Raw genomic sequence first — 144,179 nt, forward strand, 5'->3', positions numbered from 1 at the left:
TATATAACAAACTGAAAGGAAGCTTCAACAGCTATAATGGAAGGTAGAATAAATAAGATAAAATAAATATTAATACTATTTTTGATACATTGAGGAAAAAAATCTGTCAATAAAGAATTCTTTAAGCAACTCAATTCTTTAAGCAAATTCAAGAGGGCAGAGGCATGAGAACCAGAGGAAAACTTAAGCCTGAAATCTGTCTTATTTGGACTTTCAGTTATATGAGCCAATGAATTTTTCTTATTGTTAAAAACTGATTTGGGTTGTTTAATTACTTGTAGCTGAAAACTTTGGTAAGGACTACAATAAATAAAAACTATTATATTTTATATTTTTTTAAGTTTTGAATTCTTTTTATATCTTAAATTGAGATGGGGTCTTGCTAAATTGCCCATGCTAGTCTCAAACTTGTAGACTCAAGTGATCCTCCCACCTCAGCCTCCCAAGTAGCAGGTACTAAATGAGCACACCACTGTGCCCAGCTCATTTTAATTCAAATAATCATATATGTTTCATCCTGTCCAAACCCTATATGCTTTTGTGAATATGGAAAAAGGTGTGGAAGAATACACTGCTAGGACAATGACAGCCACCCATTACAGTGATATACAGATTATTTTTTCCTTTGTACATCTTTGTCCTGTTTGAGTTACTCTAAGGAAGATGTATATTACTTTTATAATTGGAAGTAAAAAAATACATAAAAATATGTTAATCAGAAAACAAAAAACATTAATACTCAAAAGCCAATTTTTTTCAAAGAGCAATAAAGTAGTCCTATCTACTGTATACATATAATATGAGGCATGTATACTTGCAGATAAAATGGAGATAAGAGATATTCCAAATGGTATTAGGTATAATATTATACAAGTAAATTTTTAAAATTAGATGAAATGGCCAATTTACTAGAAAAATATTGGGATTTAACTCAAGATACAAAAATTGAAGAGACTAATAAAAATAAAAGAAATTGACACAGTTCTATTCTCCCCAAATCCTACCCAGATAGTTTTATCTGGCTGATAATTGACTTCTCAGAATAGACATGTACCACTTTTCCCTCTCTGTATTGGTCTTTCAGGCCCTCTAAGGTATCCTTCTGTCTTCTTCAGCCATTTAGACACATTCTGTTCTTTTTAGCCATTTGTTGTTCTTGTTCCACTTACCCTCTTATGTAATGAAAGCCTGATTATCCTATAGATCCTAACTCCACTCCTGTTTTTCTTCTCTCAATTTCCAGATAAAGTCAAGTCCTAGTGAACACACTCATAGCCTATGCCCTTACCTTCATCACACTTATTAGAGTTATAATTTTATATGCATTTGTACAGTGATTTGATTAATGTATGTCCCCACACTTGATTGTATGAGGGCATGGACTATATTTTTACTCACCATTCTATCTCTAGTACCTAGGATAGTGCTGACACATATTAAGCATTCAATAATGATTTAAATTTTATAATGATCTATTTTATTCATAAGATGTATGTACTGGCACTACTAAAAAGCAAGAAATGATTAAAAATTTTCAATATGTCACAGTAACCAAGGGCAATGTTGGAATTTCTATCCTGTAACATTTAAAAAACTAACTTTAAGACAAAAATCAGTAGTGAGTAGTTACTGGAAAATTAAACAAGTTGGAAAATGTACAAAGGATAGAAGATGATTTTCCTCCTACAAATCCCTCCAACACTGTCTAGGGATTACAGACATTACATGACTTTACTTCTTTCCTTAATCAAACAATTGGGCGTGGTGGCTCACTTCTGTAATCCTAGCACTTTGGGAGGCTGAGGCAGGAGGACTGCTAGAGGTCAGGTGTTAGAGACCAGCCTGAGCAAGAGCAAGACCCCATCTCTACAAAAAATAGAAAGAAAATTAGCCGGGAATGGTGGTGTGCACCTGTACTTCCAGCTACTCAGGAGACTGAGGCAGGAGGACCACTCGAGCCTGGGAGTTTGAGATTGCAGTGAGTTCTGATCATGCCACTGCCCTCATGCCCTGGCAACAAAGTGAGACCATCTCCAAAAAACAAAACAGAACAAAACAAACAAACAAACGTAAAACACAAACACAACACAAAAAACCCCACACAATTGTTTAGGAGAATGCTTTGGAGGAACAGTCTCTTTAAAAGTCCCTTTAAGAGTGACTAAAGATGCAAAGAATAAAGCTAACCCAAGACAGATATAACCCTAAAGGTGCAAATGTAAAACTAATAGAATATTTACTAGGTGTCAGGGATAGTCTATGAGCATTTATTAACTCATCTTTTCCAGATGAGGTAGTTACAATTATTATCTCTATTTCACCAGTGAGAAGCTCACATAAGCTTTAAGGGGCAGAGTCAAGATTTGAACCCAAGCTAAGGTTAAGAGCTGGAGCTACTGACCATAAAAGGTTAGTACTTAAAATAGATTTCCTCCCTAAGATATGGGTAAATACTGAGGAATTTTTGATTAATAAAAATTGTCTTCTTATCTAGACTATTTCACTAACCCCCTAGTTGTTTCACTGCCTTTAATTCTGCTTCCCTTCAATCAGTATTCCGCACTGCACTCACTGATCTGCTTAATTCTTAAATGGACTTGTACAAAATAAGGGAAAAGCTACTAGCATGGCACACAAAGCTATGTGATTCATGATCCATGACCCCAGCATCCTGGCCTCTCCAATTGCCTTTCTGACTCCCACCCAAGGCTTTACAGTCTTAAAGTCTAACAAAACCCAGTATTACGTACTACCCACACCCAAACACTCACACTGTGCATTTTTAGAACTATGTGTCTATTCATTTTGCTTCCTTTCCTGAAATGCCCTTTGTTCCTTGCATTCCTGTCTCATGTAAGCATCTTTCTAGATTAAATTTTATTTTCTCCAGGAATCTTCTGCTGAAACCCATAGAAATGACCCTCCTCTACTAGCACTTAACTATACTTTATTGAAATAACCTAGGTATGAGCCAGTAATCCTTATTAAACTCCTTGAGAAGAGGGCTTCCTTTTTTCCCCCCTTGGACAATTCCTGGCACATATTAACTGTTCTTTTGAACTTTACTGGAAATCAAGAATTGCTGAGTTCTAGCCTCAGTTTTGCTCATTATGTGACTAGATACTTTACCCTCTGCATTTGCCTTATGCATCTATATGTAACCGAATCCTAAAGTTCCTTCAGATAAAAATTCTATATAACTTTTTATTTTGCTCTGTGACAATACCTGGTATTAAAAAAAAAAAAATCCTCTACATCAACTTTAAAAAATTAACATTCGATTAAAAATTAAGTAACCCGTAAAAAAAATTGAAAGGTGAAATACATCAACGCATTTTTTTTTGCACTGCTGCCTGGAAACATCGAAATTAGTTGTGTGGAACTAACAAAATTTCTTCTAATTACCCCCTATCAGAATAACTACATAAAATAAGGCGATTCCGCAAGAGTATTATGAAGATACTAAGAAGAAAACAATGACACGAGGCAAATACGATGCTCAATGAAACAAATGTTATAAAGTTTTAATACAGGATTTGATCTTATTTGGTTTGAAAATAATGGGTATATAACTGAAACAGAAATGTACCATTAAATACAGCAACAGCCTCTTTTAAAATATTTAAAAATCGGGTTTAGTAATAATTACGCAGGCACAACTCAAAAATCCTTAATTAAAGCAAAGACAGTGTAGAGTTATAATATTGGTACTGGATGAAAGCGGTGAGGGTTATTCAAACAAGTGTCATCGCCTCGCCCAATGATGAAGGAGAACGTGTATCAGTCCTGCATTGTGAAATTCTCAGTATCAGAGCGTGTACTGGCTAGAAAAGCGATGGGCGAATTATGAAACAGAGAAATGCCACCGACATCACCAGTTCTTGGCCTCTTTCCGACCGGAGGAAAGGGGAGACCGCCGGTAGTTGTCAATTCCGGGTTCCGCGTAACTACTCAGTCCCCGGGCCCCCGCAAGAGCCTCGCGGAGCCTCGCGCGCCTGGGCGGAGCTGGCCCGCTTCCCTGGCGGCCCTCGCCTCCCCACCACCCGGCCGTCCACAAGAAGTTTCAGAGGCTAACAGGCAGAGCATCTGGGCTAAAGGAAGGAGGCTGGCTCTCCTCCGCACTTACTTGGTACTCGATCTCCAGCGAGGCCTTCAGGGGCATGGGCTGGTAGAAACATTCCTTCTGGCCAGCCGGAAGGGTAAAGGTGAAGTCGCTGTCTAAGGAGGGCGTGAAGCCGACCGCCCCAGGCAGCAGCACGGGAGGCAAAGCGGCCAGGAGTAGCACGGGGAAGGGCAACCGGATCCTAACGCCCATTCCTGCTGGGGCGATCTCGGGCTAAAAGCGGCGTGGGAGGTGTATATTGGCGTCTCGGCTCTGCTCTTTCTCCCTGGACTCCTCGTGGTTGGCAGGGAAACTGAAATCTGAAGAAACTCCCGGTGGAGGCCGCGGGGGCGGCAAAGTCTCCCTTCTGAAGGGAAGCGCAGTCCTCGAAAGGGTAGAGACTGAGGGAGGCGCCGGCAGTCCTGTTCCGCAACCTCCTCAGTCTTGGCCCCCTCAGGCCTGGCGTGAGCGCAGGCCGCCTCACACCCTGACGGCCGCAGGTTCCCATTCCTTCCCCCACACCCATGGGCGTCATGATGGCAATTGTGGGAAATGTAGTCCCGGGTGAGCTCGGCGAGCGGGCACAAACGCGCTCGCCGACCACCATCCCCAGCAGGCTCCGCGCCTCCGGCGTCGCCTCACACAGAGGCTGCGCGGGGGGCGGGGTTGTGCCCAGGGAGGTGCGACCCAACGGCTCCCGCCGCCGTTCGAACTTTGCGCGGCCAGGGTTCGCTGGTTCTCTGCGTCGGGTGTCTGAGGCTTCGGTGGCCAGAGGCCTCGGAAAGGGTCCGACGCTTCCAAGCGCGGCGTGCGCGGTCTTCGATTGGGTGTCTTCACAGCTGCGACTTGGGTGGTAAGCGACTGCGCCTTGCGGGTGGAAACCCGCCTACCTGGGAGAGTTTTGTTCCTTTCCCTCCCGACGGCGTGTTTGCGCTTCGCCTGGTCCTCACGGTTGCTCGGTATGTTTCTCTGCAGGGTTGTATTTTATTTGATGAGAAATTGCAAAGGAGGATGTCAAGTTTTCCTCTGCTTCATTGAGCGTTCTTGAGACAGGAGACTGCTATATAAAGCTATGTCTCTTTTCAAAATGAGGGATCTTTTTCGACTACGGTCCATCCTATCACATTACGGGGGTATAAAAGAACATTTGTCCTTCATGTGATGGGTATGCGTGTGCAAAACTACAAACGCATTGTTAATTAGGGTTGAAAGATAACGTTGTTAGGGTCTGTAAGTAGGATGTTGTGCCTTTACAGGCAATGAAGATAGGCTTTTTTAAAAAAAAATAACTACTGTAAATTGAAGTGAGGAGCAAGCATTATTTGACCGTAAATGGCCCACTAGGAAAATGAAAATACTTGAATATCAAATGTATTCATTACTACTTCAGAAAAGTTAGAGAATTCTTACATTAACATACTCAGATGTTGAACATAAAACGTGATTTAAGATGAAACATTGAAACCGCCCTTCAATAACGGGGTGCAAGGTGAGAGCTGTGGTAAAGGCCTAGCTAAAAATAATAATAATTAGTAACTGTCCCCCTTTAATTGCTACTCCTGGAGCCACACAGCTGGTGGTCATAAAGATTCTTAACTTCTCCCCATAGCTGGTGTCCATAAAGATTCTTAACTTTCTCCATAGATAACAACATCACCTTTTTGAAACCTAAAGGTAGTTTCTAAGATATCTTCCAGGCCCTGCATTCGGGTGGATTGACTGACCCATGGAGACCAGTGGCTTATTCCGAGAAACCGACTCAACTGGAATTGGGATTCCCCAGGGACTGAAACAACACAAGAAGATGATTCGTACACTCCTATAATTTTGCCCTAATTAAAAAACCTAATTGCCTAATCCCTGGCCTAGGAAACTATCCTAAAAAACCCTGTCTCCCAAATTTTGGGGAGGCGGATTTGAGAAATTTCTCCTGTCTCTGGCTTGTTGTAAAACCTGTTGACTCAGCATATTGGCGGCTCTTGGGCAGCAGGCAAATGAACCTGGTTGGGTGGCAACAATATAATACCGAATGGCATTTTAGAATTTGCCCAATTTTCTCTTCCCTTTTCTCCTTCACCATTGTACAGGGAGCTAGAGACGTGGAATAGATAAAGCAGGATGGGGCCCTGAGCCATTGACTTTTGTCTGGGAGGTCTTACTTTAAGCAGAAGCAAATTTGTGGAAGCAAAAGGGGAAAGAGAATAGAAACAGTTTGTCTGTTAAGAGTATATAGCATCTGATTTAGTTTCCTGCCACAGTTTCTTCCATTAAGGTCAGAGTATTCTTTTTAATCTTCCTCCCTACATCTGAGAATTTTTGAGTGGGAAATAAATGTAGCATACTATTCTAGCCAGATGAGGGGGATAATTGACAGTTTAGTATTCATTCAAAATATTGAGCTTAAGTACATTATAGTCCTGAACATAAATGCACAGGACTCCTAACTTTTTGGAGCTTGGAATGTGGTCAAAATTCTAAGGATGATGAAAGGTGCTACAATGAAAAATGTAAATGGGATCTGAAAGGCAAATGTAATTTTAAGGTTATGCAGAAAGATATACAGGAATAGTAGAGATTATAAAGCTTTAGGTTTTTAGTTGTGTTAGTTACAGTGGTGCTTTATCATGATTTTTTATATGGTCTTTTTTTTTTGAGACAAAGTCTTGCTTTGTTGCCCAGGCTAGAGTGCCGTGGCATCAGCCTAGCTCACAGCAACCTTAAACTCCTGGGCTCAAGGGATCCTCCTGCCTCAGCCTCCCGAGTAGCTGGGACTACAGGCATGCGCCACCATGCCCGGCTAATTTCTTCTATTCTGAGTGCAAAGGATCCACCCGTCTCGGCCTCCCAGAGTGCCAGGCGTGAGCCATCGCGCCCGGCCTATCATGGTTTTTTTATGTGCAAAGGAATCTGGTAGAGAGTTTCACGACCCTAGAGATAATCATCCATTGAAGAATCAAAAGCTTTTCTTCATATATTTCCATGATTGACCTGCCAAATGTCATTTTGATCCCTGTGGTTGTGACTTAAAATGTGAGTGTGTGTGTTTTAAATTTTATAACCATTTTGAATGGGAGGAGGAGATAACTTATCTAGTAGTAAATTGCCTTCTAAGAAAATATGAATGACTGTTATGATACCATTTTATCAGATGTCCAGAGCTTGTAATGGGATTATGAAAGTTCATGCACCTCTTATTTAAACTGATGTATGATAATAAGTTAGAAAAGTACAGTGTGACATAATTAGAAGGTCTTTGGATCCTGATGACCTGGATTCAAATGTTGGTGTCACTATTTACAGTTTGTATAATTTTGAGCAAGTTATTTGATTCTTAATTTCCTTAAAATGGAATAAAAATACTTAGTTTACACGATTGTTAGGAAGATCAAATGTGCTTGGAAAAGGGGAACTATAATAACTAGACCATGGCTAATATGCAAAATTTATCCATTGAAATTGTATTAACTTTCCATTATGGCTTTACATGTCAGAGAAATTCATTGTTGTTGGTTTTTTTGTTTTGTTTTAAACCGTCATGGAAGATTTCACAGCATTTGAGATAGGAAAATAATGAGTTAAATTCTATTAGTGGGAGAGTAGTTTGACTGAAACAATAGAATCTTAATTTCTTTTTTTAAGAAATGGAATCTAGTTCTTCAGACTACTATAATAAAGACAATGAAGAAGAAAGTTTGCTTGCAAATGTTGCTTCCTTAAGACATGAACTGAAAATAACAGAATGGAGTTTGCAAAGTTTAGGGGAAGAGTTATCCATGTAAGTAAGTTTAATCACATAGAGAATTCAGAGTATGACTTTAATTTATGAATATAAAATGTATAGATTTCAGTATTATATATTGTGTTTGTAATATACTTCTGGAATTTCCTATACTTACTTTTTTTTTTTTTTAGAGACAGGTTCTCACTCTATCCAGGCTGGAGTACTGTGGCGTGATCATAGCTCATTGTAGCCTCAAACTCCTGGGCACAAGCAGTCCTCCTGCCTCAGCCTCCTGAGGAACTGAGACTGTAGGCAGGGGCCACCATGCCTGGCCTCTGTACTTTTAATATAACTCTCAGTTTAGGGAAAAATAGGAATATTAGAGCAGCACTTACATTTGTAAAAACACCTTTAATGTGTTAGAATTCAGAGTATAAAATATATATTTTGGGATTTATTAGTCTTTTATTACTATGACTATTTTTTGAATCCTAAGTAATCCTAGCATAGAGGCTGTGGAAATGCGTAGGTTGCTAGTTTAAAACTAATTATGGTTTATTTACAATGTAGTGGAAACATTGGCTTATGTTCATAACTATGAATTTAATTGTCAGCAGCATTTCTAGTTCTTTTCTTTTTTTTTTTTTATCTAATGTATAGCAATTTGTAGTGAATACTTAAACTACCTAAGAACTAAAATATGTTTTTCTTATTTCTCTAGTGTTAGTCCAAGTGAAAAATCCGATTATGCCTCTAATCCCTCAAAGTCTGAAGGGCCCATTTTGGAAGATCTTGTTCAGCCTAGCCACTGTGGACTTTTGAGTTACTCACCTTATAAAAAAGTTTGTAAAACATCTGGTAACAGTACTGACTTTCAAAAAAAGCCAAGAGATAAGGTTATTATTTTTAAACCTACTTACTTAAAAGTAGTTGTAGTTTTAGATCTGTCTACTTAAAATATTTTTTCTTGCAGTTTTTGTTTAAATGCTTTATTCATGTTTTCTGTAGTCTTCGGTTCTTAAGAATTTAAGTACAATTGTTCTTTTTATGTCCTAACAAGAAAGTAGTTATCTTGGTATATTACTCTATTTTTTTTTTTTTTGGAGACAGAGTCTCGCTTTGTTGCCCGGGCTAGAGTGCCGTGGCGTCAGCCTAGCTCACAGCAACCTCAAACTCCTGGGCTTAAGCGATCCTACTGCCTCAGCCTCCCGAGTAGCTGGGACTACAGGCATGCGCCACCATGCCCGGCTAATTTTTTGTATATATATATATTTTAGTTGTCCATATAATTTCTTTCTATTTTTAGTAGAGATGGGGTCTCACTCTTGCTCAGGCTGGTCTTGAACTCCTGACCTTGAGCAATCCACCCGCCTCGGCCTCCCAGAGTGCTAGGATTACAGGCGTGAGCCACCACGCCCGGCCAACTCTATTTTTAAACATCTATATTTGTTACCATTTTGCAGTTAAATGTCTTCTTCTCCAAGGTAAATTATAATCCCCTTGATTTTAGCACTATGCACTGTACATAATAGATCACTGATTATTTATTAAGTGATTAAAGTACACCCATTGTTTAGACTGGATCCAGTACTATTTGATAGCATGGCACTATTCTTATTTTATTATCCCTAATTTTGTTGATGATGTTAGAGATCTTTTCCTGGTCTGGAACTCTTTCCCTCTTTCTTATTCTATTATATTATCTGTCTACCTGTGTTTATCCCTCTTGCTTACTCAACCTTTTTATCTCCCTTTCCACTCTCCTTTCTGTTCTTTATTCCCCCACCCTCAATATGTATATACACAGATATGGTAGCATATACACAGCATAAACTTTTTGGATACAAATTTGATCTTTTCCTTTTAGAAAGCCAACTAATAAGAGATTTTCTTTTGGTTAGGAAGCTGCTTTTCATTTTGTATAAATTTAAGGAGTATAAGTGCAATTTTACAACATGGATATGTTGCATAGTGGTGAAGTCTGGGCTTTCAGTATATCTATCACCCAAATAGTGTACATTGATTATATTCATTAAGTAATTTCTCATCATCCACCCCTCCGCCCTTCCAAGTCTCAGTGTCTGTTAATCTATACTCTCTGTCCATGTGTACACATTATTTAGCTCCCGTTTATAAGTGAGAACATGAGGTATTTCTGTGTCTGATTTGTTACACTTAAGGTAATGGCGTCCATCCAATTCCATCCATGTTGCCGCAAAAGAGATTATTTCATGTTTTTAATGGCTGAATAGTATTCCATTGTGTGTACGTATATATACACACATACCACATTTTGTTTATCCAATCATCTATTGATGGATATTAGGTTGATTCCATATCTTTGCTATTGTGAATAGTGCTGTGATAAACACAGGGGTGCAGGTATCTTTGATATAATGATTTCTTTTCCTTTGGGTAGATACCCAGTAGTGGGATTGCTGAATAGAAAGCTGCTTGATGAAGCTATCTTAGCCAACATTTTAGAAATACATTCAAATTCCATGTCTGCAAAGAGTATGTAATTCTGAGAAATTTGATCTCTATCCTAATTCACATCGCTGATCCTTTTTATTGTGTATATGCCCTAGTGGAAATCGTTGTGTTTTACCACGAGCAAAATCAAGAGACAAATAGGGAAAAAAAATATTGGTAATGCATATCAAAGACAAAGGGCTAATCTCTCTAATATGTGAAGATCTCCTAGAAAGTGAGAAGGAAAAAAATCAATAACCCGTGGGTAAAAAGACATGAATGGAAAAGAAAAGTGTTCTTCAAACTAATGAAAAGGTGTCCAATCTCACTTATATTAAGAGAAATTTAAAATGAAACTATACTTAAATACCAGTTGTTACCTGTCAAATTGTTAAGCATCCAGATATTTGACAATATATTTTGCTGGTGATATTCCGAGGCACATATATTGCCTAATGGGAGTGCAAAATGATGTAACACTATGGAGAGGCATTTGGCAATATTTACCAAAATTACAAATACATTTACCTTGACTTGGAACTTCCATTTCTGGAAAACTATCCTACAGGCACATCTGACCAGGGACAAAATGAGGCATTGTTTGTCACATTAAAAGATTAGAAATAGCTCAAGTGTCCAGTAGTAGGGGTCACGTTAGTTGGATAAACTAATGGTTTGTTCATGCAATGAAAACTATGCAGTTGAGAAAAAAAGGATAAGAGTTTCTCAATGTATTGATTATGGAGAAACTATATATTTTTCAAGTAAAATGCAAAGTGCAGAACTGTATATATAATATGCTAGTTTTGCATATGGAAGTGAGGGAAATGGGTAATTTGTATTGCTTGTATATGCATGTGGAATCACTAGAAGACTAAACAAGAAACTTACAAAAATGGTTACCTACCTATTACAGATGGGAAAGAGACTTCTGTGTATACTTTCATATTGTTTTGACTTTGAATTACATAAATATATCACTCAGATATTCTTTCCATTTATTGTCTCTTGTGGACAATGTAGCAAGGAATATTTTTGTGTAACATCTTTAGTTGCAAAAGCACAAAAGTTTCTGTCAGATTTATACCCAAGAATGATATTGTTGGGTCTTAGCATATTCAACTTTACTGGATAATACCAAGTTTTCCAAAGTGTACTACTCTTTTCCAAGTTGTACTTATGTACAGTTCCACCAGCAGTGGAGGAGAGAGTACTGATTGTCCCCCATATTCTTGTCAGCACTCACTAAATATTTTAACTCTTTTTCTCAGCTGCTTAGTCATCTTATTCATAATTGTTCATCATTTTCCATTAATTACATGTAATCCTTAATTGAAATAATTCAAAATAGATTGTTCTTTTTCATTTTTCAGATGTCTTTTTCATCTCCTACCTCTGTGGAACAGGAGATTAAAAGCCTTCGAGAGAAACTTAATAAACTTAGGCAACAGAATACTTGTTTGGTCACACAGAATCATTCTTTAATGACTAAAATAGAATCTATCCACTTTGAATTAACACAGTCAAGAGCAAAAGTATGTATCTTGAATCATGAGTATGCCAACAGAAAATAGTTGTAATCATTTTAAAATTTATAATTGGAAAAATATTCTTTATAATGTCTTAAGTGTGTTATGTATAGTAATTTTTATTATGATATTATACTATAGTATCAACATGTTATGACATAAATTTTATATGAATTTTATATCTGAAAATGATTTAGGGAAACTTTATAGTTTTTGCATTTAGTTAAGTCAGCTTTTTAAAGTCAATATTACCAATTTGTGTGGTTTTATTTCTTAGGTAAAAGAAGTGTAGCTTATTTATCTTCCTTTTTAAAATAATACATTCTCATCTTTGAAAACTTAAAAAGAAGAGGGAGAAAGACCACCCAGAATTTCCTCCATCTAGAAACCACTTTATTGGTTTATTACATAGTTGAATCCAGACTGTTTTAAATAGTTTTGTTTTTTTCCTATGTTTTTTACTGCATATATAGTCTAAGCATTTTCTGAGGCATTTACATAGCTTTTCCATTGATCATTTTTTATGGTAGCCTTATGTTTCAGTATGTGATTATAATGGAACTTAGTTAATAATTCCCCTTTTTCAGTGGTGTCCTATTTTATACTGTATGATTGCTATTATACAAAAAATTATAATAGAGGAAACTAAAATATCCAACAATAGACATGGTAAATTATGGTATGCCCATAAAATGGATAGCAACAAAGCCTTTTTTTAAAAATGAGATAAATATATTGTACTAAGTTGCAAAGTTGTTTGACTTATATGAATCATTATGAGGTTTAAATGATATATGTAAAGACAGAACAGTGTATATAATCAGCATTGAAAAATTATCTAATATATTTAGTGGTATAAAAACATAGAGCAGTACACACCTATAATGATCTGTTTTGCTTTTTATAAAGCGTGCACATGAGTATGTTTGTGTGTTTGTGTGTAGATATACATATGATGTATATAAGGAAAGAAAGACTGCTCCGTACTGTTGATAATTTCAAGAGGAATTGGAAGGTTGGGGTGGGGCTTTAACTCTTTTCTTTTACAGGCATTATATATATGTATATATATATATTACATATATAGTTTTAAGTAGAAGAGTTATGAGTAAGCTTTATTTTTCTTTTATATCTTTCAAAGAAAACAAAGTGCTATTAGGGTTTATTTCAGCCCAAGGAGAAAAGATGCAACAATGAACATAAAACTTCTTTTGATGTTTGGGATTATTTCTAGGATAGCTTTCCAGAGGCAGAATGACCAAATTATAGGGAAAGAATGTTTCTCAGTCATATATTGCACTCAACATTAAGTATTCTACATTGTTTTGGTCACTTTGAGGGAAAAATATTATTTTTCTTGATTTCTTAAGAGGTTTGCCTTTGCAGTGTACTTGTTTGCTGTTTAGATTTCTTTATGATTTGTTCAACTTTTCTGTTTATTAATTATATTTTAAATTTTTCTTCAATTGTAGGTAATTTCTTTTTAAAGTCATAAGTACTTAATTATTTAAAGGAAATAATAATAGTCTTGTGGACCTTTCTTTTTAGAATATACGAGGCCTAAAGTATGCAGCCATGTAATATGAAAATTACATATTAACAATGGCTGGGTACTTTCCCAACAGCCCTCATAAACATAGCAGTGGGCCGGGCGTGGTGGCTCTACACCTGTAATCCTAGAATGTTAGGAGACCGAGGCATGAGGATCGCTTAAGGCCAGGAATATGAGACCAGCCTGGGCAACAGAGTGAGACCCTATCTCTAAAAAATAAAATAAAATAAAATTAGGCAGGCATGGTGGTGTGCGCCTGTAGTACCAGCTACTCAGGAGGCTGAGGCAGGAAGATCATTTGAGCTCAGGAGTTGTAGACAACGGTGAGCTATGATTGTACCACTGCACTCCAGCCTGGTGAGTAAATGATACCCTGTCTCTAAACATAACAACAACAACAAAAAAAACTCACCAGTAGTTATTTATTCTAGGCAGTAAGACAGACATTGGAATTTTACTTTCCAGCTCAGCATTTTCTAAATTGTTTAAATATTATAACAACGAGAAGCTTCCTTTTTCAGGGCAGGTCTGACCTTTTGATGTTGCATATATGCCAACCTTGGTAATCTTATGCTGAAAAGCCCTATTGGCTCCATCAGTATATTCATAATTTACCATTTAGCAATTTGTTTTTGTTTTTCTGACACAGGGTCTTGCTCTGTCACCCAAGCTGAAGGTTAGTGGCACAGTCATAGCTCACTGCAGCCTCAAACTCCTGGGCTCAAGGGATTCTCCTGCTTCAGCCTCCCTAGTAGGTAGGACTACAAGCCCATGCCACCGCACCCCACTAATTTTCTATTTTTGGTAAAGATGGGGTACGGGTATGTTGCTCAGGCTGGTCTTGGACTCCTGGCCTCAAGCAATCCTCCCACCTCAGCCTTCCAAAGTGCTAGGATTATAGGTACGAACCACTGGCAATGTTTGTACTTACACTTCTGGCATCCTGCTCTTTCTGAGCCTTTTGCCCCCCAGGCCTCTACTGTCTAGCTGCCATCCTGGAACTTCTCTCTGATGTTCTTCTATATTGAACCTACCATTTCCTGAATCTTATGTTCTTTCTATAATTGGAGCATATTTTCTAGTTGCTTCCTTTCCTGTCTGAAAATGTCTTAATTTCTCTCCCACTCATAATTGAATTTGAGGTTTAAAATTATTTTATATCAGGATTTTTAGGATGTTACTTTCTTCTATCCTCCAGTGCTGCTTTGAAAAGTCTGATGCCATTGTCAATCATTTTCCTTAGCTTGTAATTTTTTTCCCCTTTGTTTTTCACTTTATGGTAGTTTTTAGGGTCTTCCTCTTTCCCTGATGTTTAAAATTGCATAGCAATGTGTCCTTGAATAGCACTTTATTGCTCATGTTGAGCATGATCCCCACACAAGGGACCTTTCAGGCTGGAAACTTGTCTCTTTTGGTCCTAGAAATTTTTCCTACATAATTTTATTCCTTGCTTTCTTCTATATTTCCTATTAGGTGAATATTGGACCACCTGGATTGGTCTTCTAAATCTTCCAGATTTTTTTCTGGTATTTTTCATCTTCTTGTCTTCCTGTGATTCTTTTTAGGAGATTTCCTCATGTTACTTTTTACACTTTTATTGAATCTCTTATTTTGACTGTCATACTTTTTTCATTTTCCAAAGCTTTTTCTTATTCTTTGATTGTTTTATATTTCATAACATCCTGATGCAGTATCCTCTCAGCACTCTGAAATTTTAATAATTTTTTTTTATGTTTGCTTTGCTTGCTACTTTCTTTTTTCTTTTGTTTGGATCTCTGACTTTCATGTTAGAAGGTTTTTTTAGATATTAGTGTTTTGGCTGTTCTTGTTTAAGAGAAAAGCATTTAAATACTGTTTGGAAGATCTCTATGTATTGGTGAAGTTGTCCAGTGGGCTTCATTTGTGAATGATGGTTTGGGGAAAGGTGGTTCTTTGTAGGGAAATACCCAACTACCCACAATCAGTATTATTTTGTGATAGCCTTTTTCTTTGGAGCTGTTGAGTTTCTCTAGCAAAGGATCCTTTGATTTCCCACCTGTGGGGTAGCCCTAAATCAGATGGATTAGTAAGCTGGAGTCTGATGGTTTTATATTAATCCCCTTGTTTATAGGTTTACCTCATCCCTGCTCATCATTTTACCTAGCGTCCCAGAGTCCCAATCCTCTCTTTTTCAGTTTCTTCAGATAATAAACCTTCTACCTCTTTTCTGGTAGGCGTTGCCTTGCTATTAGTGTTCTGGGAGTGGGAAAAAGAGTGACTGTTATCTGCAAGGACTTTGAACTATATCCCTGGTTTTCCATCTAGGACCTCACCCCTGTCCTCTATTGTACGTCATGTGTTCATGTCCTAAACTTTTTTTTCAGAGATAGTTAGTTCTCTTATTGATATTCTCTTCCACACCATTTAGATTGTAAGATTTCTGCTACCACAATAGTTGCACTCTGTTATAAGTTGTAGGATTACTGTGCTTTTCTGTATTATCTAGAGATTTTCTCTAGTAAGCATGTATTCTAAAATTAAGTTTTTAAAAATTTATTGAGTATTTTCTCATATGATTTTTAATAGTTTGATATTTTTATGTCTAATTTTCTGTCTTCCTAGATGGTATCAGAGATTCTATTTTTTCTCTCAAATAGCTAATCAGTTATACTGGGATATTAAGGATATTGAGGGTAATAGCAGGAGGTTAGATGCTGAGACTGGCTTATGATGATGACATGCCCATATAAATGTTGATCAAAGGAATAGATAGGATGAGCTTTACATTTGACTAGTGATTGAGGAGTCCTATTGAACCCTCTCTGACAGGAAAAAAACTAAAGACCAAGATTAAGTTATTTCCTGAAAGAAAGTACTCTAAAAGTTGTTTTTATGTTTTAGGTTTTTATGCTTGAATCTGCTCAACAGCAGGCAGCCAGTGTTCCAATCTTAGAAGAGCAGATTATAAGTTTAGAAGCAGAAGTTGCAGCCCAAGATAAAGTTTTGAGGTAAATATACTTTTTATAGCTTTAAAATTTTTATTTTCTACTTCTAGTTTGTGTTATATCTTGTTAAATCTTGTCCCCTACCTCCACCCCAGTAACCATTTGTCTTGGAACTTATTGACTCTGTTTTCAGTCACTCATAACTCCTCTTGACTGCAGGTTGCGTGCAGTATATAGGGCCTAAAAAAGGCTAGATCTAAGCTGAGATGCTCATTTATGTGCTTTTGTTAAATATGAATTAGTTAATTTCTTGCTCTGCATAGCAATATATATCCAGTGCTTCAATGGGAGTTCAAGAAATAAAATAGAAGGAATCAGGCACTTTATAATTTATTCTCCTCTTCTGCTTTGAATAAAGTGGGAAATATATGTATATTAAATAGCATATTACTCTATTTGAGTGTTCTAAAAGTGTAGTTATGGGACCAGTAGTATTAGCATCTTTTGGGAAGTTGTTAGAAATGCTGATTCTTAGGTCACATCTCAGGCTTACTGAATCACAAATGGGGAAGTGAGACCCAGAAATCTGTGTTTTAACAAGTTCAGATGATTCTGATATACACTGAAGTTGTCTTTTATGTCCATCAGAATTTTGTAATTTTCTTTGTTATATGTATTATTTTAAGTTTATTTCTGGGTATTTTATATGTTTGGTTATTGTGAATTTGTTCCCATCCTATTCGTTGCTAGTATATGGAAGGGCTACTGATTTTTGTATAATTATTTTGTAATTGAACTATTTCTTATATTCTTTTATCCTAATAATTTTTCATTTTCATTACCTGGGGTTTTCCAGGTAGCTAATGATATTATCAACAAATAAGTAAAATTTGTCTTTCCTTTCCAACATTTATACTTCTCATTGCTTTTTGCGTTGGGTAGATCTGTCAAAAAAATTGTTGGATGTGGGGCTTATAACAGTCATCCTTATCTAGTTTCTGAACTATATAGTAATGCTTCCAGTATCTGGTCATGAAATATCATGTGAGCTATTACTTCAGATGTATTTCATTTGATGGAAGTATTCTTGTATTCCTTTTAAAAATCTCTTGAGAAGTGATGAATATGCCTTTTCTTTGTCTCTTATTACATATTTATTTCTCTTAACTCATTGATTTAAAGTAATAGAATTCCTAATGTTGAATTATTCTTGCATGCCTGGAATAATCTCTTTAATAGTTTTTAAAAAATATCCTTTATTTTATAGAGAGGCAGAAGAAAAATTAGAACAGAGCCAGAAAATGGTAATTGAAAAAGAACAGAGTTTGCAGGTGTCCAAAGAGGAATGTATAAAGTTGAAAGTGGACTTACTTGAACAAACTAAACAAGGAAAAAGGTACGTGTTTTTAAAGCAAATATTTTTTTGAAGGGAATAAAAGGGTATATTACATATTTTAAAATCTAGTTAATTTTTGAAGTGAAAAAATTTCAGAAATTTGGCATTGGAATAACTTAATATTCTTTTTTGTCCACTACTTTTTTTCATTTTCCATTAAAATTTTCATATGTAGATATTATGTTATTGGCATTTTGGATTGGAGTTAATTCCTAGAAGACTGATAATGATTATTAATATAATGGTATTTACTTAGTTCTGAAAATTAAGTTGTATGACCTAATTAAAACCAATACATTGAATTTAAAAAACTAACAGAGAAAAAGCCTTTAAGATTACCTCTAATAAAATTAAATAAAATGTTACATGAACTCTTATTATTTATTTATTTTTTTGAGACGGAGGCTCGCTCTGTCACCTGGGCTAGAGTGCCATGGCATCAGCCTATCACACAGCAACCTCAAACTCCTGGGCTCAAGTGATTCTCCTGCCTCAGCTTCTCTAGTAGCTGGGATTATAGGCACGTACCACCGTGCCTGGCTAGTTTTTCTATTTTTAGTAGAGACGGGGTCTCGTTCTTGCTCAAGCTGGTCTCGAACTCCTGAGCTCAAGTGATCTCCCCCCTCAGCCTCCCAGAGGGCTAGGATTACAGGCATGAACCATCATGCCCGACACATGAACTCTTAAAAGGAAAATTTTGCCTCAGATATGATAGAAAAAGAAACTCAATTCATAAGAAAGTGTGGTTGGGTCTTCCTATCAGAATACATAAGTAATAAAAAAATTTCTGTTTTGTATAAATTATGTCTTGAGGTAAAGTTTTTTTAGGTAGCTCTGAAGAGGAAACCATTAACTTTAAATGCCAATTAACTTTTAATTTAAAACTTTTGACCTTAATAAGATTTTATAACAGTATGAATGTAGCAGCCTTTATGCAGAGTAAAATCATAATCTGCATTTTTATCTTCTTTGACAAATATTTTAAAGATTTATACTATGATATAAATTAGGTTATGAAAAAAGTACTTAATTTGTCATAAATTGGTTAAGTATTTATTTTCATGTGTACTTAAACTTCTAAAAACCACTTTTAACTAATCTATAGGTCATTTTTTCACAGCAACATTTGGTTAGCCTAGTTCAAGTTACAGTATGTATTTGATGGCCATTGTGGCTTAGTGGAAAATGTTTAGATTTTGGAGTCAGCTAGATTTTATCTCTCAGTGGCTTTGTTACCTTGGGCAAACTATTTAACCTTCTCAAACCTCAGTTTTTTCATCTATTAAATCAAGACGATATTGTCTTGATATATATAGATATGAAGATTAAATGAAAAAAGAAATACAAGATGCCTTTTCAGTAATAAATACTAACAAACTATAACTATTGTGTAAGCTGCGTGGTTAAATTTTCTAATATTCAGACTTATTTAGATAAGCTTTGTACATTGTTATTTAAAATAGTGAGATATAATATGTGGAGACCAGATTCACAAAATGGCTGCTAATAAAAAGTACAAGGAAGAGCTATTAGTTTCCTTTATAGATAAGAGATGATTTTTAAGGTAGAATATTGACTTTGCTTTCACTAGGTGAATAAGTGGGGACAGACACATTCTGGGCAGCATGTGCAGATACAAATGTATCAAAGAGCATCATTGCTAAAGAACTCTAAGTAGTTTTATGTACTTATAAGTAAATAGATGTAGTAGGAGATGAGGAAAGAAAGGCAGGCTGGGCTGTGTATGGTGACTCAGGCCTATAATCTTAGCACTCTGGGAGGCTGAGGCAGGAGGATTGCTGGAGCCCAGGAGTTTAAGGCTGCAGTGAGCTATGGATGATGCCACTGCATTCTAGCCCTGGGCAATAGAGTAAGACCCTGTCTCAAAAAAAAAAAAAAAAAAAAAAAAAAAAATGACATGTCACTCGTTGTAAGCTGCAGCTAAATATATTCTTAGAGGAAAAAATTTAACCTTATATACCTATATTATAAATCATGACTGAAAATTAATGAACTAAAATATCCAATTGTATAGTCAGAAGAAGGACATGTGAGGAAAAAGCATCAAAAGAAAATAGCAGTAATTAAATAATAAATGTAAGGGTGAAATAGATGACTAGAAAACAAAGAAACAACAGAAAGGATTACCAAAACCTAAATCTGGTTATTTTCACAATGACAAAGAAAATGGGCATCAGATAAGATTAATCAAGGAGAAAAGGCTCAAACATTGGGATTGAAAAGGGACTCCTCAATTATAGGCATAGCTATAGGAGATAAGACCAATAACTGAATTATTTTAGGATGAAAAATACGAAAATTTAGACTAAATAAATTTCTCTGCAAAATATAATTTAATAAAACTAACTTAAAAATAAATTGAAAACCTGAATAGATGTATAGCTGTTAGAAATACTGAATGAATAATTTTAAATCTTCCCACAAATAACTAAGCCAGTCAAAACAATGATGACAAAAAGAAACATCATGCCAACTATGGCCCACAGTGGTTAATATGAAAAAGACTTACAATATCAAATTTTGGCAAGGATATGGAGCAAATGGAGCTCTCATACATTTCTAATGGGAGTGTAAATTGGTAGAACAACTTTGGAAAACTGTTAGTATCTACTAAAGCTAAACATAAGCCTGCGCTATGATCCAGCATCTACTTCAACAGAAGTTAGTCTCTGTATCTATTAAAAGATAGGTACAAGAATGTTCAAACTAATTTTATTTGTAGTTGCTAAACGTTCAGTGGAATCAATAAATAAATTGTGGTATATTCACATAATGAAATATGCATGTCTGAAAAAGAGCAACACATGTATCTGTATATCACAGATATAATGTTCAACAAAAGAAGCCAGACACAGAAGAATATTATATAATTCAATAAGAAATTAAGAATAGGCAAAATTAATATATGCTGTTAAAAGTCCAAATAGTGCTTACATTTTGGGGTAAAGAGTATTGATTAGGAAGGTATGCAAGGGAGCCTTTTGGGGTGCTGGAAATATTCTGTATTTCATCTGGGTAGTAGTTATGAAAATACACAAATATAGAAAAATTCATTCACTTAAAAACTTCTGCATTTTACTCAATAAAAAATTAAAATCAAATAAGAAAAAACTATAAATTAAATAAGAAAAATCTACAGAAGATACATGTGCAGTCGTAGTGGATGTTTTAAAACATCCATTTGTTTTAATCACAAATGGTAACACAGACATGACTGACATGAAGGAAGAAGTTTTTATACTCACAGATTGCCAGAAACAGGAGGCATAATATGCTATACAGAAGGCCCACATGGGGAGGCATCAGGGACAGTAAGGAGGCAGAAGGAGTGGGAAGAAAATGTTGGGCAAGAATTTTTATTGTGGTTTTTGTGTGAAGGAATAGTATTACAGGGTAAACAGGTTTAGGATTGGTTAGTTTGAATAATTTCAGTGGGCTCTGGGTTATAAGGACTTTCCTGGGTTGTTTGGTACCTGGCCCTGAGGTGATTAGGACAGAGGAATATTGGCTCCAAGTGTCAGAGCTAGATGCGGGGAGAGAGATTGGATTCTGGATTGGTTATTTGACCTAGAAAAGTATGCTGGAGTTTACTATCTTTAAGAATTGGCTACCCCTTGGAGGAGCAGTCTCCCTAGGGTCAGTGAGTCTCCAGATGTCGGGACATCAGGATAAAAAGACATCCTTAACACAGTAGAGAAAATTATAAAACTTTACTGAAAGTCTTAAAAGAAGATCTAATTAATGAGATATATATCATTTTTCTAGAAGGGAACCTAGTATAAAAGTGCCAGATTTCCCCCAAATAATTTATATATTCAGTACAATTGGAATCAATATCCTAGCAGGATTTTTGGTGGAACTTAATGAGCTGACCCTAAAAATCATATGGAAGAACCAGTGTCCAAGAATAGACACGGCAGTTTAAAAGTTATAAATCAAGGTGGAGAACATGCCTACAGAAACATCAAGTCTTCTGAAGTTATACTAATTAAGTCAGTGTAATATCAGTACAAACAGAGACCTGTAAGCAAACACACATACAGTGGAAACTTCACATGTAAGGGAAATGGCATTACAAATCAGGGGAAAGAAAGGATGGAAGAATTGAATTAAGGTGTTGTACAAATGGATATCATATGATCATATGTGATATACTGAGAAGGCTACAATATCACTTATTAATCCTCCCAAGAATGAGTAGCATGAATCTAATCATGAGGAAACATCAGACAAACTTAGATTGATGTTCTATAAAACAACTGTTGTGTACTCTTAAAAAATGTCGGTGTCATGAATGATTAAGGAAAGCTAAGAAAGTGTTCCAGATTATGGAGACTAAAGAGACATGATAATTAAAAGCAGTAGGTGATCCTGAATCAGAGGGAAAAAAAGAATCTATAAAGAACATTATTGGAATAATTGGTAAAATTTGTATATGGGTAGTATATTAGATAATAGTATTGTATCAGTTTTAGATTTCTTTAATTTGATAGTTGCATTGTGGTTGTGTGAGGCAGTCTCCTTATTCTTAGGAGAGTACATGCTAAAGGGTTTATGACTGGAGGATACTAATTACTGTAGAATATAGTTCAGTGCAAAAACTCTCAAGTTAGAAACAAAACATTGTGACAAAATGTCAAAAATTGATGAATCCATACGAAGAATGTACAGATTTGAAATATTTCAAAATAAAAAGTTCAAAAAATGATGCTGGGAGAATTGGTTATCAAATTTTAAAAAATTAGATTAGATCCTTATGTCATACTGTACCTGCAAAAAATTCCCAGATGGATTAAAGACCCAATTGTGAAAAGCAAAACTTTTAGAGAAAAAGTAAGAGAATATTTTTTATGATGTTTCATGGTAGGGAAGAATGTTTTTGTTTTGTTTTGTCTGGTTTATTTATGTATCTATCTATTTATTTATTTAGAGACAGGATCTCTGTCACTCAGGCAAGAGTGCAGTGGCATGATCATAGCTCATTGCAGTCTCAAACTCCTATGGTCTGAAGTGATCCTCTTGCCTCAGCTTCCCAAGTAGCTGGGGGTATAGGCACAGGGTACAATACTTGGCTAATTTTTGTATTTTTTGTGGAGACAAGCTCTCACTGTGTTGCCCAGGCTGATCTCAAACTCCTGGCCTCAAGCAATCCTCCTGCCTCGGCCTCCCAAACTACTGGGATTATAGGCTTGAGCCACCATGCTCAGCCTATTTCATTTTATTTTATTTTATTTATTTTTAAATGGCAACTCTGCATACTATTTATTCATTTTTTTCATTATTTCGATAGATTTAGGGGTACAAGTGGTTTTCAGGTTACATGGATAAATTGTATAGTGGTGCTGTCTAGGTTTTTAGCGTACCTGTCACACAGATAGTGTACATCGCACCTGATAGATGTTTTTTCTTCCTTCATCTCCTTCCTAGGCTCCCCTCTTTGGAATCTCCAGTGCCCATTGTGCCACCCTGTATGCCCCTGTGTACATAGCTTTGCTCCCACTTATAAGTCAGAACATGTGGTATTTGGTTTTCCATTCCTGCATTACTTCACTTAGGCTAATGGCCTCTAGCTTAATTAAGTCACATTTATTTATTTTTGGTTTTGTTACAATTGCTTTTGGGGTCTTAGTCATGAATTCTTTGCCTAGGCCAGTGTCCAGGAGAGTTTTTCCTAGGTTTTCTTCTAGAGTTTTTATGGTCTTATGTTTTGCATTCAAGTCTTTAATCCATCTTGAGTTAATTTTTTTGTATGGTGAAAGATAGGGATCCAGTTTCATTCTTCTGCATTATGCTAATTTCCCCAGCACCATTTATTGAATAGAGTGTCTTCTCCCCGATGTATTCTTTTGTCTGCTTTGTTGAAGATCAGTTGGTTGTAGGTATTTGGCTTTATTTCTGAGTTCTCCATTCTGTTCCATTGATCTACTTGTCTACTTTTATAAGAACTCAGTTGCATTCTCTCAGCTGCAAAAAACAAAACAAAACAAAAACAAAATACCTAGGAGTATACTTAACCAAGGAGGTGAAAGATGTCTACCAGAAGAATCACAAAATGAAAGAAATCTTAGATGACACAAACAAATGCAAAAACATCCCACACTCATGGATTAGAAGAATCAATATTGTGAAAGGGACCATACTGCCCAAAGCAATCTGCAGATTCAATGCAATCCCTAGTAAAATACCAATGTCATTTTTCAAAATTAGAAAATCAATCCAAAAATGTACGCGGAACCAAAAAAAAGCTTTAACAGCCAAAGCAATCCTAAGCAAAAAGAACAAATCTAGAGGCATCACATTACTTGACTTCAAATTATACTACAAAGTGATGGTAATCAAAACAGCATGGGAAAAATGTTTTTAAATGAGATCCAGAAAGCATAAATATTACAGGAAAAGATTGCTAAACTCTGAGTCCATTAAGATAAAAACTTTTTGTTTCATTAAGGTAGATCATTTAAAAAGTAAAAAGAAAAGCCAGATACTTGGCAAAATATTTGCAAATAATATAATTCACAAAGAGTAGTATCCAGATTTTATAAATAATTCAGTAATAAAAAGAATCCGAACAAGTAGTTTAAAGGACAGGAAACCAAAATGGCCAATGAAACTTGAAAAAGTTGCAGTCTTACTGTGATAAAAAGTGCAGGTTCCAACTACATTGAGATTGTAAAACTATAGTCATTTCATACTGCTAGATTGGCAAATATTTTTAATTTGATGATAATTGTAGTAACTTATTGGGCATTTATTATGTGTACTTTTCTAAGCACTTTAATCCTTGTTTTACAGAAGAGAAAACTGAATTAGAGGGAAATTAAGGTTACACTTTTAGAAAGTGGCAGAAGTAGAATTAGAAAGCAAGAATTACAACTCTAGGGCCCAGTGGATTGAATACCATGCCAGAGGTAATAGCACAAAGTGTTTAAGTAGAGAGATTTTGGAGACAGGTTACACTTACTAGTTGTGAGATCTTGGATAAGTTATTTAACCTTTTAGTGACTCATTTGTGGCACTTACCTTCATCATAGATTGTTAGGAGGCTTAAATAATTTATTTTATAATTGTTGTTATTCTGTTGTTACTTCTTTAAGTGTGGGTAACAATGTGATATAACAGAAACTCTCATATATTTCTGGTTCAGAGTGTAAATTGGTACACCAAGTTAGTGTCTTCAGCTTCAAAATACCTTTTTGAAAATATCTAGCAATTCAACACCCGATTACATATCTTAAAGAAACTCTCACACATATTGCCAAGGGGCTGTGCACCAGTATGTTCACTGAAGCATTGTTTGTTTTGGCTGGAAACAACCTCAATGTCCATCAAATGAATAATGGATAAATAAGTTACAAAATTTTCACATAGCAGAAGAGTGTGTAGTAGATTTTTGAAAATAAACTAGAGTCATGTGGGTGAACATAGATAAATCTTGAACTATATTGAACAAAAACAATTTGTGGAAACATATTTACAGTGTGATGCTGTTTATATAAAGTATAAAAGTATGGAAAAAAGTCTTTGATGTTCTTTGATGTAAGATTATACAGATTTTAAGGTATCACTAAGAAAAAAAAGTCATTATGAAACTATGATAGGCCAGACATGGTGGTGCATGCCTATAGTCCCAGCTACTTGGGAGGCTGAGGTGGGAGGGTAGGTTTGAGCCTAGGAGTTTGAGACCAGTCTGGGCAACGTAGTGAGACCCTATCTCAAAAAAAAAGAAAAAGAAACTATAATATACTGTTGATTATAAAATACATACCAATTTTAGAGATGTAAAAATGTGAAAACAATATGCCTCTTAGAATAGATGCTATATACTATTTGTGGATATAGGTTAATATATGAGTGTGCTAAGTAAAAAACACCAAAATCAGGATAGGGTTATATCTGTGTAAGAAGTCAGGGGGGTGGGATTTGGAAGGGACACAGAGGGACCTCAATTCTATTTGTAATGGTTTGTTTGCTTAAAAGAAAAAAGGGTACAAAAGGCAGAGAGTTAAGATTCATTAGAGCTGGGTTGGGAGTACATGGATATATTTTTTCTTTTCTGTGTGGCTGAAATGTCATGACTTTTTGAAAGTTGAAAGTGAGGAAGAGTAGATAATGCAAAGTGGATGAATTTGGCTTGAAAGGAAGGGTGATAGAATAAAGCACAATATTTGGGGAGGTTTTTGTTTAAGTGAGGAATACAGGTATCCTTTGCTCTCTGAACTCTAGCTAGGCAAACTCAGAAATGGAATATATTCTTAAAGATTTTCAAAGAAATCCTTTATTGTCTAAACTGTCTTTTCTTTATCTGAAACTTTGGAACCAGATAGACATACTTGAAAACCACATAGATCAGGAAATGAGGAATACTTTTAGTTGAACTTGTTTATATTTGTTGCAAAGAAGCCAACAGAGAAGAAGCTAAAAATACAGACGATAAAGTTTCTGAAGGGAAAAGAGTTAAGATCCAGACTATAGATAGAGCAATTTACTTTGGATAAAAGAAGGGTCACTAACTTCACTTACTTAAGAAAGAATGTGATGGGAATAGGTTTAAATATAAAAATGTTTTTAGGTACGGTGTGATATTGACCAAGTATTCTCAATTCATTGTGCTCAGTTATGCCCAGTATTCTCAATTCATTGTGAGAAGTATAAGGAAAGGTCAAGGTCAGCTAGGAGGTAAGGCAGCAAGGTTAGGCTTTTTTTTTTTTTTTTTTGACATACTGACTGCTACACTAGAAAAAAAAGTTTTTCCTTGGGCCCATGCTGTTTTATTATGAAAATAGAATAAAAACTTTGAAAACAAAAACAATGCTTTCTAATTTAATGAAAAATTTGTTATTTTTTTTATTGTTTTCTGTGCGTGAGTTATATGCAACTTGAAAAATAGTTCACGTGGTTCCCAAAGTGAAGAGATGTGTGAGTTACATATATTTCATTAGGCCCTCGGCTCAGAACTAGCATGAGTTAAATACAACTCACATGGCAGTTAATGTGTTAAACAGTGCTTAGTAGTGGTTGGACTTTTTTGTTGTTCAGATTTTTGTATCTTGTATTAGTAGAAGTATTGCTTTTTGAAATACCTTTTTGAAAATTTACTTGACCTTTGCAAAAGTCACAGAACTTACTGAGTGTCCTTAAAAGTCCAGACAATGGACTGATTATGTAACACCTAACCTTTGAAAATTTATTATCCAGCCTTAGGCTACTTCCCTAATCTATCTTTTCTAGGCATGGGGGAAAAAAATGCCAACACATAAGAATTTATGTATATTTCAAAGTTTATAAGTGTTTTTGTTTTATTTTATTTTTCATATCAATAGAATGAGAAAAATGTTTATGGTATAATGTTCATTTTACAGTTTAAGTCTAATACTTTTTTTACTACAGAGAAATCTGCTTCTCTTTAACTATTTCTTATAATTAATTAATGATTATTTTGGAACTTAACTATTCAAATGCAGAGCATGCGCAGAGCATTCTTTACTTCTTATTTTTCCTTGACACTCCTCAGTGCTTTAGAGCATTCTTTATTTCTATTTATTTTCACTTTTTAAATTTTAGAGCTGAACGACAAAGAAATGAAGCACTATATAATGCTGAAGAGCTAAGTAAAGCTTTCCAACAATATAAAGAAAAAGTAGCTGAAAAACTGGAAAAGGTAAGAGGTAGTTGTGCACAATGTTTTATATTACTGTCTATATTCTAGAAATAAAGGTAGACATAACTAGACTATGTATATCTACAGTTGAAGCTGAGAGTGATTTTTATGATCTCATTCATAATAAAATCACTGAATAAAGAATTTATAAATATTAGTAAAGGATGGTGTCCACCAATCTTTTTATTATCAGCAGAAAGTTTTTTATCTAAAGAGGGAAAAGAGTAGAGCAAGAAGAAGAAACAAAATATAAAGAAAGATGAAGTCGGTAAGCAGAGGGTAGAGCTAGAGAAGTAGAAGCAGGAAATTCATTTCCATCACCTTAGTGAAAATGAAGACAGCGTAGATTATGTAACTTTTAAGTCATCTCCCTTGACCTACCATCCTGAGAGGGGCTTGCTTCTTCCTCTCAGAGGGAAGGTTCCTCGAACTGATTCTATATAGAAATACAGTGACTTTACTACCATGCATGTATTACATGCACTTAATATTTTTAAGTAATACCACACGGTAATGAAATCTGTATGGAAGAATGTCACAAATTGGACATTCAGATACTGAGCTCAGAGAGAGGTCTGGTAAAGAGATACTGATAATGGAAGACTTCCCTTTTGAGATAATAATTAAAGCAGAAGAAATTAATGATTCTGTTCAAAGAAAGGTAGAAGGTCAGAGGAAAGAATGTTTAAGTAGAAAGGTAGAATAAGAAGATTCAAAGTATAGGTAACTAATGGGTATTCACTTATTAAACACTTATGAAGTTCCTTTTACATGCCAGCTACTATGCTTGTCTCTGGGAGATTCAGTGATACATAACACATAACACCTACTCCAAAGAGCTCACAGTCTAGTAAGATTGACAAGTATGTAAACAAATAATATCAGTATTTTGGAATAAGAAGTATTTAATATAATAAAATAAGGTAGGTATGGTAGGGAAGTATGAAGGGGGATTTAGTAAACTCTGATGGGCTCAAAGAAGGCTTTACAGAATAGGAAATGCTGCAGCCTTAAGGCCACATGTGGCCTTCTACGTCCTTAAATGTGGCCTTTTGACTGAATCCAAATTTTACAGAACAAATCATTTCGTTAAAGGGGAAGTAGCAGAGAAAGATGAAACTTTTCTTGCCTCCTTTGGTGCTTAAAAAAGAACAATCTTGAAATCAGAAGGCTGCAGGTTCCCCACCCCTGTTAGGGTATCTCTAAGATTGTGGTATATCATTGAATAGTGTTAAGCAGAGGAAATGATTGAATCTATGTGTTAGAAAGTTCACTCTGATATCAAGTGAAGATGTATTTGAGAGGTGAGAGACAAGTCAAGGAGACTCTGAAAGACCAGGCAAGAGGTATTGAAGATGATGGAGTTGAGTAGATAGATATGAGAGATATTAAAGTTGGAGAATCAGTGGGATCTTGTGACCACTTAAATGTATTAGGAACAGGCAGTAAGATAGAGAGAGGGAGAAGTATGGGATATCTTTCGATTGCTGGTTTGAGAGGCTGGTGGATGATTGCATCATGAATCAAAATAGACCATTTGGGAAAAAAATATAATGAGTTCTATTTTGGAAATGTCTGGAGAATATCCAGTTGTAGGTTTCTAATAGGAATTTGTATCTGCAAGTCTGGTCTTAGATAATGAAATCTGTACTAGGGCTACAGATTTAAGAATTGGGAGTTCGAGACCAGCCGGAACAAGAGTGAGACCCCGTCTCTACTAAAAATAGAAAGAAATTATCTGGCCAACTAAAAAAATATATATAGAGAAAAAGTTAGCCGGGCATAGTGGCGCATGCCTGTAGTCCCAGCTACTCGGGAGGCTGAGGCAGGAGGATCGCTTAAGCCCAGGAGTTTGAGGTTGCTGTGAGCTAGGCTGATGCCATGGCACTCACTCTAGCCCGGACAACAGAGCTAGACTCTGTCTCAAAAAAAAAAAAAAAAAAGAATTGACACTACCTAATTAAGTGGTAAAAGCCTTAGACATTGACAAGAGTTTATGTAGAGTGAGAGCAGGATGAAGACTACAACCCTGGGAGACAGTTAAAAAACCAGTGGAATAGCTTATGAAAGATAGGGAGAGGAAGTGATCAAAAAAGTTAGAGAATCAGGAATGTATGATAGGAAAAGCCAATGCAATGGATTTAAAACAAGGTAACGGTTTTCAGTGCCAGATGATGCAAATTGGTCAAAAAAGGATGAGGACTGAGACAGGGTTATTGGTTTTTATAATCAAAGAGTCACTGGATACTTTGTAGAGAGCAACTTTATTAAAGTAGTAGAGACAGAAGGCACAACCTCTGAAATGGAAGAAATGGAAAGGGAGACAGTGGAGATAGCTAACAGACTAGCTACCTATATAAGGTAGATAAAGAGGAAATAAAGGGAGTGGTGGTGAATAGAAGGGTAGAAAAAAGCTAGGTTAACAGAAAGGGGTTTTAGGACTAGGGATATCCTGAACATATTAGCAGATTCGAAGGACAGTAGCAGTGGAGGGGGTGGCAGGGGGAGATGGAAGATGCTGGAATTATGTCTGAGAATGCATTCTGAAGGAAAAAAAAATGCTGGAATTATAGGGAATAAAAGATGGCAAACAGGTCCTGAAGGATATGGGAGATGACAGTCCAAAGGCAGAGGGGACATATTTTTTAATAAAATAAGGATGTTTCTTTTCCTTATGGGAAAAAGTGGGTAACAGTACAGAAAAAAAGACCTGGTGCTGTGGCTCACACCTGTAATCCTAGCACTCTGGGAGGCTGAGATGGGAGGATCACTTGAGGTCAGGAATTTGAGACCAGCCTGAGCAAGAAGGAGACCTCATCTCTACTAAAAATAGAAAAAATTAGCTGGGTGTGGTGACATGGTGGTGCACGCCTGTAGTCCCAGCTACTTGGGAGGCTGAGGCAGGAGGATCTCTTGGGCCTAGGAATTTGAAGTTGCAGTGAGCTATGATTATACTACTGCAGTCTAGCCGGGGTGACAGAGTGAGACTCTGTCTCAGTTAAAAAAAAAAAACAAACAAAAAAGTTTAGGTGGAAGAAAGAAGAAGAATTGAATAATTTTGAGTTAAAAGTCTTTGGTCTCATAAGATAAGATGTTGCTGAAGTGATTTTCATAGTGTGAGGGTGATAAGAGAGATTTTGGAAACTTCAGGTGTTTCTCATACCATAATTATAATAAGGAAAGTCGAGAAAATAGCTAAAATTTTTAAAGGGAATATGCAAAAAGAGAAGAGCAGAGTAAAAATGACCAGTTGGTAAAAGGTAAAAAAGAAAATAAGAGCAGCCAGAGTCAAGTAAAATATCATCGTGATAGCTAAAGGATAAAAGAATTTAGAGGGGAAGTTATCAATTATGTTAGATACTAAAGTCAAAGCTGGAAAAGTTTGTTTGGTTACAAAGAGGCCATTCCTTTATAGTAGGACTGTAAATACCACTTACCTGTATAAAACATTAAGACCTCCTTAGGTATTGAAATCTTAAATGTGAATTAGTTAATCAGATCACTGTTTTGAAAGCCTTGGAGAAGGTCCATGTGGGAATGGAATATCTGAGAAGCAATTTTTAATAACCTGATCTGTAGGAGGAAGTAGAATACCAAATAGGAAGAATATCCTTGGGGAGAGGGAGGACTTTATGGAGAAAAGAGAGCTTTTCTTAGGATTATCAGTTTCTGACTGTGCTTAGCAGAGCCCTATAATTAAATGGATGTGAAAAAGGAATTGGAGCAGATCTGCCCAATCCTCCACTCATCCCTCCACCCCGGGTGCTTGACTTTTATCTGTTTTACATTTTGGGCTGCCGTTTCAGTGGGAGTATATTGTGGCTAAAGTTTCAAAATAACTTCTCTGGAACATTTGCACTGAAATTAGTCTTTAGTAATTTTGATGTGGCATCCCTACATGAATTGCTTGCCTTGTGCATGTGAGGCCAGAGCAGTTTTGCTTTCAGGTGACAGTGCTATTGTCCACCTGTTAAGGGCTTTTAAGGATTTCTAGACAGGTAGTAGCATCCCCCTCCCTTTCCTTTGTTACTGCTCAGGAACTTCACTTTGCTCCGTTTCAGTGTAAGGCTTGGGACTTAAATGTATGAAATACTTAGTCCGCTCTCCTGCTTCTTTCTCAAATCACTATGTACATTTTTAGTTTGAAACACCTAAACTTATGACATTAGTATGTCCACTTAAATTATTGTTTTAGGTTCAAGCTGAAGAAGAAATATTAGAGAAAAATCTGATTAACTGTGAAAAAGAAAATAAAAGGCTACAAGAAAAATGTGCTCTCTATAAAAGTGAAGTTGAAATTCTGAAAGAGAAATTAAGGTACAGTATCCTGTTGTAGAAAAAGGATTTTTGTGTCAAAGTAGAACTAGAACAAAAGCTGAAACGTTTTAAAACCTCATATTTTGTATATCGTAATTATGGGCTTACGTTATGTAGAAAGATAGGCTTCATGGCCAAAGCTGTTTTCTAGGTATAAAGTTTGAATTATAAGTGAAATAAAAAATGTGTTCATGCCACTATAGTTGTAAACATAGAGTAATACTGATCGATATATTTGCTTTCCATATATTTAGAGAAAATTAACACAGATATAATGTCCTTATAGTATGACCACATTAGCTAGCTAGTAAAATATGTATAATAACAGATACTCTAATAAAAATAGTTCTTCAAATCATAAAAAAATCACCTAGTCCAACCTTCTCATTTTATAAGTGAAGAAACAGAGGCCCAGAGAGTAGCCATTATGTATCCAAAGTCAGAAAAAGATAGATCAAGGTCTTCTGATTCCTATACTCTCTCTAGTATATCATGTTGCCCTCTCAGAGGTTAATGTTAATTAGTTCTTATCAGTTCAGACTGTTAATTTTAAAAAAGGGGAGCGGGGAACAATTAGAATAACTGCTTTGTCTAGTTTTTACATACTTTCCTTAAGGTAGTACATTTAGTATTTTTGCCAAGGTAGAGGGGGTAAAGATAGTTTTTATAATAGTTACCTTAACTAGAGTATTTCCTAGAATCCGATATTATTGGTTGCAAGATACACTTTTAAGAAAGAAAAATGCTGCTAATTATACTATGATATAGTGCTTTATCTCTTAAATTTTTGTTTTATACTTTACAAAGGAATTCTTAATTATATTTAATTAGTCATGATTTCTTAAATTGTGTTACTTTTTTACAAAAAGGAAAATATGAGTGAAATAAATTGGTTAAGATATTCTTAAAACTTCACATGTAGAATCTGACCCTTCTAAAATGTCCATGTTTTTCAATACAGTATCTTCCTCTGTGCCATCAAGAATGTTGCTGATGCAGTGTTTCTTAAAAGAACCATCATAAGAACAAAAAGTCATTGATGCTGTGCCCTAAAGCTGACTTCACAATTATGTAGTGCCAATTTTTTTTTGTTGTTGTTGTTGTTGAAACAGGCTCTTGCTCTGTTGCCCAGGCTGGAGTGCAGTGGTGTCGTCATAGCTCACTGTAACCTTAAACTTCTGGACTTAAGCGATCCTCCTGGCTTGGCCTCCTGAGTAGCTCGGACTACAGGTCTATGCCACCACATGCAGCTAATTTTTGTTTCCTTTTTTTTCTTTTTTGTAGAGATTGGGTCTCTCTATGTTACTCAGGGTGGTCTCGAACTCCCCTTGTCAAGTGATTCCCCTGCCTCAGCCTCCCAAAGTGCCAGGATTACAGGCTTAAACCCCCATGCCTGGTGGCTTTTTTTTTTTTTTTTTTCTTGGAGACAGAGTCTTGCTCTGTTGCTCTGGCTAGAGTGCTGTGGCATCAGCCTAGCTCACAGCAACCTCAAACTCCTGGGCTCAAGCTATCCTTCTGCCTCAGCCTCCCAAGTAGCTGGGGCTACAGGCATGCACCACCATGCCCGGCTAATTTTTTCTATGTATATTTTTAGTTGTCCAGCTATTTTCTTTCCATATTTAGTAGAGACGGGGTCTCGCTCTTGCTCAGGCTGGCCTGGTGGCTTTTGACTTCTGTTTTAGGAATCTTGCTATGTATCTGATTTAACACATATCCCACTCCTCCCCACAAGCATTTGTTTCTGTGGGTTCCAAGTGCTCCATTGTTACCTCCTGGTTTTTCTTCCCATTTACATGCACCAATTCTGCTAGTTTTACTGCACGTTCTTTTGATGTTTACGTATACATAGGCAATGAAACTACATTGCAACTACTGCTTAGCTGACAGCTCTTTTAAGGAACTATTGATAATTCCAATTTCAGTGATGTGAAAAAGTGAACTGATGAAATGCAGTAACAGTTCTAAGCATAAGATTATTCTAATATTAGGCATGTTTTTATAGATAGATATGTATGTTCAGTAATATTACTACCTGATAATTTGTTAATGGTAGATTAGACTTTAACTTAGGGAGTTCATGATTTTTCCTTATAGTATCCAAAACTGTCTTGACACTGCACAATGTTGTGTTGGGTATTGTGGAGTTAGATTTCCTGTCTTACACATTTTAAACAGAACATAAATGCTTCTAAGATAGTAGAACTGTCCTGCCCTACTGTTTTCTGTGAGACACTGGGAAAGTTACATTACCTTTTGAATGCCTTGATTTCCTCATCTGTAAAAAGGAAATAATAATAATGCCTGCCAACCACATAAAGTCATGAGTACCTGGCATGCAGAAAGTAGGCATTCAGTAAATGTGAGCAGATAATGATTCAAAAAATTTTAAAAGTGAGATTAACTAAATATGTTTATTAAAAATGAATGCATATTTTTTCATTTTTATTCTTTTTTCTTCATAGGCAGTTAAAAGAAGAAAATAACAATGGAAAAGAAAAATTAAGGATCATGGCAGTGAAAAATTCAGAAGTCATGGCACAATTAACTGAATCTAGGCAAAGTATTCTGGCACTAGAGAGTGAGCTAGAGGACAAAGATGAAATACTTAGAGAAAAATTTTCTCTAATGAATGAAAACCGAGAATTAAAGGTCCGTGTTGCAACACAAAATGAGCGACTGGATTTGTGTCAGCAAGAAATTGAAAGTTCAAGGGTAGAATTGAGAAGTTTGGAAAAACTTATATCCCAGTTGCCAGTAAGTATGTATGAAAGGAAATGTACTATACTTGATTATATAATGGAAGAGAAACATTTTACCGAAGTGATTTGACAAGACCATCATTTTGTGGTTGCTTAGTAGCTTCTTTTCCTGCCTATCTGTGCTTTTAGTCATTAATTTCTTTTCTATCTAATCTCTATTTTTTTTCCCTGTACTTACCATTCTACTATACCACCCTTTCTCTGTCTCTCAGGTGCCATATATAAGAATGGCACAAAATTATTTTTAAAAACAGCTTTATTGAGGTATAATTTATATATCATTACATTAACCCATTTTAAGTGTGCTAGTCCATGAGTTTTAGGAAATTTACAAGTTTTGTAAAAATCACCATGATCTAGTTTTCAAACATTTCTGTCATCCCCAAAAGATAACTTGTACCCATTTATAATTAGTACCTGTATCCACACCCACCCCTAGGAAGTCACTAATAATTTCTGCCTCTATAAATTTGTCTTTTCTGGACATTTATATCAATAAAATCATATAATATGTGGTCTTTTGCATTCTTAATGTTTTTGAGAGTCATTCATGATGTGACATATATCAGTATTTCGCTTTTTTATTGCTACACGTTTCATTGTATAGATATACCACATTTTATCCATAACTGGTTGATGGACATTTGGGTTTTTTCCACTTGTGGGCTGTTTTGAATAATGCTGGTATGAACATTTGCTTATAAGTCTTTTATTTTTATTTTTATTTTTTTCTATTTTTGAGAACCAAAGTTTCTCAAGAATGCTTACAGGTCTTTGTGTGGACATATTTTCATTTCTCTTGGGTACATACCTAGGAGGAGAATTATAGAATTGCTAGGTCATATGGTAAATTTATGCCAAACTTTTCTAAAATGTGTGCACCATTTTACATTCTCACCAGCAATTTATGAGGGTTCCTGTTTTCCCACATCCTCACCAGTACTTGTTATTGTCTTATCTTTTTTATTATGGCCATCTCAGTGAGTGTGATTTTAATTGTGGTTTTAATTTGCATTTCCCTGATGGCTAATGTTGAGCAACTTTTCATGTACTTATTAAAATGGCATACATCAAATTGGCACTAACTAATCAACATTGTGGTGCTCACACGGTAGTAATATTCTCCAGGGATTAGGTGGTTGCTGGGGGTAAACTCACAACTGATGGACACCATCATGGTGAGCATTGTAGAGGGGAAGGGCATGCCTCTACACCTCGCTTGGGTGAGGCAAAGGCATAAAATGTAACCAGAAGATATTTGTACTTCTGTGTTTATTGCAGCATTATTCACAATGACTAAAATATGGAATCAGCTTAAGTGTTTATTAAGGGACGAATGGATAAAGAAGATGTGGTATGTGTACACAACGGGATATTACTTAGCCATGAAAAAGAAGGAAATTTTGCCATTTGCAGAAACATGGATGAAACTGGAGGACATTATTTTAAGTGAAATAAACCAGGCACAGAAAGGCAAATATTGCATTTTCACATTCATATATGGGACCTAAAACAAAAATTGATCTCATGGAGGTAGTGAATAGAATGGTGGCTACTAGAGGTTGGTAAGGGTGGTAGGAAGGGGTAATGAAGAGGTGTTGGTTAATGGGTAATACTGTTAAATAGAAGGAAAAAGTTCTAGTGTTCAATAGTGCAGTAGGGCAACTATAGTTAACAATAATTTATTATATTTCAAAATATCTAGAAGTTTTCAAGTGTTCCCAACATAAAGCAATGATTAGTGTTTCAGATGAATCATGTCCCTAATTACCCTGATTTAATCATTATGTTATATGCTTGTATCAAATTATAACATGTACTTCATGAATATGTACAAAAGAATGGCATAGAATTTTAAAATGTTTTTATGATAATGGTCTGCCGCCCTTTCTCTTTGAGTTATATATGTGAGATTAGGAAGAAAATAACTATACTTATGTCAGGAATTTACTATCAGTAGGTGTAAAATAAAGGTAAGATCAGGGAAAAACTAGAGATAAAAATATTATGATTGGTTTCACATATGAATGTATGGTAGACTAAATGATAAAATCTTACCAATATTAAACTATTTTTAAACATGGAATTATGAACTAAAAAGGGATCTTAGAAATCATCTGATTCAATACCATCATTTTATTGGTAAAGAAATCTAGATCCAAGGAAGTAAATAACTTACCAACTAGCAAGTAGCAGAATTTAAACTAAAACATATGAATCTTAGCTCTTCTGTTTATATCTGCTTCCTAGGATGCTGTTTATTAGCTTAGATTTTTAAAATACTGTTTGCTGTTGAAATTAGAAAGTAATTACATGCAGATAGCAATTTTAAATTGACATTCTCATTTGTGTTCAGTGTCAAGAATTATTTGATATATGATTCTGAAGGTGGTATGGTAATGTTGCTTGATCATATGTTTCATACAGTGCTAAGAATGGTATGATTAGGAAATGTGATTTTTTTTTTTATTTCTAGAAGGTGTGATTTGGTTATAGTTTGAAGGTAGTAGTCATTAAGTGTTTTAATTGCTCCATTTAATAACTGTTTCTTAAAATTGTATATTATTCAAACATACAGAAAAGTATAGAGACCAATCTAGCACAGCATTTACAAAATCTGGGATACGTATTACCCAGCTTTAGATCTTTTTAGAATAAAATTTTACAGATAAAGCTTCTTAATGTACCTTATCAGATCCCAGTTCTCTTCCTCTCTCCTCAACTATTCTGAAATTCATGTGTATCCTTTTCATCCACGTTTTAAATATTGTCACATATAGATGCATCTAAAAATATACATACTCTGTAGTATATTTTAAAAAATACTATGTTTGCCATTGTAATTTGTTTTTCACCCAGTATTATTATATAAGATATATCCATATTGACTTATATAACTCTGGTTTATCTTAACTATTGTAGTTTTCCCATTGTATTAATATTTTATAATGTATTTATACATTCTCCTATTGATGAACCTTAGGTTGTTTTTATGAAATTCATATAATTTTTCACACTTGGAGTTATGAATAAAAAAGCAATTGCATTCTACTTGCATATTAAAAGTTTATATATGTTTGTTTTTAAACTTGCAGTTAAAAAGAGAAATACTTGGTTTTAAATCATCTCTTTCTAAGTACCAGATGAGTAGTTTGTCAAAAAAGGAAGACAGTTGCATTGGCTGCTGTGAGGCAAATAAATTGGTGATTTCGGAATTGAGGTATAATTTTCAGATTCTGAAGTTATAGCAAATAGAATATTTTTTTAGTGGTAATTAAATTGAGATCTTTAATTGAGAAATTTAAAAAATATGCAGACAAATCCAGAGAGTATTATAACAAATGTCTGTGATTCCGCAACTAAGAATGGATTCTTCTTGACATTTTGTGCTACTTGTTTCAAATCTGTTTCTCTAAATACAAAATAAAACATTACAGGATGGATAATACCTTTTGATCCTTACTGCTAGTCCCACTGTCCCCCTAAGTATCCAAAAGATGAGATATGTATTTTTCTACCATTTTGAATGTTTGCCTTCACACACACGAATATAAATGTACTGTATGTTTATATTGTTTGTAATTTTGCTTTTTCACTCGGCACCATTTTAAAAAGTTATCCATACTGAGATAGAGTCATTGATCAATGGATGGATTTGTGTGGTTAGTTTAGTTTTAATAGCCACGTAGGATTCTATCCTATAACTATGTCACTATTTATTTATCCATTCCTTTATTGATAGTTACCTTGTTTCTAGTTATTTTCTTTTTTTTTTTTTTTTTTTTTGAGACAGAGTCTCACTCTGTTGCCCAGTCTAGAGTGAGTGCCGTGGCGTCAGCCTAGCTCACAGCAACCTCAAACTCCTGAGCTCAAGCGATCCTCCTGTCTCAGCCTCCCAAGTAGCTGGGACTACAGGCATGTGCCACCATGCCCGGCTAATTTTTTCTATATATATTTTTAGCTGTCCATATAATTTCTTTCTATTTTTAGTAGAGGTGGGGTCTCGCTCTTGCTCAGGCTGGTCTCGAACTCCTGAGCTCAAACGATCCGCCCACCTCGGCCTCCCAGAGTGCTAGGATTACAGGCGTGAGCCACCGCGCCCAGCCTCTAGTTATTTTCTATTACAAACAGTGCTGTAAGCAGCGGTCCCCAACCTTTTTGACACGGGGGATCTTTTTCATGGAAGACAGTTTTTCCACGTACGTTGGGGGGGGGGTGGGGGCGGCGTTACTGCCTGAGATCATTAGGTGTTGGATTCTCTTGGGGAGCCAACAACCTGGATCCCTCGCACGTGCAGTTAGCAGTGGGGTTTGCGCTTCTATGAGGGTCTGAGGCCCCCGCTGATCTGCCGCGGGGCGGGGCTTGGGTGGTGATGGAGTGATGGGGAGCGGCTGTGGGTGCAGGTAGGGCTTCCCTACCTCACTGCAGCTTGCCTCTTGCTGTGCGGCCTGGTGGGCCTTGGGTTGGGGACCACAGCTGTAAAGAACATCTGTATACATGTTTCCTTGTACATCTGTATGAGAGTTTCTCTAGCATATGTTCCTAAAAGTGAAATTGGTGGGTCATAGAAAATGTACATTTTCAATTGTACTAGGTACTATCAAGTTTGTAAAGTGGCTGAACCAATTTACAGTCCTACCAGTGGTATATAGAACTTTCCATGTCCTGCCTAAGAATTGAATAATGTCAGAATTTAAAAATTTTTACCAACTTAAAAGGTAAAAAATAGTACAGTAAGAGATACTTTCTAATATTTTTTACTTCTTTTCTTTTGTTCCAGGATTAAGCTTGCAATAAAAGAGGCAGAAATTCAAAAGCTTCATGCAAACCTGACTGCAAGTCAGTTATCTCAGAGTTTTATTATTTGTAATGACAGCCAAGAAAGTAGCAAATTAAATAGTTTAGAAACCGAACCTGTAAAACTAGGTGGCAATCAAGTAGGTAAGTATATTATATTGAATTGTTTTAATAAATTACAATCAGTTCTTGATGATAGTTTTTTAAAGAACTGGATTGTCAACTATTTGGTTTCCATTATCAAACATACTGGATAATATGTTATTACTAGTTATGGTCTGATAAGACAGCAAAAATTATTTTGGAAATCTTGGACTTTGCATAATTTTTTACAGTTTATTGAAATGAAATTTACATTCAATCAGATGTGCCCATTTAAAATATGCAGCTTGATAAGTTATATCACATATTTGTTTTTTAATATGCTTATATTCTTGTTACCAATACCACAATCAAGACACATCTCCATCAGGATTCTCTTGTACTCCTTCCCAGTTTACTTTACATTTAATTTTTTTTTTTTTTTTTTTTTAACTTTCATAAAGTTAAAAGTTTAGATTATTGATTTTAGGTCTCTCTTCTTTTCTCATCTAAGTATTTAAGGGTAAAAACTTCCCCTTAAGCAATGTTTTGACTGTATCCTACTAATTTTAATTTATTTTATATTCATTTTCATTCAGTTAAAAATATCTCAATATCCCTTGTGATTTCTTTGACTCATAGGCTATGTTTGTTTTATTTCCACATATCTGGAGATTTTCCAGATACTCTTGTGTTATTAGTGGTAGTCAGAGAACATACTCTATATGACTTTATTTTTTAAAAGCATTTTGAAACTTCATTTATTGGCCACCCTCTGGTCTATCTTGGTGAATGTTCTAAGTGCACTTGAAAAAATTGTGCATTCAGCAGTTACTGGTTAGAGTACTTTTTGAATGTCAACCACATTAAGTTGGTTGATGATGAGTGTTGTTTAAGTCTTCTTTATCCCTAATGATTTTCTATGTATTTGTCCTGTCAATTACTGAGACAGTAGAATTGAAATCTTCAGCTATATATGTAGGTTTGTTCATATTTTAGTTTTGTCAATCTTTGCTTCTTGTATTTAAAGATATTATATACATGTAAATTGAAAATGGTTATATCTTCCTGTTGAATGGACCCTTTTATTTATATTAAATTTTTTCCCTCCACCCCCTGGTTTTTTTGTGTCTGAGTGGGCTTACACCCTTTTAATTCCTCGTAATATTCTTTATTCTGAAGGCTACTTGAAATTAATATAGCCTCTTCAGCTTGTTTTGATTAGTGTTTGCCTGAAATATTTTCTCCATCCTTTTAACCTGTGTCTTTATATATAAAGTGAATTTCTTATAGAAGGCATGTAATTGAGTCTTATTTCTATATCCAAACAGACATTTTTTGCTTTTTTTATTGGAATGTTTAGATCACTTACATTTAATGTAACTATTGATCTTTTTGGATTTGAATCTGCCATCTTGGTATTTGCTTTCTATTCCATTTTGTTCATCTTTCCTGCCTCCTTTTGCATCAAGTATTTTTTAGCATTCAATTTTTTTCTCCACTATTTTTTTTATCAGAGCAGGGTCTTGCTCTGTTGCCCAAGCTAGAGTGTACTAATGAGATCATAGCTCACTGTAACCTTGAACTTCTGGGCTCAAAAATTAAAAAATTAGCCAGGCATGGTGGTGTGTGCCTGTAGTCCCACCATGCTTATACTACTTAGGAGGCTGAGGCAGGAGGATTGCTTGTGCTCAGGAGTTCAAGGCTGCAGTAAGCTATGATGAAATCACTGCACTCTAGTCTGGGCAACAAAGCGAGAACCTATCTCGAAAAAAATTTGTAGAGGTGGAATCTTGCAATTTTGCCGAGGCTGGTCTCAAACTCCTGGCTTCCAGCAATCCTCCTGCCTTGGCCTCCTAAAATGCTGGGATTATAGGTATGAGCCACCATCCCTGGCCTCTTTTCTCTACTATTGATTCATTATCAATACTTTTTTACTTTATTTTTTTAGTGGTTACCCTAGGGTAACAAATGCATGTTTAGCTTATCATAGTCTATCTTCAAATATAGTGCCTCTTAGCAGCAGAGATGACAGCAGAGAAATAGAATATCTAAGTGATTAGAGAGAATAAGGAAGAGAATGATGGGATTAGCAGAGGGAGTACTACTTATTATATTAAAGGTAGTAGTATATATATATTGCCATTGATTTTCTGACATCAAAGAACAGAGCTGATGACAGATGATAGCCTAGTAAGTGAAATACTATGGATATGGAGAATTGATGGGAAATGGCTGCTTATACAACCCTTCAAGGCAAAGTGCATCTCTACTTGTTTCCACATCTGTGTGCATTCTCGTGTATGCACCTACTTATACCTCACTAAAGCACTCCTGAAAGCTCAGTTACCTTGAAGTGGGAGATAAATATTAATGTAGGTTTATAGTGGAGAAAGGGTGTAGTCAAACAACTTCCTGTGATAACCTTTGGTAATTTTTCAAAGCATTACTGAATTCTCATCAGCTATTTGGAGAGAAGGAAGATGGGACTAGGAAGGATTCATTGTTTGTAGCTTTTGAACCTGCAACTAGATGTGGTACATAAAAATATTCTCTTTTTTTTATTTTTTATTTTTTTTGGAGACAGGATCTCCCTTTGTCACTCAGGCTAGAGTGCGGTGGTGTCATCATAGCTCACTGCAGCCTCAAACTCCTGGGCTCAAGTGATCCTCCTGCCTCAGCCTCCAAGTAGCTGGGACTACAGGTGTGTGCCCCATTGCCACCATGCCTGACCAAGTTTTGTATTTTTTGTAGAGACAGGGTCTTGCTATGTTGCCTAGCCTGGTCTTGAACTCCTGGCCTCAAGCAATCCTCCTGCCTTGGCCTCCCAAAGTGCTAGGATTACAGGTGTAAGCCCAGTCCCATAAAAATATTCTTAATAATCTCAAGTTGTCTAAATAAATTTTATGATTAACTTCAGTTTAAGGAAACAGGATAACTTAAAAAAATGTTTTATATGATTTCTATCCAAAAAAATGGAATTATAAAAGGTAGGGAAGGACTCTTAAATTTCTGGTACAAAGGAGTAGTCTTTAGCTTCTAGAAAAGTGACTGATTCAAAAGAACTTTTCCTTTTTGTTATATATTTAATTTAGAAAGTACTTGTTTTTTAATTATATTTTCCTTATTGTATGTCTCATTCTCCATCCCTTTTAGTATACTTTAGATCAGAAACTAAACTTTGTTTATGATTAAATCTTCCAACTATTTAAATAGGTTTTTATTCTTAAAGTCTTATTCAGAACACTTTTCCTTTCATGTTTATTAGCAGAATGTATAAAAGATCAAAATCAACGTACTGTGAACAAGCAATATGAAAGAGAGAGGCAAAGACTTGCTACTGGCATAGAAGAACTACGTACTAAGCTGATACAAATAGAAGCTGAAAATTCTGATTTGAAGGTTAACATGGCTCACAGAACTAGTCAGTTTCAGATGATTCAAGAGGAACTGCTAGAGAAAGCTTCGAACTCTAGCAAACTAGAAAGTGAAGTAAGCTTGGAATTAGCTGGGAATATGTATTAAATTTTGAGATAGGAAAAAAAGTATTGTTGTAGGCTTCTATAAAAACTGTTTAAGTCCAGATATATAAGTTCAAACAAAATGGTACCTCATGAGTTATAAATTCTTTTAACATTATATTTGGAAACCTTTGTGTTTTAGCCTATGTTAAAAGTAGGAAAATATTCTCTAATGACCTAAAAGGTCTCAAATTTGGTGAAACTAATACTGCATTGCAGTCTATTGTTTCTTGTGCATTATAAGTTAATATGGTTAATACACGTTTGTAAGTAAAGAATTTGGATTATGTAGTTGGAATAAAAGGAATGATAATAGAGGATTTCAAATTTTAGCAAACTCGGAACCACTTATGAAGCCTGTTAAACATGTAGATTTCTGGGTCCTGTTCCAGCAATTCTGATTCAGCATACGTGGGATATGGCACAAGAATCTCCAGTTTTAAACAACTGCATGTCAGTCTGATACAGATATGCTATGAATTACATTCTGAGAAGAATGGGTGTACTGTGACTATATGGTCTCCATTTTCACTGAGGAAAGGGCAAATATGCCTGATTAGATGATTATGGACCAGGACAATGTGTATATATGTTATACTCAATCTTCAAACCAGAGGAGGCAGTCATCTATAGGGGCACTTATTAAATGTCTGCTTTTTCATCTAAAAGTCTATAGCGAAGGCCAAGGAAAAGACCCATGGGATAGAAACTTATGTTAATCCTGGAACAGGAGATTTTAGGCAGTGTCTAATTATAGCTATTAGCTTACTTAGAAAATTGTCAAGTACTGAGATTAATAACTTTTTTATAATTATAAAAATACAGTCTTGTAGAAAAAATGAAAATACAAAAAAGGAAAAAGATGAAAATAAACCATTGATAATTCTATTGCTAGAAATAACTGCTGTTAACATTTTATTATAGTTATTTCAGTCTTTAACAGCTACTTTAAAAAAATAGATTAGGGTATAATCCTATTTGGATGTAGGGGTCTGAATTAAATTACTTGTATATTACATAGATGGAAGAAGTTGTATATCCCTGGTTTTCCTTTCACTATTTGGTTTTCTTCTAAATTGTCATTTATTTTTTTAAAGTACTTATAATTATTAAAGTTATTCACTTTGTATCCCAAATGTTTATTACCATAGTGTATTGAAACTTTGAAAAGAAGAACAGGTATTTAAGATGCAAAATCATTATCTTTAAAAAATAATTTTGTATTTATTCCAATGTGTTTTCAGATGACAAAGAAATGTTCTCAACTTTTAACTCTAGAGAAACAGCTGGAAGAAAAAATAGTCGCTTATTCCTCTATTGCTGCAAAAAATGCAGAACTAGAACAGGAGCTCATGGTAAAACTTAACTTTGTTGTTACAAATTTACTGTGACTTTTAGGCATGTAATTTGTTAAAGCATGTTTGTTTTAGTATCATTATTATGAAACGTACCAAATAGGAAAGTATAAATTCTACTAAACTCTTCTGATTATTCATTTCTTATTTCTATGTTTTTAAGTTAATAGGCCTGTATGGCAAGTTGTTATCTAGGTCTTCTCATTTTTATCCTAATAGAATTGAAGAAACTGGTTGTTCTTTGATGCTTTTCAATATTTTTAAATAGTTTAATCTCATCTTAATAAAATATTTTTAAACAGCCATTTTGTTAAAGTTTGAGGTATTAATATTAACTACTGTGATTCTTTAAAGATTTAAAGAATGTGACATATTTAATGCTTGACTGATATACTTTTATGTAAAACTAGTTTTCAATTATATTCTTTTAAAGTGTTTTATATTTCTAGGAAAAGAATGAAAAGATAAGAAGTCTAGAAACCAATATCAATACAGAACATGAGAAAATATGTTTAGCCTTTGAAAAAGCAAAGAAAATTCATCTTGAACAGCATAAAGAAATGGAAAAGCAGATTGAAAGAGTAAGTAATACTTAGGATATGAGTGCTGAAAACAACCTTAAACATTACTAGCCCAGTGTTTTTTATTTTCTAGATGAGGAAATAGACACAGAAAAGTGGAAAGAGCTATAATTAGAACCCTATTCCTTCTGAATTATTTTCTCAATGCTTTTTTAAAATATAGTATGCCTTCCATTTCAGCTTTAATCACTATTTTTTGACACTGAAGTGAGAGTGATTTTGTAGACTCTTACATCCCTAGAAATATCAGTTGCTTGAAGATTGGTTGAGAGGAAAAAAGGACATAGAAGCACTCTTAACCTTGGGTTAAAAGTAAAAAAGAAGATATAAGCCACAAAATACAAGACTATGTAAAAAATATGTGCAATAGTCCTCCCTTATCCATGAGGGATACATTCCAAAACCCTCACTGAATGTCTGAAACCGCAGATAGTACCAAGCCCTATGTATATACTTCTATGTTTTTTCCTATACATACATATTTATGATGTTTAATTTATAAATTAGACACAATAAGAGATTAACAACAATAACTACTAATAAAATAAAACACTTATAACAATATACCATAATAAAAGTGAATGTGGTCTCTTTTTCTCTCATGCCCTTGTGCCTCCTTTGCACTTTTATGAATATAGGTTCTCTTGGGGATCTTCTAGAAGAGCCTGATTTTATCACAACTAAAGATTTGACCAGCCTGGGCAACATAGCGAGACCCTGTCTCTAGAAAAAAATTAGAAAAATTAGCCAGGCATGTTGATGTGCGCCTGCAGTTCTAACAACTTGGGAGGCTGAGGCAGGAGGATGGCTTGAGCCCGGAAGTTCAAGATTTCAGTGCTGGAGTGCACTACTTAATCAACTTCTTCAGCTCTGCCAGAAATATGGCAGCAGCTTCTTCATTGGCAGATGCAGCCTCTTCAGTAATTTTTATATTTTTCAGTCCAAACCTATTCCTGAATCTGTGTAACCATCCCTTATTTGCTATAAATGATTTGTTGTCACTTGTTTCAGGGGATCCCTTGCTGAAGTCTTTGTAATATGCTCAATGCTTTCTGGTGCAGCACATTGCTATCAATCAAAACATGTATTCTGTTCATATCTTCTACCCACAACTTTATTGCCTTTTTCATTTTAACCAAACATTTATTATACACACTGGCTATAACTTTTGCAGTTTGAGGTGCAACCATAAAACTAGCATGAATTTCTTATTCGTTCTTCACATTTGCACGGATAAATTTGTTCTTACCATAGATCTTAGCAACTTCGGCATACAGTTTTTTTCTTTCTATATTAAGTCAAAAACTTTCACCTCTTCACTTAAAGGAAGCACTTTATGGCTTCTCTTTGGCATATCTAAATTGCCAGCATCACTACTCTTGTGCTTTGGGGTCATTATTAAGTAAAATAAGGGTTACTTGAACACGAGCAGTATACTACTATGACAATTGATCTGGTAACCAAGACAACTACTAAGTGAGTAACAAGCAGGTAGTATATATGGTGTGGATACACTGGAGAGTGAGATAGTGTGAGATTTCATCACACTACTCAGAATGACATGTGATTTGAAACTAATGAATTGTTTATTTCTGAAATTTTCCATTTAATGTTTTCGGGCCACGGTTGACCATGGGTAACTTAAACCTTGGAAAGTGAAGCTGCAGTTAGGGGGAACTACTATAATTTGGATAGGCTAAATAGCAAAATGGAACTGATATAAGGAAAGTCAGTGAACTTGAATATAGACCAACCAGAGAGAAAAGAAAGATTTGGAATATAATTAAACAGGCCTTGAGGTCCAATGGGATAATATCAGAAAGTCTAACATTCATGTCATCAGAGTCAAAGAAGAAGAGGAGAATGAGATTGTTGTAGAAAAATATTTGAAGTAGTAATAACTGAAAGCATCACAAATTTGATGAAGGAAATAAATTTACACATGCAACAAGATCAAAGAGGATAAAGAAAAAAAATCTTCCACACACATCAAAATCCTTCCTGAAAACTAAAACAAAAAATCTTGAAAGCACCCAGAGATAAATGACACTGGATTTACGGGAACAAAAATTAAAATTATTGCAGATTTTTTCTAAAAATTATAGAGGTAAGAAGACAGAAGTACATTTTTTTTTCTTTTTGTGCTGAAAGGGGGAAAAGAACTGCATGCAATTTTATATCCAGCAAAAATATTCCTCTAGGTATGAAGGTAAAATAAAGACATTCTTAGATGAAGAACAACTTAGAGAATTTTTCACCAGCAGAGGCTGAGGTGGGAGGATTGCTTGAGCCCAAGAGTTCAAGGTTGCAGTGAGCTCTGATTGTGCCACTGCACTCCTGCCTAACTGACAGAGGCAGTTTCTCTAAAGAAAAGAATTTGGATTGGAATGAAAGAAAGCTATCTGTGTTTGCAGACAACATGATTATCTACACAAAGAATTACAAAAATCTTCTAAAACTGGTAAGTGAGCAAGGGCACAAGCTATAAGGTTAATGTACAAAAATCAGGTGTGTTTCTATATACCATCAGCGAACAATTGGGAAGCAAAATTTCAAAGGTAGTACTGTTTACAGTAGCTCCAAAAATGTAAAACTTAGGTATAAATATAATAAAATATGTGGAACATCTGTATGCTGAACTACAAAATGTTGAAAGAAATCAAAGAAAACCTAAGTAAATGGAGAGAAAAATCATTTCTGTGGTTGGAAGCCTCAATATCTTTAAGATGTCAGTTCACCTCAAATAGATCTGTAAATGTAATGCATTGCTAATTAAAATTCCAGTAACAATTTGTGTATACATAGATATTTTATTTCTCTTACACTATTTTAATTTTAGACAGGCTCTCACTCTGTCCGCCAGGCTGGCTGCAGTGGCGCAATCACTGTTTACTGCAATCTTCGAACTCTTGGGCTCAACCAATCTCCTGCCTTAGGTTCCTGAGGAGCTGAGACTACAGGCATGTGCCACCATGACCAGCTAATTTTTAAAAATTTTTTTATATAGATAGAGTCTCATTATGTTGCCCAGGCTGGTCTCAAACTCCTGCCCTCCCAAAGTGCTATAATAGGCATGAGCCACCATGCCTGGCCAGATAACTGATTTTAAAATTTATAGTGGAAAATCAAAGGTACTAGAACAGCCAAAGCAAGTTTGAAAAACAACTATATTGGGCTGGGCGCGGTGGCTCACGCCCGTAATCCCAGCAATCTGGAAGGCTGAGGCAGGAGGATTGCTTGAGCTCAGGAGTTTCAGACCAGCCTGAGCCAGGAGTGAGATCCCATCTCTACTAAAATATAGAAAAATTAGCTGGCAGTGTGGCTTGCACCTGTAGTCTCAGCTACTCAGGAGGCTGAGGCAGGAGGATCACTTGAGCCCAGGAGTTTGAGGGCACAGTGAGCTATGATGACACCACTGCGCACTGCACTCTAGCTGGGGAGACAGAGTAAGACTCTGTCTCAAAAAAAAAACCTAGGTTAGAGGACTCATGCTACCAGATTTTAATACTTACTATAAAGCTGCAGTAATCAAAACATTGGTATTAGCAGAATAGACAAGTCTAGAAGTAGCCCCAGCAAACATAGTCAATTGATTTTTGCCAAAGGTAGAAAGGCAATTCAAAAATGGAAAAAGGATGGTCGGTCTTTCAACCAGTGGTGCTAGATCAGTTTGGAATCCATGTGCAGAAAAGTGGATCCTCAATGTATACTTTACATAAAAAATGAATTCAAAATGGGTCATAAATTTAAATATGAAATTTTAAAAACTCTAAAATTCTTAGAAGAAAGTATAGGAGAAAATCTTTATGACCTTAAGTTAGGCAAAGAGTTCTTAGTTACAACATTGAAAACACTACAAGAGAAACAATTGTTAAACTGGAATTTATCAACTTAAAACTTATGTGAAAAACACTTTTAAGAGAATGGAAAATCAAGCTAAAGTGGGAGAAAGTATTTCTAAATCAGAACAAAGAATTTGCGCCCAACATATATAAAGAACTCTCAAAATTTATCAAAAAGGAAACAACCCAGTTTTTTAAATTTGCAAAAGATTTGAACAGATGCTTCACCAAAAAAGATATACAGATGGCAATTAAGCATATGAAAGGATGCTCAACATGAGTAGTCACTGGAGAAATGCAAATTAGAAGCAAAGTGAAATACCACTATGTTCCTATTAGAATGCTGAGAGAGAAAAAGAGACTGGCAATAGCAAATGCTGGCGAGGATGCAAAACAGTCGAAATCCTCAAATATTGCTAGTGGGAATACAAAATGGTACCGCTACTCTAGAAAACAATTGGACATTTTCTTATAAAGTTAAACATACACTTAACATATGACCCAATAATCCCAAATATTTATCCTAGAGAAATGAAAACTTATGTTTACACTAAAATCTTTTTTTTTTTTTTTTTTTTGAGACAGAGTCTCACTCTGTTGCCCAGGCTAGAGTGAGTGCCGTGGCGTCAGCCTAGCTCACAGCAACCTCAAACTCCTGAGCTCAAGCGATCCTCCTGTCTCAGCCTCCCGAGTAGCTGGGACTACAGGCATGCGCCACCATGCCCGGCTAATTTTTTCTATATATATTTTTAGCTGTCCATATAATTTCTTTCTATTTTTGGTAGAGATGGGGTCTCGCTCTTGCTCAGGCTGGTCTCGAACTCCTGAGCTCAAACGATCCGCCCACCTCGGCCTCCCAGAGTGCTAGGATTACAGGCGTGAGCCACCGCGCCCGGCCTACACTAAAATCTGTATACAAATGTTTATAGTAACATTATTCATAATGGTCCCAAACTGTAAACAACCCAATGTCCTTCAGTAGGTGAACGGATAAACAAATTTTAGTACCTCCTGTTTCTCAGTAATAACAAGGAACCAACTATTCATACAGAAACATGGGTGAATCTACAATATGCTAAGTGAAAGAAGCCTCTTTCAAAATGTTGCATATTTTACAACTATCCATTTCTATGACAGTCTCAAAATGTCAAAAGCTATAGACTGGAGAGCAGCAGTTCAGTGATTGCTAGGGATTAAGGTGGGTGGCGAATTTGACCATGAAGCATCAACATGGAATTTTGAAGGTGAAGGAACCGAACTATTCTGTATCCTGATTGTGGTCGGGGTTTTATGAATCTATGCATGTGTTAAAACTCAGAACTATGTACCAACAAAGAAAACAAGTTTATATAAAATAATTTTTTAAAAACCTACCATTTAGAATTATTGTTAAAATCTTAATTTGTATCTTCCAGATAAGTTTCTCACCATCTTTGCAAACTTCATGTATGTAGTACACATATATATGCAAACATATCAACATAATTTTTAGTAGCTGCATTTTGCAGAATATCATTTGTTATTCCTGTTTTTCAAAATCATGACTAGTTTTTTGTAAACTTTAAAGCTATTTTTTCATATTTTGCATTGTTTTATAATAGATTCTCAAAAAAGGAATTACTCATTTAGAAAATAAATATTTTTCAAATGAGTTTATCCCTGATAAATTCTTTTTTTTTTTTTTTTTGAGACAGAGTCTCACTCTGTTGCCCAGGCTAGAGTGAGTGCCGTGGCGTCAGCCTAGCTCACAGCAACCTCAAACTCCTGAGCTCAAGCGGTCCTCCTGTCTCAGCCTCCCGAGTAGCTGGGACTACAGGCATGCACCACCATGCCCGGCTAATTTTTTCTATATATATTTTTAGCTGTCCATATAATTTCTTTCTATTTTTAGTAGAGATGGGGTCTCGCTCTTGCTCAGGCTGGTCTCGAACTCCTGAGCTCAAACGATCCGCCCACCTCGGCCTCCCAGAGTGCTAGGATTACAGGCGTGAGCCACTGCGCCCGGCCCCCTGATAAATTCTTAAAGGATTAATCGTAGAATGACAGAAATTCTAGGAAGATGTATTTGAAACCTCGGGCTTGCCACAGTGGCTTGCACCTGGAATGCCAGCACTATGGGAGGCCAAGACAGGAGCATTGCTTGAGTCCAGAAGTTAGTGACCAGCCTGGGCAACATAGTGAGACCCCCCATCTCTGCAAAACATTTTTTAAAAACTAGCTGAGCATGGTGGTGCCTTTAGCACTAACTACTCGGGAGGCTGAGGTTGGATGATCACTTAAGCCCAGGAATTCAAGGCCACAGTGAGCTGCTATTGCTACTGTACTCCAGCCTGGTTGACAGAGACCCTGTCTCAAAAAAAAGAAAAGAAAAAAGAAAGCTTGAATATTGAAGTGCTGTAGAGAATTGGCAATATAAGTTTGTCAAAGGGATTCTCTGATAATTGAGGAGTCAGAGCCTATGAAAATCTGTTATGACATCATTTAATCTTGTTTACTTATAAAACTTCCTTCATTACATTCATGTTTTAGGAGAAATTTCTGAAATAATATTTAACATTCTTTTAAATGGCTTTATCTGTTGGAGTTTATCTTCATACCTTTTTAAAAAAATGTTCTCCTTGTTTAATAGAACCCAGAATTTATTTTTTTCACTATGCTTAGTGGAAAGATTAAGTTGCAATTTTTGCCCTTTCTGGAATATCTTAAGTTGCTTAAAAGCCCTCTAGTTTTTAATGTGTTGTTTGTTTTCATTTGATTGTTTTCAGAGTTCCTTGGTGTAAATATTTTCTAGTTAACCCTATTGCTGCCATATTCTTACTATATGTTGTTATGTATGTGTGATATAGATCAGTAGATATAACACCTTATTTCTGTACTTGAATGTATCTGTGTAATATGTGTGTAATATATATACATACACATACTCAGTAATTTCATATTTTGTCTTCACAAATGTTTTTTGAAAGTTTGATAACACCAATTATTGGTGAAGTTGTGAGAAGTGAGAATTCTTATATTTCTAATGGAAGTATAAATTTTGATGCACTTTAAAAAGAAATACCTAATGAAATTGGAAATGTGTATGTGGTATAACCAGTAAATCTACTACTAGATAGTCTATGCTAGAGAAACTGTTACAGATGTACATAAAGAGATATGTACAGAGGATGTTATTGCAACATTGTTGTAATGATGAAAAAGCAGAATATTTAGCTGTTCTTTAGAAGAGTAGACAAACTGTAGTTTATTTTTACAATGGAATTTTGTATTTCAATTAAAGTAAATGAACTAAATCTGTATATACGAACGTGGATAAATATCTAAAACACTATTGAGTGAAAAAAGCAAGTTGCCAAAACTTAGAGGTATTGATATCATCTACGTAAATTTTCAAGGCAGAAAACTACTTTACATATTGTTTGTAGACACACAAAAAACATGTATGAAAGGCTGGGCGCAGTGGCTCACGCCTGTAATCCTAACACTCTGGGAGGCTGAGGTGGGCGGATTGTTTGAGCTCAGGAGTTCGAGACCAGCCTGAGCAAGAGCGAGGCCCCGTCTCTGCTGAAAAAATACAAAGAAATTAGCTGGACAACTAAAAATATCTATATAAAAAAAATTATCTGGGCATAGTGGCACATGCCTGTAGTCCCAGCTACTCGGGAGGCTGAGGCAGTAGGATCGCTTGAGCCCAGGAGTTTGAGGTTGCTGTGAGCGAGGCTGACGCCACGGCACTCTAGCCTGGGCAACAGAGTGAGACTCTGTCTCAAAAAAAAAAAAACATATGAGAATGAAATATACCAAAGAATGATAGAGACCAATTTCGGCATGGTATGGGTGAAGGAGGAAAGGGAGAAGAAATAGGCATGTGATTTCATTTCTTATAAGGAGAGAAGCTGAAGAAAATTTGGCAAAATGCAAAAATCTGTAATTTCAGTGGTAGCTTCCCATGTATTACATTTAACTATTTCAAAATTTAAAAAAAATTATATTAAAATTAATCCTGTTTTTATGTTTAGCTTGAAGCTCAACTAGAGAAAAAAGACCAACAGTTTAAAGAACAAGAAAAGACTATGTCCATGTTGCAACAAGATATAATGTGCAAACAACATCATCTTGAATCACTAGATAGACTCTTGACAGAAAGTAAAGGGGTAAGTTTGTGTTTCTGTAACATACCTTTAAATCTAATCAGCCTGTTACTGATGGTAAAGTGTTTATTTTCATACTTATATTTTTTCTACCAATCTGTCTCTTTTCAGGAAATGGAAAAGGAAAATATGAAGAAAGATGAAGCTTTGAAAGCATTACAGAATCAAGTATCTGAAGAAACAATCAAGGCTAGTATGCTAATACTTTAATTTTTTTTTCTTATTGGAGAAATTCTTGTTGCTTTTTTACTTTTCTTTATAAATTGTATACATAAAAGTCAATTAAGAGCTGAATATTTGACCTTAAATGAATTTAGTTTCTTTAATTATATTTTCTTCATTGTGAATTATCTTAATTATTTGATAGTTGATAATCTAGTTTGTAGATTATCTAACCTCTTTTTTTGTCTTAAAAAAGGTTTTAGTCACCTTTAAGTTTTATTTAACTTTAGCTATAATGCTACTTGTTAACATTACTGAGAAAGAATTAACAGAGGAAGTGGAAGGCAATGAAACTAAAAGTGATCTGGTTTTCTTGTTTTCACCAGTTGTGCTAGAAGATTAATTAGAAGGTAAATCCAGAATTTCTAGGTAAAATGTCAGTTTTGTTGCTAAATTGGGTTTCAATTCTGGCTTCAGAGTGCTAACTAACTGTAACCTTGGCCAGGTTATTTAAATTCTCTAAACTTTAGTTTCTTCATCTGTAAAATAGGAATAACAATACCCTAGAAGAGCAATAGTGTGAAGATTAAATGAAATGACTTATATAAAGTGTTTAGCACATACAAAGTTACCCAAAGTTTTGTAACTAATTGCTACATATTCAGTATTTTCTCCTTTGCATTTTTAGTGTCAAAATAGGTCCAAGTATACTATTACCTTTATTCTGTCATATACAGCTTGAATATAAAATATTTTTTTAAAATATGCTATTATTTACCTTTTTGCCTGTATTCTTTTTTAACCCATTTTGTGACTATATGTACCCATATAGACATAATTATATATTTATCAATAATTATTCCTATAGTATTCACCAAAACTCCTAACATTTAATGCTATGTCAGTTCATTTCCTCATGAATAACCTTGAAGTTCATTATCATTAAAAAATCATTTTACTATACAAAGTTTGTAGGCATGAAATAATTTCATTAAATAAAGCCCATATAGCCACTTAATGTCTGGTTTTCATTAAACTACCTAACACATTTAGGCAGTCATTTGGTAAGGTATTTCCATATATCAGTAGCCAGATAAGAGATGGAAAGGAAGTCAGCAAAGGAATAAATTATGATGTTAGATTTAGGTTTTATTACCTTAGTAGGTTTACAGTTTGGGGGAAAAAAATCAAAATGAGGAAGAAATATAGAAGCAAAAATTCTATGACTCAAGCTATACTAAATGATTCTAACATGTAGGATATCTGTAGCAGCAAAATAGAAGTCTGAAGTCTACTTCTCTGCTCCTGATAATGTCATTTCCACCATCTTTTCAGGACTTTGGTCCATGTCTGTCTGCATGCCTCAATTTGGTTTCTGCAAAAGAAATAAAGATTATCTATAGGAGAGTTATAAGCATCAGCTTAAAATTGTATCACTTATAAAAGTATGATTAATGAATGAGAAGTTCATAAGAAAGTTCTGAACAAGTAAAAAGAAACCAATAATTTTTTTTTATTTCAATAGATTTAGGGGGTAAAAGTGGAGTTTTGTTACATGGATATGTTGTATAGTGGTGAGATATGGACTTTGGGTGTACCCATCACCTGAATAGTATACATTGTACCAATAAATAATTTTTCATCCTTCACCCTCTCCCACCCTCTCCCCTTCTGAGTCTCCAGTGTTCATTATGTCACTCTGTATGACCATACATACCCATAGCTTAGCTCCCACTTACAAATGAAATCATGTAGTATCTGGTTTTTGTTCCTGAGTTACTTCCCTTAGGATAATGGCCTCCAATTCCATCCACGTTGCTGCAAAAGACATTATTTCATTCTGTTTTATGGCTGAGTAGTATTTCGTGCTATATACACCACATTTTCTTTATCTACCCATCAGTTTATGGGCACTTAGGTTGATTCCATATCTTTGTGATTGTGAATTTTGCTGCTATAAACATATGAGTACAAGTATCTTGTCGATTATGATTTCTTTTTCCTTTGGATAGATACTCAGAGGAATTGCTGGATTGAATGATAGATCTACTTTTAGTTTTTTGAGGAATCTCCATACTGATTTCCGTAGAGGTTGTACTAGTTTACATTCCCACCAATAGTGAATAAATAAGTGTTCTCTTTTCACCGCATCTGTACCAACATCTATTGTTTTTTGACTTTTTAATAGTGGCCATTCTAATTGGGGTAAGATGTTATGTCATTGTAAGAAATCAATAAATTAAACAAATTGTTACCTGGTGTTAAGTAGAAAATTGAGAAAGTGCTTCTTGGATTCAGAGATTTTTTTTTTTCTTTTCTTTTCCTTTTATTTTCTACTCTGGATTCTTTTTTGTTTGCCCCAAGGAAAGTCTTAAGTGGAAAATAAACAAAGAGCTTAAATGCTTTTATTGAAGATGCTTAGCCTATAGCCCCAGCTGGTTGTCCCCAGACTGTGCATCTGAGGAGATTCTTTGGTTCAGCAGAGCAGTGTTTTTTGTTTTGATTTCATTCATTCATATGCATATATATATATATATATACACACATATACACATCTATATTTGCAAGTGGTTTATATACAGTGTAAGAAGATCTTTATTTGTATGAGATTCAAACTTTCAAACTCTTTGTTCAAATAAGAAACTCAACAGAGTAGTGGATTTTTATTAATTATTTATTAGTTTTAATTGATTTATTAATTTCTAATTAGATTTATTTTTAAAAATTTCAAGGCCACAAAAAAATTGAAAGAATAGTACAGGGAACACCTGGGTACCCCTCACCTAGATTCGCTGTCTTTTAAACTCTGGCTATGCTCACTTCATCTCTGTACACACATGTGCACCCTTGTCTGTGCACCCTCCACTTCCTTTTTGCCACACCACCTGAGAGAAGGTTACATATCATAATACTTTACATCTTTAATAGTTAAACATGCATCTTCTTTGAACAGAAACTTTCCTCTATGTGGCCATACTACCACTACACACCAGAGAAAGCCAATATTAATTTAATAACATCATTTAATACAAAGTCCATACTGAAATTTTCCCAATGAATTAAAAAAGGTCTTTATAGCCTTGCTGCTCAAAGCATGGTCTATGGACTGGCAGGATCAACACCGCCTGGAAGTTTGTTAGACTTGCTGAATATCTAGCCATTCCCCAGTCCTGGGACTAAAGTGAATCGAGTGAGATGCCCCTGGCACAAAATTTAAGGAGACACTTTCAGGATTATGCAAGTAAAAGGTTGATTCTTCACATCTTATTTTAAGGTGGTGACTGCCATATTTTACTATTTTAAGGGCACAATTTTTTCATTGGTAATTAGCAAATAAACTCTGGGGTGATTCTTTGAGGCCATGTGAATGTCCTGTTCCTTAATAACCTTATAACCAATGGTTTTAACATCTAGTGATGAACCTTGCCTGACTAAATGAGTTACTATGTTGTTAATTATCAGGTAGTGAGTTCTGACATAATCATAGAGTTTATTTTTTTCTCTCTGTGTGGAAGATGATACAAGCAGCAATACCCATTCTCTTGTTTAAGAAAGACCTTCATAAAGCAAATGTTAATTTAAAAATTATTACTAGGGCAACAGTTTATTAACAAAGTCATTCAGACTTACAAACTTTTTAGCTATTAAGGTTACATACACAGGCTATAGGGACAATCTTGGAAAACTGTGTGTCTTAACAACATTCCCTTTTTAGAAATAAGAGTTGCAAGGATAATTTCATGATGTAGAATAGTATCTGCAAGAGGGTACATTTTTCTTTTTTTCTCCTTGCTGAGATTTCTTTCACACTTCCAAGACAGCTTACTGGAATTTTATTATTGTTATGAGATAAAACACCCCTAAGAAGCTCAAAATTACAATAAGGAAAAGAAAGGAACAAGACAAGAATCTTATTAAGAGATGAGATATGGAGCATGTATGCAAATTATGAGCCTTAAACTAACTTTTTGAAAAAAAACTTACTGAATTTGAGTTGCTCTATAATATTGATAGTATAAACCATTTATAGCTGTATGAACACTTGAACCAAGTTTAAGTGCTACCTTTCTGAAAATGTTTTCACTGATTCAAAGCAAAGAAGCCTTCTCAGTTTTTTTTCTAGCTGACAAAAATTTTCATTTTCTTAATAACTTCAGCATTCCAATATTTTCTCCTTAGCATCATTAGCAATGCACTAGTTTGTACTGATTTTCCTATTTTTCTTAGTCAAGGTGGCTTAAGACACATGCTCAGATACTACTTACCTTTTAAAGAAAGTGTTCTAGAGTGTTTGGCCTACAGGTTCTTGACAGTTGTCCCCAGTCTGTGTTGTCAATCTTAGCTCCCAAATAACCATATCCAACAAATTCATACTCTTAATACCCTAAACTCTTGCCAGCTTCTTACCATTCCCTCTCACAGTGTCTTTCTTCTGAGCATATTCCCTCTTCCTGGAATGTCCTTCTCTACTTCTTCAACTCTTGTTTATTCTTCTGGATTCCATTCTCTGGTTTCCTCTTTGGTTCCTCAGTTTGCAGTGAAGAATGAATTTTCTCAATAAATCTCTTCTGTAATAGCATTTTATATCCTAAGTAGGACTGAATATTCACTGTTGGAAGCAGTGAGGTAACATTATTGAGCATATTATAATAATAATAAGCATTCCTTAATATTAGTTGATTTTGTTTTTTTTCCCCCCACTTTTTTCCTACCTAGGTCAGACAACTAGATTCAGCATTAGACATTTGTAAGGAAGAACTTGCCTTGCATTTAAGTCAATTGGAAGGAAATAAGGAAAAGTTTGAAAAACAGCTAAAGAAGAAATCTGAAGAGGTAAATTAACGTTTCTTTTATAGATAGCATAGTTTTCAAGTGATTTCTTTTTGACATATTATTTTCGAGATACATTTTTATGTATTTAAAACCAAAAAACCTTTCTAGTAACATGTATCTTCCAATTTTACATTCTTTTAGGAGCAGACATTATTTTAATGCAACATAAAGTATGACACCTTAAAATTCAAATTTTTAAATTTATGTTTAGGGAACCGGAAGAATAAATTATTAATATTACAGATTAATTTTAATATAAAAGTATATGCTTAAGACATTTAGAATTAAATTAACACTTAGAACATTGTTTAGATTTAGAGGTTTAAAATTCTTCAAAAATTTTCCATTTGTCTGAAAGATTGAGAATTAAGTTTAGAAATTCAATTTTCTTTAGAAAGATTTGCAAGCCCATTTATTGCTGCTGAATTATTAGTTCTACTGCACATGCATTGGCTTACGTACTTAGAAAATCATCTGTCACTTGTCCATGTGTATTGATGAGAAACATGGAGAAGAATCCAAGTACCATTTACTTTTGACTTACTTGTCTTTAGAGCAAATTGTAATGTCTTATAAAACTTTTTAATGGTGGTTAATATAATTAATACCTTGTAACAGCAGAGTTGTAAGGTTTTCATTGTATATAGCTAGGTTTTAGAAAATCTGATTTGATTCATAGCTCATCCATTCTGTTAATAATAGATGATGTTATAAAGATGTTTTAATCTTTTAAGTCAGTGAATATACCCAAATCCTATAGCTAGCTGAATAATTAAGTGGCCCTAGAGCATATTGGTGGAAACTTAGCCAGTTGTGAAAACTACATGTTGATTATCCATCATAGAAAGCTAATATATAGTCCTCTGAATTTTTGCCTCAGGCATATATTCTTTTCCAGATGGCAAAATAAATATATTTATGTTTAAAATAATACTGACTTTGGGGTTCTGAATTTTTGGAAAATATTATAACTTCATATGAAAAAATTTTTAAATGCTTTTAAAAGTGATAAAATTATATGTTGATGCAAAATAATGTTGTCAACATGATAGAAGAAAATAAATACTAGATAGATATGAATAAGCCTAAATATTTTCTTCATAAAGAATTTATTCAATAATGTCGATCATTGATAAATATCTTTATTTAATTTGATGGACTTAAATTTTGAGAAGCTGGGATCATATTGTATTTCTGTGTTTTATTTTTAAGCAACAATTATTAGAGTGCTTCTACTTTGGATACACATTAATACTAGACGAAGTTCAGTGTAAAGTAGATTTTATCATCTAAATTCTACTTTCTTATTGACTTTAATTATAAAATAAATTCTCTGGGAATAGAGTAATACATTAGTGAATATAATATAGAAACAGTTTATTCTGTATTTACTTTTAATATAAAGCCAACTACAAGTTAAAGGATAGTGCAATGAGATGTCAGCATAAATTTGATATTCTTAGCTTGCTGGACTGTAAAAAATAAATAAATATGTAGGTACCAGGTTGTATTTTGTGAATTAATATTTATAATACAACTAACATTAGATACTTTAATATATGTACTTGAAATTTTGCCAGTGGTTAGATTACTGAAATAAAATTTTCTTGTTATTGTGTGATATGACTGACTTGGAGCTTTGATGAAGTCTTATCTTGTTTTCTTCTATTTTGTCTTATTTTAATATTTTGTGCATTTTTTTCTCTGAATAGAAAACTAAGTGTGAGGCAAGATGTTCCAATAAAGACAAAATAGTATTTAAACCTATCTTGTAGGCAAATCGGTTTTATCTAAAATAAACCACTGCAGAAGGGTGATCTGCAGTTTTGTCAAGAGCGACCAGTGAAAACAGGTGATACTGACACATATTTGCACTAAATTATTTTCATACAGTCAGATGAAAATTAACTACAACAGATTAGCATAAAAAAGGAGCATAGTAGGATTAGAAATTGGTTAGTTGTCTGTGATATCTAGGGTTGCTCCAAGTTTATAACATCATCATATAATAAAGAAATCTGAAATGTAAGAGCTTCTCTTCATGAGCAAAGAATATTTGGCCCCGAAGGCCTTGATGATGCTCCTGAATGTTCAACTATTTGGGTAACTAGAAAAAAGAAGCAAGTCATGATTCTTTTCCACTGTTTATTTTAAGGATTTTAAAATACTTTCTTCTGGAATGATATTTATGGTAAACATTCTTTGCTTTAAAGGAATGGCTTTATTTTCCTTCATTTAAAAAAATTTATTACATAAGCAACAATAAGAAAACTTTTAAGGAAAATTTATCTACAACCCACTTTCTAATACTTCAGTTTTCATTTTCCTATTTGCATTTATATTTTTCATAATTAATGAAATGTGTGATTTTTTTTTAAAACTTTACTTTGTAAATTTTTATGTGTTTGCTACTATCTTTTTAATTATTTTAAATGGTTACATCATTTTTTTTTTTTTTTTTGAGACAGAGTCTCACTCTGTTGCCCAGTCTAGAGTGAGTGCCGTGGCGTCAGCCTAGCTCACAGCAACCTCAAACTCCTGAGCTCAAGCGATCCTCCTGTCTCAGCCTCCCGAGTAGCTGGGACTACAGGCATGCACCACCATGCCCGGCTAATTTTTTCTATATATATTTTTAGCTGTCCATATAATTTCTTTCTATTTTTAGTAGAGATGGGGTTTCGCTCTTGCTCAGGCTGGTCTCGAACTCCTGAGCTCAAACGATCCGCCCACCTCGGCCTCCCAGAGTGCTAGGATTACAGGCGTGAGCCACCGCGCCCGGCCTGTTACATCATTTTTAATCAGATTGATATATCATCACTTATTAAATCCTCCTTTTACTTTGGGAGAAAAGAATATTATAAATTATATTTTAAATTACCCTTCATTGTTGATAGTATTTTAAAAATAATTTCTGCTGGCAGATTTTAGAATTTGGGTTACTAGGAAAAAATGGCATTTATTTTTCTTCTTAATATATACTCCCAGATAACTTTAAAGTTATCTTTTAAAGCAATTTTGGAGACCAGCAAATTCAGGTCCTAAATATTTGGAGTGAATGAGTGAAATTTCTTAGTTGGTATTGTCATTCCTTTATTTCCCTTCTGGAGCATGAATATTCAGGAGTACTTTTCTGGGATATTATTTTATAAACAAAAGCAATAATAGCAACAATAATGTATGATACTGAATAGCACCTAACATTATACAGTGTTTTCGTGGCTATAGTTTATCATTAGTAAGGGTGAAAGAATCAGTTAGAATGTAGAGAAATCTATGCTGCCTGTGTTCTTCCCTCCTTCTGGTAGGGGTAAAACAGAACATGCTCTTTTTTGTGGCAGTGAAATGTGGCAACATGTGTTTCTGCCCAGGGAAGCTTACTTATGACTCAAAGTTCAGGGTTTTTATTGGGATCTGGTCACATAGGAACAATGACCAGCCTACAGGTATCAAAATTCCAGACTCCCAGAAAGAAAGCATGTTTCATTGTCTCAGCCAGGCAAAACAATCTTACCACTTAAGAATATTTCAAAAGCCACCTTCCCAGACACCAGCCAAGAGCCAGTCCTATAAGGAGGCCCTTTTAATACATCTCCCCATCAGAGAAATGAACCCTGCCCTTCCATATGGCAAACTATAGCCATGAATACAATTGTTCCATGTGAGAAGTGGGGATTATAATCCAATAAGGAAGCCAGTTTTGACATTATATTGCTTTTTATTTGAAACATTTCATTGTAATGAGAAATATATATATTTGTTAGGTATATTGTTTACAGAAAGAGCTAAAGATAAAAAATCACAGTCTTCAAGAGACCTCTGAGCAAAATGTTATTCTACAACATAGTCTTCAGCAACAGCAGCAAATGTTGCAACAAGAGACAATTAGAAATGGAGAGCTGGAAGATATTCAAACTAAACTTGAAAAACAGGTATATAATATTGGCCGTATACAATTTTATTTGCATGAAACAGAAATTTTAAAAATCATGAATAGATTTTTGGTTAGTTGTATAAATTACTGTTTAACCTCAAAGTTTTCACATTATAATAAATATTCTATATTAATATTGTAATAAAGTTCTATTCCTATATAATCAGATCTTCATCTCTAATACTGTGATTACATGTTTGTCATTCCATATAATGTAGTTATAATTTAGATGACTTTATCCAATCTCTTTTTTCTTCTTAGATGTAAATATAATACCTATCTGAATCATTATTCCTTCTAATTTCTCCTTTTTGGATCAGGACATGCTGTGATATTCCCTAAAGAAATGGCAAAGTAATACACTAAAAGAAAAATCCCAAAGGAAAATACCACTGCTACTTAGTTCTAAAAATAAATTATTGTTCCAATGAATCCTAGGGAATTTTATACTAGAATCTAATCTTTTTTCTTTCATTCATTGCCAAATTTATCTGAATTCTTTTGGCAGATATTTCACATTTTTATTTAGTTTTTCTCTTTATAAATGAAGTCAAACTTATAGGAATATATAAATTAGAAAATGATAGTCGCCTGTAATATTACTGTACTTTGCCTTTAGGATCATTTGTATGGACTATACCTTAACTTTTTGTCTATGAATGGTCTTTTATTTACTTATTCTGAATTCATCCTCAGCCTGTTCTCTCTACATTTAAATACATCAGGCAGGTATTCTGTATCTTCTTTTTTAGAGATACCCTCCTATGGCTCGCCATCCCTTTTGTTAAAGTCTAGACCTATTGCTTGCTATGCCTGCTATACAGCTTCATCCTGAAGCATTTCTTCATCTCACCCAAATCCTTTGTCATTGATTGGTTTTTGCAGAATTGACTATGATTCTTGTTCCTTTTAAGGTTGTTTGTATTAATATTTCTATTAATATGATTTTGTGATTTTCTTCTGTTTTTTGTTTTTTCCCCCTTAACTCTACCATTTATTTGTGTTTTTTATTTGGTGATTTTATTTCTTTGTGGTCTTTGTTTTAAAAGATTTTGTATTCTCTTTAACTTCTTTGAGGGTCTATAGAAGTTTATATCTAAAAATTTCTTCGGTATTTAGAGTAACTTTTCTAGTATATATTCTTTCTTCCTTTCATTCATATTCCATTTTGCGTAGGTTCCATTTTGGATCCTTTCACATTATTGCTCATCTTTAGATTCTTTCTTTGTGTGTGCTGTTTAATCAAGAATTAAGTAGGTATCTCATCACCGGGAAATGGAGGCTAAAAAAAGGTAAAAAAAGAAAAAAAGAATTAAGAAAGTAGCTCTTCCTTGATTTCCTTCCCTTTTTACCTGGGTACTATTTTAATTTTATTCTTGGAACTTGAGGTGAAGGGGTAGTTATTAATGGGTTATAATCTATATGTACTTCTAAAGTGAGGGATTTTAGAAGAACAGGGAGGATATTAAGGTTAGAAGCGAGAGGTTAACTTTGAGATCACAGTCATATAAATGTTCATTGAAGACATAAGAGACTGAGGTTACTAGGGAGATAATTTGTAATGAGAAGAGGGAAGATTGACTTGAATCCCTGAGGCATGTGATACATGGAAGCCAAAGTAAGTATTTCGTGATGGAAGGAATGACAATTAGTGTCGTGGGCTACTGGAATCAATGCCAAGTAAAATGAGGGTTGGGAAATGTCCATTGAAATTAGCAACGTAGAGGTCACTGCACTGGTGATATAATCGCAGTTTCTATGGAATGGCCTGATTGCTATGGGTTGAAGAATGAATGAGAAGTGAGACAATGTTACAGCAAGCATAGAAAACTCTGAGAAGTTGGGCTATGAATGAGAGGAAAGGAAGGGTGGTAGGCAGAGGAAAGTAAGGGTATGAAGAAAAGTTTTTTTACAATGGGAAAGTCTTGAACATGTTTAAATGCTGATATATAAAAACAATATAAAAGGCTGGGCATGGTGGCTCATGCCTGTAATCCTAGCACTTTGGGAGGCCGAGGCCAGAAGATCACTTGAGGCCAGGAGTTCCAGACCAGCCTGAGCAAGAGCAAGAGCAAGAATCCATCTCTACAGAAAATAGAAAAATTATCCAGGCATGCTCCTGTAGTCCCAGCTATTTAGGAGGCTGAGGCAGGAGGATTGCTGGAGCCCAGAAGTTTGAGGTTGCAGTGAGCTATGATGACACCACTGCACTCTAGCCAGGGTGACAGAGTAAGACCCTGTCTCAAAAAAAAAAAAAAAAAGGTATAGAGAGATTGAAGGTATAGGAGAGAGCAGAGATAGTAGTATGAGGTTCCTGAGAAATTGGATAGGAATTGAATCCAGAACACCCCTGAAGGAATTTGTCTTATATAGGAGGAAGAGTACCTCTTTTATTGTATGTAGTAGAACAGAGGAAGAATGAATAATTTATGATGCTTATGATGTGAGCAAATGCAAGTTGTAATGTTTTAGATTGGATGGGAATCTAAGAATCTTTCATTAAATAAGCCAATTTGTGAAAAAGGAAAGGAAGGAATGGCTTACGAGAAGAAAGAACATTTCATATAGGGACAATAAAAAGGGGAACATTTACTACTATTTTGTTAAATTTTTATAATACTTTATGACACTTTAGTGTTACAATGTGGCCACTTCACTAAATATATAATATGTATGTGAAATATCTTTATTATTAAAAAGTAAATTGTGCTTTTATATTTTCAAAACATTGCTTCCTGGTCTGGACTTCGTATTTTATGATGTATCTTGAAATTGGATGATAAGCTAGCCTACATATTTATAAAGGTATCTTTTGTCTGAATAATGTTGAGCTGTGATTGAATTTAAAAGACTTACTGAAAACTGCTTTACAAGGTATCAAAATTGGAACAAGAACTTCAAAAACAAAGGGAAAGTTCAGCTGAAAAATTGAGAAAAATGGAAGAGAAATGTGAATCAGCTGCACATGAAGCAGATTTGAAAAGGCAAAAAGTTATTGAGCTTACTGGTTCCGCCAGGTAAAATATGAATGTGTTAGTTTTATTTACCTTTCCATTTCAGTGTCAGTAGCATCTGAGTTTCAAAATCAGATCATGTTCAATGGAGCATTTGCTTGAGGAATTAATTTTTCCATAGTCTGTGTTCCTGGAGCATTTTGTTGGTATCTCCCTTGTATCCTTTGTGGCTTTTTTTTGTATTAATAATTTAATACTTTAACCTTCCTACTATATTGTAAGTTCCTTAGGACAAGGATCGTATCTGGTTTATTTTAGCGTCCTACACAACTAGCACAGTTCGTTATACCTTATAGACACTCAACAACTGTTGTATTAAATTGTAAATAACATTAAAAGCTGCAGGCAAAAATGTACTCAAGGCCGGGCGCAGTGGCTCACGCCTGTAATCCTAGCACTCTGGAAGGCCGAGGTGGGCGGATCGCTCAAGGTCAGGAGTTCGAGACCAGCCTGAGCAAGAGCGAGACCCCGTCTCTACTAAAAAAAAATAGAAAAAAATTATATGGACAACTAAAAATATATATATAGAAAAATTAGCCGGGCATAGTGGCGCATGCCTGTAGTCCCAGCTACTTGGGAGGCTGAGGCAGGAGGATCGCTTGAGCCCAGGAGTTTGATGTTGCTGTGAGCTAAGCTGACGCCACGGCACTCACTCTAGCCTGGGCAACAAAGTGAGACTCTGTCTCAAAAAAAAAAAATGTACGCAAATAGAGGAAACTTTCAGGGAATCTAATTGTATATGGAAGGGAGTAACTTAATAAAATATAACAGTGGTTCTAAGTCTTGACTGAGCATTAAAATCACCTGAGGAGCTTGTAAAGTATACTAATGCCTGGGTGTCACCTTTAGATTAAATCAAATCCAAAGATTCTAATTTCCCGCACTGAAGCTGAAACCACATATCCCCAGGTTCCCTCTCCCCCATTGACAGGAGTCCTTTGTTCTCAGAGTAGCAACTTGCTTCCCTAGCTGTCCTCCACCCTCTCAGCAGGGTCAAGCGGGTGTTCCATGTTTAAGGCTAAGACCATTGTTCTTCAGACTTTCTTTCTTCTGTTGATAGGTGTTTACCCACTAACATAGTGGTCTACCTTGAGTTCACAAAGACTAATCATATTATAACTTTATCCTTATTTATGCCAGACACCACAAGATGCCCTATATTTACAGGTCAACTTTCATTTCTCACACTAATTCCCAAAAAGTTCTCCATATGTTCTGTTTCTTTCTCTCACCCTAACTTCTGAAAGACTTCTACTGTGCCTTTTGGAATTCATAGTCCATTCTGAGAGACAGCCCCTATATTCACTACTTTTTTCTCTTGCTGTGACAGAAACCTGATACTCCCCTGAGAACATTGCTTCTTCCCCTGTAGCCCTCTAAAGTAAAAACTCTTCCCTGTAGCTCTTGTACCCAGAGTCAAGGCATGAGGTAGTGTATTATTATACTCCATGAACCTCATGTCGTCAGATCATATCATCGCTCTCTGTTTCTGGCACCTATAGACCACCTGACTTACTGTTGCTGTCTACGATACCACTCCTGTCATTATTCTTGGAGATTTCAATATATATCTAGCTGATTCTTCAGACACCTTGACTTCGTATTTTTTAAAATTCCTGTCCTCTAATGATCCTGATCTCTAACATACCACGCCATTCACTTCCATGGTTTACCCTAGACCTTATCATTTCCAATATCTGCAGTTTCTCCAAAACCTGAATGTTATGTATCTACCACTATGTTATTACCTCATTCACTCTAAAACCCCAAATCCAACAATTCTTTGACCCGACCAGGACTTCTAATCCATTGGTTTCACCACTGTCTCATTCCCTGATGCCTTCACTTTTTTCTTTACCAGGCTTAAATTCTAATTAGTCATTAAAATCACTAATTTGCATATGCCCACAACTTCCTTACCCTGTACTTGTGTTATGCAGTACTGAGTATGTTCAACTCAGACTACTCCATGCCTGCATCTTTACAGAGCCTGGAGAAAAATATAACCATTTTGACTAGTCTCGCTTTAAATTCTTATCTTCAAATTTTAAGTGTTCCCTTAATGCTGCCTGGTAAACATAATGATTTTTACTCTTGTAAAAGATTGTTTTACTCCTTTGTCTCATCTTTCAAAACTCTGACAACTTTTCCCCATCCTGGCTCTCACTGATGATCTTGCTTTCTGCTTCCTTAAAAAAAAAAGGTAGTAATTCACACCTGTAATCCTAGTACTCTGGGAGGCTGAGGCAGGAGGATTGCTTGAGGTCAGGAGTTCGAGACCAGCCTGAGCAAGAGTGAGACTCTCTCTCTACCAAAAATAGAAAAATTAGTCGGTCATGGTGGTACCCACCTGTAGTCCCAGCTACTTGGGAGGTTGAGGTAGGAGGATTGCTTAAGCCCAGGAATTTGATGTTATAGTAAGCTACAATGATGCCATTGCCTTGTAGCCTGGGCAGCAGAGCAAGACCTTGTCTCAAAAAAGTAGAGGGTGGATAGTAACTGCTTCTTCCCTTTTAGCCCCCACTCTTTTGATTTCTAGACAAAACAAAACTCTTCTTGATTATGGCTCATAGGCACTTTCAGTAGGAAAAGTTAAGTCCTAAATACTGATAGGAAACTTATGAACTAAATAATTAAATCTCATAAGAAATATGTACCCTAGTTCTAAGAAATCTTTTCTTCATGAGGACTTTTCTGTTTTCTCTGTTCCCACTATTATTTCCTAAATTGCAAACTCAATTTAGGAAATTTCAGAGACCAAAACAACAAAAACAAAATGTTGAAACAAAGGAGCATGAACTTGATAACTCTTCCTGTTATCAAGGATAACATTAGCAGTTATTTAATTAGCGATTATTACTTTTCAATTACCAACAAATGGACTTAAGACAGCCTCATAGTATGTTGATTTGTCTATAGATAGAGGAGCTTCCATATTGGAATAAGCTCAGGACTGACTGAAAGTTAGTAAACCTGACCCTGTCACTGTCAATAACTATTTTATTATCTCAGACAATTCACTTAACCATCCAGTTTCCTCATCTGTAAAGCAGAGAAGTTGCACTACTCTAGGAATCTCTAGTCCTTTTTAAAGCTAAAAAAGATAGTACTAATAATAATAAAACTCTGTGTAAAAACAACTGATTTGGCTCTCCTGTGAGTGTTAATAGTATGATCTTTATGATGAATAATTGGTCTTCTTCTTTATTGTCTTTGTTGGGGATAATAGAAATTACAGATGAATAGGTGCCTATCCCTGGATGTTCTCAGTACATACAAAGCTAAAGTTAAATGTAGTTAGATTGAAAAGAATGTTAGCCTTGTTAAATATTGCCAGGTAATACAGTTGTATTTAGTGGTATGTAATGTGTAAAGAAGTACAGTCTTTTAGTTGGAGAATTTTTAAAAATTAAAAATGTAATATGTGATTTAAAATTCTGATTAGACATTATGCTGGTATTTGTCCATATATAACTTGTAGACTTTAGTCAGAGACAAGTCAGTTGGTTTTTAAGTTTCCAAATTACCTGTTTTATTGTTTGTCAATAGGCAAGTGAAGCTTGAGATGGATCAGTACAAAGAAGAGCTGTCTAAAATGGAAAAAGAAATAATGCACTTAAAACGAGATGGAGAAAACAAAGCATTGCATCTTTCTCAATTAGATATGATCTTAGATCAGACAAAGACAGAACTAGAAAAGAAAACAAATGCTGGTAAGCAATGGATTAGATGAGCTTAGCTGCCTGTCTATTTATACTTGAGAAGTGAAATAAAGTGAGCATTTGAGATGGTGGGGCTGGAAGAGACAATGAATGGTTAGTATTTTGCCTCTTGCAAATGAATAAAACTGAACATTCTTTTTTTTTTTTTTTTTTTTTTGAGAAAGGGTCTCACTTTGTTGCCCTGGGTAGAGTGCAGTGGCGTTATCATAGCTCACTGCAGCCTCAGACTCCTGAGCTCAAGCAGTCCTCCTGCCTCAGCCTCCTGAGTAGCTGGGACAACAGGCATGCGCCACCACACCTGGCTAATTTTTTCTGTTTTTGGTAGAGACGGGATCTCGCTCTTGCTCAGGCTGATCTCGAGCTCCTGACCTCAAGCGATTCTCCTGCTTTGGCTTCCCGGAGTGCTAGGATTACAGGCGTGAGCCAAAAATTGAATATTCTTAATTATAGTTATTTATAAAGTTCTTAATAAAAATGGTTTATATATAGTTCTAAAATTATTCTCCCCTCTTAATAGTGAAGGAGTTAGAAAAGTTACAGCACCATACTGAAACTGAACTAACAGAAGCCTTGCGGAAACGGGAAGCACTAGAGACTGAACTACAGAATGCTCATGGAGAATTAAAAAGTACTTTAAGACAACTCCAGGAATTGAGAGATGTACTACAGAAGGCTCAGTTATCATTAGAGGAAAAATACACTACTATAAAGGACCTCACAGCTGAACTTAGGTGAGTTAAATAATAAGAAATGATAATCACAATTATAGATATTTCACTGTATTGAGTCCTTGGGTCATATAATAAAATTTATTGTTGAATTCTAGATCTCTAAACTTCTCAACTGCCTTTGGCTCACTGTGTCTCATCCTAGTCAGCCCATCCCATGCTTCATCTAACTAATTCATCTGTTGCTACTGGCTGCCAAAATTTCCATCCTCAGTCTTTGGACAAGTTTATACTGGCCGTAGTAGTAAAAAAGGATTGGGGAAGTGTATAGCAGTGGCAAATAGCAAAAAAATTAATAATAATATTGTTCTTTGTATTAAACCATTATTTTATGCCAGGCATAGGCCAGGGACTTCACATGTGACCTTTCACTCATTTCCTTACAACAAACCTATCAGATACATTTTATCACCTTTTTATAGTTGAGAAAACTGAAGCTTGAGAAAATTAAGTAAAATGCCCAAAGACATATTAATACAAGTAGTGGGGTCTAAAGAAAGGAATTAAATACAAGTCTGTCGAACTCTAATGTCTAGGTTCTTAGATTAGCACTGATGGCATAAAATGCCATACCAGCACACAATGTCAGTACATATCTATAGTGAATGGAGGTGGAGAGCCAGACCAGAGCCAAAGTATGGGAAATTTAGATTTAGAAAAGGAAAACAGAGTTACAAATAAGGATGTAAAAATGTGGAATAAAAGAACAGGATAAAGAGCAGCAAGATGACCCAGAACCTTAATGTTGAACCCCAGAATTCATATTATTCTCTCTCCACAGACTTGTGCTTCGTAAATTTCATGTAGTTTTAAATACTTGTCATCTTAGTTGGATATTTTTAAGAGGTATCTCAAACATGGCCAAAACAGAACTCATTTATTTCCTCATAATCCTGCCCTTCCCCTATGTCAGTATCATACAATTGCTGAAACCCAAAATCAGCAAGATTATTCTTATCTCTTTCCATCTCTTTTAAAATCCAATCTATTAGTAAGTCATACCAAATTTATTCTCAAAATATATTCTGAAATCTGTTGATTTCCTGGCCTTTTTTCTGTTACCACCTTAGCACAAGCCATCATCGTCTCTCACCTGGTCTGTTGCTGTGGCTTCCTAACTGGTCTCCCTGCTTAGATTCTTAACCCCCCTCCCCCCCCTACAATCTATTCTCCACATAATAGATTTACGTTTATGATTTAAAACATAAATCAGATCATATTGCTTTTAATGGCTTCTCAAAACATTCAGAATAAAATGCAAACTCCTTTGGAAATGAAAATCAAAACTACATTGAGATACTACTTGACACCCACTGGGATGGTCATTTAAAAAAAAAAAAAACAAAAACAGGCCAACATGGTGGCTCATGCTTGTAATCTCAGCATTTTGGGAGGCCCAGGTAGGAGGATTGCTTGAAGCCAGGAGTTTGAGACCAGCATGAGCAACATAGTGAGACCCTGTCTCTACAAAAACTTAAAAAAAAAAAAAAATTAGGTGTGGTAGTATCCCCGTAGTCCCAGCTGCTTAGGAGGCTGAGGTAGAAGGATCACTTGAGCCCAGGAGTTCAAGGTTACAGTGAGCTATGATCACACCACTGCACTCTATCTAACCTGGGTGACAGAGTGAGACACTGTTTCTAAACCAAAAGTAAAAAAAAGAAAGAAAGAAAGCAAAAAGAAAAACACTGGAAAATAACAAGTGTTGGCAAGGGTAGGGAGAAATTGGAACCCTTACACATTGCTGGAGGGAATCTAAAATGATGCAGCCATGTTGGAAAACAGTTTCACATTCCTCACTGAGTTGAACATAGAATTACCATACTACTTAGTAATTACACTCCTAGTTATATAACCAAGAGGATTGAAAACAAGTATTCAAACAAAAATTGTACATAAATGTTTTTAGCAGCTCTGTTTATAATAGCCAAAAAAGTGAAAATAACCTAAATGTCCATCAGCAGATGAAGGGATAAACAGAATATGGTATATCCATATAAGGCATATTATACAGTTATAAACAGGGATAAAATAGTGATACATGCTACAATGTGAATAAAACTGGAAAACATGCTAAGTGAAAGAAACCAGACACATGTTACATAATTCCATTTATATGAACTATTCAGAACTGGCAAATCCGTAGAGATAGAAAGCAGATTAGGGAGTGCTATAGACTGGGGGGGGAAGGGAGAATGGAATAGAACTACTATAACTGGTAATGGGTATGAGCTTTCCCTTTGGGATGATGAAAGAAGCACTGTACATAGACAGTGGCAGTCTTTTTCCTTTGGTAAATTGCAGTACAACATGAAGAATATACTTAATGCCACTGAATTATACACTTTAAAATGGCTAAAATGATAAATTTTATGTTATATATATTTTACCGCAGTTAAAAAAAAATCTAAGCTCCTTATCCTAGAATACAAAGCCCAAATGATTAGGTTCCTGCCTACTTCTCTGGCCTCATTTCATACCACTCTCCTTGCTCCTGGCCTTTTTTATTGTACTTAAAATTTATCAAGTTTGTTTCTACCTTTGGACTTTGCCCATAGCTGTTTCTTTTGACTGGGATAATTGTTCTATGGCCAGCTTCTTCTTGCCCTTCACATTATCTCAGAGGAGCCTTCCATGACTACCCACCCTAAAGTCATTTAATGCTCTAACATAGCACTTAATATTATAATATTTTTCTGTTTTAGTTACTTATTCTTTATAGTCTATCATTTCTCCTGGACCTATTACAATGTAAACTCTGTGAGGTCAGATATAGTTATCTTGTTTACTATTAAATCCACAGCATTTAGAACTCTGGCACATAGGAAGCATCCAATAAATATTTGCTAAATCAATGTTAAGTAAATGAATCCATGAAAGAAGTAAATAGTGAAATATTGAGTTCTAGATAATAGATGAATGTTGGAAGCTCAGCTATTTGCATAGACAGAAGTTAGAGTTTTCTTTAGAATTAATTTCATATTATTTTTAGAATATTTGTTTTAGACTTACAACTCTTGAGACTTTTAGAAGAATATTGAACAGCTCATTAAAGAAGCTCAGAATCTTCCTTTAAAAACTCAGTACATTTATCAATATTATTTCATATTTCAGCCTAGAAAATCGTATGAAGATTTTCAAAATCAGTGTTTTTAGCCTTTGTCATATTAGAACTTAAGAGTTTCGAATTAAAATTCTCTGATGATAAGCATCAGAGTGGTAGAAGCCTTAAAATTTTGTCAATATTAAGCATTTTTTTTTTTTTTTTTTTTTGAGACAGAGTCTCACTCTGTTGCCCAGGCTAGAGTGAGTGCCGTGGCGTCAGCCTAGCTCACAGCAACCTCAAATTCCTGAGCGATCCTCCTGTCTCAGCTTCCCGAGTAGCTGGGACTACAGGCATGCACCACCATGCCCGGCTAATTTTTTCTATATATATTTTTAGCTGTCCATATAATTTCTTTCTATTTTTAGTAGAGATGGGGTTTCGCTCTTGCTCAGGCTGGTCTCGAACTCCTGAGCTCAAACGATCCGCCCACCTCGGCCTCCCAGAGTGCTAGGATTACAGGCGTGAGCCACCACGCCCGGCCAATATTAAGCATTTTTATCATACAAAGTTAGAGTTTTAGGAGGGCTAGAATTTATTTAAAATATTTAAAAAATATTTTTATATTAGACTTTAATAATTATATGTAAGGTGTTATTACTTTGAGTAAAATCCCCATGAGAAATACTGTGGTCATTGACTGAACTGTGACTATCAGGGATACCAATCTTGAGATAAATACCTCACTCAATAGTAGTAAAGTCACAGCTGTTACATGTAAAAGACTTTCAAACAATCTCATGATCTATGTATGAAAAAATATGGATAAATATTTTTAAAAATTCTTATAATGATTCAATCTTAACATCCTAGTAGTGCTTTAACAATTAGCTTAAATTGTAATACTACAGTTTGAGTTAACTTCTACCTTTTTAGAACACTCATTGGCTGGGCATGGTGGCTCATACCTGTAACCTCAGCACTTTGGGAGGCTGAGGCGAGAGGATCACTTAAGGCCAGGAGTTTAAGACCAGGCTGGGCAACTTAGTGAGACCACATCTCTCCAAAAAAATTTCAAATTAGCCCAGTATGGTGGCTCATGCCTATAGTCCTAGCTACTGGGGAGGATGAGGCGGGAGGATCAGTTTAGCCCAGGAGTTTGAGGTTACAATGAGCTACCATTAGGTGACTGCACTCCAGCCTGGGCAAAAGAGCGAGACCCCATCTCCAAAAATAGATAGATAAGATAGATAGATAGGTAGGTAGATAGTATTGATGTCAATAATTTTCTTTATACAGTATTCCTTTCCATCTGAGTTAGTTACATATATCCTGTTGCTTTTAATTTATAGGAAAGGTAACCAGGTTGGCCTAACTTTTAAAAACTATTATATTTCTACTCTCTGCTTTGACCTTTTTCCTTTGATCAATTGCAGAGAATGCAAGATGGAGATTGAAGATAAAAAGCAAGAGCTCCTTGAAATGGATCAGGCACTTAAGGAGAGAAATTGGGAGCTAAAGCAAAGAGCAGCTCAGGTTGATTTCCTGATTTATATTTTAATGAAATTTTCTGTTATGTCACAATCACACAAGATTTCAGAGGTTACCAGTTTTTTGTTAAATGGACATTTTTATAGCATTTTTTCTCTGCACATAGGATTTATTAAATTAGAAATATGTCATCTCTTTTTATTTTGATATATTTTACAGATTTTACATAAATTTTGAGAATGAGGGTTAGTGTCTGAACCTTTTGATCTCTTAAATATTACTTTGTAATTAAATGAGTTACTTTCACAACTAAGTACTGGAGGAACAAAAATATTTAGAAAGCATTATTTAGCAGTTTTTATCCAACATAGTATGAAATCTGAATCACTTTATTTGTTATTGATGACTGTAATCATTAAGTTTCTATAATATATATGGAGCTTGTGACCCAGTTTAGTAAAGAACGATTACTTTTCCTATTTTTAAAAATAATTTATTTGAGATGAGTTTATGTTTCAGTTACACTCACAATAAACAATTTGAAAGCACATTACAAGCAAACAAGTTTTCACATCAGAATAAAATTTAACAATAGTTAAATGTTACTTTTATATTTAGGTTACACATTTGGATATGACCATCCGTGAGCATAGAGGAGAAATGGAACAAAAAATAATTAAATTAGAGGGTACTATGGAGAAATCAGAATTGGAACTTAAAGAATGCAACAAACAGGTAAATTATTTTTAAATTACATGTTTTAAATTATTTTTAAAAAATAAATCCTGGCCGGGCGCGGTGGCTCACGCCTGTAATCCTAGCACTCTGGGAGGCCGAGGCGGGTGGATTGCTCAAGGTCAGGAGTTCGAGACCAGCTTGAGCGAGACCCCGTCTCTACTAAAAAATAGAAAGACATTATATGGACACCTAAAAATCTATATAGAAAAACTTAGCCGGGCATAGTGGCGCATGCCTGTAGTCCCAGCTACTCGGGAGGCTGAGGCAGTAGGATCGCTTAAGCCCAGGAGTTTGAGGTTGCTGTGAGCTAAGCTGACGCCACGGCACTCACTCTAGCCTGGGCAACAAAGTGAGACTCTGTCTCAACAACAAAAAAAAAAAATAAAATAAATCCTTAACTGTAAGTGCCCATTCATATAATATGGCTTGCTTATAGGACACATATGATAAAACCACTACATAATTTTAATCATCTTGTACATGCTACTTTATATTTATTTTTCTCTTCTTAATATTATTTTAGATATAATTTCTCTTGTATCAATATGTCACATGTTTATCATAATGAGCACATGTCTGAATATGTGTAAAATATCTCTGGAAGGATTTATAAGTAATTCTGGTAACTGTGGTTGCCTTTTAGAGGGGAACACAATGGGAGGGAGACTTTGTTTTCTCTAACAATATTTTTACCTCATGCACATTATGTCCTATAAAATTATTCATAAGGTCATGTAACATTCACTGTTTCAATGTACCTTAATTTTCTTTTCTTATACAATTAAATATTAAATAGTATATTTTAGGTGTACTTGTAAGCATCTTATTAAGCATAAGAATTCTTTTTTTAAAAAATATTTTTATTCATGTATAATAGCTATACATATTTTGGGGGTATGTGGGATATTTTGATATATATATATATATATATATATATAAAACTTGTAATGATCAAATCAGGTTAATTGAGTTATCCATTGCCTCAAACATTTATCTTTTTTTGTGCATTGGAAACATTAAAATTCTTCTCTTCTAGATATTTTGAAATATATAATAAATTATTGTTAACTGTAATTTCCTTACTGTACTGTTTAACACTAGAACTTATTCCTTCTATCTAACCATATTTTTGTATCCATTAACCAAGTTCTCTTCATCCTTGCCTCCTACCTTCCCTTCCCTTCCTCTGGTAACTGCCATTCTACTTTCTACCTCCATGAGATCCACTTTTTTAGCTCCCACATTATGAGTGAGAACATACAATATTTGTCTTTCTGTGCTGTCTTATTTTACTTAACATGTTGACCTCCAGTTCCATCCATTGTGCTGCAAATGACAGGATTTCATTCCTTTTTATGGCTGAATAATAAATAATCTATTGTGTGTGTGTATATATATATATGCGCAATATTTTCTTTATGCATTCATCTGTTAATAGATACATGTTGATTTCATATTTTGGCTATTGTGAATAGAGTGCTGCAATGAACATGGGAAGGCAGATATCTCTTTGATATACTGATTTCCTTTCTTTTAGATATATAATGCAGGGAGTTAGCTATATTCCCTGTGAAGAGGTTTTTTTCTTTCCGGTCGGGTCTCTCAGGCAGGGGTCATCGCAAAGGATCAAAAAATAGTAGGAAACAGATATAAAAGGATAATAATAATACACAGAGCCAAAGATATAGTTTATAAAGGTTTATGAAAATAGACAAAGGAGGAGTTGGATGGATATATTTCTCCCGTGAAAATATATTAAAGACTGAAACTCCACACAGGTACTTCATAGGGTAGATACAGGCTCTCCCCCTTGGCAACGGGATTTACATACTAACAGGCAGTTTGGTTTAGGGTCAAAGTCTTCTAAAAGGCTACTACAGATCCTTTAACTAACTCTATCTAGGTGAACAATGAGTTACAAAATCTTCTTAGGGCAAACTTGTAACTTTTATAAGGCTATTACTTTAGCAAAAAACAGAGACATCTTGGCTCCGGAGATTGTGTTCTTGGAGACAGAGACGATCTCAGAAGTCAACATGAGCTTTGCCTTGTGCTAATTACTTGAACCCCATGGTTCCATCTGGGCCCGGCTTGGGCATTAGCATATCTATTTGATCAGCTCTCATCTCCGGTGGTGGTGGCGTGGCGTTTGGTCAGCTCTGGCAACCTATGGCCCTAGGTGAAGCCTGTCTTGTCTTTCAAAACAGGTGAGAACTAGAGGCCCAGCTTACAGCTATCTCTTTGAAGCAGCTGTTACTGACCAATGAGACGCCCTCCTGAGGCGAGACAGCTTTTGAACTAACACATTTATTTTTTCTTTAAGGCAAAGCCTTATTGGACTTCTGAAATCAACTCTTGTCTCCAAAAATACAGGGGGCATTTCTATAACTCAGTATTCTTAGGCTCAACAATATACCCAGCAGTGGGATTACTGGATCGTATGGTAGTTCTATTTTTAGTTTTTTGAGGAACCTCCCTACTGTTTTCCACAATGGCTCTACTACTTTACTTCCCCACCAACAGTGTATAAGTGTTTCCCTTTCTTCACATCCTCACTGGCATTTGTTATACTTTATCTTTTTGATAGTAGCCATTTTAACTGAGATGAGATGGTATCTCATTGTAGTTTTGATTTGCATTTCTCTGATGACTAATGATGTTGAGCGTTTTTTAGATAGTTTGCAAATATTCTCTACCATTCTGTAGGTTTTCTCATCACTTTGTTGTTTCCTTTGCTGTGCAGAAGCTTGATGTAATCCTATCTGTCTATTTTTGCTTTGGCTACCTGTGTTTTTGAGGTCTCACACACACACAAAAATCTTTGCCCAGACCAGCGTTCCATAGCAGCGGTCCCCAAACTTTTTGGTACCAGGAACTGGTTTCATGGAAGACAGTTTTTCCATGGATGGAGGTGGGGCTTGAGGGGAGCTCAGGCAACCATGCCAGTGATGGGGAGCGCTGTAAATACAGATGAAACTTCATTTGCTTGCCTGCTGCTCACCTCAGTTCCTAAGTTTCATGGAAGACAATTTTTCCATGGACTCTGGGGGGGGCATGGGGGGGTGGGGAGAGGTGGGGGTGGGGAGCAGAGGTTGGGGAAGGTGAGGAGGGTGGTGGAGCTCTGCAGTCTGGATGCTAATAGGCCACGGACCAGTATCAGTCTGTGGCCAAGGGGTTGGGGACTGCAGTTCTATAGCATTCATCAATATATCCTTTGGTTAAATTTATTCCTATGTATATTATTTTATTTTTGTAGCTATTGTAAATGGGATTGCTTTCTTGATTTCTCTTTCAGCTGTTAGTATGTGGAAATGCTACTGATCTTTGTATGTTGATTTTGTATCTTGCAACTTTATCAGTTCGAGTAGGTTTTTCTAAATACAAGATCATGTTGTCTGCAAATAAGGGTAATTGACTTCTTCTTTTCTAATTTGCATGCCTCCTTTATTTCTTTCTCTTGCTTAATTGCTGTAGCTAGGACTTCCAGTATTATGTTGAATAAAAGTGGTGAAAGTGGGCATCCTTGTTTTCTTTCAGATCTGCTTAGTGGAAAAGTTTTTTATTTTTCCCCATTCAGTATGATATTAGCTGGGGGTTTGTTGTGTATGTCCTTTATTGTGTTAAGGTATTTTTCTTCTATACCTAATTTATTGAGCATTTATAATCACGAAGGGATGTTGAATTTTATCAAATGCTCTTCAGCATTTATTGAAATGATCATACAGTTTTTGTCCTTGATTCTGTTGATGTGATATATCACATTTATTGATTTACATATGCTGAGCTATCTTTGCATCCTTGGAATGAATCCCACTTGATCATGGTGAATGGCCATTTTAATGTGTCGTTGAATTTGGTTTGCTAGTATTTCTTTGAGGATTTTTGCATGCATGTTCATTAGGGATATTGGCCTGCAGTTTTCTTTTTTTTTATTGGGTCCTTGTCTGGTTTTGGTGACAAGGTAATGCTGGCTTTGTAGAATGAGTTTGGAAGTATTTCCTCCTTTTCAATTTTTTGAAATAGTTTGAGTAAAATTTGTATTAATTCTCCTTTAAATGTTTGGTAGAATTCAGCAGTGAATGCATCAGGTCCTGGGCTTTTCTTTCATGGGAGACTCTTTATTACTGCTTCAATATCATTACTTGTTATTGGTCTGTTCAAATTTTCTGTTTCTTCATGGTTCAGTCTTGGTAAACTGTATATGTCCAGAAATTTACCCATTTCTTCCAGGTTTTCTAATTTTTTGACATATAGTTTATAATAGTCTCTAAAGATCCTTTGAATTTCTGTGGTCTCAGTTGTAATGTTTCCTTTGTTATCTCTGATTTTATTTATTTGGGTCTTCTCTCTTTTTTTCTTAATCAGTCTGTCTAAAGGTTTGCCAACTTTGTTTATCTTTTTAAACAAACAACTTTCAATTTGTTAATCTTTGTATGTTTTAATTCTCAATTTCATTTTTTTTTTGCTCTGATGTTTATTAATAATTTTTTTCTCCTCTATTAATTTTGGGTTTGGTTTGTTCTTGCTTTTCTAGTTCCTAAGAGATAGAGAAGCATTGTTAGACTTTATTTGAAGTATTCCTATTTTTTTTTTTTTGATGTAGGCATTTATTGCTATAAACTTCCCTCTATATACTGTTTTTACCATATCCCATAGGTTCTGGTATGCTGTATTTCCATTTTTATTTGTTTCAAGAAATTTTTAAATTCCTTTCTTAATTTTTTCATTGACCCATTGGTCATGCAGGTACATGTTGTTTAAATTCCATGTATTTATAAATTTCCAAAGTTCCTCTTGTTATTGATTTCTAGTTTTATTCCTTTAAGGTTAGAAAAGATACTTGATATGATTTTGACTTTTTTGTATTTGTGGAGACCTGTTTGTGGCTGAAGATATGGTCTATTCTCGAGAATGTTCCATATTCTGATGAAAAGAATGTATATTCCACAGCACTTGGGTGAACTCTTTTGTAAATGTCAGGCCTATTTTGTCTAATACATGGTTTAACTGTAATGTTTCTTCGTTGATTTTTCTGCTTCAATGATTTCTCCATTGCTAAAACTGGGGTGTTGAAGTCTCCTACTGTTATTATATTGTGATCTGTCTCTTTAGATCTATTAATATTTGCTTTATATATTTGTGTGCTCTGGTATTGGGTGCCTATATATTTACTATTGTTGTATCCTCCTGCTGAATTGACTTCTTTATCATTATATAATGACCTTCTTTATTTCTCTTTACAGGTTTTTAGTTAAAGTCTATTTTATCTGATAAAAGTATAGCTACCCCTACTCTTTTTTTGGTTTCCATTTGCATGGACTATCTTCTTCCATCTCTTCACTTTCAGTTTATGTGTGTCTTTATAGGCGAAGTGAGTTTCTTGTAGGTAGCATATAGTTGGGTCTTGTTTTTTAATGTGTTCAGCCACTCTGTGTCTTTTAAGTGGAGAATTCATTGTTATTATGGATAGGTAACGAGTTAACTACTTTCATTTTGTTACTTGTTTTCTCATTGTTTTGTAACTCTTCTCTACCTTTCTTCCTTTCCTACTGTCTTTCTGTGTGGTTAAGTGATCTTTCTCTGGGAGTATGTTTTAATTTGTTGCTTTTCATTTTTAGTATATCTATTATACGTTTTTGCTTTGTGGTTACCATGAGGCTTACAAAAAACATCTTATAGTTATAACAAGAAAAAATCTAAAAAACACTTTAACTCCCTTCTCCCTCAGTGTTTTGAATTTTTGGTGTCACAGTTTACATTTTTTATAATATATTGCCTATCATTATTTTTAATGATTTTGTTTTTTAGTCTTGTTCTGAAGATATAAATGCTTTATACAGCATGATTAAATATTAGTGTAACAAACATGTTAGTGTCCTTTTCTTTTGGCTTGAAACATTCCCTTTAGCATTTCTTATATAACAGATCTGGTAGTGATAAATTCCCTCAGTTTTTGTTTGTCTCAGAAAGTCTTTATCTCTCCTTCTTTTCTGAATTATAGCTTTGCTGTGTACAGTATTCTTTTTTGGCAATTTTTTTTCTTCAACCCTCTGAATACCTCTTCCTCCTACCTCCCGGCCTGTAAGATTTCTGCTGAGAAGCTGCTGCCAGATAGATTGGATCTCCCTTATGTGGTATTTTCTTCTTTTCTCTCACTATTTTCAGAATTCTCTCTTTGTCTTTGACTTTTGAGAATTTGATTATAATGTGTCTTGTAGTATTCTTATTTAGGTTGAATCTGATTGGTGACCTTTGACCTTTCTGTGCCTGCATATTTATATCTTTCTCCAGGTTTAGAAAGTGTTCTATTATTATTTCTTTAAATAACCTTTCTACCCCTTTGTCTTTCTCAGTTCTGTCCCTAACTCCAATAACCCAAATATTTTCTCTTCCGTTTTTGTCCCAAAGATCCTGTTCATTCCTTTTCATTCTTTTTTCTCCTTTGACTTTTCTTGTATGATAGATCTGAAAAGTGCTAAATTCCCTCGGCTTGTATTTGTCTTGGAAAGTCTTTCTCTCCTTTCTTAATGATAGCTTTGCTGTGTATTTTCACATAGTCTGTCTTTGAGCTCACTGATTCTTTCTTCTGTTTGATCAGTTTTCTTCTTGATGCTCTCTATTGCATTTTTCATGTCATTCATTGTATTTTTCAACTCCAAGATTTTTTTTGATTTTTTTTTTATTATTCCAATCTCTATTAAATTTCTCTGATAAATTTCTGAATTGATTCTCTGTCTTTTCTTGAAGTTTGTTGAACTTCCTTAAAACAGGTATTTTGAGTTCTTTGAGAGATCACACATTTCCCTCACTTTAGGATTCGTCTCCAGTACTTTGTCTGTTGGGTGAGGTCATATTTCCCCGAATGTTCTTGCTGCTTGTAGATGTGCAATGATGTCTGCACATTGATAGCTTAGGTATTCATTTTAGTGTTCACAGTCTGGCTTTGTTTGTGTCTGTCCATCTTCAAATGTCTTTCCGGGAATTCTAAGCAAACTGACTGTTGTATTCCCTAAGGCTATGATCACTATAGCTGTCCCAGCATTATCGGGATACATTGCCCACGCTTGCTGTGAGTCTTATGAGTGCTTCAAGGTTGGCAGGGCTTTCTGGCCCAGATGGATCTGGGGAACACTCAAGGAGGGTACTAGGGCTGTGTAGGAATGCTGGCCTGGTACCCAAGTCTAGAAGGCTGTCCTGGTGGTCTAGTCAGGCATGCCTCCCAGCAGATCTCTTCACAGGTGAGATGGGTCCCCAACTGCAACAATAGGGGCTTAAGTTTAGCCTGGTCCCCTTGGGATCTGCTATGGGATAGAGGCTGGAGAGCCTAGTTCTGGTTCATAGGGATGCCTGTTGCCTAGAAAGTTCCTACATAGTTAGGACAGTTCCCTGACTGCAACAGGAGGGACCAGAGCTGAGACTGGGCCCCCTCAGCATCTGCTGTAGGATGGAGGCTGGACAGCTCATCAGGTACTCATCTCCCAGGAAGTCTAAGCCCCAATGGGATAGGTTCCCAACTGCAGCAAGAGGATCTGAAGCTGAGACTGAACCCCTGCAGGATCTGCTGTGGGACAGAGGCTGGAGAGCCATCTTGTTGGCTCAGACAGGCATACTTTTTCCAATAGATCTCAGCACAGACAGGATAGCTCCCTGCTTATATTCAATAACAGGAGGGGCCAGAGCTGAGACTGGGACCCTGCGGGTTCTACTGTGAGACAGAGGCTGGAGAGCTTGTCTTGTTGGCTCAGAGGGATGTGTGTGTGTCTCCCATCAAGTCCCTGCACAGACTGGATAGTTTACTGTTTGCAGTGGGTAGGCCCAGAGCGGAGGCTGTCTTCTCAGGATCTGCTGTGGGACAGAAGTTGGCAAGCCTGTCAGGGAGGTTCAGACTGCCAGACAGTGAGATATGGTCAAGTTTCCCTCTGGGTCCTGATATGAGCAGCTCTGAGCTGGTGCCTCAGCTGAGGAGGGGATTGGAGCAAAGTTACCTGGCAACTTTCAGGTTCACTGCTGAGACCGATGTCAGCAGGCAGACAAGCCTTTCTGCCAAGGCACTAGTGAGGGTGATTCCTCATGGACCCATTCGCAGATGGTTTTGCTTGCAGGCTCATAGGGCTGTAGCCAAGTCCATTGGGGGACTGGGCTGTTTCCATCTTAAATCCAGGAGCAAGCTCGGCCAATCAGCTACCTAGGTATCAATCTGCACTGTCAAAATGACCTTCCTAGGTCTTGGGCTCTACCAGCATTTCACAGACTCCTACCTGAATCCTGGGGTTCCTGCAGAGAGACTTGTGACTGTGGATGGGTCCAGGGTTATTATTCTTTTTCAAGAGATACATGTGGGTTACCTCCTATTCTGCCATCTTGGTGACGTCCAAGCACAAGAATTCTTATGTGTATTTCCAAGTTATGGTTGCCTTAAGAAAAACACATTTTTATATTTTGCTTTTAGATATTTTAGATATGAGCATTTAAAGCTTGACTTGCTTGGAACATGGTTGTTATTAAATTATTTTTCCTTAGTTACATTAATATTGTTTATCTGTTTAAAATTCAGATAGAAAGTTTGAATGAAAAATTGCAAAATGCCAAAGAACAGATTCGAGAAAAAGAGTTTATAATCCTACAAAATGAACAGGAGATAAGTCAACTGAAAAAAGAAACTGAAAGAACACAACAAAGGATGAAAGAAATGGAGAGTGTAAGCAAATTATTTTTCACCTAAAGAGCAAGTTGTAGTCTTCTGATGAGTGAAATGAATCTTTATGTTTTAAACCAGTTGGTTTTAATAAACAGGAACTGTGCCAAGAGTATTTTTAGGGTGGTTATTTGGGCCAGGTACCTATTAGCTTCTTTGACCTTTTAAAGTGTTTTTCTCTGATGGTCTAGGTATAGGTAAGGACAATGTCTTATTTAAATATCTTTGCATTCCCTACAGGTCTTGGCATGGTATCTCTCACATAGTAAATCCACAATATATGCTCATTTGGTCAACAATTATTGACAACCTACTATGTAATAGAATTGAAGGTATAGATATTAATAAGATCCAGTATTTTGACCGTGAAGAACTCCATCCAGAGAATGGATAAACGAATGATAATTGTACATAATTAAGGCCAAGTATATTGAATTGTCACATGAAGTTTGATGATTTCATATCATCAGTTTGCATATGTGTTGACTGGTGAACCCATTCCACCCACTTGCCTTTTTAAAAAGTGAATTTACTTCTATGAGCTCTCATAGACATAACTTTTTCTTGTTTTTAAGTACTTAACTTTAAAACTTCAGACATACCTCTTGATTATGTTTGATTAACTGATTATCTGTCTCTCACCCTGTAAAATATAAACCACATAAGGGTACCACAAAGGATATCTTTCTTTGTTCACTCCTGTATCCTCAGCACCTAGAACAGTACATATCACATAGTAAGCATGAATAACTATTTGTTGAATTATGTACTTAAGTATGGTCTCTGAAAGCACGTTTGTGTCCCAGTGGAGAAAAAAAATAATTTCTGGCCCAGTCATTTCAAGTTCTCTAACAAAGACTGACTGAAAATATTTACATGGAATTTATATTGACTTACCACATAGCTGCACCTTGGGCCTCCATTCCAGACATCAGGGCCCTAGTTATTTGTACTGGTTTCTTTTCTTTTTCTTCCCTGAAGTGTCATTACCTACCATCTAACCTAACTCACCCAGCTGATTTTCACTGATTTTTTTTCTCTGAGAAGCAGTGCTTTACTAGGAATTTAACTGAGTAATGTGAAAACTTTTTAGAAGGAGTAGCAGCTCCACTAACAAGGTTTTACTTTTGCAGAAGATAAGGTCCTGACTTTAACCCAGCTCTGTGGATTAAGGGTGGGTTTTGATTATCCATACGAATATATTTTCTATCTTTGACATGGATGATCAAATGTTAACTTCTCTTTTCGCTTTATATTATTATATATTCTGTCATAAATGTTATATTCATAATGATAAAGGATTATAGTTTGTATTTATTAAAATAGTGTAAAAAGTATCAGTAAGAGTGCCAGATGTATTACAGCATTTTTGTCATTAAAAATTTTTTTTTCTGAATATTAGTTTCACAATGGGTTATAATCATTGTATGTTAAATTTCACAGGGGTTTAGTTGGGAGGGGGACGTTCACTTATTAAGAGAGAAATCAGGCCGGGCGCGGTGGCTCACGCCTGTAATCCTAGCACTCTGGGAGGCCGAGGCGGGTGGATCGCTCAAGGTCAGGAGTTCAAGACCAGCCTGAGCAAGAGCGAGACCCCGTCTCTACTAAAAATAGAAAGAAATTATACGGACACCTAAAAATATATATAGAAAAATTAGCCGGGCATAGTGGCGCATGCCTGTAGTCCCAGCTACTCGGGAGGCTGAGGCAGTAGGATCGCTTAAGCCGAGGAGTCTGAGGTTGCTGTGAGCTAAGCTGACGCCATGGCACTCACTCTAGCCTGGGCAACAAAGTGAGACTCTGTCTCAAAAAAAAAAAAAAAAAGAGAGAAATCAGAGTAAGAAATAGGTTTCCTATATATTTTTCATTTTGCAACCTACAAATATCTTGTGCTTTTCAGGTTGTGAAAGAGCAGGAACAGTACATTGCCACTCAGTACAAGGAGGCCATAGATTTGGGACAGGAATTGAGGCTAACTCGGGAGCAGATGCAGAATTCTCATACAGAATTGCTGGAGGCTCATCGTCAACAAGTCCAAGCCCAGAGAGAAATAGAAAGGCTCTCTAGTGAACTGGAAGATATAAAGCAACTCTCTAAAGAGAAAGTAATCATAATTCTAAATAATTTTATGTTACTGAAAATCTAGAAAATTTTAGTGTTCACTTTTTTCAACAATAGAATATAGTTCTTGCAAAAATAAATTGTGTTGCACTAAAATGTAAATGTACATAATACCACTGAAATATACACTTAAATATGGTTAAAATGGTAAATTTTATATATATTTTACCACAATTATAAAAAGAAAAAAATTAACTATGTTATATTTAGATAACTTTGTAATATAACTAGGAAGTCCTTCAGAACTGAATTTTGTCCAAACTAATTAATTCTCAGTAAACTGAATTATAATGCACTTTCAGACTTTTAACTGACTTCAAGCTCTCACTTTAAGAAATATGAAGCTAATAAATCTTATTTGAGTGAATGTTTTTATATTTGTAGCCACTCTTCAGACCCCTTGGGTGAGGTAAGTTGCTTTTAAAAAGCAAAAGTACTAATATAAATTTTATTTCCTCAGTATTTGGTTATAGTTTAACAACTTGGCTTAAAATATTTAGATTGGAGGGCCAGGCATGGTGACTCACACCTGTAATCCCAGCACTTTGGGAGGCTGAAGCAGGAGGATCAGTTGAGCCCAGGAATTCAAGGTTATAGTTATCTGTGATCATGCCACCGCACTCCAGCTTGTGTGACAGAGTGAGGCCTTGTCTCTAAAAAAAGAAGAGAAGAAAATTAACACAGCAAGCTAATATACTGATATTCTGTGTAGGGGGTTAAGAGCTTGAATTCCTCAGCCAGGCAGCCTGGTTCCAAAACCTAGCTTACCACTGAGCACTTGTTTGACCTTGGGTAATTACTTAGACTTTGAGAAAAATGTGTTTATTGATGTTCAAAAAAACGTTCTTATGATTTTTCTGCTTTCTATATGGTTAACTAATTCAACATAGAAGTTGAGTTAAAATATTTCTATCTTTAATTTTGGTTAAACCTAACTATGTTATTATTCATATTTCTGGATACTTAGACTAGTAAAGAATACATGGGGAATTTTTATTAGTGGTGTATGTTTGGGGTTCTACTAGGAAAAGGGAAGCTATCTACTTTTATCTCATTTCCGTCCTTGTCTAGTATCTAAATAAAGTACAATTGATTATAGTTGATAAACAAAGCTCACTTAATCCAAAAAGTAAGTTAAAGTGGGAAATTATTTATTTATTTATTTATTTATTTTTTTGTTGAGACAGAGTCTCACTTTGTTGCCCAGGCTAGAGTGAGTGCCGTGGCGTCAGCTTAGCTCACAGCAACCTCAGACTCCTCGGCTTAAGCGATCCTACTGCCTCAGCCTCCCGAGTAGCTGGGACTACAGGCATGCGCCACTATGCCCGGCTAATTTTTTCTATATAGATTTTTAGTTGTCCATATAATGTCTTTCTATTTTTTTAGTAGAGACGGGGTCTCGCTCTTGCTCAGGCTGGTCTCGAACTCCTGACCTCGAGCGATCCACCCGCCTCGGCCTCCCAGAGTGCTAGGATTACAGGCGTGAGCCACTGCGCCCGGCCAGGGGAATTATTTAAATTGGTAGTTTTTTGAATCTTATATTTTAATCCAAAATTAAATATACCTTCATATGTTTATCTTTTCATTTAGGGCCAAACCTTGGTTCTTTTTGTATGAGGCATTTGATTAGAATTCTACCTAGTATTTCTTGCATAAACCATACTTAAATTCCATCATCTACACTTTCCAATTTTGGTTTCTTAAAAGTGGAGGAAAGCCAGGCACAGTGGCTCATACCTGTAATCCCAGCACTTTGGGAGGCTGAGGAGGAAGGATCACTTGAGGCCAGGAGTTCGAGACCAGCCCATATAACATAGCAAGACCCCATCTCTACAAAAAAATAAAAAAATTAGCTGGGCATGCTGGCTTATACCTGTACTCTCAGCTACTTGGGAGGCTGAGGCAGGAGGATTGCTTAAGCACAGGAATTCAAGGCTGCAGCAAGCTATGATCATATCACATTATGTTAGCTGGGTGACAGAGCAAGACCCTGCCTCAAAAAACCAAACAAACAAAACTAAAGTAGAGAAAGACTTAAAAGACATTTGTGGCCGGGCGCGGTGGCTCACGCCTGTAATCCTAGCACTCTGGGAGGCCGAGGTGGGCGGATCGTTTGAGCTCAGGAGTTCGAGACCAGCCTGAGCAAGAGCGAGACCCCACCTCTACTAAAAAATAGAAAGAAATTATATGGACAGCTAAAAATATATATAGAAAAAATTAGCCGGGCATGGTGGCGCATGCCTGTAGTCCCAGCTACTCGGGAGGCTGAGACAGGAGGATCGCTTGAGCTCAGGAGTTTGAGGTTGCTGTGAGCTAGGCTGACGCCATGGCACTCACTCTAGCCTGGGCAACAGAGTGAGACTCTGTCTCAAAAAAAAAAAAAAAAAAAAAAAAAAAAAAAAGACATTTGTACCCAAGAGTATAACATCTGTTATATTTTTCATGGGGCCTCCTACAATATTTTACAACAATTTTGACTGCTTCTAGTTGGGTAGCAAATGTTTGTGACTCACTTATTGAGCTATTTCAAAACATACAACTTTGTTTTTACATAAAACCTTTTCTTTTGCATGCATATTTCATCAGTGTTCATAATATATAATAAAATTACATAATTAAAATCACAAGCACAACTAGCATAAGTAGATTTGGCTAAAAACTCAACTGACTCTTGATAAGCAAACTATATCTGGTGAGCAAAAATTCACAGACATACCTCAGAGTAGACTGTTGCCTGCCAAAGTTCAGCATCCTGTGGTTTTACAGAAAGCATTGGTTAGTGAACATCTATTTTACTATGATAGCAAACAGTATACTAATACTCTCCCATTACTAGTCTCTTAAATGTTTAGATTTTAAAGTATACCATTTAATAAGTTAACTTACTATGTGTGTGTTTATATAATATAAAAAATTAAACTACTTAATGTACTAAATTGGTTTAGCTATAATAACCAAATAAAGAAGTTTTATATTGTTTACTTAATATATCATTTTTAAGGAAGCTCGTGGAAACCATTTAGCTGAAGAATTGGGGGCTTCTCAAGTACGTGAAGCTCATTTAGAAGCAAGAATGCAAGCAGAAATCAAGAAATTGTCAGCAGAAGTAGACTCTCTTAAGGAAGCTTATCATATGGAGGTAAAGAAAAATTTAATTTGTTCTGAAAGTGCCTGCCAAAATGGTTGACCTAACTGGACAAAAATATGAGTCTAGCTCTTAAATATTCATTATATGATGACATATCGTGGTCTTCATTTCTGGTAGCCTAAACATACAACTTTCACTTCATATCCAGCAAGCTGATATACTGTGTGTGAGGTCAAGAGCTTGAATTCCTGAGCCAGGCAGCCTGGTTCCAAAACCCAGCTCACCCCTGAGCACTTGGTATGACCTTGGGTAAGTTACTTAACCTCTCTAAAATGGATATAGGGTGAGCACAGTGACTCATGCCTGTATTCCAGCACTTTGGGAGGCTGAGGCAGGAGGATTGCTTAAGGCCAGGAGTTTGAGGCCAGCCTGGGCAACATAATGAAACCCCTATCTCTACAAAAAAATTTTAAAAATTAGCTGTGTATGGTGGCACATGCTTCTAGCTACTCAAGAGGCTGAGACGGAAGGATTGTTTGAGCTCAGGAATTCAAGCTACAGTGAGCTATGATCGTACCACTATACTCCAGCCTGGACAACAGAACAAGACCCTGTCTCTAATTAATTAATTAATTAATAAGATAAAATAATGGTTTCTATTTCATAGAACTGTGGTGAGGATTAAATGATTTAATATGTAGATTATAAAATACCACTTGCAAAAAACTAACTTAAGATATTTAATAACTGATATAAACAATTTCATGTGACATGAATCTATATGCTTTGCATTTTCCAATATTCAGTAGGTTAGATGGAGAGGCAATACTAGAACCTTTTTATCTATTGGTATGTCCTGAGCCTTCATAGAAATGGGCAGTCCTATCAATTAGAATAGCATTTTTTCATCTTTGTAAAAACATTTGAAGATATTACCCAAGATCTTTGTATATGATCTAAATAAATTACTTATTAAGTTTAATGCTAATAAAGTATTTTTCTAATATGGCAAGGGTTGCAAATACATTTATGTTAAATTCCATTCAAGGGAATTTGGTAACATTTTTGTGAGGGATTGATGGGGCTTGTGGTGACTGTGCCTTGCTTAAATGCATTTAGATTCAGATCTCTTTGAACGCATTGTGCTTGCCAAACAAAACACATTAGCAAGCTAAATACAATCCTCAGGCCAAGAATTTACAACTCTTGGTCTTTGGAGACAAATGTGAAGACTGTTAGCCTCAGCATAATTACATAATTGATATTACCAGCTCAACATTTTTTTTCTTTTTCTTTCTTTCTTCCTTTTTTTTTTTTTAAAGACAGTGTCTTGCTTTATCGCCCAGGCTGAAGTGCAGTGGCACAATCATAACTCATTGCAGCCTGGAACCCCTGGGCTCAAGCAATCCTGCCTCAGCCTCCTGAGTAAGCAGTTCAACTTAGTGACCATCAATAATTAGGTCATCTCAAGTGTTTGTCTTAACTGCTCATTACACTTTTATTGTAGGGCCTCTGTTCAGTTTTTATCTGCAATTATCTCATGTTTTACTTTTTTAGTTTTATTTATTTTTTTATTTATTTTTTTTTTTTTTTGAGACAGAGTCTCACTCGGTTGCCCAGGCTAAAGTGAGTGCCGTGGCGTCAGCCTAGCTCACAGCAACCTCAAACTCCTGGGCTCAAGCGATCCTCCTGTCTCAGCCTCCCGAGTAGCTGGGACTACAGGCATGCGCCACCATGCCCGTCTAATTTTTTCTATATATATATTTTTAGCTGTCCATATAATTTCTTTCTATTTTTAGTAGAGGTGGGGTCTCGCTCTTGCTCAGGCTGGTCTCGAACTCCTGAGCTCAAACGATCCGCCCACCTCGGCCTCCCAGAGTGCTAGGATTACAGGCGTGAGCCACCGCGCCCGGCCTACTTTTTTAGTTTTATGAGTCACTTGAAATTATTTATAAACAGTACATAAAATTAAGTGTAAAGATTGGTTCTAGTACTGCTTTTTGTTTTCCTTGTTGGCAGTTGATAAAGATCTATTTTTAAAGTGTGTATGTTGTTTGAATATAAAAATGAGAGGATATGGTATTAAAGTAATAGAGAGTTAGAAAAAGGAATCAGTTGTTTTTAATGGTATTTTTTTAAAACACAGGTTTCAGAATTGTCAGAAAATTCACTTAATGCAAAACTGATTTTTTTGAGAGAATGAGATTGGCTATAGAAAGATTATTTTCACAATAACCTTTTATTATGGAAAATCTTAAACATATTTAAAAATGGAATAGCATAATAGTATAAATCCTCCTAGATTTATTTTTGATGTTTAGTAATTATCAGCTGGTGGCCAATTTTATTTCATCCATAAATACATTGACCATTTTCTTTTATCTAGAAGAGAACCCTTTTGAGAATGAAAAAGAATGCTATTAAGGATTATATAAGGAAACCAGGCATAAAACTCAGATAGTCCTAGGCATACCAGAAAATGTGGTCAATATATCTTCAACCTCACTTATTTCCTTTCCTACTCTCCCCCTGACATCCATATGTTATTTTGGAGCAAATTCCAGACATCATTATTTATTCTGTAAAACATTTCAATAAGTATCTCTAAAAGATAGGGCTAATTTTAAAAAACATAACCATATACCATTATTACATCTAAAAATTGACAGTGATTCCTTAATATGTCAAATATCTAGTTGTTCAGATTTTCTTCAATTGCCTCAAAAATGTCTTTATAAACTATTTGTTCAAATTAGGATCTAAGGAGAGTCCATTGCATTTGGTTAACTGTTCTTAAATAAATTTAAGATTATATGTTATTTTTCTCCCTTTTTCCCTTTAGTATTTTATTTGTAGAGAAATCAGATGTTTGTAGCTATAAACAGAATGTATATTCTTTAAAGAAAAAGTAAGTGGAAATGGAAATTATTAGAATGTTGTTGACACCAATTCCAGTCTATTTTCCATTTTTCTTTTTTTCCTTTTCCACTTTTGGGACTATATAGATGATTTCACATCAAGAGAACCATGCAAAGTGGAAGATCTCTGCTGACTCTCAAAAGACTTCTGTTCAGCAACTAAATGAACAATTAGAGAAGGCAAAACTGGAATTAGAAGAAGCTCAGGACACTGTAAGCAGTTTGCATCAACAAGTCCAAGACAGGAATGAAGTAATTGAAGCTGCAAATGAAGCATTACTTATTAAAGTAAGTAAACATATAAAAGTAAGAAAGCTTACCTATGAAAAAGTAAATTTATGACTTATTTTTCCTGACCTTGTAGTATATAGAGGACTGTATGACCAACTATTGAAACTGTTTGAATTAAAAGCATTTTATTTATATAAACAAAATGAATTTGGGAAATTATTGATATGATGTACATCATATCACCACAGAAGAAATAATTTATAAATGTTCAAATATAAACTCTTCTAATCGTAATATTTGCTCTAGAGAGTTTCATGCTTGATGTACCTAAAAAGTAGAAGCATTTCTCAAAATCAGTAAAGTTCCTTTAAAAATCATTAAGTAGAAAATACAAGATTATATTCAGAATTTTTTTCTGCATTTTAATATGAACATCATTTTTAAAATAGCCTATTGCTACTTATTCACATCTATTGATCATGGCAGTTTTATCTACAATTCGAAATTAATATTAGTATGGATGCATAGAGATTAAAAATTAACATTGGTTAAAAATTGCCAATATACAGGGTAAAGTTATCAGTGAAGCCATTAAAAAAGAACAGATAGTTATGAAGCAGTAAGTGATTTTATAGCAAAATGGAAGGTATTGAAAAGGAGAAAAACTCGACCAAATAGTACCTTAGGAATATTTCTAGTTAGTAAGCTGAGCACTTAAATTCCTTTGATATTCACAGTACTAGAGGAAAGCTGAATAGACAGAGTCTACAATTTTAATGTTTAGGTTGAACACTCTATTAATGCTTTTATCAAAACATTAATATTCCTAGTGTTCTGGAGGTTTACAACATTTATATAAAATTACAAAGCTTCATTGTGAAAAATTGACCCTAAAAAATTAAGATTCTGCATTGTATTCCTTGTCATAGTAGTTATCTCTGCTGCTCACTTGCTAGATACTACCAATGAGACAAATATAATTAGATTGCACGTATCAGTTATTCAGAAGATTTTAAGTTCAACTACTTAGGAAATTGCCAAAATACTGGCTAAGTAGCAGCAGTTCTTAAATGAACCATAGATATCGAGATCTTAGAACATGTACTGGGAATAGCCAATATACCAGTCAGAAAATAGAATTTCTGCGTTGTTTGACAGGAGCTCTCAAAGTCAATCTCAACTGGCACTAAAGTCTAGACTGAAGAGGAGCTGGGGAAGACAAGAGAGAGAAATGAAGAGAGGCTAATAGAAGAGCCGAAGCAGGCATAGCTCGAATAATTAGAAGTAGTTATAAATAATAGAAAGCAATTCCATTGACAGCATCTGGAAATGAAAGAGAACAAAATCAGAAGTGAGGAGGAGAAAGAACAGTGTTTGAGGCAAAGTTCACTTTCTCTAGTACCCTAACCAGTACCCTAATATTTTAGGGCAACTGGAACAAGGGCAAAGACCATTTTCTAAGAGCCCTGAAGGCATCATTATGTAATAATATAGAGTCACAACAATGATCTTCTTTGAGTCTTAAGAAAATATTGAATTATGTTTAATGTATTCAGTATACTACATTATAAAAGTTATGTGTAAACTGTAAGTTAAATGGAATCTTATACTTACCTGAGATACCACATCTCAATTATGGCTAGATAATGCGTAAGAGGGGGGAAAAAAATTACTCCAGCTGTGCATAACCCTATTCTATGTCAACTCTATAACTACTTCATTAATCATGATTATATGAATGTGAATGTGAGGACTTACTACAAAAAATTAGCACTCTATCTAGCCACTTATAAATAATATAAATTAAGTTTATCTAGATAAAGTAATATGAAGATATGGAAGAATTGAAATATGTATGTTAAACTTCCATTTTGTAATACACACTGTGATTATGACAGTTTTAGTTATAAATACAGTATTTTTAGACACCAAACTTAAGAACAGAAACTATCAGATTAAAAGTGACAGATTTAGAAATACGTATCTTATGAATACCTTTAAGAAAACAAGAATATATTTCAGTAGGAGACTACTATGCTTATATTATTTAGCTTTTAAAACTAAAATGTCATCTCTTCATTTTTTTGGTTTTTCAGTGTATGCATTCTCATTCCTAGGATCCCAAAGTTGAGTCAGAGAACCCAAATGAAAGATATGGAAAAATAATAGAAATGAAAAATTTATTTAAATAAGGATTGATTTATTAAATATTATTAATCACCTTATTAGAGTTTTCTCTTTGAAAAATTTCTAGTATAATAAAGCTTTCTTATAATAAGGATATGTAAAGCAGAATAGCTAATATACGCTTATTTCCAGTTAGAAATTCTGAAGGAAGTCTTTTTGTGTCTGTATGTATCAGATTAACAAAAGATAGTGTACCTCTGTACTTTTGCAGAGAAGTTTTTAGAAGTAAGATTTCAATCTTGAATAGAAATTGATATTGTAATTAACACTAAAAAAATTGTGTAAGGAAAATCTAGTTTTCATGGAATTCCTTAGACTACTCTAATCATATTTCAAATGAACATATGTGTTTTTCCAAAGCGAAGCTATCTTAAATAGTAAAGCGTTTAAACAGAGCTTGGAAAAGTCTCAGGAATTGTAAAAAGAATTCTTATACTGGGACAAAGGTTGACTTAAATAACCTCTAAGAGTCTGTGATTTTCTGTGTAGTTCATTTATTTAACAAAAATATATTAAGCACCTACTATAATATGTACCAATTTTTCCACAGGAATCAGAATTAACCAGATTACAAGCCAAAATTTCTGGACCAGAAAGGGTAGAAGACATCAAGTGTCTACCAGCTTCATTTACATCTCCAACAGAAATTATGCCTGATATTCAAGATCTAAAGTGTGCTCAACATTCTTACACATCTTTTTTCAAGTGTAGAAAACTACGTCGCTCTATTAGTGCCAGTGACCTTAGTTTCAAAACTCGTGGTGATGAAGATCTTTCTGAAGAATTACTACAGGACTTAAAGAAAATGCAATTAGAACAGCCTTCAGGATTAGAAGAAAGTAATAAGGATCTGACTTATACACAGTCAGACTCATTTAAACCTCTCAAATATAACCTACAAGATGATAGTTCTGAAAGTAATGACTTTAGTACTCTTAGTGGAATGCTAAGATACATAAACAAAGAAGTAAGACTATTAAAAAAGTCTTCTGTGCAAACAGGTGCTGGTTTAACTCAGGTATGTGTTTCATACTTACAAGTTGTAATAGTTTGTCTCCAAAGAATATTGTTTTATTATTTGGTGGGAAATTCATATATTTAAATGAATCATGCCATGTCATGAAAATCCTTTTAGTATGTGTTTATCTTAGGTCAATAATAGCCATAGAATATAAGTATTATAAAGGAATAGAAAAAATGTACTCCTCTTTAGTGGTAGACACCTGTTAATTGGGAAAACCAAAAATCTTTTTTAAAAAGGACCTAAAATTTACGGAAAAGTAACTTAAAAGTTTCTAAGAAAAAATTAATATTTGAAAAAGAAAGATTTTAAATTTTACACATTAAGTATAACTAATACTAAAAATATATACTTCTCTAGATGATATGTGAAATGATAGAGGGAGAGGGAGAAGGAGAGGGAGCTGGAAGTGTAATGAAAAATAGGAAGAAGAAATATGCAATAAGAGGAATCAAGAGAAAGTAGATTCTAAAGTGAATGTTTTCATAACTTTGTCGTAATTTACTGTTCACTTGGGCTTTGTGTATCAGAATAAGTTATTGTTGTATATCATTGACCTTTGGAAAGTTGATTTACTGATTAGCCATTATTTAAAAGCATGAATAAGCCCAGCTTCCCTCATCCTTATAACTTTTTACCCTAAAATATTTCTTTATGTTCATCTTCCCTTCTTTTCTTCCTTTTCTCTTCAAGATAAAGATGTATCCCTCTTCTTATTTAGGGACAATCCCTTGAACATGTACTTTCAAGTCTTTAATACTGTTGTCTATTTTGCTACTCTGCTTCCTCATTTAACCCACATCTTTTGGCTTCTTTATTTTCTTCCTTCTAGACATCTTAAATTCATACCCACTCTATTCATGTCCATTGTTTCTACCTCCTTACTACCCTTCCTACTCTGTAACTTACTATATTGGGCTCTTGAATATTAACTTATTATATTGGGCTCTTACTATATTGGGCTCTTGAATATTAAAACAGCACTGAACTGTTTCCTTGAAATGCACACAAAAAAAATCTTCTTATAAACAAATTTAGTAGCCTCTTTGTCTTCAGCTTTTGTAGATTTTTATTCTATTTTATTTTGTTTGAGACAGGGTCTCACTTTGATGCCTGGGCTAGAATGCAGTGGCATTATCATAGCTCACTGCAGCCTCCAACACCTGGGCTCAAGTGATCCTCCTGCCTCAGCCTCCCAAGTAGCTGGGACTACAGGTGTGCACTAACATGCCCGGCTAATTTTTTTTATTTTTTGTAGAGACAAGGTCTCACTATTGTTCAGGCTGGTCTCTAACTCTCGGGCTCAAGCGATCCTCCCACCTCAGCCTCCCAAAGTGCTAGGATTCCATGTGTGAGCCACTGTGAACCGCCGTGCCCAGACTAAAAAAGTTTTGTAAAATGGATCTAAGACAAAGAAAAATTGTTGAGTCAGCTTTTCTTCATAACACTTATTTCTGCCTGGCATTAGAGTATATATCTATTACTTGTTTATCAGTTATCTCCCCCACTAAAATGTAAGCTCCATGCAGATAGGGTATTGGCCACTTTTATTTCTATACTTTCAGTGCCTGATACGTAGTAGATGCTGAATAAATATTTATTGAATGAATTAAATGGCTAAATAAGTGATATATAGTAAATACAACTGTAGTTTCAAACACAACTATAGATTTTATCAGGCTCTCCTAGCCAAAATTTTACTTTTAGCATTTTATTTTTAGCATTCAAGAAGTTAAAGATCTCATAAAGGTAACTGAGGTAGGAGAACAGTCAGGAGAGTGTAATATCTCACAATGTGTTTGAAGAAGAAAGATGAGATCAAGTGCGCCAAATGTTGCTAAAGTGAGGATTGACAGTTGACTATCATATTTGGTAATGTTGAATCTATTGATGACCTTCATTAGAATGAGTAATAGTGGGAATGAAAGCCTGATACAGAGTAGGTTTAGCAAAGAATAGGAAAACAGGAAATAGAAACACCAAGAATTAGACAACTATTGGTAGAGAGTAAAGCAGAGAAATGAGGGGGATGTGATGTCAAGGGGTAGTTTTTTTGTTTTGTTTTTAGGATAGGAGATTAATAAAATAGCTATTGATAGGAATGGTTGAGTGGACAAGGAAACTGACAATTCAGGACAAAGAGTAGGAAGAGTAAAATTCTTTTTTTTTTTTTTTTTTTGAGACAGAGCTCAAGGCTAGAGTGAGCGCCATGGCGTCAGCCTAGCTCACAGCAACCTCAAACTCCTGAGCTTAAGCAATCCTACTGCCTCAGCCTCCCGAGTAGCTGGGACTACAGGCATGTGCCACCATGCCCAGCTAATTTTGTATATATATATTTTAGTTGGCCAGATAATTTCTTTCTATCTTTAGTAGAGATGAGGGTCTCGCGCTTGCTCAGGCTGGTCTCGAACTCCTGACCCCGAGCGATCCACCCACCTCGGCCTCCCAGAGTGCTAGGATTACAGGCATGAGCCACCGCACCCGGCCTGGAAGAGTAAAATTCTTAAGGTAGGCTTAGAGAGATAGGATCCAGGAGAGAAGTAGAGAAGTTGGTCTCCAAGAAAAGATGGGGCAGTTCATCCACTTTAAGAAGGAAGGCAGAATATGTTGGTGGAAAATTTGTTGGTAGGAGAGGAATTTCTTTATTGATTGCTTTTATTTTCTTAGTGAAATAAAAAGCAGGGTTATTAGCTACAGCAGGGTAAGGTATATGAAATATTAATAGTTATCTTAGTGGGAAAGCATAAATAGATTAACAAAGTCTAGTAGAATTGCCAGCTATGTACGTTTGTCACGTGGAACAACCCTGCAAAATATAGGACATCTGGCATCGTTTGTCCCCGCCCATTGTATGCCAGAAGCAGGATGTCCCTTTGTCCTCTATCATAGTGACAACCAAAAAATACCCTCACAAATTTCTAGAATATTCCCTAAATGACAGTACTGCTCCATTTAAGAACCTCTGCTCTATTCCAATGACCTTTGCAGTCAAAGGTGTGCAATAGTGTATTTTTGTTAAAAATAGAACCTAGGCCGGGCGCGGTGGCTCACGCCTGTAATCCTAGCACTCTGGGAGGCCGAGGTGGGCAGATCGTTTGAGCTCAGGAGTTCGAGACCAGCCTGAGCAAGAGCGAGACTCCATCTCTATTAAAAATAGAAAGAAATTATATGGACAGCTAAAAATATATATAGAAAAAATTAGCCGGGCATGGTGGCGCATGCCTGTAGTCCCAGCTACTCGGGAGGCTGAGACAGGAGGATCGCTTGAGCTCAGGAGTTTGAGGTTGCTGTGAGCTAGGCTGACGCCACGGCACTCACTCTAGCCTGGGCAACAGAGTGAGACTCTGTCTCAAAAAAAAAAAAAAAAATAGAACCTAATTTATACAGAATAAATTTGATAAATATAATGACAGAATGCAACGGATCATAACAATATGTAGCCCTTACTATATGCCAGGCACTATTCTAAATGCTTTACATAAATTAATTCATTTAATCCTTATGATAGCCCTGTGATATTACCTGTGAAAGGTACTATTATTAAGCTAATAGTACCAACTAATAGTACCTTATAGTTCTTTTATTGTAGTGGGTACTGTTTTTATCTTCCTTATATAGATTAGGAAACTGAGTCCCTGCCCTTAACCACTATGCTATATTGTTTGCATAATTATATTTGTATTTTCTTTAGTACTAATTATGCAGTTTGATCTTGCAATTGGTTAGTCAGTTACCAAGGGTTGGACTTAAAAGTTAACTACACAACTGAGAATGATTTCTTACTCTATAGGTCATTGGAATATATAGATGCATTTGAATATTCCAAGTCATTTCACCTCTATTCAATTATCATGGAAATTCAGTGCCAAATTAAAATATCCAAAATACTGTAGCCAGTTGTTAAACTTAAAAGAACTGTATTCTTAAAATCGAGTCAAGTTACATTCTATGCTCATAGTTTTGTTTATTGCCAGTGATACTGTACTGAGTTTTAAATGCATTCACCACAGTAAGTAGTTATAACTTTAAGCTTACATGAAATTCTTGTAGCTCATGAGCCTCAATTACATTATTAACCACCATGTGAGTTGTATTTCACTCATGCTAGTTTTGAGCCTGGGGCCTCGTGAAGCATACGTACGTAACTCACACATCTCTTTACCTTGGGAGCCATGAGAACTATTTTTCAAGTTGCATATAACTCGCTCACAGAAAACAACAAAAAAATAACCAATTTTTCATTAATTTAGAAAGGATCATTTTGTTTTCAAAGTTTTTATTCTATTTTTGTAATAAAACACCGTGGCTCCAAGGAAAAAAATTTTTTTCTAGTGTGGCAGTCAGTGTGTTAAACTGGAATGTAGAGCCTCAATCTACAGGCTAGTTCTGGTCCTCGGCATATTTCACCCACCATTTAAGTATGACATCGTTTTGGTCTCCAATTTAAAAGCAGGATTTTTGAACTCTTTTAAGCCAAAGAAACTTTTTTAAATGAAATGTTATGAAGAAACCCAATATGTCATAAAGTAATTTGTCTGATTGGGGGTGAGATGTGTCTGATATTTACCCAGTTCCTTACTCGTCTCTTTTCATGGTTGCTCATGCAAAAGCTCCAGAGCAGCCCTAGACTGACCATTAATGAACATAAGCAAGAGTTTAGGATACCAAGGGAAGCAGGAGCGCCACAGAGTTTTTTGCGCTAGCTATCATGCTCTTAAGTCTTTCACTGCCACATTTGCCTTTAGTAGAATTTTTTGTAACTGTCTTTATCTGCCATATTCAGATTTAATCTGTTCTGTTAAATAATTATTTTCTGTGGTATAGTCAGTGACTGAAGTTTAAAAGTTTGATTTGAAGGTGTCCTCAAATATTACATTTGTTTCTGATGCATGGTGTGAGTTTCACTTCTGTCAAGAGTAAAACCAGGCCAGGTGCTGTGGCTCACGCCTATAATTCTAGCACTCTGGGAGGCTGAGGCAGGAGGATCACTTGAGCCCAGGAGTTTGAGGTTGGAGTAAGCTATGATGACACCACTATACCCTAGCCGGGGTGACGGAGCAAGACTCTGTCTCAAAAAAAAAAAGTAAAACCAGGTGACTGGGTCTGAATACCATTTAACTAGTCAGCCAATTTGTCTAAAGGACTCTTAAACAATGGACAAGATAACATTTTCAAATTCATCGCCAAAGTAAGGACAAAGGCATGACAAGAAGATTTGACCCTTTTTTTTTTTTTTTTTTTTGAGACAGAATCTTGCTTTTTTGCCCAGGCTAGAGTGAGTGCCATGGCGTCAGCCTAGCTCACAGCAACCTCAAACTCCTGGGCTCAAGCAATCCTTCTGCCTCAGCCTCTCGAGGAGCTGGGACTACAGGCATGCACCACCATGCCTGGCTATTTTTTTTTATATATATATTTTTAGTTGACCAGATAATTTCTTTCTATTTTTAGTAGAGACGAGGTCTCGCTCTTGCTCAGGCTGGTCTTGAACTCCTGACCTCGAGCAATCCACCCGCCTGGGCCTCCCAGAGTGCTAGGATTACAGGCGTGAGCCACCGCGCCCGGCCAAGATTTGACCCTTTTTTGAGGGGGCGAGAGTATATGACCTTTATTGAGCTCATCCACCAGAGTGGAAATAATGTCTGTACAAAACCAAATGTTTATTACTATAACTTCTGCATCACAATTAAAATCCAAACAGTTTTTTAAAAACAGTCAACTCAATCAAAACCCACAACTTCAGAATCCATAGCTTCTTTGAAGCCACAGTAACACTTAAATGTAGCTAAGACTTGAATGCAGAAATTTGGTTCATTGGAAAGCTAATTAAACTTCCAACTTGCTCAGATAGAATTACAAAAAGGCAAAATTGTGTTTTTCACAGAGATACAGTCCACTGGACTCACCAACACTGGACAGCTGTTGGAGTAGAGTCCTGAGATAATAAGGAATCCAGGCATCCTGACCCATATTTTTAAAAAATCTCCTGAGCCTTTTCCCTCTATTTTTCTACTTCTCTGTGTTGGCTGCTTTTACATGCAAACATTTCTCTTTTGTCTTTTCTCCATTTTTTTCTTCTTTTCACTCCCTTTTTCATTGACTTTCATGTAGCCATTCATCTTTGTTTAATATGCCTTCAATCAAACCATGACACTGATATCTAAATATCTTATTTTTATGTTCCCAGTTTTGAATTTTAAAACCACTTTAGTTTAACCTCACACTTAGACACCCACCTCCGCAAACCAGAATTATTTGCTTTTTATATCCATGTGGTCCATTATTGACTTTTTCTGATTCACATTTTTCAGTTGACTATTTCCCACTCTTGCTTTAAGTTATTCTCCTGATTATGATATTGGATTTTTAATGCTAAATCAGTATAAGAATATTACAAGTATTAATCTATTTTGCATTATTGCAGGGAGAAAATTTGTAATTAAAAGAAGATATCAATATGATGGAAAAATGGAATTTTTGGTACTGTGCTGTATTTCCTTACTATATGTAGCTTATGCTTCATAGAATCTGTTATTTTATTGCTTTTGAATAAATTTTATATTTCAATATTTTTAAAGAAAGCCCTTCTAAAAATTTTATTTTTAGAGAAAGTTAATTCATTTTATTTAATGCATTTTGGTTTAAAGTTGCTACTTTTCTTTGTTTTCTATGTAAAAATCATTGTTAAATTGTTTTCTATGTAAAAATCGTTAAAATCCATAAGTACACTAAATAATTTAAATTGCCAGACTATCATTTATTTGCTTATTTTCTAATGGCACTTAATTTTTAAAATTACTAATGGGAATTTAAAAGTCATTCTGCCACAGGTTTATAATTATGGTAATAATGGCTGACTTTTGTTGAGGGTTTACTATTTATCAGGGACTATTCTAGACAGTTTATATTTATTAACTCATTTAGTCTTCATAACAACCTTATGAAGTAGATACTATTATCATTCCTGTTTTACAGGTAGAATTATTTAACACAAGAATAAAAATTATATGTTCTAAAGAAACTGATTTGTGGCCGGGCGCCTGTAATCCTAGCACTCTGGAAGGCTGAGGTAGGCGGATCGCTGGAGCTCAGGAGTTTGAGACCAGCCTGAGCAAGCGCAAGACCCTGTCCCTACTAAAAATAGAAAGAAATTATCTGGCCAACTAAAAACATATATAGAAAAAATTAGCCGGGCATGGTGGCGCATGCCTGTAGTGCCAGCTACTCGGGAGGCTGAGGTAGTAGGATCGCTTAAGCCCAGGAGTTTGAGGTTGCTGTGAGCTAGGCTGATGCCACAGCACTCACTCTAGCCCGGGCAACAGAGCGAGACTCTGTCTCAAAAAAAAAAAGAAACTGATTTGTTGTAAGCATCAAGAGATGGACTTTGGTTTAGTGACTCCATTTATACATGGTAGCTCTACGGTAGAATAGAAATAACACAGCACAATCAAGATGACTGATTTAAGCCTTCAAATTTAAAAATCTCTTAAGAGTTCAGATTTTATGTCTTTATAACAAATATTGAATTTGTGAAATATAAATATATTCTTAGAAAGTAATATGTAGTTAATCTTTTCTGACAGTTAAACATTAAAGCCATTAATATATCAGTAATACTATTTCAATGATACTAATTCAGAATTTATAATTATTTGTCAGAAGTACAATAAAGCTTATCTTTTTGTTGCTATTTTCTAGTGACTTAACCTTAAGAGTTAAGTTACTGATTGAGTCTTCCCAGCCAGCAACCTTACTTCCCTTGCCGCTTGTCTTTCTACCACATGCCTTGTGACTTCTTATTCATGGAGAACTGATCATTAATGAGTAGAGTCACTATATACACTGGATATCTTTATAAATTTATAGTTTCCAATCTGAGTTGGACTCTTAACAATTCTTAGCAAACTTTAACCTCTTCCTTTTAGCTTCCTTTCCCTACCTCATTGCAAGTATATTAATCATTTATTATTCTTTTCAACCACTCTCTTTACTCCATCTCCCATACTCAAGGAATAACTTTGCCACATACTACATAGGAGATCTTCAGGTACACTCTTCCTCAATATCTTTCATCTTTCTAGACTTACCTCTAGCAGTGTGCATTCATATTTTTTCTTCCCTCCTATCTCAAAAGGCCTATTTCTCTCCAGTTTTCTCCCACTTCTTTCTTATGTCTCAAACCTCATCCCTTTGACTCTTTCTATTCATATATATATATTCAAATCCTTTCCCTGGCCTTAAAAAAAAAAACAAACAAAACACCTTTATACTACCTACCCATTAAGAAAATGCTGTTTCCTTATATTCCATACTTATTATTTTGTTTGATCTTTTCCTCATTCCACTTGATTGACATAGTTGCATCTATTGTTTATCATGATGTTTTTATAGAAGAAAAAGACCCAGATTAAGTAATTTTCTCATGGTCATGTAGCTTTATAAGTATAGAAGCTGAGATTTGAAGTAAATATATTGCCTGTATTTTTAGTTGTTGACCTAAGTATATTGGCTAAGTTGAACTAAGTATATTGCCTGTATTTTTAGTTGTTGACCAGACAGTTCCTTGGATATCCTATAGATATTTTTTAAAAAGAAAACTTTAAATTTTTCTAAAACTGAACTTATTTTTCCTTACCATTTACTTTTCCTGATTTCCTATTTCCATTTTTGTTTAGTTGGTTTGCTTAGTTTGAGTCTTAACCCAGGTGTTAGAATTAGCAAAGACTGTTAATATAACTACTGTAACCATTTGAGGATTTAAAGGAAAAGATAGACATAATGAGGGAACAGATGGGGAGGAATCTTAGCAGACAAATAGAAACTGTTATAAAACAACCAAATGTAAATTCTAGAAACAGAAAGTACAATATCTGAAAATTTTTTTTTTTTTTTTTTTTTTTTTTTTTTGAGACAGAGTCTCACTCTGTTGCCCGGGCTAGAGTGAGTGCCATGGTGTCAGTCTAGCTCACAGCAACCTCAAACTCCTGGGCTTAAGCGATCCTACTGCCTCAGCCTCCCAAGTAGCTGGGACTACAGGCATGCGCCACCATGCCCGGCTAATTTTTTGTATATGTATATTTTAGTTGTCTATATAATTTCTTTCTATTTTTAATAGAGACGGGGTCTCACTCTTGCTCAGGCTGGTCTTGAACTCCTGACCTCGAGCGATCCACCCGCCTCGGCCTCCCAGAGTGCTAGGATTACAGGCGTGAGCCACTGCGCCCGGCCTTGAAATTTTAAAATTCTCAGTACGTGCTTCTGGATAAAGAGGCATAAAATTAAAAAAGAAAGAAAAGAAGGAAGGAAGGGTGGGAGGGAGGAGGGAGGGAAAGGAAAGAAGGGAAGGGGAAAGGGGAAGGGGAAGGGGAAGGGGTAGAAAATGGAAAGGGAAAGGGATAGGCGAAGGAAAAGGAAAGGGAAAGGGAAAGGAAATTTCCAGTGTGGGCTTAACAGCAGATTGGAGATGATGGAGCAATCAGTTGACTTGAAGACAGATTAATAGAAAATATCCAGTCTGAAAAACAAAGAGAAAAAAATGATTGAATAAATATGAAAAGAGCATCCAAGACCTGTGGGACAATATTAGGAGGAGAAGAAAGAGAAAAGGGGCAAGAAAAAAGGTGGTTAGAGTCATGGCTGAAATTATCCCCATTTGGTGAAAAATGACAACTTGTAGATTTCCTAAGGTCAGCAAACCCTAAATAGGATAAACACAAAGAAAATCCTGCTTAGGCATATAGTAGTGAAAATCCTCAAAACCAAAGATAGAATATCTTAAAAGCAGACAGAGAAAAAGCCTTATATAAGGGAACAATGATCCAAAAGAAGGCTGAATTCCAGTTAGAAACAGAGACACACCTAAAATGTAAAGACAGCAATAGATTGATAGTAAAAAGAATGGAAAAAAAATATATCAGGCAAACCATAAGCATAAGAAAGTTTCAGGGCCATATTAATATCTGACAAGGTAGACATCAAAAAAAGGAGTATTGCCAGAGATAAAGAAGGATGTTTCATAATGGTAAAAGGACCCAGACAATAGGAAGACATACTCCTGAATGTATATACACCAAATAACAGACTTCAGACACGTGAAGTAAAAACTAACAGAACGAAAGAGAGAAATAGAAAAATCCACAATCATAGTGGGAGAATTTAACCTCCATTTTTCCGTAATTGAAAAAATGAGAGACCAAAAAAGTCAGTAAGGATGTAGAAGATTTGAACACCAGCAACCAACTTGACTTAACTGACATTTAAAAATTACTATGCTCAACAACCACAGAATATACATTCTTTTCAATAATGTTGATAGACCATATGCTGGGCTACAGTTCAGGTCACAGTGAATTTCAAAAGACTGAAGTCATCTTGCAACATGTTCTCTGACCACAATGTAATTAAAGTAAGAGTTAATAACATATCTAGAAAATCTTCAAATATTAAGCAACCCTGCCACATAACTCATGAGTCAAAGATATATAAAAAGGGAATTTAAAAATTATTTTTAATTGATTGGTAATAAAGATACAACAGTTAAATTTGTGAGATACAGCTAAAGCAGTAGAGGGAAATTTATGGCTTTAAATGCTTATGTTAGTAAAGAAAAAGATTTAAATCAGTGATCCTAATTTCTACCTTAAGAAGCTAAAAATAAAGAGCAAATTAAATCTGCAGTAAATAGAAACAAGGAGGAAAAATGAAAGTAAGAACAGAAATCATTAATCCAGAAAACAATAGAGAAAAGTAACACAGCTAAAAGTTGGTTGACTGAAAATACTAATAAAATTGATAAACCTCTAGCAAGCTGAGAAAGAAAATACAAATTACCAATATTTGTAATGAAAGAGAGGTATGACTGTAGATCCTACAGACATTTAAAAGTATGATTAGGGAATGTTAAGAACACCTTTATGCCATTAAATTTGACAACTTAGATGAAATGGAACACTTCTTGAACAACACAACTTGCCAGAACTAACACAGATGAACTAAAAAACCTAAATATCCTTTTATCTGTGAAAGAAATTATATTTGCTGTTAAAAACATTTCTATAAAGAATACTTTAGGTACAGATAGTTTTACCGGTAAAGGCTAGCAAACACTCAAAGGAGAAATAATATCAGTTTTACAGAAACACAGAAAATAAGGGAGGAAGAAAAACTTCACAACTCATTTTATGGGGCCAACATAACCATGATATGAAAACCTAACAAGAACATCATATGAAAAAAAGATATCCCCTTGTGAACATAGACCAGAGGTAGCATACTAAATTCCTCAGGCCAAATGTGGCCTGTCCCTGTTTTGAAAATTGTTTATATATTATCTATGGCTGTTTTTGTACTATAGCAGCAGAACTGAATAGTTGTGACAAAGACTGCTTGGACACAAAGCCTAAAATATTTACTATTTGGCCTTTTACAGAAAAAAATTGTCAACACCTGACATAGACACAGAAATTCCTGACAAAACATTATCAAATCAAATCCAGAGATTTACAAAAAGAGTGTTACGTAATTACCAAGTGGGTCTTATCCCAGTAAGTTGAAGTTGGCTAAATATTTAAAAATAGATTAATGTAACTCACAGAATAAACAAAATAAAGAAGAAAAACTTATTAATCTCAATGGATGCAGAAAAAGCTTTTGACAAAAGTCAACTCCCATTTATGATAACTCAACAAATTAGAAATGCTTAGGGATCATCTTCAACCTGATAAAGAACACTTATGAGAAATCTATAGCTAACATACTAAATGGTTCAAAATTAAATGCTTTCTCCCCAGAGATCAGGGACAAGGCAAAGATATCTGCTTTCATGACTTCTCTTCAGTATTTTACTGGCATTACTATACCATACAACATGGAAAGAAAAAATAAAAGGCCAACAGATTATAAAGGAAGACATAAATCTTTATTCACAGATGACATGATTACATATGTAGAAAATCCTAAGGAATTTTCAAACTATTAGAACTAATAAGTGAGCAAGCAAGCTCACAAGATATAGGTCAATGAGTAAAACTTAAATATATTTCTAGCAACAACTAGAAAATAAAAATAAATATTTACACAGCATCAAAAACCATAAAGTACTCAGGAATAAATTTAATGGAAGACATGAAGGCCTGTACACTAAAATCTATAGAACATTGCCAAGACAAAAGGTTAACTAGATATATACCATGTTTATGAATGGGAAGATTCAATATTGTTAAGATGTCATTTCTCTCTCAAGTTAATCTGTAGATGCAATGCAAACCCAAATAGAATCCCAATAAGTATTTTTTTAAAGAAATTAATAAGCCAATTCTAAAATTTAATTGGAAATGTCAGGGATCTGGAGTAGACAAAATAATCTTGAAAAATAACAAATTTGGAGGACTTACACTACCTAAGAATTATAAAGTTACAATATCAACAGAACCAAAAGGAGAATCCATAAATGTCAACAGAAGAGAGTAGATTATATACTTATATTTTGTATATAATTTAATATATATTTACATATATAATATTTGAGTATATATTTATTTATCTGGTTTTCAGCGAGGCACCAAAGTGATTCAATGTTGAAAGGGAAGTCTTTAACAAATAATGATGGCACACTTGGAGAAAAGAACTTCAATCCCTGCTTCATATTATATAGTCATGCACCACATAGTGACATTTCGGTCAATGACAGACCACATATACAAAGGTGGTCCCATATGATTATAATACGATATTTTTACTGTACCTTTTCTATGTTTAGAAATACTTGGATACACAAATAATTACCATTGTCTTACAGGTGCCTACAGTATTTACTACAGTACCATGCTGTAAAGATTTTTAGCCTGGAAGCAATAGGCTATACCATGTAGCCTGTGTGTGTTGTAGGTACCATCTAGGCTTGTGTAAGTACACTTTATGATAGTCACACAACAAAATCACCTAAGGACACATTTTCCAAAATGTATCCTTGTTGTTAAACGGAACATGACTATATATAAAAATTAGGTGAGGATGGATCCTAGGCCTACGTGTAAGAGCTAAAACTATAAAGCTTCTACAAGAAAAATATGAGAATAACTTCATGACCCTGGGGTAGGCAGAGATTTCTTACAACCCAAAAATCACTAACTTTAAAGAAAAAGTTAATAAACTAGACTTGATCAAAATTCAAAACTTAGTTCATCAAAACTCACCATTAAGAAAATGAAAAGACAAACTACAGAGTGAGAGCTATAAATATATATGACAGACAATATGTAGCCAAGATTCATAAAGACTTCACTATAAATATAATAAAAAGACAACCATCCCAATTTTAAAATAGGTAAAAGACTTGAAGAGACACTTCACAGAAGAATATGTGTAAATGGTCATGTGCACATTTAAAAGTGTTCAACATTTTCAGTCATCAGGAAAATAAAAATTAAAACCACAATGAAATACCTACTAGAATAGCTAATATTAAAAAGACTAACAACACCAAATGATAGTGAGCATCTGGAATCACTTTGGAAAATTGTTTGACAGTTCCTTTTAATATTATACATCTACCAAATGATCTAGCAATACAACTCCTAGGTATTTAGCCAGGAGAAATGAAAATACATGTCAACCAAAAGACTTGCACATTAATGTTCATAGTACCTTTTTTCATTTTCAGCCAAAAACTGGAAACAACTCAGATGTCCATCAGTAAAAGAATAAATAAACAACTTGATATATTTATACAACTAAATACTGGGGAAAAAAAAGAATTACTGTTTTACACAGTAACATGGATAAATCTCAAAAACATACTGAATGAAAAAAGTTACACATAAAAATAATTACTACATGAACTTCAAGAACAGACAAAAACAGTCAATGATAATAGAAACCAAAACAGTGATTGCCTCTGGAAGGTAGAGAATTGAAAGAGGTAGGAGAAAACTTTCTGGAGTAATGGAAATGTTCTGTATCTTGATTAGGTTGTTGGCTACACAGGTGTGTACATTTGTCAAAACACATTGAATAGCTGAATTTCACTGTTTATAAATTCTTCCTCAATAAAAAAACTTTAGAAATTTAAAAATATTAAATGAGGCTTTAAAGTTACAGAGATCTGGGTTTGATCCTGGTTTCTCTTATAAGCTACATGACCTTGAGTAAGTTGTAAATAACTATACTTTAGTCTCTTTAAATGTAAAATAGAAGTAATACCTACCTTAGAATCCTCTGGTGGGGATTAGGTAAAGTAATGCATGTGAAATATTAGTACGCTATTGGAATAGAGTAAGTACTCAATAGACAATAGCTGCTATCATTGAGGCAGTATAATACTGTGGTCATGAGTGTAGGCTCTGGAACCATATTAATTCTGGCCAGCTTGGAGCCTGGCTCTGCCACCAATTTGCTGTGTCATTTTGGGTAAGTTACTTAATCTCTCTGTGCCTTTGTTTCCTCAACTATAAAACAGAATAATGGTACCACAAATGGTTATTATGAATATTAAATAAGTCTAAATATATTTAGAGCACTTACAATAATACCTGCCACATAGTAAGTGACCAGTAAATGTTAACTGATAGCTACTATTATATTCATTTTCTTATTCAGACTATATATTATGGTGGTCTATCACTTCAAATTACTCCTTTGCCATTAAGATTTCTGGTTATTTAGTTATATGGGAAAACTACTGAATTCACTAATTGTCCTTTTTTATTCTCCCCTATATTTAAGCAGTTGTATATATTGCTAGAGAAAAGCATACAACCATGCCATGGTGGAGTCTACTAATTTTTCACCAAAATCTCTTCTTCCATTTTTTTTCATAATAACAGAGTTTTAATTGGGCCCATGGCCAGATACTACATTTCTCAGCCTCTCTAGTGACTAAGTTCTTGCCAACAGAACAAGAACAGAAATGATGTGTGCCACTTCAGGTCTGGTCATCAAAATTTTATATAGGTGCTCTTCCAAGGTCTGTGCCTTTCCCAAGAGCTGGAATTGCCTGCAACCCAACTTCAACTATGTAGATGAGGAAAACACCATAGGGAATGGCAGAAAAACAAAATAAAAAGAACCTGAGTGCCTTAGTGACCTGGAGCATTCTCCTTGGACTATTACAAGAGTGAAAAATAAACTTCTGTCTTTTTTAAGCTGCTGAATTTTGAAGATCTCTTTGTAAAGCAGTTCAACTTTACTATAAAATACACATTTGTTATTCTCCATCATTGCTTAAAAATCCTTCTTAATCTGTATTATCTTTCTCTCCAGCTGAGCCAAACCTTCACTACTTTTCTTAAGCCTGTTATGACACCCACACATAGATACATATACACTTAGCAGGTTATTCCTGCTTCAAAGAGAAAATGGCAGCCATCAGAAGAGAATTCCTACAATTTCCTGCCCCTAAATTTACAAACTTAATCTGAATCTGCATTAAGCTTACCTCTTTGTCATCTCAGTGAAAGCTAGGTTTCCTTGTAGGTAGTCAGTATACCTGTGTTGTTGTTGTTTGTTTGTTTTGTCTACCCATGTTTTGGATCCCTTTTTGTTTCTTCCAAGATTTCCCTTCATCAGTTATTTCCTTTAAACTATATCTTCTATCTTGTCCTATGTTCTGGCTTTTTCCCATTGCTATGTTCAGAATGTTTGTTTCTCCCCAAAATTCGTATGTTGAAATCCTAACCCCCAAGGTGATAGTATTGGGAGGTGGAGCCTTTGGGAGTTGATTAAGTCATAAGGGCCCTCATGAATGGGATTAGTGCTTTTATGAAAAAGGCCTGAGGGAGAATCCTTCCCCTTCTATCGTATGAGGACACAGAGAGGGTGCTGTCTTCTCTGGTTCCTTCCATGTGAGGAACCAGAAAGCAGGACCTCACCAGACACCAATCTGCCAATGTCTTGATCTTAGACTTCCCAGCCTCCAGAACTGTGAGCAATAAATTCCTGTTGCTTATAAGCTTCCCAGTGTATGTTATTTTGTTACAGCAGCTAAAATGGAGTAAGATACTCGTCAACACTAAATGTGTTCAAGTCTGTCCTAACCTAAAGATGAAAAATATTTTCTTTGATCTCACATCCCTAGGCTAGCCACCCATCTTGTCTGGACCATTTTCATTGTCCAGATTCTTTTTTTTTTTTTTTTTTTCAGGATATGGGGGTACAAACATTTTGGTTACAAGTAATGACTTTGCCTCACCCAAGCCAGGGCTAGAGGTGTGCCCATGCCCCATACAGTGCGCACTGCATCCATTAGTTGTGAGTTTACCCAACCCCCACCCCCCAACCCCCAAAGAATATTATTACTATGTGAGCACCTTAGTGTTGATCAGTTAGTGCCAATTTCATGGTGAGTACATGTGGTGCCTATTCTTCCACTCTTGTGATACCTCGCTTCGAAGGATGGGCTCAAGCTCTATTCAGGATAATATAAGAGCTGCTAGATCACCATTGTTTTTTGTAATTGAGTAGTATTCTATAGTATACATATACCACATTTTATTAATCCACTCATGGATTGAAGGGTACTTGGGTTGTTTCCACATCCTTGCAATAGTGAATTGTGCTGCCATAAACATACGAGTGCAGATGCCTTTATTACAGAATGTCTTTTGTTCCTTTGCATTGCCCAGATTCTTGAAAGAGTTCATTAAACTGCTGTTTTCATTTCATTACCTTGTTTTCCACTCCTCAATGTACACTGCACCTTTTGATGTCACCTTAGTTTGTTCTCATCAGGATGTTTCAGCTAACAACAACAACAACAAAAAAAAATACTTAGTAAACACCAATGTGGCAGCACAGTGCTGAGCATTAAAGATAATATGTAGAGAAAGATAGAAATATTTCTTTCCTTTTACAAAGTTTACATTCTAATGAAGGAGAAGGGCAGTCATTCTCTGCTAACTATGGGATAAGTACCATGAAAGGGAAGTACAGATACCATGGGAATTCATATCTAGGGGGTCAGAAAAAGCTTTGTACAAGAAATTGCTTTTAAGTTAAGACCAAAGCATGAGGAGTAAAGTAAGACAAAGGGTAGGGGATGGTAGGGGGCAAGAGTGAGGATAGAGGCAAGATCTGTAGAGGAGTATGAGGGCAGCAAGAAGAATGTTCTGAGCAGAGAAAAGAGCATATACAAAGATTTAGATGAAAGAAAGGCTAGCATATTTGAGGATTTTTCACAATCTCACATGTCCTCCTCTTTTCTAGATTTTGGGAGTCACCTTTCCCTTTAATGCCACAAAATAATCCTAGCCCCACTTCTCATGTGCCCGCAAGTCCATTTTTTTTGGGTAATTCTCTTTCCCAGGCATTTCCCAGAATCCCCTAGGAATGCTTTATGTTCTATAAATCCACCCTTGTTGTCACTTGTCACCAGAAAGGCAAAATTGGCAGTATAAATACCCTTACTGGCCAATCTAAACATTTTATTAATATTTACTTCACAGCCATACAAGAGATGCATGCATAATAGATGAGACCATATTCTTGTATTTTTCAGAAGACATCCATTTAATTCTAGTTTGTTCTGATTCCATGGTTACCATTCAACCTTATAATTATACACTTGCTTTCCACACAGCTTTTCATTAGTAAAATGAGAATGCAGTAATGGACCAGTATGAATTTTTATTTATAAAACACTTTTATTTATAAATTAGCATGTTGAGTTAAATATCAGTCTTTTGTGAATTTGATTGCCCAGAATCTGGTTTTCTAAATGATTACATTTTATCTACAAAGTTAAGAATCAAGTCATAGGTCACAATAACTTCAAAAGGTAATGCCACAATTTGACTCCCCTTTCTTTTGTTTTTTTAGAGGCAGGATCTCACTCTATTACCCAGACAGTGGCACAATCATAGCTCACTGTAAGTTCCAGCTCCTGAGCTCAAGTGATCCTCCTACCTCAGCCTCCCAAGTAGCTGAGACAATGGGTCCTTGCCACCACACCAGCTCACAATTATTATAACTGTATTTTATATGTTCCAGACACTATTAATAGAGGAAACACTGAACATGTTGGGTAGAGACATGGAAAACACAAAAAGAAACACAAAATGAACTTTGGGAGATGAAAACTATAATATTTGTGATGAAAAATAGGTTGGATGTGATGAACAGCAGATTACATATTACAGAAGATATTAATAAATATGAATATATAGCAGTAGGAACTATCAAAATGAAACAGAGAAATGAAAATTCTGAGAAGAAACTGAGTAGAGCATCAGCTAGCTGTGGAAAAGCTTCAAGTGACCTAGTATACTTGTAACTGGAGTCCTTAAATAACAAAAGATGGTAGCAAGAGAGAGTGGTAGAAAAGGGTTTGGAAAAAAATTGGAAAAACATTTTCAAATTTTATGAAAACTATAATAGATATTTTTATTACTTAAATCTGTTTAAAATAGAATTGTTTAGCCACGTGTGGTAGTTTGTGCCTGTAATCCCAGCTACTTGGGAGTCTGAGGGAGAGGATTATTTTAGCCCAGGAGTTTGAGACCAGCCTGGGTAACATAGCAAGATCCTACCTCTAAAAAAATTTTTTTTTTAATTAGCTGGGCATGGTTGTGCATACCTATAGTCCCAGCTACTTGGGAGGCTAAGGAGGGAAGATCACCTGAGCCCAGGAGTTTGAGGTTACAGTGAGCTATGATTGCAGCACTGCACTCCAGCCTAGGTGACAGAGCAAGACCCCATTTCTTAAAAAAAAAAAAAAAAGAATTATTTAACGTAGAAAATAGCAGTGTGTTGTGGGGTTTACAATTTGTGTAGAAGTAGAATATACGACAATAATATAGCATAAGGACTGTGAGGAAAGAAATGGAAGTATACTGTTTCGAGGTTCTTATACCATAAGTGAAATGATATGATATCACCGGAAAGTAGACTATGATAAGTTAATGATGTATATTATAAGCCCTAAGGCAACAACTAAAATAAAACAAAGAGATTAACAAATATGCCCACAAAGGAAATAAAATGGAACCATAAAAAATAATTATTCCAAAAGAAGGCAGAAAAAGGGGGAAAAAAGGAACAAAAAATAACTGGGACAAATACAAAACAAATAGCAAATGGTAGGCTAAAGGCAACCAAATCAATAATCACATTAAATGTAAATGGAATAAACATCTCAATTAAAAGAGATCATCAGATTGGATCAAGAAATAAGACTAAGCTATGTGCAGCTTATCAGGAACAAAAAACACCACTTGCAAGAACTTACACTGCAGGACAAGACACAAATATATTTAAAAGATGGAAAAATACAGGATCATGCTAACACTAACCAAGGTAAATCTGGAGTGACTATATTAATACCAAAGTTGTTTTCAGAACAAAGAATAAATATCACCAGGGATAAAAGAGGGTCACTTCATAATGATCAAGGGGTCAATTGATCCAGAAGACATCAATCCTAAGTGTTTACGTACCTAATAATAGATCTTCAAAATATATTATGCAAAAGCTAATAGAACAGCAAGGACAAATAAATCCAGAAATAAAGTTATATATTTCAATACCCCTCTCTCAGTAATGGATAGAACAAGTAACCTGAAAAACAATAAGGATATAGAAGACATGAACACAACATAAGCCAACTTGACCTGACATTTATAGAACACTCAACAACAGCAGAATATATTTTTGAAATACACAGAAGACATTTACCAAGATAGACCAAGACCATAAAACAGGTCTCAAATTTAAGAGGGTCTAAGACATACCAGGTATGTTCTCTGAACACAATGGAGTTAAATTAGAAACCCATAATAGATGGAATGATCTGGAAAATCCCTAAATATTTGGAAATTAAATAACACTTCCAAATGAACCATAGGTCAAAAAATAAATCAAAAGAAATATGGGAGACTACTTTGAACTGAAAGTGAAAACACAACATAAATTCGTTGGGTGGAACTAAAGCAGTATTTAGAGGCATATATAGGAACTAAACACCTAAATGAGGAGTCTTCAAAAAATTTATGGAAAATGTATATTTTGAAAAAACTATATACATGGATTTTGAAATTTTTTTGCATCAAAATAAACTCTTACTAACTTGTTATGTCTGAAGAGAATCTAGTTTGAGGAACTAAGATAAAACATCAGTTCGAAAAGAGCCCCTATTAGATAAATAGGAATTCTTCTAAAATTGAAGCAAGAACAAACATAAAATTTATCATGAAGCTTGGGTGGAAGAATGGTGAAATCATTGATACTTTGCAAAAAGTTTATGGGGACAATCCCCCAAAGAAATTCGTTTACAAATGGATAACTCGCATTAAGAAGGGATGAGATGATGTTAAAGATGAAGCCTGCAGTGGCTTCCACATCAATTTGTGAGGAAAAACTTTATCTTGTTTGTGCCCTAATTGAAGATCAATGATTAAGGGTAGAAACAATAGCCAATACCATATACATTTTAGTTGGTTCAGCTTAAACAATTCTGATTGAAAAATTAAAGTTGAGTAAACTTTCCACTCAACTGGTGTCAAAACTGTTGCTCCTAGATCAGCTACAGACAAGAGCAGAGCTTTCAATGGAAATTTTAAACAAGTGGGATCAGAAGCATTTCTTCAAAGAATTGTAACAGGACATGAAACATAGCTTTACCGGTACTATTCTGAAGATAAAGCACCACCCCAATGCTCCTGCTCATTCCTCTCATCAAGAGCAATTTTGCAAGAGTTTCAAGGGGAAATCATTAGGCATCCACCTCGCAGTCTTGATTTGGCTTCTTGGGGCATCTTTTTATTTCTTAATATTAAAAAATGTTTAAAGGGAACCCATTTTTCTTCAGGTAATAATGTAAAAAAGACTGCATTGACATGGTTAAATTCCCTGGACTCTCAGTTCTTTAAGGACGGACTAAATGGCTGACATTAGCACCTACAAAAGTGTCTTAAGAAATAAAGTTTATATTTTTTATTTTTATCCTTTAATTCCATTTTTCCACAAAAATTGGAGTTCCCTTGTATTAGAAAAGAAGAAAGGTCTCTAATCAGTGACTTCAGCTTCCACCTTAAGAAAGTAGAAAATAAATAATAAATTGTTTCTCAAAGGAAGCAGAAAAAAGGAAATATTAAAGATTGTATTGAACATTGGCTGGGCGAGGTGGCTCATGCCTATAATGCTAGCTAGCACTTTTGGGAGGCCAAGGCGGGAGGACTGCTTGAGCCCTGGAGTTTGAGACCAGCCTGAGCAAGAGTGAGACCCCATCTCTACAAAAATACAAAAATTACCCAGGCATGGTGGCACGTGCGTATAGTCGCAGCTACTCAGGAGGCTGAGCCAGAAGGATCTCTTGAGCCCAGGAGTTTGGGGTTGCAGTGAGCCATGATGACACCACTGCACTCTAGCCCAGGTGACAGAGGGAGACCCTGTCTTTAAAAAAAAAAAAAAGATCATATTGAATATTAATGATATAGAAAAAACAATAGAGAAATCAATGAAACCAGAAATGGGTTTTTTTGAGTTGATTAATAAAATCTATAAATTTTTAGCCTGACTGACAAAAAAGAAGTTACAGATTACCAATATCAGGAGTATGACAGGTGACAGCACTAGAGATTGTGCAATTATTAAAAGGATATTAAGAGAATGTTATGAACAGTGTTATGCCAATAAATTTGGCAACTTCAAATGCATAAATTCCTTGAAAGATACAAACTACCAAAACTTCCTTAAGAAGAAATAGATAATATGAATAGTCCTAAATCTATTAGATAAATTTAAACTGAAGTTTGAAAGCTATCCACAAAGAAAATTCCAAGTTCTGATACTTTCTTTTTTCTTCCCCTATGGATTATGCTAACTTTATTCTACAAGCAATTGGAACTTTTTTAAAGGGTTTTTTTTTTTTTACAGGTTTTTCAAATAACCTTTATTTTTTAAAAGTTAATATGTGCATTATAGGAAATTGGAAAGCACAAGAAGCAAAACAAAGTCATCCACAATCACAAGTATCTCACAGCTTAAGGTGCCCTTCTAGGTCCTGTGAGTATATATACACAACATCCAATTTTACATGACTGAGATCATACAGTATGTATCATGCTTTTTCACACATCATGAATATATACTAATTCAAAATCCCTCCAGTCTGAGCAACATAGCAAGACCCTGTTACTACAAAATATAGAAAAATTAGCTGGGCATGGTAGTGCATGCTGGTAGTTCCAGCTACTCAGGAGGCTGAGGAGGATCACTTGAGCCCAGGAGTTTGAGGTTACAGTGAGCTATGATGATGCCACTACACTCTAGCCTGGGTAACAGAGCAAGACCCTGTCTCAAAAAAAAAAAAGAAAGAAAGAAAAGGAAAAAAAAAACCCAAAGCCACATGTGTATTTCATTAACCAAGAATACACAACACCAACTCAATCTGTTAGAAAAAAATATTATCTTGCCTTTCTTGGGGATAAAAATTTCATAGAAAACAAAAATGACAACAGGCCTCTAGATTAAAGTATTGGCAGAGTTAAAATTAAAATACTGCATTCCCTTAATGCTTAGTTTAAAATAGGACTTGAGGCTGGGCGTGGTGGCTCCCACGCCTGTAATCCTAGCACTCTGGGAGGCCGAGGCGGGAGGATCACTCGAGGTCAGGATTTCGAGACCAGCCTGAGCAAGAGTGAGACCCCATCTCTACTAAAAATAGAAAGAAATTATATGGACAACTAAAAACGTATATAAAGTTAGCCGGACATGGTGGCGTGTGCCTGTAGTCCCAGCTACTCGGGAGGCTGAGGCAGGAGGATCGCTTAAGTCCAGGAGTTTGAGGTTGCTGTGAGCTAGACTGATGCCACGGCACTCACTCTAGCCCGGGGAACAAAGCAAGACTCTGTCTCAAAAAATAAATAAATAAATAAATAAAATAAAATAAGACTTGAAACAACAGAGTACACTAGTATAAAGCTTCTCAGAGAATTCATTATCGGATCTATACTATTCAAATATTAGCAAGAAGGTATGTTCCATTGAATTACTGAATGTATTCCTATAATATAGCCAAAAGAGATGCATATACATCAATGGCTGTTATCAAAATGTAAATACAAATACATCTGCCTACATCTCTCCCTTTATACTTCCTTCTTCCCCTCTGCTGCCAACCTAGTGAACAAGTCCTGATATACACTATTCAGGGGTGATTTAACAATTCCATGTCCAAGATGCATCTTTTCCATCGATTATAACAAAAATATATTTGCACATTGGCTAATTCCTTTTTTATCATTTATTGTCACCTCAGGACATCTATAAGGCTTAGCTGTTGCAAAAAAAATAATGAATTTTGTCCACAACAAACACAGATACTTTACCAAAAATGCATATGTAGACCTATGTTTATAATCTAAAACCATCTTTTGGATGTAGAGGTACTAGCAAAGAGCCCTTCCCATCACACTTTTTCTCCCTCTTCCACCATTCCAGTGACTAAGGACAAGAGTATGTCTAGCTCCAAGAGGTACGTTAACAAAGGTCACTCCCAGAAGACAGTTCTTCTAAAAACTAGCAAAAGGACATTTATGAAGGCATAATTTTACTACCTATTTTTTACATACTTTAGGCATTAGAACTTGTATTTCTTTAATACACAGCAATATTAACTATAATGCACATAGAGAACAATGGTTAGACAATTTGAACTAATCTGACTCATGGGCATAGAACCCTTCTCTCTGTGTACTTCTTCCTACCCCTGCCAATCACCACCCAGTGAATAGTCAGCATACTCTCCTAGACATTGAGTTTAACAATTCCATTACCAAAATGCAAGCATTCTCATGAAAGATTCTGACACTTTCACTGGTGAATTCTAACAAATGCTTAAGGAATAAATAATACCAATTCTATACAAACTCTTCCAGAAAATTGAACAGAGGGAGAATCTTGCCAACTCCTTGTGGAATTGATACCAAAACCAGACAAGGTTGTTACAAGAAAAGAAAACTATAGGTCAATATTCTTCATAACATATATGCAAAGATTCTTTATTTTTGTTTCATTTTTTATTTTGGGGGGATGGGGATTTCACTGTGTTACCGAGGCTAGAGTGCAGTGGTGCAACCATAGCTCATTGCAGCCTCAAACTCCTGGGCTCAGGTGATCGATCCTCCCACCTCAGCCTCCCAAAGTGCTAAGAATACAGGCTTGAGCCACCACACCCAGCCCAACGAATTCTGAATAAAATTTTAGCAAATCAAGTTCAACAATATCTAAAAAGTACAATGCATCATGACCAAGTAGGATTTATCCAAGAATATAAGGTTGATTTAATGTTTAACTTAATCAATGTCTTTACAACTCAATAAAAAGACAGATAATTCAATTAAAAATGGGCAAAGGATCTGAATAGATGATTCTCCAAAGAAGATATAAAAATGGCCAATAAGCACATGAAGTGATGTTCAATATCATTAGCCATTGGGGATATTCAATTCCAAACTACAAAACAACACTTTGTACTGACTAAGATGGCTGTAATCAAAAGATATAACAAGTGTGAGTGAAGTAGTGGAGAAATTGGACCCTCATGCACTGTTGGTGGGAATCTAAAATGGTGCCACCATTTTGGAAAATAATCTGGCAGTTCCTCAAACAATTAAACATTGAGTTACCATATGATTTAGCAATTTCACTCCTAGGTATACCCAAGAGAAATGAAAGCATATGTCCACAGAAAATTGTATATGAATGTACATAACAGCTTTATTCATAATAGCTGAAAAGAAATAATCCAAATATCCATCAACTGATAAATGGATAAACAAAATGTAGTATATAAATGCAAGAGAATATTGTTTGCCCATAAAAAGGAATGAAATATTGACATAGGCTACAACATTGCCAGTTGTGGATTGAACCTTGAAAACACACTAAGTGAAAGAAACTAGTCAGAGAAGACCACATATCGTATGATTTCATTTATATGAAATGTCCAGAATAGGCAAAGATACAGTGACAAAAGTAGATTAGTGGTTACCTAGGGCCGAAGGGTTGGATGGAGTAATGATTAATTTTATGTGTCATTTGGGGGTATTTTGGGATGAAATTAACATTTAAACTATTGAATGTTGGGTAAAGCAGATTGCCCACCACAATGTTGGTGAGTTTCATCCAATCAGTTGAAGGCATAAACAGAAAAAAAAAGGCAAGCGTTACCAAGCAAGAGAAAATTCTCCAGCAAACTGCCTTAGGTCTTCATTTGCTCTATCAACCCTCCTTGGATTTCAAGCCTGCCAGCCCACAATGCAGATTTTGGACTTTTCAGCCTCCATAATTGCATGAGCTAATTCATTATCTATCTTATCTATCTATCTAGTCAGATTTTCCTACTGGGTTTGTTTTTCCATAGAACCCTGACTAATACAGAGTTTGGTACCATAAAGTAGTGAAGTGGGTTGCTGATGTAACAAATACTTAAAAATGTGGAAGTCAGAGATGGGACAAAATGAAAGAAGGCTATTGGGCTTCTGGATTCTACAGGACAAGATAATAGAGCTATTCACCTACAAAAATGCATTATCCTTCACAAAGAGGGAAGAATGACCCTGGAGGCAATCCAGAGATCATCGGGGTTGCCACTCTCACCACAGGTCCAGAGTGCACAGTCCCATTAGGCAAGTCTGTCTCATCCATGGTTTCAGAGAGTGGGGCCACCTCCTCAGTTTCAGTAGGCCAGACTGCTGCTGCCCAGCGTTGAGGGGCAAGGCCATTGCCTAGGGCTTTAGGAGCGGCCTTGCCATGCCAGTGTGCCCAGGGGACAAAGCATCAAGCCAAAAAGGATTATTCTCAAGCCTCCAGTTCTAAAGGAATTTGCCTTGCTAGGTTTTATACTTGCTTGGAATCCATCACCTCTTCTTTCCTATTTCTCTCATTTGGAATAAGAATATCTATTGAATGCCTGTCCCACTATTGTACCTTGGAATCACATAAGTTGTCTGGTTTCATGGGTTCACAGCTGGAAAGGAATTTTGCCCCAGAATTTGTCATACTCTTACCTCAAGTCTCACTCGTACCTGATTTAGAATATATTTAGATAAGACTTTGAACTTGGAGTTTATGCTAAAATGAGTTAAGATTTTGGGGGCTGTTGAGATGGAGTAAATGTTATTTTGCATGCAAGAAGGATATGAATTTAGGGGGTCCAGAGATAGTGAACTGTGCCCCCCCTCAAATTCATAGGTTGAAGCTGTAACACCCAATGTGACTGTATTTGGAAATAGGGTCTTTAAGGAGATAAAGTTGAGTGAGGTCGTGAGGGAGGGGCCCTGATCCAATAGGACTGGTGTGCTTATAAGAAGAGGAAGAGACACCAGGAGTACAGACACACAGAGAAAAGGCCATGTGAGGACATAGTGAGAAAGTGTACCATCTTCAAGCCAAGGAGAGAAGTCTCATCAGAAACTAACACTTCCAGCACCTTGATCTTGGACTACCAGCTGTTTAAGCCACCCAGTCTGTGCTATTTTGTTATGGCTGTCCTAGCTGACTAATATAGATGGAAATGGGGAATGACTGCTCCCCAGTGGTTGAAGTACAGGGTTTCTTTTTGCAATTATGAAACTGTTCTAAAATTGGTTGTGTTGAAAATTGTACAACTCTGTGGATGCTGTAAACCGTTGAATTTTACACTTTAAATGGGTGAATTGTATGGGATGTGAATTATAGCTCAATAAAGCTGTTTTTAAAAATCAATCAATACATCATATTGACAAAGCAAAAAACATGATCATCAATAGATATAGAAAAAGAATTTGACAAAATTCACCTATTCCTGATTTTTAAAAAATACTCTAGGAGAAAATGTTAGCAAGTCATATATCTGATTTGAAGGTATATGATTTGCAAATATTTAAGCAATTCTGTGTGGATTAAACATATAAATATGAATGGCAGAGGGATTAATACCCAAAATATATAAAGCACTCCTAAAATTCAACAACAAAATAAACAATCCAGTTAAAAATGGACAAAGGACTTGAATTGATAGTTCTCCAAAAAGGATATTCAGGTGGCCAGTAAGCATATCAAAAGATGTTGAGCATCATTAGTCATTAGAGAAATGCAAATCGAAACCACAATGAGATAACACTTCTTAGCCATTAGGATGGCTATTATATAAAAACAAACAAGCAAAACAAAACAGAAAATAACAAGTACTGGCTAAGGTATAGAGAAATTGCAACTTTTGTGCATTGCTGATGGGAATGTAAAATGGTTCAGCTGCTATGGAAACAGGATGGCAGTTTCTCAAAAAACTAAAAATAGAATTACCACATGATCCAGTAATTCCATTTCTTAGTATATACCCAAAATAATTGAAATCGGGGACTTGAACAGATACTTGTACACCAGTATTCATAGAAGCATTATTCATAATAGCCAAAAGATGGAAATAATCTAAATGTCCATCAACAGATGAATAAAGAAAATGTAGTATATGCATACAATGGAACATTACTCAATCTTAGGAAGGAAATTCTGATACATGCTACAACTTGGATGAACTTAGAAATTGTTATGCTAAGTGAAATAAGCCAGACACAAAAGGACATATATTGTATGCTTCCACTTATGTGATACCTACAGCAGTCAAATTCATTGAGACAGCAAGTAGAATGGTGAGTAACATGATCTGGGGAAAGGGTGGAATGGGAATTTATTGCTTAATAGGTACAGAGGTTCAGTTTGGGATGATGATGAGCTTCCTTCCTGGGGCAGTACCATTGTATAATCTCCTGGCATCTCCCTATGCTAGTGTCAGGGCCCATATGTGTCAAGGGGCTCTCCATTGGCTAGGATTGCAGGGGTCCATGGTGAGAATGTGGATTCCTGAGGTTCACTTACTTACCATTTACCCATATTGGGAAGTCTCTCTCAGCTCCTGGCTGATCCTGGGTGAGAAGGCTCAGAATTGCTACATCTTTAGAATTCTGCCTATCACAGTTATCATCTATTTCAATAAGGTTTTTTCAATAATTAAGCACTTATTATTCTCATGGCACTGTGCTGGGACCTAAAGATTTAAAATGTATCGTCAACTATGATTCCTTCAAGGAATATATAATCTGGTTATATGCCATCAATATAAAAGAAGTGTTTGTATGTAATGTGGTTCTGTGTAGGATTTGTTTAAAAATACTTTTCCAATTGTAACATCTGGATTTATCCAATTCTTCAAAGTTATTCTGTTCACTTTTGTCTTTTAATAAATTCAGCATATTGTCTGGATTTATTCACTTGCTAGTATTGACACACCATAGATTAACAATTTTTAAGACCTTTTTTAAATAAGTAAAACAATTCTTCCCTGATTTATGGCTTCAGTAAATTTTGGTGGCGGGGAGTGGGGTGAAGAAAACCTATAAAACAAAACTTACCCTACTGAGATTTAAGACCAGAGCCAAATTTCTCTTGATGCCAATAGTAGTACTGCAATGTGGGCATTTCATTAGCCTCTTATACAATATGCCAATTCTCTCATCTTTAAATAGACTAAAGAGAAATGTGCTATCACAGTAGAAGCATTTTAATCCAATAACCAAATCAGCTAAGTGTTTGGTGATTTAAATGTATTTCTCAATAACATTTACCTAGTTTGGCCATAATTCTATTCACTTCATTAAGTTTGGATATCCTCTTATATTGTGATTCATTTAAGAAGTTAGTAGCCTCAGCATTTTACGATAGTCACTCTGTCCATGGCAATTAGGAAGACAAAAGACTTAGTTTAAGTACTTTTTCTTTAAACAGGGAGCTCAAGAAGCCATTTTCTCATCTTGAAATAAGAGGAATTTAATGAGAATACAGATCAAATTCTATTACTAGATCCTTCTGTGCTGGTATCTCTAGTTAAAACAAAAAGAAAGAAAAAAATTCTATCACTAGAGAAGTGTGTATGTGTGTCTGTGTGTGTGTAGAATGAACCATGCAAACAGTATCTGATGCATCTCAATTTTAATAAAAGAATTTTGATAAGCTTTAAGGATTCCTTTTGCCAGAGACATAGCTTATTTTTAATTGGATTATATTACATGCAAATATTCTATCTTTCCCAATTTTAAACTCAGCTTTGCTGCCAGAACACACTGAAAAAAACCTGTATGTCAGGACATTACAGCTTGAGTATTGAGATATTTTTCCTAAACGTCTTTTCCTCAAAATGAATTTTAGAGTGGGGTATGGTGACTCACACCTGTAATCTCAGCATTTTGGGAGGCCAAGACGGAAGGATCACTTGAGCCCAGGAGTTTGAGGCCTCACTGAGCTGTGATCGAGCCACTGCACTCCAGACTGGGCCAAGGAGCAACACCCTGTCTCTTAAAAAAAAAAAAAAAAGAAAAGAAAAGAAAAGAAAGAAAGAAAGAAATGCATTTTAGGAGCCACACGCAGGAAATCTAAACAGCCACTAGAGGGCCCCAGTCACTTACATAATGACCGAGTAACGTCCCGGCTTTCCTCTCCGAACTATTTCTAAATCAGAAAAGCCAAGTGTTCTTGGTAAAAGTCTAAGTAAATATGTTTATATTCTCTCTCGTTTGTGCTTTGTAATGATGTGTGAACATGACACCAGAGATAGCTTTGGACATACATTTCTCCCCAGTGTAAAAATGGCTTTGTGATCTTCATTACCGGGCAAAATGACCAGTTCAGAGTGATAATTTCTTTTTCAGCTTTTCTTTGCTGGCTCATGTTTCATTTTTTCTTAGTTTCTTCCTTTCCCCTGTTATAGATGTTATCTGGGCTCTTACTGCTTTGTTACTTTTCTTTGGTGTTGCAACATTTTTTTAATGAAGCTGGGTTAACTGTCCATTTTTTTTTTTTAAATCTTTCAGATGCTTCTCTTTTTGTAGTTTAAGTTTTGGGAACAGATCCGCTGGACTACTATCCTGCCTAGCAGTGTTATTCAAACTCCAGGACATAACTCATTAGTGAGTCATAAAATCAATTTAAGGGGTTGTGACGAGCATTTTTAAAACAGAGAATAGAATAAAAAATATCAGAATGTATAGTTTTGTGAAACTTTTGTTTCAGTGTGTGTAAGTGTGTATTGAAATGTGAAATATATTTCTTAGTGGTAGTAAAAAAGAAAGTTTGAGAACGGCTGTTCTGAAGGATCCTCTTTTTTGGAATGTCCTGAGTTTTATCCCAAGGGAAGATCATTTTTTCATTCTTCTTTCTCTAGCTCAACTAAACTACAAATAATGGCATTTGCTAGATTTCACAGTTGGGCCAAATATCTAAATTCCATGAAGAATAGCCTATACATATCCTAGATATATGTCAATTCATGGTGTTAAAAAGCATTTCAGGAAGACTTCTGTTTCCAAAATGATGGCATAGAAGCAAGCTAGCTTCACTCCTCCCCTACCCCTCCAGAAAACGAAAAACAAATATCAGCACTGAGATTATTGCCAACAATATCCCAGAATTTAAAATATGAGGAGACAGTTCCTAGGGCCATAGAGAAGTAAGAAAACTTCAAGTAGACTGTGAGAGAATCAGACTTCCCCTATCCACGGCATCAACAAGCATGCAGAAAAATTCCCCTTGACTCGGTTTCTATTAAGACATTGAAAAAAAGTGAGATCAAGGTAGAAAACCAGATTCTCCACCAACTTGGGTTCCTTGGCAGGAGACCTATTCTTGCCTCAACCCACAGGAAATGTTGGCAGTACTTGAAGGGAGAAATATCCCCAGAACAGCCAGAAACAAGGGGGGGAGATGGAACTACCATCCACAGTCCTAGAAACTGCGCTGTAACTTGGCCAAAGAAGATACCAAATCAGAGTGGCTGTTCAGCAGCACCACACTATAGGAGTTTCGTTCCACAGGTCCCCTGGGCACGAAACCCTAGCCAGCCTTCCCACACTACTAGACTATCCTCTTTGGGACATCCCCCATCAGGATGGGTGGCACTCTGTTTACTAGAACTGAGGAACACCCAGGCTTAAGGCACCATCTAATGCCAAAAAGGAGACAGCAACCTAGCAGGAAAAAAAAGAAAATCAACAGATAAATTACAAAGAATTTCTAAGCAAACATATCCAATAAAAATGAAAACAAGCCAGACAGAGAAGTGTGTAGTAAATAACTAATCCTTCAATGCAAAGGTAGGTGTACATCCACAAGAAACAATAGCAAACAGAGAACAATGACCTCCCCGAACAGGCAAAGAAAAATTTAGTCACTGACCCTAACAAGACAGTGAGTGATATGTGAACTCTTGGGACGAGAATTCAAAATAGCAGTTTTAAGGAAACTCAGTGATCTCCAAGATAACACAGAAAAATAATTCACACTTTTTTTCAAGAAATTTAACAAACAATTTGAAATAATAATTTTTAAAAATCAAACAGAAATCTTGGAACTGAAATGCATTTTTTGAATGACAGATTCATCAAAGGTTGTCCACAGAAGAATGGATCAAACAGAGGAAAGAATTAGCTCAAAGGCAGGCTATTTGAAAAAATACATTCAGAACAGGAAAAAAAGAAAAAAGAATGAAAGGAACAAAGATGGTCTACAATATATAAAAAATTACCTCAAAAGACCAAATCTAAGACTTATTGTTCGAGATGGAGTTGAGCAAGAACAAGGGATAGATAATAATGATAAAATAAAACTTTCCAAACCTTGTGAAAGAAATAAGTATCCAGGTACAGAAAGATCAGAGAACACCAAATAGATTTGACCTAAATAAGACTAACCCAAAGCATATAATAATCAAACTCTCAAAGGTCAAGGACAAAGAGAGGACCCTAAAAGCAGCAAGATAAAAGAAACAAATAACATATAAAGGAACTCCAATTTGCCTGGCAACAGAATGGAAACCATATGGTCCAGGAAGGAGTCAGACAACATTTTCAAGCATTGGGAAGGAAAAAAAAAAAAGGCAAGAAAACCAACCTGCCAGCTAGGTGCAGTGGCAAGTGCCTGTAGTTGCAGCTTTGGGGAGGCTGAGATGGGGGGAATCCCTTTAGCCCAGGAGTTTGAGGCTAGCCTCGGTGACTAAGTGAGACTCTGTGTCTAAAATAAAATTTAAAAAAAACACTGCCATCCAAAAATACTGTATCCACCAAAGCAATCCTCCAAATATGAAGGGGAGGCCAGGTGTCGTGGCTCACACCTGTAATCCTAGCACTTTGGGAAGCCAAGATGGGAAGATTGCTTGAGCCCAGGAGTTCAAGACCAGCCTGGGTAACATAGCAAGACCCAGTTTCTACAAAAAATACAAGTTAGCTAGGTGGGATGATATGTATCTGTAGTCTCAGCTACTTGGGAGGCTGAGACAGGAAGATCACTTGATCACTTGAGCCCAGGAGTTTGATGTTGCAGTGACCTATGATGACACCACTGCACTCTAAGCCAGGCAAAAGAGTGAGACTGTGTCTCAAAAAAAAAAAAAAAAAAAAAAAAAGCACAAGAAATAAAAGATGGCCCAAAAGAAACATGCAGTGATTTGTCCCTCTGCACAAACCCCTTAATTCAACAACTGTCCACATAAGCAAGCACCTTCAGAAGAACCAAAAATCAGGTATGTGATCACACTACCTGGTTTTAACATTATATAAAGGAAAGAGGCACTGAACAGACCAGAAAAGACAGCCTTGTGTTGCCCATGCTACCCCTCCCTTATTCCCTGGCAGTGCTGTGTCAGCAGGCCAAGTGTAGAGAGAATCTGCATGCCCAGGAGCAGGAGAGTGAAGTGATTGTGGGGCTTTGTACTGAAACTCAGGGCCACTCTGGCACAGGAGATTACAACACAGGGCAGAATTCTGTGTCCGTGGAGACAGCATCTTGACCAGCCCCGGTCAGAGGGAAATCTTCCACCCTGAAACCAAAGTTCCCGCTAGCCCCACAACCAGCAGAAAAAAGCAGCCTGGGGCCTGGACTAAATTTGTAAGACAATCGGGCCACAAAGGCTGCAGTTCTTGGGCAATTCCTCTGGCTGTGCTGGCTCAGAGCCAGTGAACTTGGGGTGCACATGACTCAGTGAGACACCAACAGCTAGAGCCAAGCCAGTGCCTGTGTTACCCCCTCCCCCAACTACAGGTAATGCGGCTCAGGGAGAGTCTTCTTTCACTTGAGGAAAGGAAAGGAAAGAGCTCAGAGGACTTTGTTTTGCAACTTGGGTACTGGCTCAGCCACAATAAAATAAAATACCAAGCAAACTCCCGAGGCCCCTGAGTCCTAGGCTTAGTTCCTGGAAGGCATTTCTGGACCCAACCTGGGCTAGAAGGAATCATGCTACCTTGAAAGGAAATACCTAGTTCTGGCAGGATTTCCCACCTGCTGACTAAAGAGCCCTTGGACTTTGAATAAACATCAGAGGTAGCCAGGCAACAGTCACCACTGGCTTTGGGTGAGCCTGGGCTGGCTTCAGGTGTAACCTGGTGCTTGTGGCCATGAGGGAGTGCCCACACCACTCCTCCCCCAACTCCGTCAACCAAGCACAGAGAGCGAGGGAAGAGAGACAGAGAAACTTTGCCTGGTAATGTTAGGTAGATAGTGAGGGATTCCGGGTCTCCTACAGATGAAAGGTGGGTGCTTTGCCTTGGTGTAATTGCCCCACCCTAATTCTTTCCATACCTGGGGAAGGAGGGAATACCCTGTGAATCTGCCAATCAGAACTTGGAGCGCCAGCTGCAAAAGAATGCAGGGGACTCTCTAGCCCACGGGCCAAGCAGCATAAGTACCATAAAGTCTGGAAAGTGACCTAGAACCCACATGCGCAGTAAGACTCAGGTCATGCAGCTCCCAACTGTCCAAAGTGGTTCCATGGTGATGTTTGTACCATGGGGAGGTCCCTATCTGGACACCATAAAACAAGACCCACACTATAACCAAGCTCTCTTTTTCTGCTGTGACAAGGGGTCCGCTTGTCATCTGTGGTGTATGTATCATGTTTTGTAAACCTATGTCTTGCTCTTGCTCTATAATCCTATCTTGCTCCCCCTCAATAAACTTCACCTCATGTTTACCTTACTTTAGTGCATCTGGTCATTCTTCAGCCATGAGCACACTAAGAACTGACATTCCAGATTAAAACCTGACAGTAATACAGGGAATTCTCTTTTCTCTTACCCAGGCTCATCAAGGCAGTACCACTAGGAGTCTGCAAAAGTCACAGCATTACTGGGCTTAGAGCAGCCCCAGTGCTGAAAGTGCTGTATTGATGAGAGACTTAAACCACAATACTCAATTCTATTTGAGTATCTGGAAAGCCTTCTCAAGAAGGACAGGTTCAAACAAGCCCAGACTGTGAAGATTAAAATAAATACCTAACTCTTCAATGCCCAGACATTGACAAACATCCACAAGCATCAAGAACATCCAGGAAGACATGACCTCACCAAACAAACTAAATAAGGTACCAGTGACCAATCCCAGAGTGATGGAAATAGGCAACCTTTCAGACAAATAATTCAAAATATGTGTCTAAGAATTTACCTATTTTTTCTAGGTTTTCTAATTTGTTGGCATATAGTTGCTCATAATAGTCTCTAATAATCCTTTGGATTTCTGCAGTATCAGTTGTAATGTCCCCTTTTTCGTTTCTAAGTTAATTTATTTGGTTCTTCTCTCTTTTTTTCTTGGTCTGGCTAAAGGTGTATTTATTTTGTTTATGTTTTCAAAAAATAAAATTTTTTTCATTGATCTTTTGTATTTTTTGTTTCAATTTCATTTATTCCTACTCTGATCTTTATTATTTCTTCTATGAATTTTGGGTTTGGTTTGCTCTTGTTTTCTAGTTCTTTGAGATGCATCATTAGGTTGTTTATTTGAAGCTTTTCTACCTTTTTGATGTAGGCACTTATTGCTATAAATTTTTCTGTTACTACTGTTTTTGCTGTATCCCATAGTTTTGATATGTTGTGTTTTCATTTTTATTTGTTTCAAGAAATTTTTAAACTTCCTTCTTAATCTTTTCATTGACTCACTGGTCAATCAGGAGCATATTACTTAATTTCCATGTGTTTGTATATTTTCCAATGTTCCTCTTCTTATTGATTCTGAGTTTTATTCCATTGTGGTCAGAGAAAATATTTGATATGATTTCAATTTTTTTTTTAATTTTTTTGAGTCTTGTTTTGTGGCCTACCACATGGTCTATCCTTGAAAATGATCCATGAGCTGAGAAGAAGGTGAAACTACAGCTGTTAGATAAAATGTTCTATAAATAATCTATTAGGTTCATTTGGTCTATAGTACAGATTAAGTCCAATGTTTCATTGTTGATTTCCCAGTGGTGAAAGTGGATTGTTGAGGTCTCCAGTGATTATTGTATTGAGGTCTATCTCTCTCTTTAGCTCTGATAATATTTGCTTTATACATCTGGGTGCTACAGTGTTGGGTGTACATATATTTAGAATTGTTTTGCCCTCTTGATGAATTTACTCCGTTATCATCATATAGTGACCTTCTTTGTCTCTTTTTACAGTTTTTGTCTTGAAATCTATTTTATCTGATAGAAGTATAGCTACTTCTGCTCTTTTTTGGTTTCCATTTGCATGGGTATCTTTTTCCATCTCTTTATTTTCAATCTATGTGTGTCTTTATAAGTGAAGTATGTTTCTTGCAGACAACATACAGTTGGCTCTTGTTATTTATCCATTTGACCAGACTATGTTTTTTGATTGGAGAGTTTAGTCCATTCACATTCAATATTACTATTGCTAGACAAGGAGTTACTACTGCCATGTTGTTATTTGATTTCTGGTTTTGTGGTCCCCCTTTTCTTCCTTTCTTCCTGCCTTCCTTTGCTAAAAGTGATTTTCTCTGTTAATATATATTAATTTCTTGTTTTTCAATTTTTGTGTATCTGCTGTAGGTTTTTTGATTTGAGATTGCCATGAGGCTTGCCAAAAACATTTTATGGCCAATTATTTTAAACATATAACTCTGCTTACACACAACCAAATAAATAAGCAAAGAGAAATCTAACAGAAATTCTATTCTTTAACTCCAATCCCCCCAACTTTTTAACTTTTTGTTGTTTCCATCTGTATCTTTTATACTATCTATCTCTCAAAAAGTTGTTGTTATTTTTGATAGGTTTGTCTTTTAGTCTTCCTTCTCAAGATATAAGTGGTTTATACACTGCAATTACAGCAACAGAGTGTTCTGTATCTGTGTCCTTACTGTTACCAGTGAGTTGTATACCTTCAGAAGATTTCTTATCATTCATTAATGTCCTTTTCTTTCAGATTGAAGAATTCCTTTAGCATTTTTTGTAGTGCAGGACTAATGTTGATGAAATCCCTCAGCTTTTGTTTTTTTGTGGTGTTTGAAGAATATTTTTGCAGGATACAATATTTTAGGGTTAAAGTTTTTATCCTTCAGCACTGTAAATATGTCATACCACTCTCTCCTGGCCTGTAAAGTTTCCACTAAGAAGTCTGCTGCCAAACATATTGGAGCTCCTTTGCTCCTTTACAACCACACACACACACACACACACACACACTCACAAATATTGTTGTTGTTGTTGCCTCTCTTAGGACCTTTTCTTTATCTGTGACCTTTGGGAGCTTGATTATTAAATGCCTTGAGGTAGTCTTCATTGGGTTAAATCTGACTGGTGTTCTATGACTTTGTAACCAAATATTGATATTTTTATCTAGGTTTGAAAAGTTCTCTGTTATTATTTCTTTGAAAAAATGTTATATCTCAATCTCTCTACTTCCACTTTAAGGCCAATAACTCTTAGATTTCCTCTTTTGATACTATTTTCTAGATCTTGTAGCCATGCTTCATGATGGTTCAGTCTTCCAGAGAGAATGTTCCAAATGTCCTGGGCAAAAACTGTAAGGCTCCTTATGATATTGTTTCTTAGATCCCAGAATGTCACTTCTGATTAATTCTTTTGGTCAGACAAGTCACTGGCCTTACTGACTCAGCCCAGATTCAAGGGGAAGGGAATTAGCATGTCACCTCTTGGTAAGAGGGGTGTCAAAAATGTAAAGTCATTTTTATTTTTGAGATGGGATCTGGCTATGTTGCCCAGGATGGTCTCAAACTCCTGGACCTAAGTTACCCTCCTGTCTCAGCCTCCCAAGTAGCTGGGACTACAGGTGCACACCGCTGTACCCAGTTTGGGACTATAGACACATGCCACTGTACCCAGCATAGAGTCATTTTTAATCTGCTATAGAAGGGGTGAATTGTATAAGATCAAAGAAGATATAAAAGGCTTGCCTTGGACATGAAGAGAGACCACTACTAAATGTTGGAGTATTCAGAGCTCTGTCCTCAGCATTTCTCTCTATATACTGTCTCCCTAGGTGATTTCATCTAGTCCTTTTACTTCAAAGAACGTTATATATTGATGCCTTTCAAGTTTATATCTCTAGTCCTAACCTCTTGCCTGAGCTCCAGTCTTGTACATCCAACTATCTACTCAACACATCCACCTGAATGTCTAATAAGTATCTCAAATTTAACATGGCCAAACCCAAGCTATTGGATTTCTACCCCACCCCATATCTGCTTTCCCTTAGCCTTCCCTTTCCCATAATTGATACAAGTATACACTCAGTTGCTCAGGACACATAACTAGGAGCTGTACTTGGCTCTTCTCTTTTCCTTACACAGCACATTTACTCCATCAGTGTCTACCTCCAATTCATCAATAGGTCCCATTGGCTCCAACTTCCAGAATATATCCTGAACCTAACTACGTCTTTCCATCTTTTCTCATCAAGTTGATGCCACCATCACCTCTCACTGATCTCCCTGCTGCACTCTTGATCCCCCATAGCCCTTCCCCCATCCTCGTAGCAGCCAGAGTAATCTTTCTAAAGTGTAAATCAAAGAACATAATTTCCCTGCTTCAAATTCTCTAAAGATTTCCCATTGGAATCAGAATAACCTACAAACTTCTCATCAGGGTCTATGAGGCTTTCCAAATCTTGCCTGTCTGCTTTCTGGCCTCATTGCCCCCAACTCTTCCTCTTATTCAATGAGCTCCATCCACTCTGACCTTCCTTCTGTCCCATGAATACACAAAACTTGTTCATGTCTCAGGCCATCCCACCTATTGCTCATTCTGCTTGAAGAGCTCTTTGGATCTTCATGGACTTCCTCCTTTTTTTTTATCATTTAAGTGACAAAAAGTGACTCAGATGTCACTTTCTCAAAGAGGCCTTCCCTGATCACCACAGCTAAAGTAATATCACATTTCCCTAGGTCACCTTCCTCACACTACCCTATTATACCTTCTTCATAATATTTATCAGTACCTTAAGTTCTTATTCATTTCTTTATTATATGCTTATTGCTCGTCATTCCTCACTAGAACATAAACTCCTTGGGTGCGCTGTTACTGTCTGCGTTATTCACAGCTGATTCTCCAGTACCTTGAACAATACAGACCACAAAATATAGATGCACAATAAATGTTTGTTTAAATTGGCTATTTCTTTCTTCTGAAAGGAGGTTTAGAGAAGATGGGAAGGGGGTGGGAGGAAAACTCTCTTTCCTCTGTGATTTGGAACATAAAGTGTTTGGCTGATAGTAAGAAACAGGTGGAACAGGCTTTTCAGAAGTGTAATGAATCATTCGAGACTGCCATTGTTCAAAAGTCGTTTTTAAAAAATCATTAGTTGAGAGTTTTTTGTTTCAATTCTAACATTTCTTCAAAAGGGATTTCATGGAAGAAAGAATTTAAATTTTTACCGTTTTAGGTAACATTGGCTTTCCAAAACACCAACCTCACATCTTTTATATTTCTGCCCTGGAATTGATTTGTCTTAATCCACTGTTTTTGTTTTGTTTTTGTTTTCCTCCCTCTCTTTAAAGGATCTTCTATATTTGTTCCTGACAACACAGGTTCAAGACCCAGAAAAGCACAAATGTCAATGTTTTCTTTCCTTGTGTCCCTTCATTATAGCCTTAGCAAGTCCCTTCATGTATCCGTAGCCACATAGCTCTGTTTCCCATCAATAAAGTCTAGGTGTTTTGCAAGTATAAATTAATGCTTTTATGTATATGCTTCTATCTCTCTTTCCCATTGGCAAAATCTATGCATTTGCAAGACTTAAATAGGTACATTTTCTTATACGTGTTGGTCATTTTCTACATTTGAATAATAAGTTCTACTCAAGGTATAGCTGCGCTGCAAAATTAATTTTCTTAGTCAACTTTTTAATGGTATTTTCTTAAAAGGATTTTTATAACACATTTTGGTTACTTGGTGTTTATTGGCTCATATATACCACTCCTCTAGAATATTGCTGTGAACTAGATGTGAATTTATGATGATGATGAAAAGAGTAATTAAATAAAGAACTACTGCTGACAGGTGAAAGCATGGTTAATTATTTCTCTGTGGAGAAATGCACATATGTACATAGCAAAACAGCTTTTGGAAGCCAGACCAACCTGCCAGACATGCTGAACCAGTTCTAGTCTATTCCAAAAGGGGAAGGCAACATGTATGATTCATTCCTAAGACTTTCAGAGAGTCAAATATGTTTCCACATGATATCAAAACTTGATGTCAAAAACTTCATGGGGGCTTTTGACTTATCTTTTTGCAAAAACCTATATGGTATTTACAAGTGTGGCTAAAGAATCACAATGGATATGGACATGCAACAGTAACTGGTTAGCAGCCAGGTAAACCCTTGTAGGGTCCTTGCACCTAGCCAAAAAAAGAGTTTTTAAGAGCAAGCCTCTTGCCAAGAACTCACCAAAAGCTCTAAGAAATGAAATGTTGCTCAGACCTCTTTTAGCCTGCTCCTGATCTAAAATCTTGATTAGAGAGCTTATTTTTAGCATTGTTCTCCCACATGTGTGGGAGGGCAGAATACAATATCACTCTGAATGTGTGTCTATGGTTGTTCTCTCTTATTGAACAGCTTGGGGGCTGGAAGTTACCCTGATCTATTTCCTCATCTCCAAGCATATCTAGATGTAAACTGTTTCTAAAGAAAATATTGGTTTAATTACTTCTTGTGAAATTCCAAAGATTCCATAGTTTGCTTTGGGACACAGCAATTGCTACTCCAACCCACCAAATGTAACCTTCCTTTTCCCAGACTATAACTTGAGGCTTTGTAGTATGTGGATGACAAGATCATTGGTATTTGGGTCTTAAGTTCCCACCCTGGTTTCTTTACAAGGACACTCAACTTCTGAGGTTTCTTTCATTTTAATGGGTCTCTAGTGGCCTCACAGACCCTAGGAGCTTTCTTCTTGCTGCTGCAGAATCAGCCTTCTGCCAAGGCTCCAGCCAGGACTCTGCACCAGTTCTTCCCCTGCTCCTGCTGGTGCTGTGCTCAAAGTTATCAACTTTGGGGTTGGTGGGGAAAGGGATTCCAGAGTGCAGTGGCATCATTGTAGCCCACTACAACCTCAAACTCCTGGGCTCAAATGATCCTCCTGCCTCAGCTGCCCAAGTAGTTGTGACTACAGGCATGCGCCATGACGCCTGGCTAATTTTTCTAATTTTAGTAGAGCAGGAGTCTCACTCTTGCACAGTCTGGTCTCGAACTCCTGACCTTAAGCAATCATCTCACCTTGGCCTGCCAGAGTGCTAGGATTACAGGCCTGAGCCACTGTGCCTGGTCCTCACCCCCTTTCTTCAGATGATCATTACAGCTCTCTTAGCTGTGAACTAGCCCTTAAGCTAACTCAATGTAAGCTTCCAAGATGCAGACTTTTTCTTTCAGCTTTTCTTCAGTCCTTTGTTAAGGACTTAAAACAAGTTTTCTCATAGACTAGGCCAGAGAAACATTAATCTGTGTCATAACAAACAATTCCTTGCATGCAGACTCCTGGTGTCCTAAGACTAGCCACATCTCTTAGTTTCCTGCTACCTTAAGATGAATTTCCTGCCCTCCCTGCCAGCCCCATTCACTTTCCCCCAAAATGGCTAGAAATAGTCTCTTCTTGTTTGGTTTAGGAAATATTATCATGGTAATTTAGGAGATTGACTATCAGTTCCGAATTCTTACATCATTTCCTCCAGGAGGCTTTGAGACTCTCATGCAAATAATACTCTCTTATTCAGATATCTCAGACTTTCCAAAGTTAACTTGTAGTTTATATTATATATCTTTCTTTTCCCTTACTCAACCAAGGAGAGCCTTGTCCACACAGAATCTCTAACGCTTTCCTAAGCTTGATAGAATTCCCAGGGAGCTACAGTGTGTGCCTCTGCCTTATTCTGCACAGCAACTTGGCATCAGCCTCTTCTTTCCACTAGTCTCAACGTATTCCAGTCATTCCATCCTCCAGCCAACTCCTACATCCTCATGGTTAGAGAGCTCTGGGATAGTAAAGGTAGCCACCACTACCACCCTACACAGACACACACACAAACACACACACACACACACACAGAGTTTGGGGCCCTTGGATTTAAATTATTTAGCAAAGATGCTTTGGAAACAAAATAAGTAAGAATTTCAAGTCAATATTCAGAAGTACTTCTTTATTGTTATTAATTGCAAATAAAACAGGATTTTAGAGTTTGTCACTACCGTAATCCAAGCTCCTATCATGTTTTGCCTGAACTCCTAAAACAATTTTCCTACTTCTACTGTTTTCCACCTCCAACACAGTCTCCACACAATATCCAGTGTTCTTTTAAAACTGTATCACATCACTTCCTTGTTTAAATCTTTCTGATGGCCCAGTGCGGTAGCTCACACCTGTAATCCTAGCACTCTGGGAGGCCGAGGTGGGCAGATCATTTGAGCTCAGGAATTTGAGACCAGCCTGAGCAAAAGCAAGACCCCATCTCTACTAAAAATATAGAAAGAAATTAGCTGGACAACTAAAAATATATATAGAAAAAATTAGCTGGGCTTGGCGGTACATGCCTGTAGTCCCAGCTTGGGAGGCTGAGGCAGGAGGATCACCTGAGCCAAGGAGTTTGAGGTTGCTGTGAGCTAGGCTGATGCCACGGCACTCTAGCCTGGGCAACAGAGTGAGACTCTGTCTCAAAAAAAAAAAAAAAAAAAAAAAATCTTTCTGATGGCTGCCCATTGGACACAGAATAGATTCCACACTCCTACTGTAACAGTAATAGTAGTAATTAATAATGATAATAGATAAGAATAGGTTACCCCTATTATTCTCTATCATTGGACTTTACTTCCTTCATAACATTAATGCATTCTATTTGTTTATTTTTTTGTCTGTCTCCCTAGCTGGAATGTTAGCTTTCTGAAGGCATCAGCATTGTTTGTCTTATTCACCGTTGGGTCCCCATCTCCTGGCATGGTGCCTGGCACATATTAAGCAATCAGTAAATAATATTTCTTGAGGGAATAAAGTCTTTTTTCTTGTTGCTGTTTTCCGGTCCTTTCCAGCAAGGACCGGAAAACCTGCTAGGCAAATTTAAAAGAGCTGTAACACTGGGAATAAAGTCTCATGATTTAAAATTAATTTAGAAGTCATCTAATCCATCTAGTCCTTTACCCCAATTCAGGGCTTAATTTTCAGCCCTTTGTAATGCTGAGGCTATTTGGATAGTGGTGTTTATGCTGGTGGAGAACAAAAAAGAACAATAGGGAGGAGCTGTTTCCCTTTCCCTAATTGATTTTGCCTTACTTGTTCTGACATCAGCTTTACTTTTTACCACATAGACAAATAGTCATATGAGTCATTTATTCTTAGCCAAGCAGCTAATCATGCACGTGACCACTGCTGTGTGTGTGTGTGTGTGTGTTGGCGGGAGGGGGTTATAGTTGAGTGTGTTCCAGATTAATGTTCATCTAGTTTTCTGTGGAATCTTAAAGATTTTGTCTATTAACATCTTTATTTTTTTTTTCCAAATATAAGTAGAGAGTTTATTTGGGACAAGGTTGAGGACTGCAGCCTGGGAGACACAGATTCAAGTTGCTCTGAATATATGCTCCCTCTATTCTTTCATGTAGTATTTTCCAAACTATGGGCTTTGACTTATCACTGCATATTGTAAAGATAAATATAGTCTAGTGAAACTTTTGTTTCAGTCATATACGTGATTGTGTGTGTGTATGTGATTGTGTGTGTTTGTGTGTGTGTGTGTACTATGTCTTGATGTAAAACATATATTTCTTATTGTAAAAAATAAACAACAATAACAACAAAAATTCTGAAAGCCACTGCCCAAATGAACATTATTAGGATATCTTATATTAGAAAGGAGACTATCTGGTAGTTCTAGGATGACATATGGGTTGACCTTCGCAGCCCTCTTAGTCAGGGCTCTGAGGCTGTTCAGAATTCCGAGGCTGTTCAGAATTAAAGTAGATGAGAATGATAATTCTGCCATGTTTCTAAATGAAAGCACTATCTACTTATAGCCTGCAAACACTGTTAGAAAAGTATCTTATAAGCATGGGTACTACATCAGCTATTTGAAATAAACTACAAATACAACAAACACATTATTGTTTTCATTAGTTCTCCATTACTTTCCTTCTTTGACCGAAAAGATTAGAGCCAAAATGGCCAGAGGTCTAGTAAGAGTTCTGGTGGAGGCGAAATGAATGAAGAGGCCCCAAAAGAACATTGTGGGTTCTCCTTTTTGTGCCAGTTTCCTTCTGATGGCTTCTCCTTTTACAGTGAAATAGGAAGCAAGATCATCTGCTGAGAATGAGGATCGGGAAGAAGTATTGAAGGTTTGAGGAAAGAAAGGCATAAAGTAGTGGAAGGGTGAATGGACTAAGGAAACATAGCCTGGCTGTGGGCAGCACCAAGGGATATATATTTACAGTGGGTCCAGTGAGCATGGTTACATGTTCAGCTGGAGAACATGGGCAAGTAGTAGTTAAAGAGTTGACTTTAACCAGAGATGAATGGAAATTCTGTTTAGGGAGAGGGAACAACATAAAGTTTGAGTGCCTGAAATTACATGATGTGTAAATATAGTAAAAAAATTCTCTTAAGAATCAGAAACAATTCATTTGGCTCCAGCCTCCACCCAGAGAACTGGGAAACAGCCAGGCATTCTCGTCTTGCAAGTGAAATGTGTAGCACACCAAACTGAAATAAGGAGGCTGCTTCCCTGGTTCTCTGACTCTGGGCTACAGAATCCCAATTACAAGAGTCAATTAAGGTGTGTCTGATTTAACCACCTCTGTTCACATACTATTATAAAATACAATATCAGGAGGGCCTTTTATAGCAACAATGACTGGAGATAGCTGAAAAAGTCTGAGTCTCCACCATGGAGTAAGAACTATAAACAGTTCACTGGACAGTTAATTTCAGCAAAATTCCAGAATGTATCAACAAACCATAATTAACACTCAGTGGTGGGAGTTCTATATTTTTCTCAGTGAGAAGCCAGTAAAGCTAGGGACTTACTTCTCATCTAGTCTAATATGATGTTTTCTTTTCTTGCATTAATCAAATCCAGATTCTATATAATTTTCTACATTATCTTCCCTTTTTATCTCAAGTGCTTCCACATGAAGAAGTTTACCTTGTTTAATCTGAGATTTAAAACCATCTACAAAAATGCTTATTCTCTACTTAAATGTTGCAATAATTTTTTCTTTCATTCCACAAATCTTTATTAAGTGCCTATTATGTGACCAGCACCATGCCATGCCTTAGAGAAACAAATGTAAGCCAGATAGAAATAGTCCCTTATACTCTTACATACTCTCTTATATAAGCAATCACATTAAAATGTGGCAGGTGCTTAAAAAATAAAAGATGAAGTATAAAGGATGCTCAGTTAAATTTGAATTTTGGATAAATAATGTATAATGCATTAATTAGTGTATGTCCCAAATAATCTGGCAGCCCTGTGGAAGTTCAGAGCAGGAGCTTTATTTTATTTATTTATTTTTTGAGACAGAGTCTCGCTCTGTTGCCCAGGCTAGAGTGCTGTGGCATCAGCCTAGCTCACAGCAACCTCAAACTCCTGGGCTCAAGCGATCCCCCTGCCTCAGCCTCTCGAGTAGCTGGGACTACAGGCATGTGCTACCATGCCTGGCTAATTTTTTCTATATGTATTTTTAGCTGTCCATATAATTTCTTTCTATTTTTAGTAGAGACAGGGTCTCACTCTTGCTCAGGCTGGTTTCGAACTCCTGAGCTCAAATAATCCGCCCGCCTTGGCCTCCCAGAGTGCTAGGATTACAGGCGTGAGCCACCGCACCTGGCCCAGAGCAGGAGCTTTAAACTTAGTTTAAGGGAATAAGAAAAGGCTTCCTGGAAGAAGGGACATTTAAACTGAAACCTAAATTTTACCTTATGCACCAAGTGCTTCTCAATGGCACTGCTAAGTAGGATTTAATTCTCTCTGAAAAATGCCTTCTGCCCATTGTTGGGGTCTGGCCATTGTCCCTCTCTCTCCAAGGTATTCTTCCCACAGTGTGATGATGGGAAGGGTCTTTTAAACTCTTCTCTTTTTATGTAAAAAGAATAATTTACAAATTACAGATGTTCCTCAACTTAAGATGAGGCTATGTCCCAATAAACTTATCATAAGTTGAAAATACTATAAATTAAGAATGCGCTTACTACACCTAACCTACTGAACATCATAGCTTAGCCTAGCCCACCTTAAACATGCTCAGAACACTTACATTAGCCTGCAGTTGGACAAAATCATCCAAGACAAAGCCTATTTTATAATAAAGTGTTGGATATCTTATGTAATTCATTTAATACTGTACTGAAAGTGAGAAGCAGAATGGTTATATGAGTACTCACATACAGTTTCTACTGAATGTGTTTTGCTTTTGCACCATTGTAAAGTCAAGACATCCTAAATTGAACATCCTAAATTGGGGACCATCCGTAGAGTCTAAGCTGAAAACTCTCTCTCCCCATCAGACGGGAAATGGCTACCATTTTCTGTAACACTATTAAGTATCTTTCCAGGTTACAGCAGCTCAAGGTTTTAAGATTTCACCAGATTATGCCTATACCCATTTAGGCCACACAGGCTATTAATTGGTGGTGTAATTTTCAAAATGAATTATTTATGTATATTTTCAAATAGAAAACTTTTGGGATTTACAAAAAAAAAGACTGGCCTTATTTTTATATATTGGAAATGCTATCCCAGCTTTGTCCCTGACTGAGTCTTTTCTGTCCTTTTCTGTATTTCTTCCAGTGTAATCTCTGGCTAATATGCAGATGTTCCTGGGGAAAATAACAAATGAAGTCTTACTACTTCTCAATAAGTGGTATTGCAAATATCAAGATATACTTTTGTGTTATTAGTAAATACATTATTTGAATCAGCCCATTTATAAGCATTTAAATTTGTCACCACCAAATCAGCTGAGCAAGATGTAACGGGGGTGAAATCAATTCTTTTGAAAAAACTTATTCATTGTCATTTGTAGAGAAAGATAACTGTTTATTTCTATAGGAAATGTTGTCACAGACAAATAAAATATCAATACTTCTCTCAATTCCCTTTTAGTCTGACCTTCAAGGTCAAGAGATGAGTCAAGAAAGTGCATCTGTGTAACTGTAGAAAATCACATCCCTGACTGTGCCTCAGCGCATTTGCTTTCCTCAAGGGAGGAGTATCATTCCTGCCAGGATCCACAAGATCTATGGCTCTACTCTCATGTAGTGAACACTGTGAAGCAGTTTCATAATAACCAAGCCCATGGGAGGACTCCCATTGCATGGAGGACAGCAAAGATCATCACTAGACCAACCACCAGTGCAAACACTTTTACCCCCTGCATCCTGGACTGCAGTTTTACCAATTGCCTGCGACTGGTTAGACAGAACACATCCACACACAAGTTATATGAAGCGGATTTATTACTTACAGATAGGCAGCAAAGGACAAAAGAAGCCTAGGATCCATTGTGAGCCAGTTCCCCAAGGTTCAAGAAGGCTGCCTGGGAAAGATGGGGACTTGACTCTGTATGCCCCACTTGCACCCGCTTACAGGACCCCGAAAGGCAGCCTGCCATAGGTTATATACCTTAGGGTCATGTACCTCAGGAACAACATGACACACTGGGCAAAGCTTTGAAGGACATCCTGCTCCCAAGGGAGAGAGGAACAAAGCTCGGGCTGTCTAGGGCAGTTTTCCCTAACTCAAGACATTACATTCTTTAGGAAGGACAGGAACAAGGCACAGGCTGTTACAGGCAGTTCCTCTCTATCTAATGATATTGCATTGCCAGCACCTTCTATAGTTATTTTTCATAAGTACAGCAAGAAGTTGGGGAACACTGGTTCCCTCCAATGCCACCTGGAGAACTGTCCTGCAGATACATTTTGGAACATCTTTATGGACCACGATGAACCCCTTAACTGGTCCCCTAACCTATGGCGGAATTGCATGCAACATTCCCCAGGCCCCCTCTGGTCACAGTGACTGGACTGGGGATAGGCTGCTGACTCAGCTGAGCAGAGTCCCTTCCCAGGGAACTTGGAAGTGGGGATGAGAGCAGAGAATGAGTCTTTCCATGTGGTTGGAACTGTAAAAAGTAAACATGGAAGCTCTGGCCTGCCATCTGCCAGCTGCCATATGGCTCGAATAACTGAGAAACCAGATGCTGAGGGAAAAAATGAAGTGAGAAATGAAGTAAGCGCTCTCTGAGTTCCTGCTGATCTTCCTTTCCAGTGCCAGCCCTTCTGATGCCTGGCTGCTTACATTCCTGCTTTGGCTCAATGAGACACTTCTTTTTTTTTTTTGAGACAGAGTCTGTCTCTGTCAGCTGGGCTAGAGTGCCATGTTGTCATCATAGCTCACTGCAACCTCAAACTCTTAGGATCATTTGACCCTCCTGCCTCAGCCTCCCAAGTATCTGGGACTACAGGCGTGCACCACCACGCCTGACTAATTTTTGTATTTTTTGTAGAGACAAAGTCTCACTCTTACTCAGGATGGTCTCAAACTCCTGGACTCAAGTGATCCTCCCGCCTCAGCCTCCCAGGGTGCTGGGATTACAGGCATGAGTCACCATGCCCAGCCCTATTTTCCTATAATTTCTCCTTTTCTTTTCTCTCTTCTTCTTCTTTTCTCTTTTTCTTTTCTTTTTTTTTTTTTTGGTAGAGATGAAGTCCTGCTATGTCACTCAGGCTGGTCTCGAATTACTGGGCTCAAATGATCCTCCTGCCTCGGCCTCCCAAAGTGCTAGGATTACAGGCATGAGCCACCGCACCCAGTCCTAATTTCTCCTTTTCTACCTAAAATAATTCAAGTTGGTTTCTACTAGTTGTAAACATAAACACCCTGATGAATCCTCAGGGTGGGTGTTCTCCCTACAAACCCCTCTGGTGAGGGGGTTGCTCCTCCCGGGTCACCCTGTCATGTGCACACTGCTTTTTCCTGAGCAATGTGCTCCACTCATCTCCTGGAAGGCAAGACAAATGAGCAAAAATGTATGAAGCACAGTGGGAAGAACTGGACAGAACTTAATTCAGAACTAATCACATACATCACTTATTTGCTGTTTGACCTTAAAGTAGTTCCTTAAACTCTCTGAGCCTCTATTTATTTATATATTTATACCTGCCTTGCAGGATTGATTAAATGGAATAAGGTATGTCAAAATTCTAGAACAGGGTAAGGCACATAGCAGGCACTCAACATCTGATGCTACAGATAAAGCATGCAATGGTGACCTATAAACATTCAGGGATAATGGTTCTTGGCCCAGCAACTGTGATGATGTTGTCACTTGGTATCCAGGGACACATATATGGCTCTTCTCCACAGTAAGCAATGAGGTAAATATTTAGACAGTTTTCAGTTTTTCTGCTATTAACATAACTCTGAAATGAACATCCTCATAACTAAATCTCCACGCATATTTTATTTTCTTAGGATAAATTCCTCTTAAGTTGAAGACTGGGTACATTGTTCTGGCTTTTGATGCCCATTGACAAAATTCTTTCCAAAAAACTGAACCTAGTTCACCTCCACCAGCAGTGTATGCCTACATATCAGTGTAGCAGACGACTACTTGTCCCCCAAATCCATTCTCCCTTTTTTCCATAATAATTGAGTTGTAGCTCGGTACATGGCTGCCCAGGCTGACTACATGTCCCAACTTCCCTTGTCACTGAGTATGGTGAAATTAAATTCTTACCATTGGATTATAAGATGCCCTACTTCCAATCACTTACGTAAACTAAGTGATGTTTCCTTTAAAAAGGAAACTGCTTGCCCTTCAGTGTCTCTCTTTCTCCCTTCACACAAACTGGAACTCAAACCCAACTTGGACCACTAAATGAGGACAGCACCCTAGGGAATGGCAAAGCAAAAAGATTCAAAGAACTTGGGACCCTGAATAGCTTCATGGATCAGAACCCTGCTAGCAGCCTGAAGCACTTACCTATGATCTATTACATGAAATATTTCTTTGCTACAGATTTGCAGCCTGTGTCTTAATAGCACAGTGGGGTTAATACATCTTTTATTAGTAATAGTGAGGCACTTTGGAGTACTAATTAGTTTTGTATGATGAGCAGGTCATGTATGACTTTATGTCGCCCGTAACAGCCAAAATGATGTATTCTCCACTTACGTGGTCCAGTATTTCAT

General features: G+C 36.0%; 2 protein-coding genes and 1 non-coding gene across 6 annotated transcripts in view; 1 reads left to right on the forward strand and 2 right to left on the reverse strand.

Moving 5' to 3' along the window:
* The window catches only part of TMED5 (transmembrane p24 trafficking protein 5), a 24,260-nt gene extending 19,550 nt beyond the window's left edge, over positions 1-4,710 (reverse strand). The window contains exon 1 of one of the 2 annotated variants that reach the window (XM_069478223.1): positions 4,127-4,707. In XM_069478223.1, coding sequence (XP_069334324.1) covers positions 4,127-4,315 — 189 coding nt within the window. In that variant the 5' untranslated portion in view covers positions 4,316-4,707. Of the gene's footprint in view, positions 1-4,126 lie in introns of both variants that reach the window. The other variant, XM_069478225.1, reaches the window with a different exon arrangement.
* Positions 4,711-7,740: 3,030 nt separating this feature from the next.
* On the forward strand, positions 7,741-101,388 carry CCDC18 (coiled-coil domain containing 18). 3 transcript variants are annotated; one of them, XM_069478220.1, is made up of 28 exons: positions 7,741-7,877; positions 8,545-8,719; positions 11,669-11,830; positions 16,257-16,363; positions 17,568-17,696; positions 27,279-27,375; positions 31,571-31,692; positions 34,155-34,446; positions 37,547-37,671; positions 39,232-39,392; positions 42,598-42,821; positions 44,095-44,205; positions 44,655-44,786; positions 52,648-52,782; positions 52,891-52,968; positions 57,658-57,774; positions 61,536-61,703; positions 64,580-64,722; positions 68,269-68,432; positions 68,959-69,172; positions 73,646-73,745; positions 74,319-74,435; positions 82,993-83,136; positions 85,034-85,237; positions 88,256-88,393; positions 91,348-91,548; positions 94,229-94,696; positions 101,121-101,388. In XM_069478220.1, exons 1-28 carry the CDS (start codon positions 7,744-7,746, stop codon positions 101,133-101,135), a joined length of 4,377 nt encoding a protein of 1,458 aa, XP_069334321.1. In that variant the 5' UTR covers positions 7,741-7,743; the 3' UTR covers positions 101,136-101,388. The 3 variants fall into 3 exon arrangements, with proteins under 3 accessions (XP_069334321.1, XP_069334322.1, XP_069334323.1); XM_069478221.1 differs by having other exon boundaries at positions 7,742-7,877; positions 42,601-42,821; XM_069478222.1 differs by lacking the exon at positions 94,229-94,696 and having other exon boundaries at positions 7,742-7,877.
* Positions 101,389-137,007: 35,619 nt separating this feature from the next.
* LOC138391130 (U7 small nuclear RNA) lies at positions 137,008-137,070 on the reverse strand. The gene has a single exon (XR_011234750.1). It is a non-coding gene; the product is annotated as a U7 small nuclear RNA (small nuclear RNA).
* Between the last annotated feature and the right edge of the window lie 7,109 nt (positions 137,071-144,179).

This window comes from Eulemur rufifrons, chromosome 8, assembly GCF_041146395.1.
Source record: "Eulemur rufifrons isolate Redbay chromosome 8, OSU_ERuf_1, whole genome shotgun sequence".
Lineage (NCBI taxonomy): Eukaryota > Metazoa > Chordata > Mammalia > Primates > Lemuridae > Eulemur > Eulemur rufifrons.

What these genes read in the sequence shown, in the direction of transcription:
- CCDC18 (XM_069478220.1), top strand. Translation starts at nt 7,744, where the DNA reads ATGGAATCTAGTTCTTCAGACTACTATAATAAAGACAATGAAGAAGAA. An exon ending in AGAAAAGAAAACAAATGCTG is followed by an intron (nt 68,433 to 68,958) that starts GTAAGCAATGGA and finishes CCCTCTTAATAG; the next exon opens with TGAAGGAGTTAGAAAAGTTA. An exon ending in GGATGAAAGAAATGGAGAGT is followed by an intron (nt 83,137 to 85,033) that starts GTAAGCAAATTA and finishes TGTGCTTTTCAG; the next exon opens with GTTGTGAAAGAGCAGGAACA.